The sequence below is a fragment of the Pelophylax lessonae genome, assembly GCF_965119305.1.
Source record: "Pelophylax lessonae genome assembly, chromosome: 12".
Lineage (NCBI taxonomy): Eukaryota > Metazoa > Chordata > Amphibia > Anura > Ranidae > Pelophylax > Pelophylax lessonae.
The window spans coordinates 48,836,407-48,980,585 of NC_138779.1; the positions used below are offsets into that span (position 1 = coordinate 48,836,407).

The 144,179-nt window shown below is 44.3% G+C and overlaps 1 protein-coding gene across 2 annotated transcripts; it reads left to right on the forward strand.

Annotated features, from left to right (window-relative positions):
* Positions 1–42,371: 42,371 nt before the first annotated feature.
* On the forward strand, positions 42,372–90,266 carry ETS1 (ETS proto-oncogene 1, transcription factor). Of its 2 annotated transcripts, XM_082274268.1 has the most exons (8): positions 42,372–42,483; positions 65,542–65,661; positions 66,001–66,201; positions 68,398–68,472; positions 75,448–75,696; positions 76,562–76,822; positions 86,076–86,194; positions 89,021–90,266. In XM_082274268.1, the coding sequence occupies exons 1-8, from the start codon at positions 42,402–42,404 to the stop codon at positions 89,234–89,236; spliced, it is 1,323 nt and encodes a 440-aa protein (XP_082130394.1). In that variant the 5' UTR covers positions 42,372–42,401; the 3' UTR covers positions 89,237–90,266. The 2 variants fall into 2 exon arrangements, with proteins under 2 accessions (XP_082130394.1, XP_082130395.1); XM_082274269.1 differs by lacking the exon at positions 76,562–76,822.
* The last annotated feature ends 53,913 nt before the right edge of the window (positions 90,267–144,179 follow it).

The window sequence follows — 144,179 nt, forward strand, 5'->3', positions numbered from 1 at the left end:
GGTGTGTTCACTTTTGTGAGATACTGTATGTTCTAGAAAGATCCACAGTTCTCCAGAAAGCATAGAGAACAATCAAACCTGCAGGTGAAACTTTACCTAACAACAAAACAGCAGCTCAACTGAATACAGTGAGCCAGAACTAAATTTGCCTAATACTAGCACTTATCTAGGAGGGTCCAAACCAGCTTGGTCCAAATGAACTATGTGAACTTCACTAAAAGTGCAACAACACTCACTGGAGTGCCAAGCTGGGAAGGGGCAGGTGTGGCTGGCTCAGGCTCCATCTATCAGCTGTATGCTGAGAGGCGGAGTCACCTGTCAATCAGGAAGGTGTGTGGATCCTGAGAATAGTGTTGTGATCGTTCCAGAGCTTGGCACAGCTCTGTCCCGTCAGCTGATAGTGAACAATAGTCCAATGTAGTCCAGTGATTCATAACAGAAGTACAGCTAAAAAAAATGACCCCTTACATTGGTGGTTGGAGTAGAAGTGACCCCTACATTGGTGATTGGTGTAGAAGTGTCCTCCTACATTGGTGGTTGGTGTAGAAATAACCTCCTACATTACAGGTCAGTATAAGCAGGAGATTAAACTGCCACTGCTCTCTTCTCAAGGAACCTCTAGCAGCCTTTGGGGTAACCCTGTATGAGAAAGGATGGTGTAAACTGTTGTATGGTAACAGGTGAAATCTATCTAGTCTAGTTGGGTGGATTTTCCTAACTGCAGAGAAATATGGCGTCCATCAATTCTTTAGGTGTAAGAAATACTATGTGGGCCAAAGTTTGTGGACACTGGCTCTTAGCACCTATATAACCTTTTTGGGCATCCCATTCTAAAACCATGGCCATTGACGTGGAGATATCCCCACTTTGTAGCTCTAACATCCTCCACTTTTCTAGGAAGGCTTTCCGTAAAATGTTCAAGTGTGTTCCCATTTGTGAGGTCAGGTACTCATGTTGGATGAGAGGATCAGGCTTACAATCGGTGTTCCAATTTATCCCAAAGGTATTCAGTAGAGTCGAGGTCAGGGCCCCGTGCAGGGCACGTGCGTTGCTGCACAAACTGTTGCTGCAAGGTCAGAAGTGTACAATTGTCTAAATGTCTTTTGCAAGTTGTACTATTAACAATACCACTCACTGGAGATGCCTGAACTCCATCATCAATATCCTCTGATCGGTTGCAGAGTGTACTTCTTATTGATTAGTGGAAGTACCTGAGGGGTGCTATAGAAGCCCTTAAATTTCATCAAGCACTCCCATCAGCAGCTGCCCTTACGAAAAAAGGTGCCAGGAAAGCTTTGTAAAATCTTACACTGCTCCAGGTTGGTCCATATCACAAAAAACAGGTGCTGATCCAACTCATAACTGCCCAGAATGAAGGTAAAGGGGAATATGATGATCGCACACCAATGGGAGTAAAATGCCAACTATTGTCACCTCAGGCCATGACCTATATGCCTTATCTATTTATAGCTGTGTACTTCCCAAAAATTATCACACCTAATTTACCTAGCAACAGATCCACACTAATAGAATAGAAACACATACTATCTAAAAAAAAAAAGGAGCCAAGGTATCCAATCCAACAAAAATTATAGAATATTACAAAATCCGCTTATCAGTGGGAATCTGGACTCAAAACAATTATTTTTTATTTAAAAGTTTACCAATACAATATAAGAGCAAAGTATTAAATAAAATCACCAAACACACCCGCTTAAAAGGGTTCAACCCCCATAACACCATAGAAATTCCTCTAGAAATCTGGCAATAGTTTACTAAAAATAATGAAGTAAAAAAGAAAGGAATCACCTTTTGTTACAAAATATTAGCTTCCCAGCCAAGTGAAGATAAAAACTCTCATAGACAGAGATCAAGAGTTTTCCTGGAACCGATGGCAAAATGCTATGAAGACATCCAGTAAAGCCACCTCATGTATTGAACACTGGAACAACTCGCAAAAAATAGATGGTATACAAACTATCAAAAATATACCTTTCCACGTCTCCTATTTGTTGGAGATATTTACCACACTCTATGGAGCTGTAAAAATCGACATTTCTGGAAGTCTGTATCCTCCTTTATAGCTACCTTTTCGGGAAACCTAACTAAGCTTACCCCTGCTACAGCCCTATTGGTAATAAATCTTTATAAATATCCCTCAATATATAGAACAATTGTAGTTCATATAATAATAGCAGCAAGGCTATAAGGCTGAATATAACCAGTTTAAGGAAATCTAATGACGCACCTAATCTATCAAATGTCATTACTAGATTTATAAGCACAATATGAAATTATGTTAGCCTATAAGAACTACTCTATCATTGCCAAAAGAAAATGGCAAGCTTGGCTATCTCTCCCTAGCCTAGAGCCTCTAAATACTTTACAGAACATATCCCCTAAGGCTGGCCATACATTATACAATTTTACTTACAATTTTCTGTACAATTTTCTTTAGATTTACCTTCAACTATGTAGTACAAAGGCCTGCCTAATAGGATACAATTGAAAGCATTGTTGAGTTTTGACCTCATATTATATGGTTTTTGGTAAATCTAACAGAAAATTGTACAAGAAAGGTGAACATGAATAACCAGCCTAACAAGTCACTCTTAAGTCTGAGTTTTCGGTTTGGTTCATTACCTATCACTACATTCTCGCTGTAAATTTAATTATTTTTATAAATAAATGGAGTAAGGAAGTCAACACAGCTAAGACAGAAAGTACCTCTTACTCACCCAGCGCTAAAAAGACAATATATAAATATTCCAATATAAATTATTAAAACATTAAGATGGTTAAAAATGATAAAAAACCGACCTAAAACAGGTCAAAAGCTGCTGCTATAAAAACCAGAATATAATATATAGATGCAATAGATTTACTGGAAAATCAATAAAATCTAAAACACTAGCAGCGCTATACTGTGCATATCACAACAGAGGTAGATGGAATGAAGGCATTGCAAATGCATGAGACATGCTCAGTCCACACCGCTGCTAACCGTGCTGCTAGGTACCGTAGCTGTCCGGAGCTCGTGGCGTGGTTTGGCGTGGCGTCTTATCTATTGCACCTATATATTATTTTAATTTGTTTTATGATCAACCTCTGCTTACAGCTTGAACCCAATTGGGGTAGGCAGGATTTGGTTGTCAAGAATTATATTAACATTTGTTTACCCTTCCTTCGCAAACAGTTCATATATGTGTTATTTCTACCACTAAGACCAATCTTTAACAGTTATAATCTATGTTACTGAATGTTTGTCCCTGCTGAACCTATCAAATTTTGTTCCATGCAAGGCTGCCTTAAGTCATTAATGGAGAAAAGATCAGTTCACACAGACCACATGCAATACTGCTGACTAATCAGGGCTTGAGTCCTGCGGGAACGCATGGGAACGGCGTTCCTGTACTTTTTCTACAGCAGGAACGCCGTTCCCGTTAGCAGCCACGCCCGTCACGAACCAAGCGCCACCTCCTGCTCTGGGATGGCGGGTCGGTAAGCCCAGTTTGCGGGTTTCCTGACCCGCCATCCCCGAGCACAGTGTGAGGAAAGCCGCGATAAACCAGCTCACAGCTGAGCTGTCAGAATGGAGCCAATACCTCCAGTATAGTTCCGGCTCCGTCCTGACAGTCTGAGTCACAGGTGGAGTAATATCTAATGCACAGGCGGAGTGCATTTGATATCACTCCGCCTGTGACGCAGCCTGTCAGGACTGACCAAAAAAGGAAGCTTCGGCTCTGCACCATTCTTCGTGAGTACTACCAATACCAGCCAGCAATACCCACACCAATACCAGCCAGAAAAACCCACACCAATACCAGCCAGCAATACCCACAGCAGTACCAGCCAGCAATACCCACACCAATACCAGCAAGCAATAACCACACCAATATCAACTACTAATACCCACAGCAGTACCAGCCAGCAATACCCACAGCAGTACCAGCCAGCAATACCCACAGCAGTATTAGCCAGCAGTACCAGCCAGCAATACCCATAGCAGTACCAGCCAGCAGTACCCACCAGTAGTAAAAGTCAGCAGTAGTGACCACCAGTACCAGCCAGCAGTACCCACTATCAGTACCAGCCAGCATTCCCCACCAGCATTTCCCACCAGCAGTATCCACCAGCAGTACCAGCCCTGGAGGACAGCCAGTTAGCAGCCACCAGCCATACCCGCCTGGGGGACAGCAGCAGCCAGCGATGCCTGCAGGAACCAAATTCAATCCACTTAAAAAAACAGAAGGGGATCGGACCCAGATTGGAGGGCCCATAGAGTAGAGCGGACTGTGTCCGTGTCTGCTCTGCATATGCTGACACGGACCTGTTATCTGATCTGCCGCTCTGCTCATTGTGGCCCGTGACCAGTTGCCAAGTCGCTAAAGTGGTCCTCGCTCTTCAAAAGGTATATATAAACAATCGCACACTTTTTTTATTTTTGAGGGCGGAGGGGGGGGGGGTGGTAATCTTGGGTGAGTTTCCACACTTTTTTCCCAGGACTTGACCCCTGTGACTAGTCTTTTGCCTTTTTAAACACATGAGGGCCCTTTCACCCCATTTCATTACATTACCATGCATCCTTCATGCTACCTCAACATACAGTAAGGAACATAGTCTGAATAATTTGAACCCAGCAAAGAATAAGTCATTGCATTTTAGGGATCACGTTTCACCTCCCTTATGGAACTTTTAGTCACCCCTCAAACCCTACATTTCTCCCAACACACTCAAGTAGGCCATCCCAAATCTAAAAACAGCCCAACCAGAATCATTTTATTCCTCCAAGTAAAAACCTTTTCCCATGAAAACAATTTAAACAACTCCTGACCCAGCACCTCTCATTTCATTTTTTCCAATTTTTTCTAATTGAAAAAATTCTAAAGGTCCAGCTGTCTCTCAATTTAAACCCCCCTCCACCTCAGTCAGTCATTTCCCCATTACAATTCTCTAGATCAGTAAGACTGACCTAGGAGGATTGTACTGGGGGACAGACTGACCCCCAGTACATTTCCTGCAAAAGTAGATTTTTTGAGGCTGGACAATATTTGCACAAATGTTTATCAAATCACTGTTTTCACTGAAAATACACTAAAATCGCTTGTAGCACATATAAACACAACACAACATAACATACAAAATTCCTGTTAAAGCATTGTTCACATGGAAAGGGGAAAAGTCTTGGAAGTCGTACATCTCTGCAAAACCCCATAAGAAGGTGTATGAGAGCCTCAGCCTGGGCTCCAACCAGGCCACACTCCCAACACAATTCACCTTAGGCTGTCATATAACTTCTTACAGGCTTTTGCACGGATGTGCAACTTCCAGACGTTTCCCTTTTCCATGAGATGCTCTAAGCGGTTGCTACATAAGAGGAACCAGTGGAGCCTTGAACGGCACCTGTAAATGTAGTTTTGCATCGCTCACATGGGTTGTACTAAGGTTTGTTCCTGTGTGAGGGCCGTGTTTACATGCACAGGTGTTCTGTGCAGGCAGTCCCATGCATGTCAATTGGGATGCAACCAGGGAGCACTCAGGACCTAATGAGAGGATCGAGTCTACCCATTTACCTGAGGATACTATAAAGCTGTTTTTGACCTAGTGGTAAAACGCTGGTCAAATTATAAGGTGAGAGGCCATCCTTCACTGGTGGTGGGATCGTGAGCACCTGAATAATCCATTACGGCAGCTGCACTTACCTTGGCACTTTAGATACTGTTTATACACTGAAAAACACTTCAATGGACTAGCACTCTGCACCTTTTATTTATTTTATCACCTCTATTTTAATTGATACTATTCAGATGATTTTGACATGTTATTTAAGTGTTTTATGTGAAGGAGTCATATGGACACATATATATTTTGTTGATTTATTTGTTGATATATTCAGTAATTTCTTCAACCCTTTAAATTATTGCACCTTTGCACAGCACAGTAATTTTTTGCCATTTGCACCGCACAGCCATTATGTTGTTCGAATAGAACAGCAATCTTTTCTATTAGCACCTTATTGTAGTGCGATATCACCTTATATATTAATTGGGATGCAGTGGCTGCACAGACACATGACCGGTGGAGCGGTAGCAGCTTCTCCATGTGTGCGTTAGAGCACAGTAGGCCCCACCCCCTTCAGGGCCTGTGTGCACTGCATACATGGATAATATGCTGCTGCATCCAGTCCCACCACCAACAGGCTATGGCCCTAAACATTAGTAGCATCCAGCCACCACGTTTTTTAGTCTCTCAAAGACTTTTGCAGGCTGTTGGCTGCGGGGCTGGACAATGAACCTGTGCTTTCCAGCCACATAAAAACAGCAAAATCTGAGGTAAAGGACTAAACACCAAATGTGTATAAGGTCAAAAACTTGTTTAGTAAGACGATAGCTTCTTTCGACATAAAGCCTCTGATGCTGTTGAATGGTTGTACCTATGGGAGGTCCTGAGGAGGATGGGCTTTCCACTCCATTTTATAGACTGGCTTAAAACTTTACACCATTAGTCTGTAGTTAGTAGACGTTTAGGTGGTCTTCTGTCGCCCCCCCTTTTGCACTCTATAGGGGTACAAGGCAGATCTGCCCCCTCTCTCCGACCCAATTTGCCCTAGCAATGGAACCTATAACCGAGGCACTCTGAGTCTCTCCTAGCACCAAAGGCTTGAAGGTGGGCTGGTTGGAGGAGAGGGTGGCCCTATATGCTGATGATTTCCTACTGTTTTTAAATGATGCCAGCCCCTCATTACAAGCTCTTACTGTAATGAATACCTTCACTACCTTTACTGGCCTGAAAGTTAATTTATATAAATTTTTACTATTTCAAGTTGATGCTGGGATGAGGCAGTCGTTCTCTGAGGGCCTTCTGTTAAAATGAGTTGATACCTTTACTTACCTTGGGCTAGTAGTTTCTTGCAATGTCTCTGACTTTAAGTTTCTTAGTTTATTGCCAGTTGTAGAGGAGACTAAGAGTAAATTGAAGGCATGGCGCAATCTCCTTCTCTCCCTTATTGGTCAAATTAATCTCATCAAAATGAAAATTCTCCTGTAACTTATTTCCATGGGAATTCTCAATGGCTCCCAAAAAAAAATTATTTGCACAGCTTAATCAGTTCTTGACGTCATTCTTGTGGGTTTCAAAGCCACCTAAATATCAGCTGAAACTAAATATCAGCTGACTCTCACCATAGGTATTGCCATAGGTATTTGGCCACCAACTGGTCACTGCTTTTTGGTGGCTACAGCCTGATTGCACTAACTCAGCCACGTTGCTGGAGGTGGCCGTTCTCAACTCGTCAACTTTTCGGAAGCTCTCCAATGTTTGTTATTCAGATGTCTGAAAGCCCCCATAATTTAACCCCGTCTGTACCACATTGAAGGCCTGACGGTTGGGACTTCAGAGGAATCCATTCCCCCAAATTCAGCTTCCCCTTATACTCCCTTATGGCTTAATCCCCCTCTCCCCCATCTATTTACTCTTCCAGACCCATATGCCTTGGCTAAATACAAAATGAAATCACTAGAACACATTGTCGAGAATCACAAACTTCCCTTACAGCTAAATGTAATCTCTCTTCTCATTATATCTTCCGATACTACCAAATTGCCCATTCTTTTAATGCTCAATTCCCAGGTCACCGGTACATCATCGGGAACTTTAATACTCTGAACTAGAGTTTATGTTATGTGCACCTGGGCTGGAGAAGCCCACCTCAGAGCTCTATTGATATCTTGCAAAAGCAGCTTTGCGCAAACTGTCTTCACTTAAACAGAAGTGGAGAACAGATATCCCTGAGCTGGACGAGGACGATTGGACTGAGTTGTGGGATTTCCACTTCACACATCTAGTGTCTGCCAGGGACAAACTGATCCAATTTGAAATTGCTCATAGAGCATATTTTATTCACATCGGCTCCATTGGATGGATTCTACTCTTGCTCCACTGTGTTGGCGATGCCAGCACTCAGTGGGGGATTTTATACATGTTTTTGGTCTTGCCTTGCAATTGCTTTATACTGGTGGGGGGTTCTACGTTTCATTGCTTCCATGGCACATATTCCTATCCCCATGTCACCAAGGACCTCCCTGCTTGGTATGGTTGAAGAACTAGTTCCTAAGCTGGCAATGAGAATCCTTCTAAGCCTTATACTTTTTTTTATGCCTGGAAAGCTGTCACACTTCATTGTAAAAAGCCCTCTCCCCCATCAGGTAAATTCTGGATGAAGCTGAATAAATCCATTCTACCACTATACCATTACACATATCGAAACAGAGGGTGTCCGACTAAGTTTAACCAAGTTTGGTCCTGCTGGGTGGATAGCCCCTCGAATGCTACCTCTATGGACTCCTAAACTTTATATGTCCGTACTTTGGGTAGTGTGGTTTCTGTGGGAGGATAGTTCTTTTATGCATCAGCCATTAGTGCTTGAGCCTTGCACCTTCTTTAATATTGTTGATTTTGTTTATTCCTGTTTAGCTGTAGTAATAGCTACCTGTACTGCAAGTTGTAGTATTGTTTATGTCTAGGGAAGAGGCCCCTGTGTGGCCTCCAGTCCCTAAATATATATTTATATATATATATATATATATATATATATATATATTTCTGGAAAACCAATAACACAGATTTAAAAAAAAAAATTGTTCATACTTACCAATTGATTTCTCCTGCATTTAGAAAATCTAAAAGGCTAAAAGCAAGAAAACAAATGCGAATGAGGACTTGAGAAATGTTATGCCTTTAACAGTAGATGATAACCCCCAACACTAAACTGCTCCTATTTGCTCTCCTCAAAGTTTTTTTTTTTATCAATACAATGTACAGACATACAGACACAGACAATAATTCTCAGACAAAGAGCCTCAGTAACAATAAAATGTGTCTGTGCTGAATTCTGACCCCCCCAAGTACACCGGTATTAACATCCTACACAGAACAGATTGTTCTTCTACTTGAGATGTCCATTAAAGTATAAAGGCAGCTGTCTATGGGCACAACATTTTCTCAGGCAATGACCTTCAATATCAACCAGAGAAAGGAATGAGAGTGAGAATGAACAAGAGTGTGTTCATAAGAAATAAAAACGAATTATTATTATCCAAGAAGATTGGGTTAACAGTCAGGACTGGATTACAATAGTGGACTGAGCTTTTTGTTAGCATTAAGGACATATGTTGGGGGTCTTTATTAGCTTGTTCTTAATTTGTAAGTTATGTATGGCATTGCATATTGTCTATGAGATTGTTTATTTTATGCTGTTTCTTTTCTCAAATAAAGCACTCCTGATTTGCAAAGAACATATGTTGGGCTGGTGACCCCAAGTAGAGATATTCTCCCATTTGGAGACTAGCCCCAGAGCAGGACCTGCAGTCCCTGGCACATGCTGGTCATTATATAGCTCTGCTCCCTAATCAAGCATACAAACCTAGAGTATGGCAGAGGTAAGTATTTTAGCGCCAACTGCCTTTGCAGCACCACAGCACTGTATGACCAAATGTCAAGAGCTACAAAGGAATCTGATAGTGGAAGATATGAGTAGATAGGTCCCAATAAGCCATGCCTTGAACCCACACCTGGCCACCTTTCACCATGCCCAGCAGTCAATGCAGCACCATGGCACCCTTTCTGCATCCTATAGTAGTCTGATCCTACAATGAAAGAAATAGTTGGTTGTATAAACCCCCACCTACCCATGAATAAGTAACCCCCCATGACCACTATTGCATATTATCCAGCCTGGTACAAAGTAGAATTCTGATACTTGCCACAGTGGCAAAGTTTGCACCTAATTCTTACATGATTGGAGGTGGGAAATTAGCACCAGGCTTTCTTTCGGGTGCTGCCAGTGATTGAGGACAACCTGGGTGGTGTGCTTTGCTCTCTATTCCCCCACCCCCCAACAAGAACATTCCTAAAAGGAGTATGTTTCCCAAACTATATCCCCCCCATAAACACAGAAAGTGCAATAGACGGGTTGTATTGTAGAGATGGTTCACTGTGCATACTTCCCTCATTACACAGAATTCTGTGAATGGGAAACAAGATTTAATGTTCCCGAACATTCACAAAAAAAGCCTTATTCACTGAGAACTAAAGCCACATTTTACGGGAGACGCTGCATGCATTTATTAGAATTCCACAAGGTCCTGCGGGTTTATTGCAGCACAATCCTCAGGGGGGGGACTGATGTGGGTTAATGGAGTGCAGTGTGACGCAGCGTCCCAGAATGGACCGTGGTCAGGGAAGGCGCTCAATGCCCAGCTACCTGCTCTGTCCTGCAACTCAAAGGGGAACTGAAGTTACATCAAGAGCACATTTGGAGTTGGAAATAACATGGTTACCATGACAGTGTGGACATGACTTGAATGTTTGCCATTTTAGTATTATGTAGACTGTAAATCTTCCAGTGCAGATTCCTCCTCCATTGGTGGACTATAGTCACACAAGTGCTATTGTCACCCTTACCAAATAACTGCTGAGATAAAACCAATTATATGCACTATTAAAATTTATCAGACATAGATGACCCACGTTTTTGAGCAATTAATTTTTATATTTATGAAGCAGACCTCGGAGTATGCTAACTTGAGTCAGTAAGGCTATGCCCACACTTCTGACTTCCATCTTGACTTGATCTGTCATCTTTCTGCATTGCATAGAAGAGCACAGAGACCCAGTGATTTCACCAATATCTAAGGTATGTCATGAAAAAGGAAACGTTTTATTTAAAAATGTCATTCGCATGTGACTGAGGAGGGAGTAAAGAAAATCTAAGAAAATTAAACTTCAGCTTTAAGTGTAATTCCAGCCAAAACCTTTTTTTTTTTTTTTTTAATACTTTTGACTGAGTGGAGAAAACTTGGTCACCAGGACAGGATATTCAGGAAAAATTCCTCCAGGGACAAAGACTACCAAGGAAAAAAACTTTACAGATTGTTTGCGTTAAAGTATATGTAAAACTCAATAACTAAAATGTCATATATAGTCACAGTTTTCATTAAAATCATTCTTGTTGATCCTGCCATGAAAATCCTTTTCAAGTATTTCCTGTTATAGGGGGACAACATACTGTTCCTGTCTCCCAAATATGATGTTGTGTTGTCACCCTGTCACACAAGTTCCCAATGGTGACTACAAGTGGCCATCAACACAATACATTGGTATGGTCCGCTGGTATCATTATCTGGAAATTGTGGGTATAATCTCAGGCTCCTGCAGACTGTCTGTGTAGCTTTCTGACTATACCTCGTACAGGCAGGCAGTTACTAAATGACAGGAAGCATCAATGAACTTTCTAGAGAGCTCAGCAGCGCAAAGGCTGTAGATACTTTTAGTTCATTCACTCAAAGAACTCTGTGAATGAATAATGCGGCCGTGTGGGTGGGGCCCGTTCTTTTCAAATTGTGACAGTGGGTGCGGGGAGAAGATCCCTGGCTCACTGTCACAACTAGAAGGGGGATCATGGAGAGGCTGCAGGAGCGGGAAAATGTTACGTGTTTCACCCTAAAAATGGGTGGAACATGTAATATGTTCCCGAAGGTAAACTAATCTTCTAAAGGATAAGTCCACCCTAAAACTAAAACCCCTGCATCTATAGATCTCCATGCTCTAACACTAACCTATCTAGCCCTGTAAAGAAAAAAATCAATATACATACCTTTTTTTAAGTTGATCTGACCCAATCCCTCACTGAGCTGTCAGCTGCGGCTTTGCTGTGGAGGCGGGTGAAGAGGAGACTGCCGACAACAGAAGCCCCATGGTAAGTCTATGGGGGACATCTCATCCCATTCATTTAACAGCTGTTGTCGGCCATGTCCTCTGCGGTGCTTCCGCCGCTGGAGAACAGGTCAGGTATGTATACTGATTTCTTCTTCTAGATAGGTTAGTATTAGAACGTGGAGATCTATAGATGCAGGGATTTTAGTTTTAGGGTGGATTTATCCCTTAAGGAAGGCTCAGATAAAGTTTTAGCTTTCTGCTTATTTTCAGTTTACATAAAATCATGTGTAATGGAAGTGCTGTTGTTTATGCATGTCTGAGACTCTTGCTTTTGGCACAGCAATCAAAGTATATTTAATGGGTATGAGTTGTTTTTTTTTTTTTTTTTTACAGTCTTCTTTTGGATATCTATACTGATATGCACTGGGTAATGTGTTCGAAATGAAAGGATGCCACATTGTTTGATGGAAATTAAAGTTATCAACCTACAGAGGGCTCAATTCAAAGAATCCCCGAAAATCGAAGTGAAAAAATGATGCAGCAAGCTAGTCCATTTTGCTGAAATTTCATTGCAGCAACACAAAATGGTACCCAGTAGATTGTATGACCCCCCATGGGCTTGTATGCATGCCTGACAAGGTCAGGGCATACTCCTAATGAGACGACAGAGGGTGTCCTGGAACATTTCCTCCCAGATCTGGATCAGGGCATTACTGAGCGCCTGAACAGACTGAGGTGCAACTTGGCAGTGTTGGATTATAGCCCGAAACATAATGTCCCAGAAGTGTTCTATTGGATTTAGGTCAGGCAATCGTGGGGGACATTCAATGGTATCAATTCCTTCATCCTTCAGGAACTGGCTGCATACTCTCACCACATGAGGCCGGCATTGTCGGGCACCAAGAGGAACCCAGGACCCACTGCACCAGCGTAGGGTCTAACAGTGGTTCCAAGGATACCTAATGGCAGTCAGGGTTCCATTGTCTAGCCTGTAGAGTTCTGTGCATCCCTCCATGGATATGCCTATCCCAGACCATCACTGACCCACCACCAAACTGATCGTGCTAAACGATGTTACAGGCAGCATAACATTCTCCACGGCTTCTCCAGACCCTTTCCCATCTGTCACATGTGCTCAGGGTGAACCTGCTCTTATCTGTAAAAGCACAGGACGCAGGTGGCGGACCTGCCAATTCTGGTGTTCAATGGCAAAGGCAAGCAGTGAGCCCAGGGCCCACTAGAGGACGTCGGGCCCTCAGGCCACCCTCATGAAGTCTGTTTCTGATTGTTTGGTCAGAGACATTCGCACCAGTTGCCTGCTGGAGGTCATTTTGTAGGGCTCTGGCAGTGCTCACCCTGTTTCTCCTTGCAGAAAGAAGCAGATACCGGTCCTGCTGATGGGTTAAAGACCTACATCCCTGTTCAGCTCTCCTAGAGTAACTGCCTGTCTCCTATAATCTCCTCCATGCTCTTGAAACTGTGCTGGTAGACACATCGAAACTTCTGGCAATGGCACGTATTGATGTGCCATCCTGGAGGAGATGGACTGCCTGTGCAACCTCTATAGGGTCCAGGTATCACTTCATGCTACCAGTAGTGACACTGACCCTAGCCAAATTGAAAACTAGTCAAAAACAGTCAGATGAGTAGAGAAAAAAAAGTCAGTGGCCTCCACCTGTAAAATCATTCCTGTTTTTGAATTCGTCTCATTGTTGCCCATCTAGTGCACCTATTTTTAATTTCATTAACACCAAAGCAGCTGAGACTGATTAACAACCCTCTATGCTACGTAACTGACCAGATCAACATACCAGGAGTTTAATTGACTTGATGCTATACTCTGATTAAAAAGTGTTCCTTTATTTTTTAAACAGTATATATATATATATATATATATATATATATATATATATATTGTATATCTCATGTTGACGACTAGAGCCCCACCATAGGTCTCCAGAGCTGCATGAGGAAGGGCACCCCTCCGCGCTCTCCGGCGTACGATGTTATCAGAGCGAGCGCAGCCCTTCCAGAACGCCGTCCGCTCTCTCCTCCTCCTCACTTTGGACATCTTTGCTCTCATTAAGACTTGTTTATAAACGGAGAGATATTTTTAGTTTCCGGCTCATGGTCGTTAGGGCAGATTCCTCTTCAGAACAGGGCGTAAGGGGGGGAGGGTGGGAGCTGGGAAAAGGGGTTATATAAACTGTGGGAAATGTGTGTCTGACCCACGGGGGGTTAACCCTTTAACCTAAAGGGGGCACTGTCAGGGCCAGATTTATGACAATCATAATCTAGTATTAATAATCTAATGCTGCTCTTTATATTAACCAGCTGCTCAGCGTGTTTCTGTCATTTGGTCAGATTGTACGTTCCACACGCTTAATGGAAAAACTCTGAAAGGCCTGGAAACTGAAGCGCAGATACATGGAGTGTGGCACTTTATTCAACATACAAATTCCCTCTACTATATGGCTGTATGTCTGAGCACTGTGAGACATTCTAAATTCTCTGTGTGCACGTACAGGGATTCGGTGACTTGCTAAATATTCACATCAACATATTTGTACCCTATGCTGTAAGCTCCTGTATATATAAAATTCCTGTGTTGGTCTGTAAATATGAATCAGTCTGACAGTGGGAAAGCTGTCCTGGCTGCTGAATGTGAAAATAAAAGAGGGTGAAAAGGTAAAGCTGAACTCCAACTAAACCACTAAGTACACAGACACAATACATATAAAGGAGCTGTTTTACCTGCAATTTGTATTTCTGCTCATTCATTCTTGGGATTTACACAGCTCTGCCAAACAGCATAGGCCTGTCTGACAGGGGAGGAAACCTGATTTTTCTCTGCTGCAATTAAAAGGAATTGTAAAGGCAGAAGGTATTTTTTCTTTATCTTAATGCATTCTATGCATTAGGATAAAAAAAACCTTCTGTGTGCAGCAGCCCCCCTCAACCCCCCTAATACTTACCTGAGCCCATCTTTATCCAGCGATGTTGCAGGAGTTTCTCAACTGCCCAGGACTTCCCTCCTCATTGGCTGAGACAGGAGTGTGGTACGATTGGCTTCCACTGCTGTCAATCAATGTCAGCCAGCCAATTAGGAGACAGAGGGGGTGGGGAGGGTCGCAGCTCCCTGTCTGAATGGACACAGGGAGCTGTGACTCAGCTCAGGTGCCCCCACAGCAAGCTGCTTGCTTGGAGGGGCCAGGAGCACAGAAGAGGGACACAAGAAGGGGAGGATCTGGCCTGCCCTGTTCAAAACCTACTGCACAGAGCAGGTAAGTATACATGTTTATTTTTTTTTTTAAAACAAGACTTTACAACCACTTTAAGTATTGTGTTCTGAAACAGCCAGTGGTGGACTCCACTGGAAGCGTTTGTGACATGGTGACAATGCAGGAGCACAACTGGAAAATTACACAGGGACAGAGTGTCCTCACTCTATAAAAGGAATTGTCAGAAAAGGACCGTTATGGCAGAATCAAAAGGGATTTCTTTTTTATTGAAAACTAAAATGTAATAAAATTACATAAAAACAGAATGCAATGATTTCCAAATTTATAATCCCGTATTTTATTCACAATAGAAAATAGAAAGCATTTTAAGAAAAAAATAAGGTAATTTTGAAATAGATGGAAGAGCCAAGTGTAACACGGTGTAGCATCTCTTCTTCTTTTAACAACACTCTGTAAACGTCTGGGAACTGAGACCAGCTGCTGGAGTTTTGGGAAAGGAATGTTGCTCTATTCCTGCCTGATAAAGGATTCTAACTGCTCAACAATCTTGGCTCTTCTTTGTCATATTTTACATTTCAAGATGCGCCAAATATTTTCAGTTGAAAGGTCTGGACTGCACGGAGGCCAGTTAGGCACCCGCACTCCTCTACTACGAAGTCACGCTGTTGTCATAGAATGCAGTATGTGGTTTATCATTGTCCTTCTGAAATATGCACGGCCTTCCCTGAAAAAGACGTGGTCTGAATGAGAACATATGCTGCCCTAAAGCTTGGACATATATTTCAGCATTGATGGTGCCTTTCCAGTTGTGGAAGTTGCCCATTCCATACACACTAATAGACCCCTATACCATCTGAGCGGTGATAACAAGGAAGTTCCCTCTCCTCTTTAGTCAGGAGGACATGGTGCCATGGTTGATAAAAAACATTACATTTTTTTTTCTGACCACACAACAGTTTTCCACTTTGCAACAGATTGTTTTAAATGAAATTTTGCCCAGAGAAGATGGCGGCTTTTCTGGATCATTTTCAGATATGGCTTCTTTGCATGATAAAGCTTTACCTTTCATTTTTGGATGGCACAGCAAACTATGTTAATAGACAGTGATTATTGAAAGTATTCCTGGGCCTATGTAGTGATGTCCATCACAGAATCATGCCTGTTTTTAATGCAGTGCCATCTGAGGCCCCGAAGATCACGGCATCCAATATCGCGTTTCTCCCTTGTCCCTTGTGCACAAATATTCTTTTGATATTATGTATTATAGATGATAATATACAGTATATAAAGTATTTGCAGTTTTATATTGAGGAAAATATTCTGTTTGACAATTGTTAGATGCAGCTTTTCACAGATTGGTGAACCTCTGCACATCTTTACTTGTGAGACACTCTGACTCTCTAAGATGCCCTTTTTATACCCAATCATGTTACTGACCCGTTGACAATCATTCTATATGCAGAAAAGTGATAGTGCAGCGCTCAAAACAATACATGTATACTGCAAATGACTGATAAAGTGCTAAAAATAGTGCCAAAATAAATGTGCAATTAATATAATAGAAAATAATTCTTATACACATAAAAATCTTAGTGCATATAAATAGTCCCAAAATCAGCATCTGCAAACTCCGGTCTCCTCCATCATACTGTGCATACAAAGCTCCCAAAGTGTAAAAGGTACTCTGTCACCAGTAGTGTTCAAAACCTCCACCTCCTTTATGGACTCACCAGACAGCTGAAATGTAATGGCATGTATAGTAGCAATCCTGTTTAGTCAGGCAATCCTCTGCATTTCCAGGCATCAGTATCCATCTCCTAAGTGAGAAAGCTCACACTAAAGAGCCTAGAAATGTTGTATGTACTGTAGTGCGGCAGTTTATTAAAGTTAAAATTCACCAATACAAATAAATACCACGTGGAATGTAATAAAACAAACAATCCGGACTCACTCTGATGGCTGCCGATCCGACTCATGGAAACGGGGCAATGACTTCAGCACCTAAAGACCCCTCCCAACGCATTGGGCACACAAGAATTCGGGAGCTTTGTATGCACTATGATGGAGAAGACCAGAGTTTTCACATGATGATTTTGGGACTATTTATTTGCACTAATAGAATTTTATAAAAGACTGATTTTTATGTGTTTACAATTCTTTGGGGGAAGCATCTTAGTATATGAATTATTTTCTATAAGACCCCGTTCACATAAGACCCCGTTGGTCGCCTGACAGGTCACCGTAGGTCGCCTGCCATAGAGAAGCTGTATACCCGTTCTAATAGGAGCGACACAAGTCGCTCCGACTTAGAAAAAGGGTCCGGAGCTTCTTTGGGGCGATCTGGAGCGACTTGCATAGACTTCAATGTTATGAAGTCCGTGTCGGCCGCTCCGTGGTCGCGGTGCGAGCTGCGCGCCGCGACCTGTGAGGTCGCCCCGGCAAGTCGGATCGCCCCAGTGTGAACGGGGTCTTATAGTGGTTGCATATTTATTTTGGCACTATTTTTAGCACTTTATCAGTCATTTACAGTATACTTGTATTGTTTTGAGCGCTGTACTATCACTTTTTTGCATTTTAATGTAAGGTTGCTTGATCACCTTCTTTTGTGCTATTCCTATTTTGAGCGCTCACTCAGATATTATTTTAGCAATTATTCTATATAGTTGGAAATATTCTTCCAATTTTTCCTTGTTAGTAACACTTACTTTGTCAGATTTGTGTTGCCCTGTCCAAACTTTTTTGTGACTTGTTGCTGCTATCAATTTCAAAATTACCTTCTTTTTTTCCTAAAATGGTAAATTTTCTCAGTTTAAACATTTGATGTTTTCTGTTTTCTATTGTGAATAAAATATGGGTAAAGGAGATTTGCAAATCATTGCATTCCATTTTATGTGGATTTTATACAGCACCCTAACTCTTTTGGAATTGGGGTTGTACATTAATGGTGTAATGAGGAAATATAGCATTCTCTCCATACAGTAAGACTAGACACCAAGACAAAAGACCTGCTAACATCACACATTGTCAAAACCCTTAAACTCTCTAATAAAAATGAACAATCCTGTATAGTTCCTGTCCTGATCACATGCCTCTCACACGTCAGACGAGGATCTTTGCCCAGAAACCGCGCCGCGCCGCGTCTGATCAGATCACACAGAGACCAGTTACTAGTGGTGTACCACATAGCTCTGTACTGGGCCCTCTACTATTCAATCTGTCTGTTAATGATATAAAGGAAGGTATGGTGGGTAACGTATGTCTGATGACACATAGGAGTACAATAGGGTTGATATCCCTGGACCCGTTTGTAATATGGAATATGATTTGGGTTTGCTGGATGATTGGTCAAAGCAGTGGAGGCAGTTCAATGTTTCTAAATTAAAAACAACGCATTTAGCCCCCTTTCACACTAGTGTGATTTGTTGTGCATCTGCCCCAATGTTGCCATGAATAATAGAAATCACATTTTTCTCTTTGGTGCCGCTTCACATCAATGTAACATGGTGCAGTGCAATTTTTTTAAAAAGGTACATGTGCTTCTTTTGAGAGTTTGTGGCCGCAAAGCCTTCAATGGGAGTGCATGCATATGCGTATTTGGCGCGGTGTTGTGTTTAACATTCAGTCTCTTCTTCCTAGCAACAACAATGTCACAGCACATATTGCTAGCCACTGGCCAAAACAAAAATGCATGAAACCTGAAAATGCATGAAAAATGCACATGAACACGCTACAAAAATGAAAGATGCATGATAATGAAGCAGCACTAGTGTGAACATAGGTTTAACCACTTTAAGACCGGAAGGATTTGCCCCCTTTCTGACCAGGCCCTATTTTGCGATTCGGCACTGCGTTATTTTAGTGGACAATTGCGCGGTCGTGCAACGCTATACCAAAACAAAATTTACGTCATTTTTTTTCCCACAAATAGAGCTTTCTTTTGGTGGTATTTGATCACCTGTGCGATTTTTATTTTTTGCGTTATAAACAAAAATATCAACAATTTTTAAAAAAAAACAATATTTTCACATTCTGCTGTATGACATTCTCAAAAAAAATTTAAAAAATCAAAATTTTAACATTTTAGGCCAATTTGTTTTCTGCTACAAATTTTTGAAAACAAAATCGCAATAAGCGTATTTTGATTGGTTTGCGCAAAAGTTATCGCGTTTACTAACTACGAGAAAGATTTATGTCATTTTTATTGTTTTTTTTTACTAGTAATGGCGGCGATCTGCGATTTTTTGCGGGACAGATCGGACCCCTGACTGACATTTTTGACACTTTTGGGGGTACCAGTGACATTACTACAGTAATCAGTGCTATAAATATGCACTGTTACTGTAATAATGACACTGGCAGGGAAGGGGTTAACTTTATTGGTGATCAAGGGGTTAAATGTATGCCTCGTGCTTACTGACGTGTGTGGGGGGAGGGGGGTTCTGTGACAGGCAGAGAGATCGCAGTTTCAGCTATGCTGAATCTGCTCATCTCTTCCTGCCTGTCACTGAGAAGATCCGCCTGCTTTGTTTACATAAGCAGGCCGGTCTTCTCACAGTTTCCCTGACGATCAGGGGGAGGAAGACGTCAATCGCCGCCTCTCCTCCTCCCGCCTGACTCCCGCTGTGTCTGAACACAGAAGGAGTGCGGCTCTGGTGGCGCGTGCGTGCTGCCGAAACCACTTCCCCTGCAGTGACATAGATCTACGTGGCTGGACCCAGGGGAGCCGCACTGCCGCAGTGATATTACTGTGGGCAATCGGCAAGTGGTTAAGGAAACAAAAAACTCTGATAAGACGCTATTTTTGGGGTACAGTGTTGACCAGAACTAAAGGGGAAAAAGCTCGGAGGTACTTTTTTTTTAGAAGACTGCAAAATAAGCACAGGGCGTGGATTGGCAGCAAAAAGAAATCTGGGGTTCATAACTAGAGGGGTCACTGGGGGAAGGAGGTCCTTATTCTTCCATATAGATCTTTAGTTTTTACTAGAGGGATCACTATCAGGAGGGAGAAGAGGGTACTAATTCCTTTAGGCCCCTTTCACACAGGCGGACAGTTCAGATCCGCCTGTCCCTTTTTTTGGCGGATCTGAACAGTCCCCCCATGCATTCCTATGGGGCATCGGATGTCAGCGGAGACATGTCCGCTGACATCCGACCCGATGCGATCCGTCAAATCTGGACGGATGGAAACCCTATTTTCCATCCGTCCAGCGGATCGGATCGGATGGGATCGGGTGAGAACGGACTGACGGTCCGTTGACATCCGATTTCCCCCATAGAGATGCATGGGGAACTGTCAGCTGTGTCTCCGCACACAGCACGGAGACACAGCTGTCATCCTCCTGCTCAGCGGGGGATCGGCGGCTCGATCCCCCGCTGAGAAAAACGAACTCCGTCCAACGGACGGAGTGTGTGAAAGGAGCCTTATATGGATCTTTAGTCATCACTAGAGGGGTCACAAGCAGGTGGAAGGAGGTCCTGATTCTTACATATAAACCTTTAGTTATTACTAGAAGGATCACGAGCAGAAGAGATAAGGGGGTCCTGATTCTTCTATATAGATCTTTAAGCAGCCGCATAGAGGGATCAACAAAAGTTTTTCAACAGTCCCATTCAACAGAAGTCAATTGTTAGATTGACTTCTTTTGAGCAGGAACAGCCAGAGATGGATCAAAATTTCACTGGTTCCTGCTGAACCAGCCAAATTTTGATCCATCTATAGCTGTTCCTGCTCGAAATAAGGCAATCAAAATATCGATTTCTGTCCAACGGGACTGTTGGAAAACGTTAGTCGATCAGCTGGCTGCAGCCACTGATCAGTCTATTCTGAGAGAAGAGGATTCCTGCTGGCAGGATATGATGGCACAGTAAAGAGGATTCCCCCATCCACATATATATATTTTCAATTAGCCCTCTGGTAGAGCTGCACATTTCTGGATAAAACGAGAATCACAATTTTTTTTGCTTAGAATAACGATCACGATTCTTCCACAATTCTGAAGAACTTTTTTATTTTAAAGATTTACAGCCCCTGAGCGTAAGTCTGCAGTGTGTCATTTCAGCCCTCTGCCCCCTTTTTTCTGAACTCTCAGACCAGCTTTATAAATTGTGGACTTTGAACAGATGTAGAGAAGAAAAGGCTGCAGATAAACAGGTACAACTTATGTAGGAGGATTTGTTTCATTTCTGTGTATCATATGATGCCAGTCACTTCACTGGGTTATATGTAAGAGTGTACAACCACTTTAAATTAGAATTCCAGGTAGGGGTATTTTTACATAAGAATATTAGTCCAATGAAACTATGTTATACTATGTTATGTGATCTCTCTAGAATCTGGAAATCACTAAAGTAGGCAGAGCTACTTCAGTTATCTCCACTAACTTCCATGTCCAGTGCCAAGTGGCTGCCCTGCTGATATCTGAACACAGGAGGTTGCCCGCTGGGCATAGGTGCCTTTCAGAGATCACTTTACGCTTTCTCAATTTATGCAAAGCGTTCTTTGAATGGAGCTAGAAAGGCAGGGTGGTGACGTCCAGCTCTCTGCCTCGTCCAATCAAAGCATTCTCTGAATGGTGCCTGTGCCCAATGGCCGATCTCATGTGTTCACAATGCAGCAGAGCAACCGCTCAGCACGGGGCCTGGAAGATACTGGAAATCATTGTAGTAGCAGTGATTTCCAGAGGGATCCCACGGGTATGGTATATGAATAGCTATGTTGGTTCAACTTGGATCAATGTAACTATCTAGGACAAGCATAGATCCATATTAAAAAAAAAATGTTGAACTACAAAAAAATAAATAAAAAAAGGTTCAGGCTCAATAGACGCGTTGACTATATTTCTAAAATTTGCTGCCAACATCCACATCAAGCTGAGCAGATGATCAGCACAGTGAGCAGTCTCCATGCTGCGATGGTCTGCTACTACTCCTTCAAGCAGGAAAATTGTCACTTGGTCCTTGTTTGAGGGTCATTCTCTATTATAAATTCCTTAATAACAAATAATGTGGCAGATATGGTTGACCAGAGTGTCATCTGGTGACAGGTGAGGTTACTGTTCTCTGATTGGATAATGGGGCCGTTCAGACGAGACAGAACGGCGTCATGTGTTTGACTGATGCCGCTGGAAATTAATTTGTTGGAGAGGCTGCAGTTTTTCTCAGCGTCTGGAGAATTTGGCTTCAGACACAAATCAATACATTCCTATATCTTCTACTGGGCCTCTTCATGTTATTCCAGGGAGACAATTGACTGTCAATAAAATAAACATGTAACATAATAAACTGGATGCCAGCTTCAGACACAGAAGGTCTGCATCCTGGGGGCCTACAATCTGATGATGGTCACACACATAATGATAAGACAATCACCAATCACATTTAATCATTTAAAAACAACTTTTTAAAAAAAGACTGACACACCCACAGAAATCAATGTTAATTTATATTAATGTTTGATTGTTAATGCCTGCAGTTACGTAACAATATCCATAGCAGCCTGTGCAGCTGCACTGGGACCTGGGGTGGAAGAGGGGCCCGAATAGGAAGGCTGTACAGAAGATCTAAACTGTGACCGGGGGGATGAGGGGCATCAAAATTTTGCCAAGGGGCCCCAATTTCTTGGCCCCCTGATTGATAGGAATCATTGTTTAGTATAATCGGTCTGGAAAATATATAATTCCTTTATCGATTATGATATAAAAAATATGATATTCAATGCTGTTTACGTAGACAGATATTTTCCTCTTCTCCAAAGCACCGTATAAACTTTCCAACATTTCATCAGTGTCTGCTTCTGCTCACTGTACGCTACACCCAACATGGCCTCAGGGCTGTGCAGGTCCTGGTCACATTGGCTGTAAAATTTGACCAGTAATTTCTCAGGACCTTTCAGCCTCATCTTGTGCATTAAAGAGCCCTAAACTAACCACACATTCTTCAATCTGATTGTACAATATTTTTGTAATTTGATTTGGAACTGGGCCCTTGTACTACATAATTGTGGAAGATGTAAAGAAGAGTATACAATTGGATTTGAAAGTGTGTGGTGAGCATGAAAGGAGTCTGTACAATCAGAATAAAAAGTCTACGGTTGGCCATACACTGTAAAATTTCTCTTACTGGTCAATCTGTCTATAGTGAGTTTTACTCTTAAGCCTAGTACACACTATTCCTTTTTTTTTTTTCGTTAAACCCCGTGGGCTAAATGATAAGAAGAATGAAGAGCTTGGGAGGAGCCCCTGTACTAACTATCCAATGTTAGGACAGCTCCCCGCCAGAACACACTGGTCATTGCTCTCTGCTGATTGGTAGACCTTTTTCGGCTTCTGTCGGACTGGCTGCCGTACACACGGGCCGTCCGATATTTGACCTGTGTGAACGGCCCGTTAGGCCTTTCTGCTGCCATTGATGCAATGACCTCCCACTCCTCCTCAAAACATTCTATTCCCTTGGCCTCTTAGACTGTGATACTTGGGTAGAAGAAGAACCAGGAAAGATTAGTGTCACCTACACCTCTGTCTCCTCCTCTTCCTCAGACCCCTTATATTCTCCATCTATACCTCTTCTCTGGATCAGACCATAACCCTCCATGGCTTCCAATAATATCTCAATGCTAACAACACCCGAATCTATCTCTCACCCCTCTAATTTCCTTGTGCATCACTAATTTACTGACATATCACTTCCTAGGACTTAATTTTCCAAAACAGAGCTCATAATATTTCCTCTGTCACCCAACTTTTCTATTGTGATGAAGAACACCACTATCAGTCCCTTTCCTCATGTCAGGATGGTAGGTGTATTCCTGGACTCTGACCTCTCTTTTCAACCACATCCAATCATGGTCTAAATCCTGCCACCTTCACCTCTGTAACATTTCCAAATATGCCCTTTCTTAATCAATTACACTACCAAGATACAAATTCACTCCCTTGTTATCTCCCACCTTGATTGTTGCAACTCCCTCCTTTTTGGCCTATCTCCCTTCAGTTTATCATTAATGCCCCTGCTAGACTAATTACCAACCATTCAGTGTCTGCCACCTCTTTTTGCCAATTCCTCCAATGGCTTCCAATTGCCCAACAAATAAAATTCAGAATATCAACAACATACAAAAGCATCCACAACTCTGCATAAAGCTACATCACCAACCACACCTCAAAATATCTCAGAAACCATCCTCTTCACTGCTCCCAAGGCCTCCTGCTCTTTGGCTCACTCATCACCTACTCCCATGCTTGCCTACAGGATTTCTCCAGATCCTCCCCTGTCCTCTGGAACTCCCTACCTCAATCTGTCTACCTTTAAGCAATCACTGAAAACTCAGCACTTTAGGAAGGCCTATCCCACTTCCACCTAACAACTGGATTTTCACTTTCTATACCCCCTCACAGTTATTACCTTGCTTCTCCCTTTTATATTACCAGCTCTCACAACCAGGGTCATCCTAAAGCTGTCTTTACACTGTGCAAATTTCATCCAGCTTTATTGGTGGCCCCTCCTGCTTGACATCCATTTTTGAAAAATTGAAGAAACTATGTGGAAAATTGTTAGCCAAACAGCGGCTCCATCCAATCAGATGTAGCCACTGTTAAGCCGCCCATACATGGATCGAACTTTTAAATAGAATTATGACTGTGCTACTGTAATGGTGCAACAAAGTCCAAACAACTATACATAAAATTTAGATACTCCATTTAAATTAAATATTTGTATGTGCTTAATACATACAGTATCTCACAAAAGTGAGTACACCCCTCACATTTTTGTAAATATTTTAATATATCTTTTCATGTGACACTAAGAGTCGTTTTACACCGCGGCGACTCAAAGTCGCCCCGACAGCACGACTTCATTGCGGCTTGCAAACGACTTCTCATAATAGAAGTCAATGCAAGTCGCTCCGACTTCGCCCAAAAGTAGTGCAGGAACCTTTTTCTAAGTCGGAGCGACTTGAGTCGCTCTGATTAGAGCGGTTCCATTGCACAGCATGGAGCGCTACTTGTCAGGCGACCAAGTCGTCTGACAAGTCGGAGTAGTGTGAACCGGCTCTTAAGAAATTACACTTTGCTACAATGTAAAGTAGTGAGTGTACAGCTTGTATAACAGTGTAAATTTGCTGTCCCCCCAAAATAACTCAACACATAGCCAATAATGTCTAAACTGCTGTGAGTACACCCCTAAGTGGAAATGTCCAAATTGGGCCCAAAATGTCAACATTTGTGTGGCCACCATTATTTTCCAGCACTGCCTTAACCCTCTTGGGCAAGGAGTTCACCAGAGCTTCACAGGTTGCCACTGGAGTCCTCTTCCACTCCTCCATGACAACATCACAGAGCTGGTGGATGTTGGAGACTTTGCACTCCTCCACCTTCCATTTGAGGGTGCCCCACAGATGCTCAATAGGGTTTAGGTCTGGAGACATGCTTGGCCAGCTTCTTTAGCAAGGCAGTGGTCGTCTTGGAGGTGTGTTTGGGTTTGTTATGTTAGAATACTGCCCTGCAGCCCAGTCTCCGCAGGGAGGGGGTTAATACTCTGCTTCAGTATGTCACAGTACATGTTGGCATTCATGGTTCCCTCAATAAACTGTAGCTCCCCAGGGCTGGCAGCACTCATGCAGCCCCAGACCATGAACACTTCCACTACCATGCTTGACTGTAGGCAAGACACATGGTTCCAGTAATCCATATGCTTAGTCTGCTTGTCTTCAGCAAACTGTTTGCGGGCTTTCTTGTGCATCATCTTTAGAAGAAACTTCCTTCTAGGAGAACAGCCATGCAGACCAATTTGAAGTGGAGTGCGGCATATGGTCTGAGTACTGACAGGCTGACCTCCCACCCCTTTAACCTCTGCAGCAATGCTGGCAGCACTCATACGTCTATTTCCCAAAGACAACCTCTGGATGTGACGCTGAGCACGTGCACTCAACTTCTTTGGTCGACTATAGGGAGGCCTATTCTGAGTGGAACCTATCATGGTTAACCGCGGTATGGTCTTGGCTACCATGCTGCAGCCCAGTTTCAGGGTCTTTGCAATCTTCTTATAGCCTAGGCCATCTTTAGGTAGAGCAACAATTTTTTTTTTCAGATCCTCAGAGAGTTCTTTGCCATGAGGTGCCATGTTGAACTTACAGTGACCAGCATGAGAGAGTGAGAGCGATAACACCAAATTTAACACACCTGCTCCCCATTCACACCTGAGACCTTGTAACACTAACGAGTCACATGACACCAGGGAGGGAAAATGGCTAATTGGGCCCAATTTGGACATTTTCACTTAGGGGTGTACTCAGTTTTGTTGCCAACGCTTTAGACATTATTGGCTGTGTGTTAAGTTATTTTGAGGGGACAGCAAATCTACACTATTATACAAGCTGTACACTCACTACTTTACATTGTAGCAAAGTGTAATTTCTTCAGTGTTGTCACATGAAAAGATATAATAAAATATTTTAAAAAAATGTGAGGGGAGTACTCACTTTTGTGAGATACTGTATGTGCACCACAATAATGAAAAATTGTATTAAATTAGCTTCATGTGTCATCAAAAATTCATAAGTATTATAAAAAAAAGTCCAGTGCAACAAGTCCTTGGAAAAACTTTGTATATCGCTTTAAAGCCATGCTGGCTAAAGCTGCATAACCCAGGCTGTAAGTGAGTGAATGGCTACACGGGATGTCACCTCAAACCACAACCCTACCCTATGCATTTTCTCATTCATATCTGTCCCTGACGATGTCCTTATGACAAAATGCATAGAGCGGGGTTTGATAAAGGCAATGTCATCCAACACAGCTGTTTACTCGCTTGCATGGCTTTAAAGTGATATACCAGGTTTTCCTGCATGTCCGGACAGATAATCTTAAAATGTAAGTGCTACGGTTTAATATGATTTTAAGTAATAAAGGTTTTTCTTTTCTTGATCTTCACTGGATGATCTTTAAAGGTTGGGGAGGAATCTGGGATAAAGAGCTTTAACTCTATAGAGGTTGGAAGAAAGTGAATCCTGTGCCTTTTAAAGTAAAACAATGTAAGAATTGTTGATTACCTCTGGTGAGTTGCTAGTATGGATGGTGGAGGACACGAGGTGTGAGAACTGTGGAGGAGGATATTAGAAGAACTTTGCTGAATAGACTTTTGTTGCACTGCACACTTGTGGATGGGGGAATAGGGTCATTTTTTTCATTTAACCTGCTGGTTGAATAATAAAAAAAATAAAATAAATAAATTTAGCATGAATGGGCTGCTTTAGGGTATTTTGACACCTGTCAGAACCATACAATAGCCCAGCAGGGGGATTCATTCATCCACAATGTATAGGCTGTTATATTTTTTTTGTTCAGCCTACAGGCTGAATGAAAACAAATTGTCAGTGTAAGGCTAGACTAAAGCCAGCCCATCTGTGGCTATTGTGGGGTCGGGCTGTCAATATACCCAAACAGTGGGTGCATTGGCCAAAAAGTTCCCAGCAGGCTCCTTCAACAAAAGTCAATCTTTTGTCAAATGGGAAAGAAGGGTGGCTAGGGCCTCCCACTGAGCAAATTTCAGATGGTTCCTCTGGATCCAGGCAAAATTTTCACAATGTATGGCCAGCATAAATTAGAGCTATAGGCCAAACATTTTTTTTTTTTTTTTCATTTTGGATAGAGCAGGAGGGTAAACCTGACAGTTTTTTTTGCCATCTGTGTCCCATTCCAGAGATTTCCCTTAACTTCCTGTCCTATAGCCAAACAGGAAGTGATATAAAATCCCTGCAATTTAAGGGAATCCCTTAGGGACCCCCAGGCCACCAGAACTAGTGTGCTCATTGGAAGATTTCCCCTCTGTTTGCAACCCAAAATGTGAAATTTTATTTTATTTTTGCTTTCAATGGTAATTGTAAACGAGACAAATAGAGAGGGTGAATTTAATTAACAGACAGCAATAAAAACCTGATAAGAGGTTTTAGTCCCTCTCCATTCTATCCAAAACAAAAAAAATAAAATTTTTGTAAGAACTTAGCGTAAAATAATTTTCTCTGAGTCCTCTGACAGACGCAGCCACTTCATAGTTTCCTCACAAATGGGTAATGCGCTATCTACAGGAGTAAGACTAGGCAGTGAAACTATTAGAAAAACTTTTCACTAGACACACCCTTTGGGGCTGTCCCCTCAGACATTACCCCAGACACATCATGCTTACTAATCAGTTTCGTAGCAAGCAGTGAAGGAAAAAGACAACCAACCCCAAAATAGAGGGGCGGGCTGCGTCTGTCAGAGTTCTTACAAAAATTATATTTTCTCTTACGTCCTCTGACAGACGCAGCCACTTGATAGTTTACTCACAAATGGGACATTCCAAAGCAGTGCAGGCATGAGGGGTGGGAAGAAACGCAACCAACAAATGGCAACGATCCATCAAGGCCAGAAAAAAACATAGCCAACAGAAGCTCAACCAACAGGAGCTAACCCCAAAACAAAAAGTCACCCCAGCGAAGAGAAAACCCACATCACTTCAGCAAACAGCAGCCTGCAAAACTTTGCGGCCAAAGGATGCATCTGAGGATGCCACCAAATCAATCTTGTAGAAGTTAGTAAAAGTGTGCACAGACGACCAGGTCGCCACTTTACACACCTGAGCCACAGGAGCCTGATGGCGAAAAAATCCAAGAGGCACTCATAGCTCTAGTAGAATGTGCCCTCACAGGGAAAGGAGGCACCTGACCCTTCAGTGACTAGGCCTGAACAACAGTCTGTCTGATCCATTTGGAAATGGTCACAGCAGACGCAGCCGAACCCCTATGAGGTCCCTCAGAATGGACAAACAGGGAATCAGACATCTGAAAAGATTCCATGGCCCACAGGTAAACCCTGACCGCCCGAACCACATCCAGTGAATGCAGAGAAAATTCCTTGGGATGCTCGGGCAATGCACAAAGTGAAGGCAAAACAACCCCTTCAATGAGGTGGAAGGCAGACACCACCTCAGGGGGAGAAGATTGGTTGGGCCGCAGAACCACGTTATCCCTGTGAACGGCAAGACAGAGCCGCCAACCCAGACACCAGAAAGGCAACATTCTGGGATAGCAAAGGCAGAAAGATTTCACGGACACATTCAAAGGGAGGTTGTTGCAGAATGGACTAAACCAAAGTCAGATCCCACGGAGATAAAAGGGATCACCTCGGCAGAGCCAGATGACGCACCCCTCTAATAAAGGTGCGAATGAAGGAGTTAGTCGCTAAGGACCTTTTACTGAGCCAAAAGCCAAACATTGCTCCACTCCTTTCTCCAGAAAGCTAAAACCCTCGCCACCGAAAGGAGCGATAATGCATTTCTCAAAGAAAATAAAAAAACTGAGACCGGAGTCCCAGCAGGGAAATATAGGTCCTACTCCTAACACTAGGCAGTAAGAAACTGATTAGTAAGCACGATATGTCTGAGGGGACAGCCCCTAAAGGTGTGTCTAGTGAAAAGTTTTTCTAATAGTTTCACTGCCTAGTCTTACTCCTGTAGAGGGCGCATTACCCATTTGCGAGGAAACTATGAAGTGGCTGCGTCTGTCAGAGGACGTAAGAGAAAAAAAGTTTTGCCCTTAATTATACTTTAACTCATTCATTTACTCTTTACTTCTATTGTAAATTCTTTTAAACTATTTTGTATATATACAAATAGAACAGGATAGAGCATATCCAATCAAGAGAAATATTACTTGACCCGTGTATTGACATATTCAGGCAACCTATGTTTCCGAAACATGAAAATAGGACATTGGAAATGTACCCATTTTCCTTGACAATCTAAATAGATCTTATATAGTGTACCAAAGAATTAGAGATACAGCAATAAAGATATTGAAAGGAATGGTAACCGACCACACTGTATTAGAAGTACAGTATACGCTGTAAGGTCTAGCTCATGAAGCTCAAAGATGAAAAATCAAACATCGCTGTCATAGTCACTATATAGTAGGAGGGGATCTTCAAAGGGGTTAAGGTATAGGATTGCTTCAGAGTAGGTCTGCTTCACCTATATGGATGTAGGGCACTATCTCCCTTTATCTGGTAAAGCGCTGCACACTATTGGATTTAAAGACATTCCGTCTTAAAGAATATTATTATTAACTCTGCAGTTCTTTTTGTGATTTTGTTGGCAAAATGTAGGGATCTTTCAGATTATGCATGTAAAGTACTTACAATTATCTGACATCTTTACATGATTACTTGCAAGGGATGATTCCCCAGTTAGCTGATATACTGTAATTGTCTGTCTGTCTGTCTGTCTGTCTGTCTGTCTGTCTGTCTGTCTGTCTGTCTGTCTGTCTGTCTGTCTGTCTGTCTGTCTGTCTGTCTGTCTGTCTGTCTGTCTGTCTGTCTGTCTGTCTGTCTGTCTGTCTGTCTGTCTGTCTGTCTGTCTGTCTGTCTGTCTGTCTGTCTGTCTGTCTGTCTGTCTGTCTGTCTGTCTGTCTGTCTGTCTGTCTGTCTGTCTGTCTGTCTATCTATCTATCTATCTATCTATCTATCTATCTATCTATCTATCTATCTATCTATCTATCTATCTATCTATCTATCTATCTATCTATCTATCTATCTATCTATCTATCTATCTATCTATCTATCTATCTATCTATCTATCTATCTATCTATCTATCTATCCATCTATCTATCCATCTATCCATCTATCCATCTATCCATCCATCTATCTAATCTATCTATGTGATTGCATTCTACTTGGAAAGCTCATGTCATTGATCTCTTTATAGAATTTTCACTGAATTTTTTTGACATTATTTGAAGAATCTTGTATTTAGTATTAAATCCCTTGTGGCAGTGTGTAAATAGTTTTTTGTGGTCCTGTCATGTATTGCGCTCTTTCTCGGCAGAGAAAGACTCTCGAAGTGTGACAAAAGCTTCATTTGACATGGTGGGGGGTAATTAGGCCCTGCCTGTTAGTTCATTGACTCCACAATGGAGCTCAGGGGGACACGTGCTGTCTGTGTCAGATCTGAACAATCAGCCTTTTAGCTGCTCTAATTGTCTGGGTAGAGCGGATCCTTTATCTGGGCCGGTGGGGTGTCTGTGACCTGTGACTGCGCCGGGGCTCATTGTGTGTTTGTGTAGGAGGAGGGGGACAAGAGCCACATTCTTCACAACTACACCGCAGACCTGGTTAGACACATTGGCAAAGTGACTGCGCCTCATTCCCCCCAATTCCACCACTAAATCCCAACTGGATTTAAAAAAAAGGTACTCAAGATATTGGAGGGCACACAGTATAATCAGTATTTTCACTCTATGTACAGAAGAGGAGAACATCTTTGGATGGGGGGGGGGGGGATTTTAGCAACTGTATATCCCATGTCAACTCAACACACCCAAAAGTTCAATTTCAACCTTTGAAAGTGAGGTAACCTTACATACAAGGGGCTTATTGGCGGGATTTGCTGGGCTAAAACACACAACAATCCACAACCAGAAAACCTAAAACAACAAACTGACGGGAAAACTCACTTAGCTCTTCATTAAGAAAGATTTCAAATAAAGCTTAGCCATTTCCTTACCTCTAGATTGTTAGCTCCTATGTGCAGAACTCTGTCTCCTATTTCTTATCATCACTTCATTTTGCTCATTAGCTGTATGTAAAGGACATTGGTGCAATGTATGTATTTTATTCCCCCACCAGTTGTATATGTTTTTTGTGCAACACAATGGCAAATGATGGCACTATATAAGTAATATAAATAGTGAATGTGAGCAAGACACAGTACAGTGCTGAGTTTGGGGGTCATCATATGGGGCAGACTGTACAGTGCTGTTTTTTTCTTGAGTTACAGTAAAGTTTCTTGATGCCACTGCATGGCCATTCTTTCATCTTTACTGCCAGGTGTGACTCCTCTCCAATGCATTTCACCCTCAATCGGGGGTTATCCCTATGATTAAGCTCTGATCAAAGTGCATAAGTGAAAAAGTCACACCCAGTGGGACTAATGATGCAAGGATGGGCACGTAGTGGTGTCAATAAACTTTATTGAAACAGAAAAAATGTATGTGGCCTTGACTTTTGTTTGTTCAAGGTTGCAGGCAGGGCAGTCCTAATGCATGGGCACCCCCAGGTGCATGGGGGCCCCATGATAATTTTGCATTACATAATACTTTCCAACTGTCCCGGATCTGCCGAGACAGTCACGCTTTTTACTACATTGTCCTGGGATGGCTGCTTCCAAAGGAGCATCCAAGAACCTGTAATGTACCCTCCTGATCCTAGTACTGTGCCTTTCTGTTCCCCCTGTACTGTGCCCTTTGTGTTGATTAGTCTTTAATTTTTGGCATGTTTTCTTATTGTTTAAAATCTCTTTTATTGAAAGTACTAATAAATATATGTCTATTTCTATAACTATTCATACTTTTATTCCTGAGAGCAGGTATGTAAATTGGGGCAGGCTGGTAGGGGCACCAGTACATTACTTTGCCCCGAGGCCCATATTGTTATTAAGACGGCCTTGGTTGCAGGGAGAAGGTGGATCCCACATCGAGCCTGGCACCTACAGCCAGTGGACGCTTGGAGGTCACCTCTAGCGGTACAGTTTGGAAGACATGGAACTAATTGTCGTTTTTCTTACCACTGCCACCAGTGTGCACACCGGGACTTATTTATCAAACCATCTCTGACAACTCAGATCCACCAATCAAATTCAGACATGCATCGGATGATGGAAATGTGAATCTGAGGGTCACCTGAGACACTTTGATAAAGTCTCAGTATCACCCGTGTATGAGTTACTGGGTCCTTCCTGACACCACAAATCAATTTTCCTGGACAAAATATTCCCAGATTATCTGTTATCAATAAGGACTTTATACTGTAGACCAGTACACAGATTATCTGCTCTTACTGTAAATAACTCCTCCCTGTACAGAGGGGAAATTTTTCTTTTTTCCCACGATGACATCCTCTTATCCATGCATCTTCCTTTGGTTAAGGAAGTTAATTTTTGAATCTTTAACATTGCATCCTTCTCTTCTCCTTTCAGATTGTAATCTCTTTTGATCATGGCATATATTTGTTTATAAAGGTATGTTTTTTTTGTACGGTGTTGCAGAAAAGATTGGCACTGTAGGATCGATAGAATACTGATGGGCTCAGGAGGCAGAGTAGTACAACACTTGGCCAAGTATATGATATGGTAGCCAAGGGGCAGCCCGATGATATTAATCACCTGCTCAGCTAGGGGTCTATAACCGGAATGGACTGCTGCAGAGCATCGCTCTGCCATATGTTGGAACTGCCTGCAGCAAATAGATGAGTAGCAGAGCAGCCATTGATGACCTCTGAAGGGGGGGTGGGGGGAGAGCACAGTACAGAAGCCCAGGACACTGCAGCCTGTCTTATATCTACTCCAGAGAAAAGGCCAAAACCAAAATAATCTAAAAAACTGATAACACCCGCATGCTGGATTTCTACAGCTCTACTGACATGTTCGGCAAAATCAGTCATTGTTTCCCCATGTGTACAGCACTGCAGAATATGTCAGCGCTATATTAATACTTCATAAGAGTGTAGCACTATAATAGGATATTAGAGTGTAAGCTCCTCTGGTGTGACTGGCTCAGTGTCCTCTGTACAGCACTGCAGAATAAAGCTGGCCATATACGTAGATGTTTATGCAAACAATTGTACGAAAATTCTTAGTATATTCGATGAATTGAAGAATCTCATTTGAAAGCACTTCAAAAATTCTTTGCATTCAACATTTGAATTTTCTCATCACTGTGGAGCAAATGTAGATTTGGCCCCAGAACTGATTAGAGAATCAAAGAATGTTTCTAAACTGAAACATTTGTAATTAGATTCTCCAAATGTATGCTCAGCTCTAGTCAGAGATATATAAATGTATAATAATAACAGTGTATGACTGTTGTGGGGCATTAGAGTGTAAGCTCCTCTAGTAAAGAGACCAGTGTTCTGTGTACAGCATTACAGAATATGTCAGAGCTAGGGTTGCACTGATACTGATATCAGTGCCAATACTAAGAATTTGCACAAGTACTCATACAAATGCTCCGATACCTTTACACCATACAAAATGAATGGGCTCAAATCGCACTGCAAAGAATGGCTCTGTGTTTCATATTATGAAATGTTGGGATTGGATGCTAATTATTCCAGGAACAAGTCTGGCCTTGTGTGGGTACTTTGTCTGCTTGGTACCCACAAAACCTCAGTGGGTTCCTGCAGTGTAGTAACACAGGAGAGACTGACGGATGTCAGCCAGTGCCATCTCATGGTAGACTGTAGAAACCCAAGTCAGGTGGAGCTCATGGCGAGAATTGTGCCAACCGCCGCTCACTTTATTGCCTTTGCCCGCCACGGCAGATTGGAGGAAATACGGCAATCGTGGCATCTATTTGAGGAGAAAAGATGGCCTGAGTGTGTGTGCCATGACTTCCCTCGTACTCAGCATCTGGCGGGAGGACTTGGCAGGCCATGAAAGGCCTCTCATGTGCTCAGCCAATTGCTAAACTTCACAGAATATTTCCCCATCTGCTTATTTAGTGGATTCTTTAGAGAAGAAAAACAGTGACGCGGCTTCACATCAGCTTGGCTGCATCTCACCATCATCAGTGCAGAGGCCTGGCCTTCCAAGGGCGCATACCGCCTATTATTCATACATGGGAACTATTTATAAAGTTCAGTGAAATAGGAGATCCACCACCGCCTGATCACCACTTTGTAAAAGAGGGAAATTGAGTCACCTTGTGACAGTCTACAAAGTTACAATGTGCAGTCTGATCACTGTAGGAGAGGAGACCGAGGAAATGCTTCCTCCCGCCTGCAGCAGACTGATGACATCAGCCTAGGAAAATCACTGACTGAAGATCAAGGACTGCTTTTTAAAGGAGAAGTACAGCCAAGGCTCGTTTGGCTGTACTTATCCTGTGGATGACAGGAGTGCAGTTCGTTCTGTACTCCTGTGACCCGTTTTCAGCAGACAGCGGGTCTGCCGACGTCACAGAACTAGTCCAGGCTCAGGAAAGATCGTGACCATATGATTGGGATCTGCCCATATGCTATTATCGATATCCGACTCAGCCTCTCAGCGAGCCGTTGAAAGCCTGGGCCGGCCAATCCTGCCCCTCCACAACCCAGCGCTCCAGTGAGTGCGGAGGAGAGAGCAGAGTGCCGCTGCCTGAGAGTCACAAGTTATCTGCTCATAGAGCTCTGAGAACCGAGCGATCGGCGGTGTTTGATCGCTTGGTTCCCAGTATTAAAGCGGGCGGGGGACAGTTGCAGCATCCACCTAATAAGTATGATTTAAGAAAAAAAACTCTCTTTTAATGAGAAAAGGTTTATGATAAAGAGCTTTTCTGAAAAACGATACTGTTCTGCATATTGTGACAAGTGAGGAATGAATTCAATATTTACGGACAGGCTGTTATGTTAGAGTAGAAGTATAGTAGGTCTGAGTTATTAATTCATGTATTGGGTAATCAGTACTCAGCCAGGATTGGCAACTGCAGCTCAGAAGACGGAGGAACATTGCTGTATGGTAGGTGATTCATAACCACCAGTACAGGTACCCTGAGGACATTTCTTGGTACCCTGAGGACATTCCTGCCTCTTGTAGGAAGTTGGTCATATTTGAGTTCTATGTAACAATGAATTATACAGAAAAGGGAGGATAAAATAACATAAGATTATATATAGAGCCCATATACAGAGTTATAATGTACATGGATGCTGGAGATAGGGTGACTTGCACTGGATGGGCAAGGATGGGCGACACAAACAAAAACATTTTGGTAAAAAAAAAGTTAGTAAAGTGGGGGAAGGGTAGATTTTCTGCCAATGCTTTATTCCTGACTGTACTTTCTAGTCCTGGAGACAACCATTCCTGCATTTCTTGTATAGGTGTCACAGGGACAGGAAGTGATGAAAAATCTTCCAAATAGGGTCACATACGGAAGTTTTACTCTTCTATACTCAATCCAAAATGAACAATATGTAAGTAGATACCAATGCATCACATAGAATATCATCAAAAAGTTAATTTATTTCAGTAATTTAATTTAAAAAGATAAATGATGATATTCTAATGTATATTGTTTGGAGGGTGGAAGATGGCAGAGGGACACAGATCGCTACTCTGTGTGCGATGTCTGTAGGATATGCAAACTGCTCATCAGTGGGCATCCAGCACCCTGTGGGTATATCGCTAGAAGATGATGTGCGATGTATCTGGATCAGTGAAACCAATACAAATCTGATGTATAAAATAAAACCTGTATTAAATACAAATTTTAAATTTGGATTCTACAAAGAAATTGTGTGTCATACCAGGAATCCTCAACAGGTTTCACATAGCTGCTTCTTTAGGATGGGGTCCATACATGGCACGAGATTAACATCAGTGTCAGAGCTTCTGGGCTGAAATCAGTGCAGAGATCAACATAAGATTACCTTTACATGCCAAGAAATGGAATAGCTAATACAGTAAACATATGTATATACCAGTAATGTACCATGTATCAGTTGTGTATCATTGTATCCCTCAGTGTCTCTTAAGGGCCGGTTCACACTAGTGCGATGCTTTGTCTGTTCGATGCAAATTATGATTGAATTTGCATCCCATTCGGACCAAACTCATGTAGGACCATTTTTTTGTCCGCACCAGAATCAGATCGCATGGGTGTCCCCGTTGTGCAGATCATACTGCATTTTGCATGAACAGGTTGCAATTTTGATGCTGTGCAGATTTGCTGTGAATTTGCACCGCATCTAGTGTGAACTGGCCCTTAAATTGGCTATACACTATGCAATCTAAGAAAAAACACCTTAGATTTACCAAAACTAGGTAGGACACAGTTGAACAATTCATTTAAATTGTATTCAGGCAGGCCTTTGCACTGGTAGATCTAAAGGAGATTGTGCAATCAGATTGTAGAGTGTATTGCCACATTTACTGTGCATAGACTATACAATGCTAAGGATGGATCTCAGTGTATCAGTTATCGATCTGTGTGTCTCTCAGTGTACATGGATCGCACAGTTCTGATGAAAGATCGGTGTATCCGCTGTTATCATTGTATTTCTCTATTTATCATTCAGCAGGAACCAGACAACTTTCAGACAGTGTGTACAGCACAGTACAGTGTTCAATGGAAGCCGGACTAACTACCGGCTTTTGCTGAAGGGACATGCTGGAAAACCAGTATTTGATCAGCGCGCGCGTGCGTGTGTGTGTGTCCCCCTTTCAGAATTCAACAGCACGGCGGGGGAGATCGCCGCACCAACACATCACTTGCTTTGGTGCTGCAGCGGTAGCCAACTGTGCTGGGCTGCTGTCTCAGCCAATGGGGGGGGGGGGTCTTGGGCAGCTCAGAAACTCCTGCAACATCGCTGGATAAAGATGGGCTCAGGTAAGTATTAGGGGGGCTGAGGGGGACTGCTGCACACAGAAGGTTTTTTTTTTTATTTTAAATTAATAGAATGTATTAAGGTAAAGAAATCTTCTACCTTTTACAATTAAGTGGATTCATTTTCACTTTTATATGTTTTTTCAAACCATAACCTTTTGGTAATTTTATTTAAGCACTTGCGGACCACCCGCCACAGTTTTATCAGGCTGGCTCGGCTGCGCGAAACGACGTAGGGCTACGTCGGTCACGTGGGTGGTGCCAGGGGGTAAATGGGGTGCTCCCACTAGGCAGCGGGGATGTCAATCCACAGGACCGGCAGCCCCGACTGCCGCTGGGAACCCACGCTCCTTGCTGAGAGAAGAGCAGCTGACTGTTCTCTCTATTATTATTTCAGGTACTTGTCAATTTACGCAGCGCTTTACATATACATTGCACATTCACATCAATCCCTGCCCTCCAGGAGCTTACAATCTAAGGTCCCTAACTCACATACATACACAGTAGGGACAACTTTTTTTTTTTTTTCTATACAGGATCCAATTAACCTACCAGCATGTCTTTGGAGTGTGGGAGGAAACCGGAGTACCCGGAGGAAACACATGCAGGCACAGGGAGAACATGCAAACTCCAGGCAGGTAGTGTCGTGGTTGGGATTTGAACCAGCGACCCTCTTACTGCTAGGTGAAAGTGATAACCACTGCACCACTGTGCTGCCCGCTCTGAAATGATCACAGGGCACCTGTGTTCCTTCTTTATAGGATCACAGGTCTCTGTTGGTTTCTTGGTTTGGCATTTTTTATAACCTTTCCTTCAATCAAACTGTGACACAACTAATGTCATGCTTATTGGCACCCCCATTAATTAAGGTAAGGCCAGTCCTGATAGCTTAGGTATAGATAGCACTGTACTTGAGCTTCAGTCTAAATTGAAAAATCTAGGGGTGATATTTAATGCTAGTTTACTCTCTGGTGCACATGTATAAAATGTTGTCAGAACATCATCTTTTTTTCACTGGAGGAACATTGCTTGGCTGCGTCTTATGCTATCATACACTGTAGGTGAGAAGCTGATCTATACATTTGTGTTCTCCCAACTCGACTATTGCAATCCTCGCTGGTGTAACTAATGGGCCATACACACTACACAATTATCTTTAGATTTTTTCCTTTAGATTTACCAAAACCATATAATATGGGGTCAAATCTAAACACTTTCAATTTGTATGCAATCAGACAGTCCCTTGCACTACATAGTTGAAGGTAAATCTAAAGGAAATCTAACAACAAAAGTTGTATTATGTGTATCCAGCCTAAATCTACTACAATATGTAAATTCTCCAGCCAGAATCCTGACTAGATTTACCCTAAACGACTTAGTGCAATGTAGTCACTTGTATCAGACCTAAAGGAAATCTATCAACAAAAGTATGGGCAGCACAGTGGTGTAGTGGTTAGCACTTTCACCTAGCAGCAAGAGGGTCGCTGGTTCGAATCCCAACCACGACACTACCTGCCTGGAGTTTGCATATTCTCCCTGTGCCTGCGTGGGTTTCCTCCGGGTACTCCAGTTTCCTCCCACACTCCAAAGACATGCTGGTAGGTTAATTGGATCCTGTATAAAAATTGGCCCTACTATGTATGTATGAATGTGAGTTACGGACCTTAGATTGTAAGCTCCTTGAGGGCAGGGACTGATGTGAATGTGCAATGTATATGTAAAGTGCTGCGTAAATTGACAGCACTATATAAGTACCTGAAATAAAATAAATAATAGTGTGTATCCAGGTTTACTCCCCCCCCCCCCCCCTCGTAACTTCCGCACTTCAAATTCTGGTCTTTTGTGTGTCCCCTCTAATCACCTACACTCGGTGGGAGATGGAGCCTCCTCCCGCAATGCTCCAAAACTCTGGAATTCACTTCCAAAGAACATCAGAGGAGTCATCTGCTCTAAACTCATTGACATCAAAAAACTTTTTCTTTAGGCTCCATTCCCACCTGAGTGATCCGGATCGCGGAGCGAAATCGCAGCCATTCTGCCCACGATTCCAAAATTGTAGCAAATCGCATTATTTCTTAATGGCACCCCAAACATGGGGCTATTGTGCTGTGATTGTCAAGCACCATATTGTAAACAATTGTAGCAAAAATTGCGACCGCAAACTTTCCTGGCTGTGTGCCAAGATTTGGTACATTAGCTTCTTTTTTGAGCGTTTTTGGAGCTGAGGGAGCCCCATTCATATGAACGGTGCCTCTCCCAAAATGCTTAAAGAGGAAGTAAACCCTCCTCTGCAACTTTTACCTATAGGTAAGCCTATATTAAGGCTTACCTATAGGTACTGTAAATATCTCCTAAACATGTACCGTTTAGGAGATATTTACCTTACATGCAGCCAGTGACTTCCCTGGTGCATGCGCTCTGAAGGAACGGCCGCTGGTGCCGTTGCTTCAGAGCCCCGTTCCGTGACCGTCGGCTCCCGCACGCCTGCGCGGGAGTGACGTAATCGTGGGTCTGGCCAATCTAATGGGCGGATGCCGCGATCCCAGAAGACGGGCTACTGAACATGTCGCCCATCATACAGGTAAGCGGGTGGCACGGCGGGGGCTCGTTCGAAGGTAAGTATTTCATAATGAGCTAGTATGCGATGCCATGTCAGGGTGACCGGATTTTAGGGTGACCTGATTCTGCCATGCCAGGGTGACCGTGTATGTATATATATATATATATATATATATATGTGTGTGTGTGTGTGTATATATATATATATTTACAAAAAGGCCTCCTGAAAATGCAAGCGCTAAACGCTGTTGAACGCGTTCGGTCGCGTTTTTGCATTTGAAACGCCGGGAAACACACGTTCGAACGCAAATAATTGCTTTCCAAAAAACGTCACTGAACGCAACTGCCTGTAAATAACTGTAAACGACCCTGTGTACATGGACAGATAAGATAACATAGAGGTGGGTTCAGGGGCTTCTGAAAAAAACACCCAACTTCTCCTAAACGGCCATTTACAAGCTGCAGTGTACATGAGCCCTAAGGCTCCATGTACACGGGACGTTGTTAAAAGTCCCTTTGAATGCTGGAATTTTTAGGACGTCTGATACGTCCGTTCGGTCGCGTTTGTACCCGCGTTTAGCGGGCGTTTAGCGGGCGTTTGCGTTTAGAACTGTTCCTAGAGGTCAAAAAAATGATTCCCCTTTAAAATGGAAAAACGCGAACGCTAAACGCGGGTCATCGCATTCGGTCGCGTTTTTGCGTTTGAAACGCCGGGAAACACACGTTCGAACGCATATAATTGCGTTCTAAAAAAAGTCCCTGAACGCAACTGCCTGCAAATGACTGTAAACGACCTGGTGTACATGGACAGATAAGATAAAATGTAGATGGGTTCAGGGGCTTCTGAAAAAAACGTCCAACTGCTCCTAAACGGCCATTTCCAGCGTCCCGTGTACATGGAGCCTTAGGGTCCATGTACAGGGGACGTTGTTAAAAGTCCCTTTTGGATGCTAGAATTTTTAGGACGTTTGAAACGTCCGTTCGGTCGTGTTTGTACCCGCGTTTAGCGGGCGTTTGCGTTTAGAACCGTTCCTAGAGGTCAAAAAAATTATTCCCCTTTAAAATGGAAAAACGTGAACGCCAAACGCGGGTCATCGCGTTCGGTCGCGTTTTTGCGTTTAAAACGCCGGGAAACACACGTTCGAACGCAAATAATTGCGTTCTAAAAAAAGTCCCTGAACGCAACTGCCTGCAAATGACCTGGTGTACATGGACAGATAAGATAAAATGTAGATGGGTTCAGGGGCTTCTAAAAAAAACGCCCAACTGCTCCTAAACGGCCATTTCCAGCGTCCCGTGTACATGGAGCCTATGGGCTCTTTCACACGGTCCGCTCCGTAGGCGGATCCGTGTTGCTCAGCGGGGATTGATCCGCGATCCCCGCTGAGCCGGGCGGATGACAGCTCCGTCTCCGCTTGTAGAGCGGAGAGGGAGGTGTCTCAGCCCCCGCTGCCCTCTATGGGGGATCGGATGAGAGCGGACCGCTTGTCCGCTCTCATCAGATCCGATCCGATCATTGAATGGATGGAAAAATAGGGTTTCCATCCGTCCAGATTTCAAGCACAGGATCGGATGCGGATGGCAGCGGGTGTCAGCGGAGGTGTCTCCGCTGACACCCGCTGCCCCATAGAGCTGCATGGAGGATCCGATCAGATCCGCCTAAAAAACTGACAGGCGGATCTGATCGGATCGCCCGTGTGAAAGAGCCCTAAAAGTGAAAACTGTTGAACAAAATTATAATAGTGTAGAACCAGCTTATGTGTCCTTGTATCTCTGGGCATCAGTTATGTATCAAATTGTATCTTTCCGTGTCTCTCCTTCTGCATAGTGCTGCATAGTCATTATGTCTCTCCATGGATCATCAGTTATCATTGTATCTCTCGGTGTATCATCGGTTATCATTGTATCTCTCGGTGTATCATTGTATCTCTCGGTGTATCATCGGTTATCATTGTATCTCTCGGTGTATCATCAGTTATCTCTCGGTGTATCATCAGTTATCTCTCTGTGGATCTTTAGTTATCATTGTATCTCTTTGTGGATCATCAGTTATCTCTCTGTGGATCATTAGTTATCATCGTATCTCTCTGTGTATCATCAGTTATCTCTCCATGTATCATTGTATCTCTCTGTGTATCATCGGTTATCATTGTATCTCTGTCTATGTGGATCATCGGTTATCATCGTATCTCTCTGTGTATCATCGGTTACCATTGTATAACTCTGTGTATCATCGGTTATTGTTGTATCTCTGTCTATGTGGATCATCGGTTATCATTGTATCTCTATATGTATCATCAGTTATCATTGTTTGTATTGTATCTCTATGTGGATCATCGGTTATCATCGTATCTCTCGCTGTTCATAGATCGAACAGTGCTGCTGATGTATCTCTGCACCGCCCCTCCCCGTGTGATTGGCCTGGACCGGCTCCGCCCCCTGTCAGTGCAGGCGGCTACTCGGCAGGGGGAGATCAGTGTGTGCTCGGATCGGGGCGATGAAGGCGGCGGTGGAGATGAAGCCTGGACTGACCATCATCAAGACGGAGAAGGTGGAATATGAGCCGATCTCCTGTGCTGGTGAGTGTCCGGGACCGCCAGGACTGGGGCCCCACTTACTGATACTCGCAGGGGCCACACAGGGCTGAGAACCGGCCGCACCCTGATGATGGCCATTGTCACTGCTGCCGGCCACTGACTGCAAACCTGCAGCACAGAGACCGGCACCGAGGACAGGAGGATGGGGGTGATCGGTGCTACTCAGGAGGGGTGATTAGGTTTGGGGGTGATTAGTGCTGAGGCTGCCTAAAAATAAGTGATCAGTGAAGGGGTGTGCAGTGATCCAAGTTAGGAGTAATCACTGCTGGAGCCATGTTGGGGGTGATCAGTATTGGTGTTGGGGAGAGTCAGTGTTGGGGTGTGCAGTACCCCAGAGTAGGGGTGCCCAGTGTTGATGCCCAGGATGAGGATCAGTTTGCAGTGCCCCAGGGTAGGGATGCCCAGGATGAGGACCAGTTTGCAGTGCCCCGGGGTAGGGGTGCCCAGTGTTGATGCCCAGGATGAGGACCAGTTTGCAGTGTCCCAGGGTAGGGATGCCCAGTGTTGATGCACATGAAGAGGATGAGTTTGCAGTGCCCAGGATGAGGATCAGTTTGCAGTGCCTCAGGTTAGGGGTGCCCAGTGTTGGTACCCAGGATGAGCATCGGTTTGTAATGCCCCAGGGTAGGGGTGCCCAGTGTTGATACCCAGCGTGAGGATCAGTTTGTAGTGCCCCAGGGTAGGGGTGCCCAGTGTTGATACCCAGGATAAGGATCAGTTTGTAATGCCCCAGGGTAGGGGTGCCCAGTTTTGCAGCCCAGGATGAGGATCAGTTTGCAGTGCCCAGTATTGACGCACAGGATGAGGATCAGTTTGAAGTGCCCCAGGGTAGGGGTGCCCAGTGTTGATACCCAGCGTGAGGATCAGTTTGTAGTGCCCCAGGGTAGGGGTGCCCAGTGTTGATACCCAGGATAAGGATCAGTTTGTAATGCCCCAGGGTAGGGGTGCCCAGTTTTGCAGCCCAGGATGAGGATCAGTTTGCAGTGCCCAGTATTGACGCACAGGATGAGGATCAGTTTGAAGTGCCCCAGGGTAGGGGTGCCCAGTGTTGCTGCCCAGAATGAGGATCAGTTTGCAGTGCCCAGTATTGATGCACAGGATGAGGATCAGTTTGAAGTGCCCCAGGGTAGGGGTGCCCAGTGTTGATACCCAGGCTAAGGATCAGTTTATTGTGCCCCAGGGTAGGGGTGCCCAGTGTTGATACCCAGGATGAGGATCAGTTTGTAGTGCCCCAGGGTAGGGGTGCCCAGTGTTGTTGCCCAGGATTAAGGTGACTGGTTTTGTGGGTGAGCAATGCTTTTGCCAAGGTCGGGGGTGATCAGTTTTGGAGTGTCTTGGGGTGGGGGATGGTGCTGTCTCCTTCCTCCAGGCTGTAGATGAAGAGATGAGTGTGTGTGATATGTAGAATCCTTTGTGTAATCATTGCTGTCTCCTCCCAGCAGGGGACTGGTCCTCTTCATTGGGGATCGGTCCCGTCTGACTGTAGCTGCTGTGGAGCCACTTGGCTCACCAATAGTTTTTTAGTGCGGTCATTAAACCAATACATCTGTATAAAGGGGGTGCATGGCATTATCTGTTGCCCATAAGTTATGGCAGATAGTGGTAGCATCACCCAGTGAGCCAGAAAGGCCCCCTGACCCACCTAAGGGTGCTGTCAGTGTTCCTGGGAGCCCCCCTCCCCCGGTCAAACTTGGTCACAGGATGTTTCCACGCAAGGCGAAGGGAGACGTCATCCATCCATTGATAAAACTTGGCGCAGGTTCTTTGCCGTTATTAATAGACCTGAATAGGGTCACTCCCGGAGGGGGGATCCCCTGGTGGATTCTTGGAGTGGGATGACCCCCAATCTGACCTCATGTCTGATCAGAATGGTTAGGAGAGAGAGAGAGAAGTTCTCTTTTCGGATCCCAACACAGATCTCGGCTTCTTTGGGGCTGGATTGAACCATTCATTGCAACAGCCCCCATTGTGTACATTCCTCTGTGAGAGAATACAAAGCCAGGGGTCCTTCAGTAAAGACTGTTACAGTGTGCCGGAGATCCATTCTAAAGACTGGCATGTTCAGGGACCCTTCTACTAAAGAGTGGAACGTGCCAGGGACCCCTTCCAACGATTGGCATCTGCCAGGGACCCCTAGCTAAAGACCAGCATTTGCCTGAGATCTCATATAAAGACCAGCATGTGCCAGGACCCCTCACTAAAGACCAGTGTGTGCCAGGGACTTAAATCTAAAAACTGCTGTTGGGGACCCCTCATTAAAGTCTGGAGTGTGCCAAGGAGCTCATCTATACACTAGGTTGTACCAGGGGCCCCATCTACACATTCATGTGTGCCAGGGACCCCATCTAAACCCAAACATGTGCCAGGGATCCCCCATTAGAAATGACATGTGCCTGGGACCCCTTATTAAAAATGACATGTCAGGGACCCCATCTAAGCATTGGCATGTGCCAGGAATCCCTCATTAAAGACTAGTGTGCCAGGGACCCCATCTTAACACAGGCTAATAGCAGGGACCCCTTGAGTAGGTCTGCGTATCTTTCACCCCCAGATGTGGGAAGATTCATTGTCCTCATTCATTGTTAAAAATGTTTTCTTATGACTCTTAAAGGGAAAACAAGGTTTCCTTTTAGGTTTTATTGTTTGTGAAAAGTTAAAATGCTTTCGCATCAGTGTACTGGGCAGAGATCTTCGCCCCTTACCCCACCCCGGGTACCCCTTACTATAGTTAATGAAATATTTCTGCTGTGTAGTGATATGTGAATGAATGACATACAAAGCATTGTTCACTGATTTGGGTCTTTGTATGAATTTAGATGTTGCTGCTTGGCGAGGTGAAATCCATCCATCCATACATGTTAGTTTGCTTGTATATCTGTACGGTCTGCCTTAGATTTACCAAAACGATATAATATGAGGGCCACCTAAACTGTCCATACAAATGGTATAGAATCCAATGGGAATTTTTGTTGCCAGTAAAACAATGCAAAGTGCAGAATCCCCTGGCAACCAGAAATCAACCCTTCCCTGACCTTAGTGTAGTGTGCAGCATTGTGCAGAAGTGTGTTGATGTTGTGGGGGGAGGAGGGGCTGTGTGTAAACAGTATATCAGTCAGTTAATCTGGGCCTCGCCCGTTGCCTGCAGAGAGGACGGTGAGATCAGAGATCTGACAGAGGTGACAACAGACGAGGTGACTGTGCCAACCACAGCACTGCACAGGGATGGACACCTCTCCCTGCCCTCTGTTCAGTTATTCATGTAGCGATGACATATTACCCATCAAATGCCATAAGGGTATTAGTGATTGCTGTGCTCAGATCTGCAGACATTGTGGGATAATGCTGATTGTACAGCTGATGGATGGGCAATATTCCAGATATTGTTCTGTGTTTTATGTAGGATAGATCAGGGGGCGTTGGATAGATCTGGTTGTAGTTTGTTGGTGTTGTACATTGGCGATGTATGCTGTGGGATCCTCTCTTCTCATATTATCATTCAGATCTGTATTTGAATGATGAGCAATCTCCATCGGCAGGACTGAACCCCCTGTATGTGTAGTGGGTCCTGTCCACTGTGGACATCATCCCACCCAAACCTCTCCACCATGATGTGAAAACTCTGTAAGAGATGGAAATGTCCACTGATAGCTGCAGGAACTGTAGGGAACCAATCGGACAGCTGGAGAAATTGCTGCACTGCAAGGGTCACTACCACATCAATATCTGCTGACTTAATTCAAAATGTAAATGCAAATGGAATTGTTGCAGATTTTCCTTTGGAAATTGGTTGCTGTGTGCATCAACTCCACTTTGAAAGAGTCTGCCATAGCAGAGGGGTGAACGGAGAGGACAACAGCTGTGACCCCACCATTCTTTGGCCCAGGACTGATGACAATTGGGCAGAGCCATACTCTAGAACAGGGGTCCTCAAACTTTTTAAACAGGGGGCCAGTTCACGGTCCCTCAGACACTGTTGGGGGCCGGACTATAGTTTGAAAAAAAATATGAACAAATTCCAATGCGCATATTTTATTTGTAGTGCACAAAAAAACAATACAATATTTGTTTTCTGAAGCATATTACAGCTTCAGTGAGTGACCGACAGTCAGCCCTATGCCGATCCCGGCCGGTGGGCCGGGCTCAGGGTCCTGGAGGGCCGCATGCGGGCCGTAGTTTGAGGGCCCCTGCTCTAGAAGCTGTTGATATCATTGATCTCTTCATTATCTGAAAATGCCCCAGTGACGTTCACACTGCTGACAGCAAATTGGCACTGATTGACATCCCCAGGGTGATGGTGTTGGAGTTTTAGCATTTTTTAGCAGATTTTACTGAATTTACTGATTAAATGAAGTTTAGTGAGGAGACACTAAGGTAGGGATGCACCGATCCGACTTTTTTGGTCCCGATCCCGATCTTTTGCTTTGTGAAATCGCCGATCCCGATTCCGATCCGGAAGTACTGTTTTGTGAGCTTATAACAAAATAATACTTCCGGATCGGGATTGGTAGATACCTAGGAAATGTCCACATCACACAGCCAGTGATGTGGATACCGAAAGAAAGATGACCCCCCCCCCCCCCCCCAGAAGAAGAATGCCTGCAACTGTAGAATTAGATGAGTAAAAGCTTTCTCCTATTGAAGTGATTGAGGGAGGGTCAGAAGCCATGAGAGTAGCGACGCCCTGGATCGGCCCGTGGGTCTGCTAAATTTTACTGATCCCCGATCCAGCTGTTTTGCCAGTATCAGGGCCGATATCTGATCCGAATATCTGATCGGTGCATCCCTACACTAGGGACTGTGTACATGATGCAGAGGACACAGATTCAGAGGAGAGGTCCATTTAGGGTCAATTTACATCATAACACCTCAGAATGAATGGGCTACCAATGCTCCTGATCTTACCTAAAACCACACAAGTGTAATGCAACTTACTCCCCGGTGTTGCTGTGCGCTTGCGGTGTGCGGCAATGCAGGTGCCTTGTCTTGAAATGAAAGGCTCTGCAGCGCATGTTATGTGCATTATGGCAACACGAAAGTTTGAATACACATTTTAGGGGTGCGTTAATGTGGGCTTTGTTACGGCAGCCTATTGTACAGGGCCCTTTTTTGCAACAGACTTCTGAGAATTGCCATGCACTGTGCTACAACACAGGAATGCAACATGCATTACTACAACACAAAAGAGTATATGGGCCCTTAGTACGGTCACCAAATGAATTGCTTCTTGTTTGCTTCAGCTCCCCTCTGGTATTAGAGATGGATTTTGCCAGGTTTAGGTTGGAGGAAATCAGCACTATTCTCAGTGTAGAAGCACCAAAACCTCCTGAAATTTAATTGAATTATAAACAAAACAGAGTCAGGCCGGTGAAGTCTTTGTTGTTGGCCAACAAGGGAGAGACTTTTTTTTTTTTTTTTAAAAGCAATTTTGCATTTTCAGTCTTTAGAAATTTTCTCGGAGGATTGCACGATGTTGGAAAGATTGGTGAACCACAAAAGCATCTTTTCCGCTCCTCCATGATGTGCTGCATCGGTTCTGTACCGAGGATGCTTTGTGCTGCAGCATGGAGAGCTGGTCTACATCTATGCGGTGCAATTTTTGGTGTATTGTGGTTTAAGCATGTTACCATTAAACACTATAGAATGTGCGCTTTGATGAAAGTGCATGAAAGATGCAGCATGCACAACTTTTTATACGTGACGCACCTAGAAAGTACTGGTGTGAGCGGGGCCTAAGGAATGCCAGATTTATCATCAATCTTCAATATTGATTCTCTGGCTGGCTGACCTCTGCCGCTCTGTGTGTGGACATAGACCTGGTGCAGACTGACCTATGGTGTCAATTCTGAAGCTCCTCCCACCCGACGCACCCAGTACCCACCCTGCACACAGACGAGGATCTGACTTACTAGAATGACATTAGTAAAAGCTTGTGATGACTTGCAGAGGCCATTTGTCCCCTATGTTTGTCTGCACTAAGATCTTCAAGTTGCCTTTCCTTAACCAGTCAAACAGGCAGCATGCTGCAGCTTTAACGTCTGCACATCAATACGGTGATAATTACCAAAAGAAAATGCGGTGCTCAGCCCTTTCTATGCTATAAACCTGGCAAGGATTAGCCCTGCCATCCCCAGTGATCAGTGAGTCACCTGTGTTGTCACCCTTACCGCCCTATGGGGGGAGCAGGGTTAGGTGACACACACTAGCTGTACCCTGAATAGGATAAAGCAGCACAGACTGACTGACACCGATACCTGTGCTTTGCACCCTCTCAGCCAATAGGAAGGCTTCCAGCTGTGTGTGGGTGTCAGGTTGGGGCCCGGTCTTCCTCGGCACGCACTGTGGTCAGGCTGACGAAGAGCAGCTCAGTTTAGATCTGTAACGGTTTTCACACCTCAGTTCAGGCTGCAGCTGTATGTACAGTGGGTACGGAAAGTATTCAGACCCCCTTAAATTTTTCACTCTTTGTTATATTGCAGCCATTTGCTAAAATCATTTAAGTTCATTCTTCTTCCTCATGAATGTACACATAGCACCCCATACTGACAGAAAAACACAGAATTGTTGACATTGTTGCAGATTTATTAAAAAAGAAAAACTGAAATATCACATGGTCCTAAGTATTCAGACCCTTTGCTCAGTATTTAGTAGAAGCCCCCTTTTGATCTAATACAGCCAGAAGTCTTTTTGGGAAAGATGTAACAAGTCTTTCACACCTGGATTTGGGGATCCTCTGCCATTCCTCCTTGCAGATCCTCTCCAGTTCTGTCAGGTTGGATGGTAAACATTGGTGGACAGCCATTTTTAGGTCTCTCCAGAGATGCTCAATTGGGTTTAAGTCAGGGCTCTGGCTGGGCCATTCAAGAACAGTTACGGAGTTGTTGTGAAGCCACTCCTTCGTTATTTTAGCTGTGTGCTTAGGGTCATTGTCTTGTTGGAAGGTAAACCTTCGGCCCAGTCTGAGGTCCAGAGCACTCTGGAGAAGGTTTTTGTCCAGGATATCCCTGTACTTGGCCGCATTCATCTTTCCCTCGATTGCAACCAGTCGTCCTGTCCCTGCAGCTGAAAAACACCCCCACAGCATGTTGCTGCCACCACCATGCTTCACTGTTGGGACTGTATTGGACAGGTGATGAGCAGTGCCTGGATTTCTCCACACATACCGCTTAGAATTAAGGCCAAAAAGTTCTATTTTGGTCTCATCAGACCAGAGAATCTTATTTCTCACCATTTTGGAGTCCTTCAGGTGTTTTTTAGCAAACTCCATGCGGGCTTTCATGTGTCTTACACTGAGGAGAGGCTTCCGTCGGGCCACTCTGCCATAAAGCCCCGACTGGTGGAGGGCTGCAGTGATGGTTGACTTTCTACAACTTTCTCCCATCTCCTGACTGCATCTCTGGAGCTCAGCCACAGTGATCTTTGGGTTCTTCTTTACCTCTCTCACCAAGGCTCTTCTCCCCCGATAGCTCAGTTTGGCCGGACGGCCAGCTCTAGGAAGGGTTCTGGTCGTCCCAAACGTCTTCCATTTGAGGATTATGGAGGCCACTGTGCTCTTAGGAACCTTAAGTGCAGCAGAAATCTTTTTGTAACCTTGGCCAGATCTGTGCCTTGCCACAATTCTGTCTCTGAGCTCTTCAGGCAGTTCCTTTGACCTCATGATTCTCATTTGCTCTGACATGCATTGTGATCTGGAAGGTCTTATATAGACAGGTGTGTGGCTTTCCTAATCAAGTCCAATCAGTATAATCAAACACAGCTGGACTCAAATGAAGGTGTAGAACCATCTCAAGGATGATCAGAAGAAATGGAAAGCACCTGAGTTAAATATATGAGTGTCACAGCAAAGGGTCTGAATACTTAGGACCATGTGATATTTCAGTTTTTCTTTTTTAATAAATCTGCAACAATGTCAACAATTCTGTGTTTTTCTGTCAGTATGGGGTGCTATGTGTACATTCATGAGGAAGAAGAATGAACCTAAATGATTTTAGCAAATGGCTTCAATATAACAGAGTGAAAAATTTAAGGGGGTCTGAATACTTTCCGTACCCACTGTATATATGGTTGTGTCACTGGTTGAACCTCCATCATCCTTTTCCCCCTGAAAAGTCAGTCCCGTGCACAATTATTGAGATGCATCTGGAGTAACGCCATTGGGCCCAATACAGAAAGCTAGCACACCGGAATAAAGATACTTCATAGAAAAAGTGACCACTTTATCCAGCTGAGCGCCAATAGAATTTGAAAATGACAGTCAGATGGCTGAAAACAAAGCTACTGATCGTGTTTAAAGCTTTGTGATTTGATTCTGTAGTGCCGTATTCTGTGTGATCACACTGTCCCAGATACTTATCAGGTGTACCATTCTCCGTATCAATCAGACAGTTGGCATATCATCCAACAGTCAGCGCGTCACCCGGCATATCATCCAACACTCAGCGCGTCACCCGGCATATCATCCAACAGTCAGTGCGTCACCCGGCATATCATCCAACAGTCAGTGTGTCACCCGGCATATCATCCAACAGTCAGCGCGTCACTCGGCATATCATCCAACAGTCAGTGTGTCACCCGGCATATCATCCAACAGTCAGCGCGTCACCCGGCATATCATCCAACAGTCAGCATGTCACCCGGCATATCATCCAACAGTCAGTGTGTCACCCGGCATATCATCCAACAGTCAGTGCGTCACCCGGCATGTCATCCAACAGTCAGTGCGTCACCCGGCATGTCATCCAACAGTCAGTGCGTCACCCGGCATGTCATCCAACAGTCAGTGCGTCACCCGGCATGTCATCCAACAGTCAGCATGTCACCCGGCATGTCATCCAACAGTCAGCGCGTCACCCGGCACGTCAGCCAACAGTCAGCGCGTCACCCGGCACGTCAGCCAACAGTCAGCGCGTCACCCGGCACGCCAGCCGACAGTCAGCGCGTCACCCGGCATATCATCCAACAGTCAGTGCGTCACCCGGCATATCATCCAACAGTCAGTGTGTCACCCGGCATATCATCCAACAGTCAGCGCGTCACTCGGCATATCATCCAACAGTCAGTGTGTCACCCGGCATATCATCCAACAGTCAGCGCGTCACCCGGCATATCATCCAACAGTCAGCATGTCACCCGGCATATCATCCAACAGTCAGTGTGTCACCCGGCATATCATCCAACAGTCAGTGCGTCACCCGGCATGTCATCCAACAGTCAGTGCGTCACCCGGCATGTCATCCAACAGTCAGTGCGTCACCCGGCATGTCATCCAACAGTCAGTGCGTCACCCGGCATGTCATCCAACAGTCAGCGCGTCACCCGGCACGTCAGCCAACAGTCAGCGCGTCACCCGGCACGTCAGCCAACAGTCAGCGCGTCACCCGGCACGTCAGCCAACAGTCAGCGCGTCACCCGGCACGCCAGCCGACAGTCAGCGCGTCACCCGGCACGTCATCCAACAGTCAGTGCGTCACCCGGCAGCTTACCCAAAAGTCAGTGCGTCACCCGGCATATCATCCAACAGTCAGTGCGTTACCCGGCAGCTTACCCAAAAGTCAGTGCGTCACCTGGTACCTTGGTATACTGGGACGTGGGCTATTATTGCAACTTTTAGCTGAGAGTTATTTGCAGTCTGATTTCTATATCTTCACATACTGGCCAAGCCAAATTTTCATGATGGCATTTTATATACATACACATCCATAGATGTGCACATGCCCCCATCTAATAGCTAATTGTTTGTCAGGCAGTACAGACGGGAACCCTGCCAAATAAGTGCTGACATAAGATTAAATAAACTCCTAGGCGCTGGTCATAAAACTTCAAGCAGAGTAATTAAAGTGATATTAAACCCAAAACCAAAAATGTAATATATTGCTGCTTACCAATCATTAGATGTGATGGCTGCATTTGTTTTCTTTTTTTTAGACTTTCTTCCCTCTGTTGTTACCTGGTGATCTGGCCAGTAACACACCTCCTGTATTAAAATTCCCCCACACTGGATGGAGTACAGGGACACCTTTTAGACAGCAGCTTTGCCAATGTGGGGGAAAGGAGTGTTGGATGTACTAGCAGGTTTAGATACACTAACAAATTGAAGCCAAACTCCAAATAATACTCTTAATCAGTTACAGAAAACTGTTTTTCATTTTGAGATAAAGATTTTACATAAAAGCTGATCATTGTAAGCACCCCTGTCAGTGATAAAATGTTTTTCTCAACCCTACATCGACCGGACAGCTTGTTCTGTTGTAAAAACAACATACTTGCTGGCTGGATCACCAGGGTAGATAAAGAATGCCAATAAAAGAAAACTAATTCAACCACCACATCCAAGAATTGGTAAGCTGCAACATAATGTTTGCTTTTGGTTTAATACTGCTCTAAAGTAGCATAGTGCACTTAAGGCAAGCAAACATGGCCTCTTGTTAAGAGAAGTATGGGAATCATTTTATTTTTTTAATCATACATCTTTTATCGTGAAAAGAGAAGTATGGAATTTGAGGGTTTTTTTTATCATACTTATCTAGGTGGATGCATCATCTGTCCCCCCCCCCCCCCCCCGGCTCACACTGAGATCTGAGCGATCAAACACTGCTGATCGCTCAGTCATGCTCGGACCTTGCGGTTAGTCCCTGCTGTGTACCATTGCAGCTTTATGAATAAGGGCCGCAGAGAAACTACTTTTCTTAGACCGACAGATTTCTTTACAGAGAGGAACTGTTAAACTCCATCGCTGTGCGGCTCTGAAAACTTTATTTGCAAAAACAAGTATGGCTGCCACCATAAACACTTTTCTAGATTTGGGATTAAAACTTTTAAATCATTGCTACACATTGGTAAGAAGAATACAGTAGCAGGGCTCCTACACCACTGTGTAATGAAAATGTGCTCAGCAATGTACGTTTCATGCATTGCTGCACTGCATCAATGGCACTGGAAGGGGGAGGTTGCAGCTTGAACTTGTACAGTCAGTCAGAATCTCGTTAGACTTCATTGCTAAAAAACAGATGTCTGTCATAAATGAGCTGTGATATCAGAAGCATTGAGCATGGTGTGCAGGAATATACATTTCTCTGTAACTATGTTTCTGCTGTCCCAACAGATTGCTGCTGTCATGAGTTTCTCAGGCACACAGGCAACATGTTCCTGTCTCTATACATCATGCTAGATCTCTCTCTCTCTCTCTCTATATTATATATATATATATATATATGATATGGGCTTCTCAGGAGATGAATAACAGCATTTATATATTGCCATCATATACTGTAGTAGTGTACAGTAGCAGATGCAGTAAATTAATAGGACATCTTGACAGTCTAAGGCAGTGATGGCGAACATTGGCACCCCTGATGTTTTGAATCATCATGGGAAATGTAGTTCCAAAACATCTGGGGGTGCCAAGGTTCGCCATCACTGGTCTAAGGACTCGTGCACACTGCATCTCAAAGAAGCGGCTCCTGCAGGCTATTTTGAGCTCTCATTTTTTCTGCTTGGAAACTTCCCTCCATGTTATCCAATGTGTCCATGCACACTATGGCTTTTTCAGGCTTTTACAGGCAGAAAAAAAAACCCCCACCAAACTCGCCTTTTTAAAAGGAGGAGCTTTCGAGCAGAAAAAAACACCTAAGTGCCCAAAATTGCGTAAAAAAGCAAAAAAAAAAAAAAAACGCTTAGGAGCTTAAAAACGCACAATAAAATAGGAATAATTAGCTGAGGGGAAGGTTTGTGAAAAAAACTGCTTATGCTCAAAAAAAGCTTAATAAAAATGTGCAAAAAAAAAAGCACAAAAAGGCACACACTTCTGTCAGCTGAAATAAAAGCTCAAATGCCTGTAAAAGAAGCTTTTTCTTAGCTGCAGTATACATGAGTCCTAACAAGGAGCAGTGAGTGATAGAAAAGGCAGGATAAACCTTGAAGGGGAAGGAGCAGCCATGCAAATTCTAAAAGTGGAAATGTAATGAAAAGCAGTGAAGAGGTTGGCTGTGCAGCTTGTAGAAATGTTTATAGGGAACCCATCTTATATGAAGTATACGGCTCCTGGTGCCCTGTGTACTCTGTCAAAGCTTGCTGCCAATTCCTGCCCTTCTCAGGCAGGGAGAGGACTGTAAAGTCCTGGCTCCATCTATACATTTGAAATATCTTTCCTATGCTAATTCCAGGGCAGTGGAGGTGAATGTGAGTTTTATTGACGCCTGGGGGGCAGAATGAGGTGAACAATCCTGAAGACTTATTGGGGTACATTTGAGGCCCTTACATTGTGGGGGGCTAAAGACAAGTCAGACTTTGAGTATATGCCATGCACTGCGTGTTGTGTACAAGTGAAAATGACTGGTACTCTTTATAATGGTTGTCGGAATTTGGGGGAGCAGATATCACTAAGAGATCCTGCAGAGTATGCAGTGAAAAAAGAGGCCTGGCGCTAAGGAGAAACTGTCAGGACAAGCGCGATCACATCTTCTACATGGCGGCTAGAACAACAAAATGAAATAATGTGCATTTAGTTCAGTCTGATGTATTCCAACCTTTCTGTTTGTGTTTTGGGTCAGTAACTCAGAATTATTGAGAGGAGAGACAGCCAGGCAGCTAGCATATTCAGGTCCCCTTTCATCTTTCCCATCACAGCTTTGCAATCCCAATGTGTCCCATCATATGGAATGAAGTCCCCATAGCGTTCCTATTACTCCGCACTGACTTCTCTGAGTGTGTCATGAGTCATCTCATTCCTGTGATATCACTGAGTACCGGCCAGACACTGACACACCGACATGTGCACTGAGTGCTCAGCGCCAGCGCCGCCTTAACCCTTCACACAACTTACAGGGGTAGGACACTTACTATACATTTATATAGTTCTCATGTATTTATATAGTTATGATGTATTGCATAGCGTTGTACAGAGAGCACAGAGCCAGTCACATCAGTCTCTGTACCAGAGGAGCTCACGCTCTAATGTCCCCGCCACAGTCGCACACTATTATTATTATTATTATTATTATTATTATTATATATTTTATATAGTTCTGATGTATTGCATAGCATTGTACAGAGAGCACTGAGCCAGTCACATCATTCTCTGTACCAGAGGAGCTCACGCTCTAATGTCCCCGCCACAGTCACACACTATTATTATTATTATTATTTTTATACATTTATATAGTTCTGATGTATTGCATAGCGTTGTACAGAGAACACTGAGCCAGTCACATCAGTCTCTATTCCAGAAGGGCTTACACTCTAATGTCCCACCACAATGACACACTATTAAGCAAGTTGATATGGGGGCACCCGAGCTAAGCTGCAGCTCCATGTGTCCATTCAGAAACGGAGCTGCTGTTCGGCCCCACCCCCTCTCTCTCCTGATTGGCTCACTGACTTTGATTGACAGCCACAGGAGCCAATGGCGCCACTGCTGTGTCTCAGCCAATCAGGAGGGAGAGTCCTGGATGGCTGAAGGACTTGTGGACATTGCTGGACAGAGATGGGGCTCAGGTAAGTATTAGGAGGTGCTGGGAAGACTGCTACACACAGAAGGCTTTTTCTCTTTTTGCACAGAATTAATTAAGAAGGCTTTTTCTCTTTTTGCACAGAATTCATTAAGATCAAAAAACCTTCTGACTTTACAACTCCTTTAAGGCTGCATTCACACTATAGTAGTGCGTGAATGCACCTAAAACGTGTGTCAGGCTTGCAGTGCCATTAATTGTTTATTCATGGCTTCCCAAATACGACAAATCACACAGATCTGGAAGGTGCATGAGCTTTGTGGCCATGTTTGTCTTGTGAAGAGCAGCCTATTCATTTGCATGAAGCTCAACAAAGAGCAAAAAGCACAAATGTATGACAACTGATATCTCACGACATAATGTGATTGAGTGCAGATGATCTACTTACATTGCATATAAAGATTTGGTGATCTCACACACTACCGGTATACAGAAAGTGAGAGTTTGCATCACAGCCTCCACATTTCAGACCCCTCCATCCCAGGGACAATGATGGACAGGAGGGCTTAAAATTTTAATACAAAGGTTTTCCTGTAGTTTTCCCCAATTCATCATTTACAGAATTTGCACATCCCCCATAAATTTACCACAAGTTATAATCAATAAAGTCTGCAGATTAAAATGATATCACAGTAGTGTGACTTTATGTACCATAGAGGAACAGTAAAGCTCAAAATAAACGTATGCGTTTTACTTTAGGGGGGCCTTATTCCCCTTTCAACTCTACATTGCGACACAAATAGGGAAAAAAATGGTTAAAGTGGTTGCAAATTTAAAGAAAGATTACTGCCAGCCCCTTTGTTCAACAAGCTATACCACACTGTGTACGTTTGTATAAAATGATGCCTGTAAATACCTTATTTCAGTTAGTTTCTGGCTGGTCACGTGACAGCCAGCCGCTCTCCTCCCCTGTTCTAAGGGCTACAGCAGGAGGAGCCGAGATCTCCCTCTGACATCAGCCATGAGGTCACATGACTGCTGTGCTGTCCACTCAGCCCCTCCCGCTGTAGCATTTAAATCGGGGGTAGGACAGCAGCAGGAGGTTACGTGACCGACCAGAAACAAACTGAAATAAGGTATTTAGAGGTTTTATACAAACGTACACAGTGTAGAATAGCTGGATAGAACAAAGGGGCTGGCAGTAATCCTTTAACTTTGCTGCCAGCTACTAATAGTGGCAGGAGGGGAGGGGAAGAGATTGGCTTACACACAGGAGCTGACAGGTAGAGAGAGGGGAGAGCAGCGGGATGACAGAGGCACGTATCCTGACCACGGTATTCATGGATCAGCAGCCATGATTACCGTGGTCCGCACATTAAGGGGGACACAGGTACAGGAAGGATCAACTAGGTGTTTTACATCACAGAGAGGGGCAGATTAGACAGAACAAGCACTGTCCTGTTTAACCTGCTGTAAGGGAACACAATCCTTCTTTTTTTTTATTTTTTTTTTTTTTTTTTTTTTTACTGTAACATTAACTTTAATATATATGAGGGGGTCTTCAAAAAAATTCCACACTTTTTTTTATATTTTTTAGTTACAAGTGCGGAAACCTTTTTGAAGAAGCCTCGTATATACACCTACAACACTCACAAACTGTACTGTAGGACCAGACTACAGAACACCTCCCCCTTCCTCATCTTAGTACAGTGGAGCTGTGCTGTAGTTCACACAGGACAACTAGACATTCTGATAACATTGTTTGAGATTTCAATTCAGTGCACAGGAAGTGACATGGACGCTGCATTGCTGGCAGGATCAGCGGGAATTTTCTGTACTTAAATTATTTTTGGTCTGAAAAATAAAAACAAATGCAGCCACTAATTCTACGATCTGGTAATGGAATGAAATGTATGACAGTTTTGTTTTGGGGTTTTGGTGCACTTTAAATGTTAGGTGTAACCTCTTCTGTCAGTGACACAAATGCCACTGAAAATTCACCCCCAAATGATTTGTGTTGGTAAATGCAGAGCTGCTGTTGACGCGTTTCCACCATACTCCCTTTCTAGGCTTTGTTCTCGGGTAGTAATTCCTGTCGCTGGGGGTGTCCCGTGCTTCTTGTTTCCCACATGGTGGAGTGTTGGCGGTGTTCTCTGGCATAGGCCGGTGGAGCGCTCGCTGAGAGAAGAGGCTTCCCCGAGGGAGTGGCAGTGCGGGGCTGTGAGAAGACATTCCTGGAAAGGGGCTGAAATGGCTTCCATATGAGAGGGGCACCTCCAAACATGAGGGGGGGGGGGGAAGAAATGGTGGCAGCCACATGTGAGGAGAAAGGACCCCTTAACCCTTTCCCAGCCACTCCTTGCACTCTGCTTCCCACATTACATGTGCGTGAGTAGCAGGCCGACTTAGTGTGGGAATGTTTGGGATTTGCCGAAGACGCAGCGCTGACTGAGATCCCATGCACGCAATGACGACTAACTGGAGGGGCTCACATTACACTGGGATGACTCAGTGGTAGGGGGCGGAGGACACCCATTAACCCCACCACAGCTGGCCTGGAGCAGAGACGGCTTTTTATGTGCCGCCTGTTGGCTTTACAGGGACATGTGATCGCTCCAAGGGAAATAAACGCCTGGAAGGACTGGCAGCCCTCACACTGGGCCCGTTATGAGTGCCCGGAGTTCCTCCTCACCTTCCTTTCCATAAGAAATTCCAACTTTGTCTGAGGCTTTTACTGTAAACATTATAAGCTATTTATTTCAAAACGTTCTCCGGTAAGGAGCGTAACCGCGTGTAACGCCGACCGCTGAGGCTGCGTGGCTTTGCTCTGCCCAGGTCTAGGTTGCTGTTTGTAAGGTATTTAGAGCTCGCTGAATCCAACTCAAAATTATGGTCACAAAACTGCCATTGATACAGTGTGTATCTATCTACACAGGGGTCTCCAAACTATGGCCCTCCAGTTGTTCAGGAACTACAATTCCCATCATGCCTAGTCATGTCTGTGAATGTCAGAGTTTTACAGTGCCTCATGGGACGTGTAGTTCTCTAACAGCTGGAGGGCCATAGTTTGAAGATACCTAGTCTATAGTATTTCTCTCTCATTTTATATATATATATATATATATATATATATATATATATATATATATATATATATATATATATATATATATATATATATATATATATATATATATTATAACATAACAGCCAGATTATATAGTAGGTGAATGTTAAGAGGAAAGGCTCACCACTACTCCTAACCAGCCCAGGTGATTTAAGAATGGCCTCAGCCTACATGTCTCCACCAAACCACACTGCAGAGATAGCCCGGCCATCTCACACCTCACTTGGGCCCGAATGGTTAGAAGGTAAAAGTGGCTTCAGCTCAATGCCCTCAGCATATTTCACTCTGCCTCCAGGGATAATCATTGAGCTGGCATCAGGGTATTTGGTTTGGTGGAGACCTGTAGGCTGAGGCCACTCTTTACCATTTCTTCACCTGGACTGGTCGGGAGTAGCAGGGATCATTTCGTCTATATTTACTAACCCCCTGGATTGGTATTAGGACAAGCCTGCACCCCATGTTCTGGGACACGGGTATGCTTTCACCTCTACTTTGAGTGGCGCCAAACGCAATCAAACAGGTATACAGTAGATGAAGTTATGTGAACGCTTTGGGTTGTAGCATTGTATGTGTTGTCTCTGCGTTTTGTTTAAAGTGTATCTAGGCTACTCTCCTGATTTGGACTACAAACGCCGCCCCCTGTTTTCCAGTGCACAGAAGATTGCTGATAAGTGACTTCATTTCATTGCACAGAGAGGTACAAAGACACAGGATGTCTAACGGAATCAACAGACGTTTTACCTTCCCTGAAAAAACAAAAACAAATGCAGCCGCCACATTTAGGGGCTGGTACGCTGCAATATATAACATTTTTGTTCTTGGGTTTAGATACACTTTAAATGTTGTGTGAGTGTTGTACTTGTGCTGTGTGAATGTTATTCCAGTGCTTGCGCGTGTGTTGTCTCAATGTTTTGTTAAGTGTTGTCTCGTGTTAGGTGAGTGTTACCTTGATGTTGTGGGAATAATGTTTCCACATTGTGTAGTGCTGTCCTCTATTGTGTCTTCATGGTGTTGTCTATACACTGCATCTCCACACTGTGTAGTGTTCTCTCCACACTCTCTCTGTATTGTCCCCTTACTATTATCTATGCATTGTGTAGTGTTCTCCCTGCATTGTGTGGGGTGTTTTCTCCTCACTGTGTCGTCTCTGCGTTGTGTAGTGTTGTCTCCACATTGTGTCTCTGCATTGTGTAGTGTTGTCTCCACATTGTGTCTCTGCATTGTGTAGTGTTGTCTCCACACTGTGTCAACTATGCATTTTGTAGTGCTCTCCCTGCATTGTGTGTGATGTTGTCGTCTCTGCTTTGTGTGGTGCTGTCTCCTCACGGTGTCATCTATGCATTGTGTAGTGTTCTCCCTGCATATCGTGTGGTGTTGTCTCCGTGTTGTGTAGTGTTGTCTCCACATTGTGTCTGCATTGTGTGGTGCTATCTCCACATTGTGTCTGCATTGTGTGGTGCTATCTCCACATTGTGTCTCTGCATTGTGTGGTGCTATCTCCACATTGTGTCTCTGCATTGTGTGGTGCTTTCTCCACATTGTGTCTGCATTGTGTGGTGTTGTCCCCTCACTGTATTATCTATGCATTGTGTAGTGTTCTCCCTGCATTGTGTGTGGTGTTGTCTCCTCACTGTGTCATCTCTGCTTTGTGTAGTGTCGTCTCCACATCGTGTCTCTGCGTTGTGTGGCATTGTCTCCTTTGGGTTGTGTGGTGTTGTCTCCTTACTATGTCGTCTGGGCATTGTGTAGTGTTGTCTCCTCCTTATGTCTCTCCACACTGTGCAGTTTTATCTCTGCACTGTATAAGTGGCATCTCACTTTGTAGTCCTTTTGTGTTTGTCTTGTACCTGAAGTGCCTCCTATTATCAGGCCGCCCTGTTGGCTTTGTGTGAGGACTCTGGCGGCTGTGATAATCCGCACTAATATCTTCTAATCCCCTGTGATCTTTGTGAGATGAGGCCACCAGCTGGGCCCCCTCCTGCAATCTGATCTGACCGCTCACATCGAAGCCGGAGTCATTGTGTGCCATCAAGAGGACTCTCCAAGCAGAGCGATACTCTAGTGGCCCCTGAGAGGAGAGAGGCACATCACAACACCAGGATATACTGTATATTGTGTCCCTCTGAAGGTGGCCATAGACATGAGATTGCATACATAAAAACAGATCAAAGTTCTACACGGGAGAAGCTGTATTGGTTCATTACATCTGCTGCTTGATAGAAATCCAGTTGAAATTTGGCAATACTCTGGTAGACACTTTAGTGGGCAACTCCCTGCAAAGATGTGGCTACTTCTGTGGGCGACTGCTCAACCTTGTATCTGCTTATAGTCCAATCAGGCTTGGGTACATCATGAACAGAAGCGGAGTTCCCCTTTAGTGTGAGGACAGAGATATAGACAGCTGACAGAACATTCAAATCCTGCATTTGCCTCTGCCCCCCCCCCCAACCTTCTGAGCCTCCTTATTAGTCAGTTAGTCCTTCTGTCAAAATTAAAGCACCAATAGTGAGGCTCAAGGTGTGGGGCCAATTATGACTTTTACTGGAAAAGTCAAGATTTGCAAATAACTTCCAGCTATCTGCATTTTGGGATCTGCTGATGCTGTTTGCATTATGGCATATTCCAGCATATGCGAAGTCCCCTGGATTGGTGACAGGATGCCTCTTTGGAGAAAAGGGTGGCCGCCAGATGCCACTTTTGTTGTGGCTGCTAGTTTGTGGCACCTATGCTGTTCCCCGGGCTGATGGGTCTCCTCCAATCAGAGTTGGCCTTGTCTGTCCCATCAATCTGAATGTGTCTTCTCCTGTGTTGTCCTTGCAGGGTTTCCTCTGCCCATCCCCTCCAGCTCTGACCTGGGGCTAATTAAGGACAGCAGAACGTTCCGTGTGATGTCTACGATGGTGCTTTTATCCGTTACAATCCAGAGCCTTTAGAGTCCAGTGAGTCATGGTTGCCGCGGCCTTGTTTTCCATGGAGCGCCAGCTCGGTATTGCCTAAACTCTGGCCCCTTTCCAAGGCCTAAAATTACTTTGATTGGTGTGCAGCTGCTTCCATAGTTGTCTATGGATAAAATCCTTCTCCCCCAGGAGCCCATTCCTCACTCCACAGTTAGTGCTGCACAAGTACAGAAGACGTTATCCCATCCGCCACGGGTGCTGGGGGAGTTTACACCACCATTGGGGTTAAAGAAGGATTCTGCCCACATCAAAAAAAGTTCTGAAATGTGGAGCCAATGAAACCACCAAAGGCAACTGATCATCACGTCATGTCTGTGCAATGAGGGAATTGCTGCCTGACACCCTCATACTTTATGTGATTACTGATGCAAGAACAGAGTTTCGTTTTTGCATGTTCTGTTTTTTTTCTACCTTGTAAAGAGAAGACCTCATATTCTATAAAAGAAAACAGACTGATCTGTACTGTGGAACTACAGATGGTTTTGCTAATGTTTCTTTTTAAAAACAGGCTGGTATGCAGCCCTCTTGTCTCATCACAGGTGGGAGGGAGCATGCAGCGTATACAGAGCTGGCATTGCATGACGGTAGAAGTGTTTTTATGCCTGGTTCAGATCTGCTGGGGAGGGGGGGGGGGGGGGGAGCTGCATACAGAACAGAAACTCTAACTTCATCTTGTGTTTCCTGAGGAGGTAGTCGGATTCTGCCCACTTACATTGTGGCTTAAAGCGTAACTCCACTTTTGTTAAGGAAAAAAAAAAAAAACATTCCCCCCCCCCCCCCCCCCGGGTGATCTCTGTACATTGCAAGGATTGTAACAACCTTTGTTGCAGATTTCTACCTTTTTGTTATTCTAAAAAAAAACATTGTTTGTTCCTCTGTGCTGAGAGGGTCTAATGGGAGTGGTTTCATAATTATCAATCAGCTGTGCAGCAGCAGAGCATGAATGAGGAAATCTGCTGGGCCTGCATTCCTTTAGACGTGTTCTTATTGGGATTATCTCACCAAAAATTACATTTTTGTTGCAGGGGATGCCAGAAATCTGACTTGTATCTCAAGCAGACTTCTGGAAAAATTGGTGAGCCAATCACACAAGCAGGAAATGTTTCTGGGGTGTGGTCAGGACACATTCTGTGTACAGAACACCTCCAGGTGGCCATATTGCATTGCATTTTACAGAAAATTACAACAGCTGCAGATTAAAAAGGAAAGGTCATTTTTAATAACACTCAATTACAAATTGACTCACAATAGTATAGGCTATATTATTTTTCTTTATTTGCTATTTTTTCCCCCACAAAAGTGGAATTACCCTTTAAGGCTAGAAGAATGACCTGGACACCGCAACCGATCACATTGCGCAATGCATGTTAGAAAATGAAGGATGGTTTTTGATTGGTCAATTTGAACAACACAGGCATGTTTCTACTTCTGCAGGTCTTACAGCGCGAAGCAAACTTAATTTTTCCTCCCTGAAAAGATTTTCTGCTTTCTAGTGTTTTATTAGATACCTTTAGTTTTTAATTAAGATATAAATATATAATTCAGAAAAAATTGTATATAAAATATGTATTTATAAAAAATGTGCGCACACCATTCAGTCATGTTTCCCAATGTTATTTATGTGTGTTTGGATCTGTCTCTTTCATGCCATTTTTCCTCAGAAGAATATTTAGATGATGTAGGATGTTGTCATGTTTGTGAATGATCCTCGCAGACTTCTGTGAGTGGCAGGGCTGGCATTGAACTTGCTGTGACTCAGGATAATACGAGGGAGGTGAAATGGCGCAGCGGGCAGAATAATAAGTTTGTGAAAGCAGCACAGCTCTCCGCTAGTTCTTCCTCGTGGCCGGATGCCAGGGAAGCTCCCACGTTTTTGGCAGATCACAGCGGAGTGTTTTTTAGGACACACCGCTCCGGATTTGGCATTCTAATATTCCTAGAGGTGAAGCTGCACATGTTCTCTCTAGAAGTAAATAATTTGGCACTGTGCAAGTCAAGTCCTCTAATTACTTCATAATCATTTTTCTACCACAAAATATACCTAAACCCCCAAACAAAAATGTAATATATTGCAGATTTCCAATCCTTAGATGTGGTGGCTGCATTGATTATTTTTTAAGGATTTTATTTATTTCCACCTGGTGACCGTGCCAGTAAGGTTCTGTCCTAAGGTAAAAACGGTAACTCATGGTACTGTATCTATAGAGGAACACCCTAGGACAGGACTACAGAACACCTCTCTCCCTTCTCCTCTCTATAACATGAAGGGGCTGTTCTGTAGTCCACAGATAAAAATAGGACCAATGTAAGTGATAAGAGTGCAGCACAGTGCAGGGAGTAGAGGAGGTAATTTCTGATGACATTAACAGGTGTTTTTACATTTGTATAGATAGAACTATTTCAAAGACCAAAATGGAACAAATAGGTGATACTTTAAGCTTTGTTACAAATCAGCGGATTAGAGGCTGTGCTGCATCATGCATCTATACCCGTGGCGGCCTAATTAATGCTGAACTCAGGAACCATTTGTGCTAATGTTCATGCAAACTCAATATGATTAAGCTGGTTATGCAGTTGTTAAAAAAGTGGCACCTGTATATTTTGATTCTGCCAGTATAACATGTTTTAGGTACCTGGGGCTGGAGTAGGGCAAGGTGTTTAGTGAGCTCAGTGAAGAGCACAGAGTGGTTGTCACCAGTACGATGAGGCTCTTCCATAGTCTGGTGAACTGACAGATGGTACAGGGCTGGCGAGTTGCAATACTAGTGCCATCATCCCAGCTCTGCCATTTGGCAGAAGAGTATGAAGACTGGCTGAACAGAGTCAAAAATTTTTTTTTTTTTTTTTTTGTGGGGGAAAATATCAGTATGTATTTCAGGTGTGCATTTTTCCAGAGGAAGAGGAAAAGGGATAGCAGTGGGGTAAGGGGTGACAGACAGTTAAAGAGGGCGCAAAATATGAATGACCCTTGCAGAGCAGAGATCCTCATAAGCAGGTCCTAATCCTGGGGGGGCGGTCAAGACTTAACCAAACACCCACAACATCACCTGGTAAATTGGGAGATTGGCACATATTGTGCAGACGGGGTGGGGGGGGGGGATATATTGCAATGCTGGGGGTTAAGTGTGGGGGCTTTAGATGCATAGGAGGGGTTAATGGAATTGAGCAGATTGGTGTGGGGGAAGGGTTCTTGATATTGTGGTGTGGAGGAGGGGTTAGAGGAGTTGAGGGGAATAATGTAGAGAAGGGGTTTTGGGGGTTTGATTGAATTTGGGGAGTTTGGTGTTGAAAAAGGGTTGATGGGGGGGGGGGGGAGATAAGATGCAGATGAGGGATTATTGGAGTTGAGCAGAATGGTGTGGGGGGAAAGGGTCTTAAAATTAGGGGTAAGATGTGGAGGAGGGGTTATTAGAGTTGGGTATGGAGTTGGGTATAGTATAGTTGGTAGAGTTGGGTATACCATACTATATATTGATGTGTGGAGACTCTGTGATAATTATGCTGTTCCCCGCAGATATGGAGTGCGGTGATGTGCCTCTGCTGACCCCCAGCAGCAAGGAGATGATGTCACAGGCTCTCCGCGCAACCTTCAGTGGCTTCACCAAGGAGCAGCAACGCCTGGGTATCCCCTTCGGTGAGATTTTAGAGACTGATTCCAAATATCCTCTTGTTTTCATGAAGCACAATGCCTGTGTGAGAAGCCTCTAGTGAGCTGCTTACTAGTTCCAATACAGTGACTGCACTCACAGTAAAGCTGCATAAGCTCAGCAATATTATCCAGAGCTAGTATTCAATTCATGAGTTGATAATAAAGGATTCTATCTGAGGCTTCTCACACAGGCACCCTGCATTGTAATGTTACTGCCAGTAATCTTCTAAAAGATGCTCGGCTTTGTTGGCTACTGGCTATCCTATCCGTGCCGTGGTTTTGCATTTTGTATCCTGAGCAGCTGTTGCAATTTCTTTCTGGCAGATCCGCAGGAGTGGACGGATGCTCACGTCAGGGAATGGGTGTCTTGGGCATTGAATGAGTTCACGCTAAAGGGAGTGGAGCTGCAGAAGTTCTGCATGAGCGGAGCAGCGCTGTGTGCTCTGGGGAAGGACCGCTTCTTGGACCTGGCACCGGACTTTGTTGGAGACATCCTGTGGGAGCACTTGGACATCTTACAAAAAGGTGATGCAGAATTTTGTCTTTATTAGGGCAGCTCTGGTCACAGTCATGTCTTTAGCCATCTGGAGCCTGGTAACCAAAAGTACCAGCACACTAAAGAGCCAACTTTGTCTAATTTCTTTGTTAAAATTAAACTGTTCCAAAAGTTAATATGAAATTATGTCAAGAGGGGATAAGAATATCTGATGTTTTGTATTAGAAACCGGCTTAGAAATCTGCTACCAGCTACACTATATGACCAAAAGTCTATAGAGATCTAACCATCACACCTATATGATTCTGTTGGACATTCCGTTTCTGAACCATTGGCATTAGAATGGAATTGCTCCCCTTCACATTTGTCACTATAACCGCATCCATTCTAAAGACTTTCCACAAGGTTTTGGAGTGTGTCTGTGGAGAAGACCTGGTGGCTCACACAATAAGCAGTCCAAGGGTTCTGTGTGGACCACTTATGTTCCTTCACACTAAACTGGTCAAACCATGTCTTTATAGAGCTGGCTTTGTACATAGAGGCACAGTTATACCAGAATAGAATATGGTCTTCCCCAAACTGTTACCACAATGTTGGGAGAGCATGATTTCCTAAAATGCCATTGTATGCTTTAATATTAACAGTGTCATTCACTGGGAACTCCTGAACTCCATCAACATGAAAGGGATCAATATACTTTCACCCTTATAGTATGTATGAGGATGCATTGATCAATTTATCTTCTATCCCTTCCACTTAGTAATGAATGAGCCTATTACAACCTATAGCAGAATGGGTGTCATCTTAAAATGTATGAGGGGGTCAAATGTGGCCATGATATACCAAAGGACTGAACTTGACCAATCAATGGCAGCAGAGTTCTGTTTTATCTGCAGTAAGCAAAACACAAAGCATATAAACTGTGTGCTACCAACCCCACGGAGAATGGAGGTGCAGTGATGTGCAGAAACCCATAGCCACCAAATTAAAAATCTCTTCTTAGCTGAAAAGGATTTAGATACTCTGCAAGCCTGCCCATGTTTTAGTAATTTTGCCACATTGAGCTGCCTCTGGGTCCACAGCCAGGAAAGTGAACCTGTCTATCTGCCTTGAAACTGTTTACTTGTATGTTGCAGAAATTCTTTCTTGGCAGAAGATTCCAGTTTATCAGCCTCCCACATAGTACTCATTAAAATGCTGGAACATTCATGTGAATGACTGGGAGCCAGGCGTTGGTCCAGGGTCTTGCACTGAGAAAATTGGGTAATCAGAAAACGCTAATCTACCACAAACTAAAGCAATTGCCTGGTGGTGACACATTTGTGTTTCTGCTTGAATTTTAATGCAGTGAATTCCTTCTGAAAACAGAAAGTATTCACACTCCTAGAGATAAAATCAGCATGTTATAGCTGACTTTCCTCCTCAGTGTCAAGGTTTTCCTATTCCCCAAATCTCGCAAGTAGGTGAGATTTGGGCTGCTCAGCATTCCCCGGTATCTTGTTGGCTGGAGGGTGATGTCACCCCCACCCACTATAGAAGCCTAGGAAAGTTAAGTATATTATCTAATTTTGCCCACATAGGTACTTTTTATGCAGCGTAGGAGGGGGTGGGGGCACCTTAAATAAGCAGATCTTGCCACTGGGCTTGAAGGTCTTCTATAACATAGGTCAGTGATGGTGAACCTTGGCACCCCAGATGTTTTGGAACTACATTTCCCATGATGCTCATGAACTCTGAAGTGTAGTTGAGCATCATGGGAAATGTAGTTCCATAACATCTGGGGTGCAAAGGTTCGCCACCACTGACATAGGTAGACACAAGTTATTTGCTCCCCTCCAACCAAGAGGTACTGAGAGATTGCCCCATCATTATGTAGGCCTCACATTGAACTGCATGCATTTCCAGCAGACAAGTCTAAAACTAAAGCTACCAATCCTGATATCACAGCAAAAATCTGTGAACTCGCGGACAACCCTTCCAGTATAATTACACTGTGCAGTATTATGTCTGCCGGTCTCAGGAATGTGTGATCTCTTTGTGTTCTTGTCATATGACAGTGATGCAGGCAGTGAGTATATGCTACTGTAGAGCACTTTCTATGTTAGTTATGTCATAATTCTCACCATGCTTTAATAAAATTGACATTTATGTCTGCTAAGATAAAAAGCGATGTCTGGTTCCTCGTCTAATGCTTTTTTTTTTTCTTGTCACTTTTGTGTTGTTAGACTCCAAATTGTATCAGACAAGTGAGCTGACCCCTGCCTACCCCGAGCCCAGATACACCACAGACTACTTTATCAGTGAGTATTTCCAGAGCCCTCTGACCCGGTATAAGTAGTAGTGACTGAGCCTTCTACACATGGACTTCTCTGCACCAATAGGAGAAGTTTATACAGAAAGCCTCTGTTAACTATTTGTAAAGTTTCTGGTAAGATTTGAGCCGCTTTGTTAAAGTGATTAAACATTCTACAGCTCCAGTTTGGGGATGTTAAAATGTACAATACCTAGCCATAAAGAGCATCATTCTACTAAGCTTAAAGTATAACTAATGGCAAAATGTTTTGTGTTTTTTTTATTTTTTTTTGAGTGAAAAGGGATTAGAACCCCTGTCTGTTTTTATTGCTGTCTGTGCCCCCATTAGGAGATTCACCCTCTCTATTTTTCCTGTTTACCATTATTTATTTCAGGTACTTATATAGCGCTGTCAATTTACGCAGCGCATTACATATACTTTGTACATTCACATCCGTTCCTTCCCCCTAAAGAGGAAGTAAAGTCCAAAAAAAAATCCGAGAAAAAAAAAGCCCTGTAAAGAGAAAGGCATAATGAGCTAGTATGCATCGCATACTAGCTCATTATGTAGTACTTACCTTTAAACGAAGCCCCCGCCGTGCCGCCACCTCAGCAACAGGACGGCGACATGTCCTGCCGTCCCGCTTCCGGGTTCGCGTCCTCCGGCCATCTGATTGGCCGGAGGCGCGATTACATCACTCCCGCGCATGCGCGCGGGAGCCGCCGTTCACGGCACTGAGCTCTGAAGGAACGGCACGGGTGGCCGTTCCCTCAGAGCGCCTGCGTCGATGACGTCATCGGCAGTTTGCGCTGTAAATATCTCCTAAACGGTGCAAGTTTGGGAGATATTTATAGCACCTATAGGTAAGCCTTAATATAGGCTTACCTATAGGTAAAAGTTATACAAGAGGGTTTACAACCTCTTTAAGGAGCTTACAATCTAAGTCCCTAATTCACATTTATACATACACATAGAAGGGTCAATTTATACAGGATCCAATTAACCTCCCAGTATGTCTTTGGAGTGTGGGAGGAAACCAAAGTACCTGAAGGAAACCCCACGCAGGCACAGGGAGAACATGCAAACTCCAGGCAGGTAGTGTCGTGGTTGGGATTCAAACCAGCGACCCTTTTGCTGCTAGGTGAAAGTGCTAGCCACTGCGCCACCATTACCATTAAAAGTAAAAGAAAATTCCAAATTTTGGGTTGTCCCCAGAAAAGTAATAGATGGGAAATCCTCCAATGGGGACACTAGTTCTGGTGACCAGGGGGGTCCCCAAAGAGTTCCCCTAATTTGCAGAGATTTCCTCCCACTTACTGTTTGGCTATGGGACAGGAAGTGATGGGATATCCCAGCAATGGGACACAGATGACAAAAAAAAAAAAATCTGACAGGGGTTATAACCCTTCCTTGCTCTATCCAGAATGAAATTATTTAATTATTTTTGCCTCTTGGGGCCATGTTTCTCTGGACCTCACTGTCTGATGACAGGGAAGAGATTAGTTTCAATATGTGACAAAACTGAATCTTATATGAAAGAACACATCCCTGCCATTCGATGTGCATGTTCCTTCCTGCTGGCCTGTTGGAGCTGCAGACATTAGCTGTGCAATCTTATTTTGTTTCTTGATCTGCTTCTGAACAGATCGGACATCTAATGTCTGCAGTACCCAATGGCCAGCAGGGTGGAACATGTGTGTCTTAAAGGGAGAACAGGAATTTTTGTTTTTTTCCATTTAATGCTTGGGCTCAGAGCAGAGCTTTGCTTCCCCCAAGGGGATCACTGGATCATGCAGAATGAGGGTGTCAATTCTGAAGATGGAGGATCAGTTGGAAAAGCATTGCCACTCCAAATAAGGAAGTAGAGGGAAAAAATCAGCCAGGTATTTAGTGTCTGAGAATATACAGTGGATATCAAAGGTTTCCACACCCCTGGTAAAATGTCAGGTTTCTGTGATGTAAAGAAATGAGACAAAGATAAATCATTTCTGAACCTTTTCCACCTTTAATGTGACCTATAAACTGTACAACTCAGTTGAACAACAAACTGAAATATTTTAGGTGGAGGAAAGTAAAAATAAAATATGATTGCAGAAGTGTGCACACCCTTAAACTAATACTTTGTTGAAGCACCTTTTGATTTTATTACAGCACTGTCTTTTTGGGTATGAGTCTATCAGCATGGCACACCTTGACTTGGCATTATTTGTCCATTCTTCTTTGCAAAAACACTCCAAATCTGTCAGATTGCAAGGGCATCCCCTGTGCACAGCCCTCTTCAGATCACCCCACAGATTTTCAATTGGATTCAGGTCTGGGCTCTGGCTTTAATCTTCTACTGGTGAAGCCATTCCTTTGATTTGGATGTATGCTTTGGGTCATTGCCATGCTGAAAGATGAAGTTCCTATTCATGTTCAGCTTTCTAGCAGAAGCCTGAAGGTTTTGTGCTAATATCGACTGCTATTTGGAACTGTTCATAATCCCTCTACCTTCACTAAGGTCCCTGTTCCACCTGGGGAAAAACAGCCCCAAAGCATGATTCTGCCACCAACATGCTTCACTGGTGTTCTTTTGGTGATGTGCAGTCTTGTTTTTGCGCCAAACATATCTTTTGGAATTATGGCCAAAAAGTTCAACCTTGGTTTCATCAGACCATAACACGTCTTCCCACATGCTTTGGGGAGACTTCAGATATATTTATGCAAAATTTAGCTGGGCTTGGATGCTTTTCTTGGTAAGAAAAGGCTTCCATCTTGCCAATCTACCCCATAGCCCAGACATATGAAGAATATGGGAGATTGTTGTCTCATCTACCACACAGCAAGGACTTGCCAGATATTCCTGCAGCTCATTTAATGTTGCTGTAGGCCTCCTGGCAGCCTTTTGGAGGGACGTCCAGTTCTTGGTAATGTCACTGTTGTGCCATTTTTTTCACCACTTGATGATGACTGTCTTCACTGTGTTCCATGGTATATCTAATGCCTTGGAAGTTCTTTTGTACCCTCCTGACTGATACCTTTTAACAATGAGATCCCTCTTGGGAGCTCTCTGTGAACCATGGCTTTTTCTGTAGGATGCGACTAAGAAATAGTCAGGAAAGACCTACTAGAACAGCTGAAATTTATTTGGGGTTAATCAGAGGCACTTTAAATAATGGCAGGTGTGTACTGACTCCTATTTAACATGAGTTTGAATGTGATTGCTTAATTCTAGCTACACCCCCAGTTATAAGAGGGTGTGCACACTTATGCAACCAAATTATTCTAGCTTTTTCTTTTTCCTCCTAAAAAATGTCAGTTTATTTTTCAATTGACTTGTACAGTGTATAGGTTGAAAAATCTCTGAAATTATTTATCTTTGTCTCATTTCTTTACATCACAGAAACCTGACATTTTAACAGGGGTGTGTAGACTTTTTATATCCACTGTAGTAATGAAAGAAATGAGAACGCAGTAAGAGCAAATCATTTTAGAGCTAATGGCACTAAAAACTTTTTGGGTTTACTCACACCTTAAGTGGTCATTCACAAGTGCGACAGGCACTGTTGCCCTTCTGAAAAGCAATCCACACTGGCGCGCTTTTCAGAGGTGTTTGACAAGTGGTGAGGAGGCGATCTCCTCACAACCTGATTTAACCCTATATTTGACCTACTACCATGATGTAATTGCATGCATTGCACACGGTTTTGATGCTTTTCCTGCATGGCCCAATAGAGCTGCATTAGTCCCGTTCGGCAGCAGCATCACTCACTGAAAGTGGTATGCTGTTTAAATTTTGTTGCAGCATGTGTACAGCTTAGAGCAGTTGTACGTTAGTGTTCAGGCAGGCAGGTGGTAAAACCACGGCTCAACTGACTGGTTTTACTGACCTCACGAACCCCAAGATCCTAATCTCAGGAATGGAAGAGCTGAACTCTAACTACTTAAAGCTTGTTGAAAGCAGGCTAGCACCTTGTTTAAAGTTACAGCCAGCACTAACATTATGATTTATGTATGACATCCTCATATTGGAACTAAAGTTTTCTTTAAGGCCCCATTCACACTTATGCCACTTTGGACCCCAAAGTCGCATGACAAGTCACACCCCAGGTTTCTCTGAGTACCGTTCATATCTGTGCAACTTAAAGGAGATGCACAGCCAAAACTCGTTTGGCTGTACATCTCCTATGGATCACAGGAGTTCATTCACAGAAGTCGATCCAGGCACCGCGTCATCATGGCCACGGAGTCGGGATCTGCCAGGTGCCTGGACCGACACCTCAGCTCAGCCTCTCAGCAAGCCGCTGATGCTGCATCCACCTAGATAAATATACTTCTCTTTTAAAAGTAGCTCCTGCACTACTTTGGTCTGACTTTCATGCAACTTGAGGTTCATAGACCTCATTGTAAACCCTCAAAAGTCACATGAAATTCACCCCCCCCCCCCCTCCCATGTTGAAGCCATGTGCCCTGGTATGGTTACATAGTTACATAGTAGGTGAGGTTGAATAAAGACAATAGTCCATCTAGTTCAATCTGTGTAAGTGTGTGAGGCCGTAATCATCTCTCATACCCCTGAATGTTCTGGTTCAGAAGGGAGGGACTGTCCGCTCGCCCCCCCCCACCCTTTCCTGACCTGCATGCTCAGATAAGGGTCCGGTATAGATTTGGGGGGAGGGCTACACTGTTTTTTTTATTTTTTAATTTCTGGCATGGTATGCATGGGGGGGGAGACGCCATGCGACAACATTTTCTTTCCTTTTTTTTTTTTTCTATTGCCGGCATTCTTTTTTTTACATTTGGCTATCAGTGGGGAAACCTGCTGACAGCTGATGAGTCATTGGTTGTTAGGGACGCGGCAGCTGGCTTCCCAGTCCGCTCCCTAACAACCAGCGATTGTTCACAGGATTCAAATCATTCAGATCAATTTTTGATTGATTCGAATTCCAAATGTTCTGAAAATTTGGAATTTGTTAGAAAATAAAGAAACCTAACAAATTGTTCCTTTCTTCACAAGTCGCACTCATCCAAAATATGGTAAAGTCATAATAGAAATTTCATGATTTTTTAAGTTGCACAAGTGTGAATGGGCCTAAAGGCTTCAACAAAAGCTGCAAAAGGTTGCCGAAAGCTTTAAAATTGCTTTGCAAAAGCTTTCTGTGGACTCTGCTCCTAGGAGGTCCTAAAGGACAATACATCCACAGCATTCTAAGGTGGCCATTTCATCAAAGTATAAGGTGCTCAAGCACAGAATGATCATTTTGAAAGCAATCAGACCCCCATATCGGAACAATATATGTACACTGTGAAGGACGCCCAGGTCTGGACAGCTGCAGCCCACTGCTATCTCTATTGCGTTATCTGTATCCACACAAAGAAATATGTAGTAAAGTGTGCCAGAACATTAATTTCTCCGTTTCCTTGGTTCATATCTAAATATATTTAAAAATAGATTCAACATCTTGCATGCAAAACTGTTATCAGAATTAAACCATAAGGAATGTTGCCTCCCTTTCTCTACACCATTTTGTATATGAGTAGCTTATTTATTGCAGTTACTGTTTCCTACTGGATGCTAGTCCAAGAAGAACTATTGATATTCTGTACTGCATTTTATTTTATATTATTTTGTGCTTTTTTCTTTTTTTTTTCTTTTTTATAATGCATGGTATGTCTGATTTTCTCTGTATTGTTTATGCAAGAGACTACATTTATAGATAAAGAATGTATTTAAAAAAATGGTGCCAGGTCAGGAAGCCTGATACGTGTCATCCTTGCTGTGCAATGGATTCCCCTTTCGTCTTGAAGTAAATATAAAGGTTCTATGGATTTTATAGAACATTGCATCTTGTTGCCGGAATTACCTTTTTGAAGCTGAATTTGTGCCAGTGTTTAAGTAAAGCAGAAGTAAACTTCATTGGTGGGGGTGAGCTTTCACCATAATCTGTAAGTATCCATAGGATACTAGCAGGCTATGGAACACACCTACCTCCCTCCTTTTGTGGTGTCCCCCCCAGAGATGGTGGGTCCACACACTTGTTACCATTGGGTGCCCTGCCACTGCCATCTCTACTGGCAATTCTTGTGGGTCCTGCAGCAGTTCTCTTCAGCCATTGGCTGGGTACAGATGATGTGAGCGCATGTGCAAGAGTTACAAACATCATACCTGGCACCCGGCCCATCCCCGTGAGTAAGCGCCCGTGGGTGGAGTGAAACGCGTGACCTGGCGGGAGTTCAGGCTGAGACTGCCACTTGTCTATACACACAGCAGGTCTTCTTCTGATGTGCAGCTCCCAAGATCCTTTGCTTTTACCCAGCACATCTCACTGATGCTGGAAATGATTTGAGGGTGTACCCCACATGGCGCATACACCGCACAGTGTACACAAAAAAATAGAAAATTGCTCAGGGAAGGCGGAAATACGTTTTTTTTTTTTTTTTTTTATAGAAGTGACTTTGCATGTCTTTTTCTGCAAAAAGTCCCTACCATCTAACAATTCCACTACTGAATGACTTGTATATAGATGGTTTTTCTGTGTTTGAAGCGCATGTCCAATACAGGGCACGCTAAACTCACTCACCAAAATCTCATAGAAGCTTAATTATTGTCATTTGCAATATTTTTAAATCTGCCTCTTTCTAGTTAAAATAATCCCTGTTGGTTCTTCCATGATGATCCTTATTCAGGAGACACTTCCAGCTAACAACGCACTGCCCCAGCCCCCCACCAAATGGCTCCTTCAATGTGGGTATGGGTCACTGTTATCACAATCAGGAAAACTGGACCTGAGAAATGGCATGCAGCCATCACTGCAGTGCATCTAGACAGTCGCTGCAATAAATGCAACAAGTGAGGGGAAGAAAGATAAAACCAGAACTTTGCTTTTCAAACAGGAAGTTGCACACATTTGCACAAAATTAGGGTCAGCATTTGCTTTAATTTGTATGTAATCAGCCATAATTTGTATCACCTCAGTGACATCAGTCTTGTCCTCCCTTGCAGGTTACGGAAGCGAACATGCACAGTGCGTCCCCCCCTCTGAGTTCTCGGAGCCCAGCTTTATCACAGAATCCTACCAGACCCTCCACCCCATCAGCTCAGAGGAACTTTTGTCTTTGAAATATGAGACAGACTACCCATCCCCCATCCTGAGAGACCCCCTACAGCCGGACTCTCTCCAGGGAGACTACTTCACTATCAAGCAGGAGGTGGTGTCACCGGACAACATGTGTTTGGGCAGGATCAGCCGAGGTAAGAAGGATCCACAGACTGTATTTTGGGCCCTGACAGCCGCAGCCGCAGCCTGAGTCGGACAGACATAAAACCCACCACCCCGTTCACGTATTTTCATTCATTAGGAATATTTAGGCTTTTTTTTTTTTTTTTGCACACGTTTTGGTGCAATTTTTTTAAATTCAATGTATTGTGATGCTAATGTAGGTCTGTTTTGGGTGGACCTGGCAGGCAGTTCAGAACCTTCTGAAGAGTCCATGTAAATTTACAATATTTAAAATTCACTATGTTTCTGTTAGCAATATAGAAAAAACTATTCACTGATGGCAACCAATTTAGATGTGACCGGCTCTGGTACAATAACGAATAGGGAGACTGTGACTGGCTGATTAAAGACAACGTGGACGGTGCCAATACCCACTGTGATTGTCAGAACGTATGCCCAGTTCAGCTAAATCTCAGATATGATGGATGACGTGCAATGGGTCAGGCCGGTCACATGGGAAACGGCAAAACTAAAACATTAATTCTGCATCTCACCAAATTTAGTCATCCATGTTAAACTGGGTAATATCTGACATACAAATCCTCTGATAATTAATCCCTACGGAGCATGTCCAATATGACAGACTGTGTCTCATAAATTCGAAGTGTCTGTGTCACCCACAGCACCCACTTGCTTTCCAGCCGCCATGCTTCTAGCATAGACTGCAATGAAGGCAAGTAGCTGTTTGGTTGCTGTGGGTGATTGACCTGGTTGCCACAGGTCTAGGCCACTAGAGATGTGGGTACCACAGATAGGACTTTGACCCCACAATAGCAAGACATTGTTTTGTCAGGGTTTCAGCTGTCACTTCAGTAACGGGCTGGTGTTTGTGGACAGGCAAGCTTGGCGGACAGGAGTCATTTGAGAGTATCGAGAGTCACGACAGCTGTGACCGCCTCACTCAGTCATGGAGCAGCCAGTCTTCGTACAATAGCCTGCAGCGTGTCCCATCGTATGACAGCTTTGACTCGGAGGATTACCAGCCTGCACTGCCCAACCACAAACCAAAAGGAACCTTCAAGGACTATGTGAGGGACCGGGCCGAGCTGAATAAAGACAAGCCAGTCATCCCTGCTGCTGCCCTTGCAGGATACACAGGTAGGCTAACAATGTGTGACAGAAGTAGTGGGCCTGATGTAGCGTGTATGAGGGGAGGAAATATCAAGATGTCAGGACATATACAGGCAGTGGGGGGGCATTTTAAGGTATAGGGGCCCATAGTGGGGGGTACATTTGGAAATATACATGCCTAAAATGGGTGTACTAGAGAAGGCTTGAGAAAAAGGGTCTGTAGTGGTGCTTACTGGAGGACGGAGAACAATTTGGGGATGTAATAGGGAAGACATTTGGAGGAATACAGGCCTGTAGTGGGATACAGTGTGTGTGTGTGTGTGTGGGGGGGGGGGGGGGGGGGTCAGGCATTTCTAAGTATACAGACAAATTGTTTGGTGTAGTATGGAAATTATTTTCTGCTATATTGGTCTGTGGGGGTAATATAGTAGGACGTTTGAGAGCTTACGGGTCTGTAGTGGGTATACTAGAGGAACAGTTGAATGTAGAGAAGACCATAGTGAGATTTACCAGGTGTACATCCTAATGAATATGGGCCCATAGTGCCTTACCATAGGTGAACATTTGGATGTATACAAGCCCTTACTAGGCTATGCTAGAAGAGGACATTTAGAGGTATATGGACCCATAGCGGGGTAAAGTATGGAGATTTTTGGAGGTATGTGGACCATAGTGGTGTTTAGTAGGTGGGGATACTTGGAGGTATATAGGCAAATATGGGGAGAACATTTAGAGTTATATGTGCCCAGAAGTGAGGGAGGACATTTTGAGGGATAGGGGACCATAGTGGGAAGGACATTTAGAGGTACGGTGACAAAATTTTCCACATCTTGTAATGTTACAACCAAAAATGTAAATGTTTTTTATTGGGATTTTATGTGATAGACCAACACAAAGTGGCACATAATTGTGAAGTGGAAGGAAAATGATAAATGGTTTTCAAAAAATAATACAAATAAATATGTGGCGTTCATTTGTATTCAGCCTCCTGAGACAATACTTTGTAGAACCATCTTTCACTGCAATTACAGCTGCAAGTCTTTTTGGGATGCCTCTACCAGCTTTGCACATCTAGAGAGTGACATTTTTGCCATTCTTCTTTGCAAAATAGCTCAAGCTCTGTCAGATTGGATGGAGAGCGTCTGTGAACAGCAATTTTTAAGTCTTGCCAGAGATTCTCAATTGGATTTAGGTCTGGACTTTGACTGGGCCATTCTAACACATCAATATGCTTTGATCTAAACCATTCCATTGTAGCTCTGGCTATATGTTTGTTTAGGGTCATTGTTCTGCTGGAAGGTGAACCGTGGCCCCAGTCTCAAGTCTTTTGCAGTCTCGAACAAGGTTTTCTCTGTATCTACTCTGTATTTGGTTCCATCCATATTCCCATCAACTCCTACCAGCTTCCCTTTCCCTGCTGAAGAAAAGCATCCCCACAACATGATGCTGCCACCACAATGTTTCACAGTGCGGGTGGTGTCTTCAGGGTGATGTTGCAGTGTTATTTTTATGCCACACATAGCATTTTGGTTTTACGCTAAAAAGTTAAATTTTCGCCTCATCTGACCAGAGCACCTTCTTCCACATGTTTGTTGTGTCCCCCACATGGCTTCTCACACACTGCAAATGGGACTTTTTATGGCTTTCTTTCAACAATGGCTTTCTTCTTGCCACTCTTCCTTAAAAGGGCAGATTTGTGCAGTGCACGACTGATTGTTGTTCAGTGGACAGATTCTCCCACCTGAGCTGTGGATCTCTGCAGCTATTCCAGAGTTACCATGGGCCTCTTGGCTGCTTCTCTGATGAAAGCTCTCCTTGCCCGGCCTGTCAGTTTAGGTGGACGGCCATGTCTTGGTAGGTTTGCAGTTGTGCCATTCTCTTTCCATTTTCAAATAATGGATTGAACAGCACTCCATGAGATGTTGAAAGCTTGGGATATTTTTTTTATAACCTAACCCTGCTTTAAACTTCTCCACAACTTTATCCCTGACCTGTCTGGTGTGTTCCTTGGCCTTCATTAAGCTGTTTATTCACTAAAGTTCTCTAACAAACCTCTGAGGGCTTCACAGAGCACCTATATTTATATTGAGATTAAATTACACACAGGTGGACTCTATTTACTAATTAGGTGACTTCTGAAGGCAGTTGGTTGCACTAGATTTTAGTTAGGGGTATCAGCGTAAAGGGGGCTGAATACAAATGCATGCCACACTTTTCAGATATTTATTTGTAAAACGTTTTGAAAACCATTTATCATTTTTCTTCCACTCCACAATTATGTGCCACTTTGTGTTTGTCTATCACATACAATCTCAATAAAATACATTTACATTTTGGGTTGTAACATGACAAAATGTGGAAAATTTAAAGGGGAATACTTTTTCAAGGCACTGTATACAGTTTAATAGTGGGGGAGGACAACTGTAAGTTTATCAGTACATACTGAGGTACAGAAGAACAGGACATGAAAGTCTATAGTTAGGGGGCATTTATAGGGCCATCATTGGGGAACAATTGAAGTATATGGGCCTCTGTTGGACACAGCTGTGATCCTGTGGCCTCATGGTGACATTTATACTTTGTCTAATACCTAAAGTTTCTCAGATTCTTCATTCAGCTAGTATGAATAATGAGACCAAGACAGTGGAGACACGTCTCAGTCCACCCACTCAGCACCTTACAGAATTCGCTCTGTTTCTGCAGCTTTTTAAATTGGGTCGTGATTTTTCACTTTGATAAGTTGCTCTGAGCAGTGTGAGAAATGGCGAGATGTTTCCGTCACAATTCACTTTCACACCTTCTGTGTGACTGAGCTGATATTATCTGAGGCGCTCGCTCGCTCGTTACACACCACTCTATGCTGCACTTACTAACCACCTAGCACAGAGCTATATAGCAGAATTGCTGTGTACACCGTTTATAGATCCATGTGTGCATTGTCATAAGAGACGTACAGTATTCACATACATATGAAGTGTAACTGCTGGTTAGAAGGAACATACAGCTTCTTTGATAAATAAACGTGCAATTCTACCAAGATCTCGATACAACATTAAAGAGTAACTGAACTGCAGGCAGCAAGTAAAACCAATCAGAGAACTGATATTAAGATCCAGAAAACATTGCAACTGTGCCAAAGTAAAAAAAAATCCTTGCCATATACCTTAACCTGAATTTTATGGGGAATGCCTGCTCTGTCACATGATAGTGTGCAAGCCAAAATCAGTGTTTGCCCCTTCTCTGACCCCAGTGATGCTCAAACCACAGAGCGCTAACCACTGGGTACACTCCAGTCTTTAGGTTGTCAGGCTTACGGCTATTCAAAATTGGCTTCTAAAGAATTCAGGTAGCGGGGCAGTCGGGTGCAGAGCTGACTGGCAGAATTACAGCAGGCAGATTGAGTCTCCAGAGTCAGTTTGATTGCAAAATTTTTCCTTTTTTTTGGAGCGTTCCTTTTATTATATGGTCAGTGCAGGATTGCCCCCTTCCCATAGCATTGACAGCTCCCTTATATTCGGATGTTTTTGTGTGTGTGTGTGTATACACAGTGTGTGTGTATATATACACTGCTCAAAAAAAGTGTAGCATCAAGCCGTCAAACTCCTGGGATATTTTTCTGGTCAGTTAAGTAGCAGATGGGGTTGTTAATCCGTTTCAGCTGCTTTAGTGGTAATTAAATTAACAATAGGTGCACTATATTGGCAACAATGAGACAACCTCCAAAACAGGATTGGTTTTACAGGTGGAGGCCTCTGACGTTTTTTCCCTACTCGTTTTTTTCTGTTTGTTTTGCACTAGTTATGCATTTGGCTAGGGTCAGTGTCACTACTGGTAGCGTGTGGCAATACCTGGACCTGCTAGAGGTTGCACAGGCAGTCCATCTCCTCCAGAATGGCACATCAATACTTGCCATTGCTGGAAGGTTTGCTGTGTCTCCCAGCACAGTCTAAGGAGCATGGAGGATATTCCAGGAGACCGGCAGTTACTGTAGGAGAACTGGACAGAGCCGTAGAAGTTTCTTAACCCATCAGCAGGACTGGTATCTGCAATTTTTGTGAACGGAGGTGTGTATGTGTATAATATATACAAACATACACACACATAAAGTGGGGGATATAATTATTTGGTCCCCTGCAGATTTTTGAAAATGAAGAAATGAGGGGTCTATCATTTTAATCATAGATGTATTTTAAATGACAGAGACAGAATATCAGCCAAAACTCCAGAAAGAACACGAAACAAATGTTATAAATTGAGTTGCAATTCAGTGAGTAAAATAAGTATTTGATCCCCAAGCAAAACATGACTTGGTGCTTGGTGGAGAAACCCCCTTGTTGGCAAGCACAGAGGTAAGACGTTTCTTGTAGTTGGTTACCAGGTTTGCACACATCTCAGGAGGGATTTTGGTCCACTCTTCTTTACGAATCTTCTGTAAATCCTTTAGGTTTCTTGGCTGTTGCTTGGCAATTTGAAGTTTTAGCTCCCTCCATAAGTTTTCTATAGGATTTAAGGTCTTGAGTAACTTCTTCTTGAGCCACTCCTTTGTTGCCTAAGTGGTATGTTTTGGGTCATTTTCATGCTGGAAGACCCATCTTCAGTGTTCTGGCTGAGGGAAGAAGGTTCTCATCCAATAATTTACAATACATGGCTCTGTCCATTGGCCTCTCAATGCAGCAAATTCGGCCTGTACCTTTTTAGCAGAGAAACAGCCCCAAAGCATCATGTTTCCACCTCCGTGCTTGACTGTAGTAATGATGTTCTTAGGATCACAGTAAGCATTTTTCTTCCTCCAAACACAGCGAGTCGAGTTAATGCCAAAGAGCTCAATTTTGGTCTCATCTGACCACAGCACTTTCTCCAAATCCTTCTTTGAATCATTTTGATGTTTATTGGCAAACTTCAGACAGGCCTATACCTTCTTGAGGAGGGGGACTTTGCAGGAGCTGCAGGATTTCAATTGTGTATTGGGTTACCAATTGTTTGGAGACTGTGGTCCCAACTGCCTTGAGATCATTTACAAGCTCCTCCCATGTAGTTCTGGGCTGATCCCTCACTTTTCTCATGATCATCCTTACTCCATGACACAAAATATTGCATGGAGCTCCAGACTGAGGGCAATTAATGGTTATTTTGTATTTCTTCCATTTATGAATAATCACTCCAACAGTTGTCTCCTTCTCACTAAGCTTCTTGATTATATTCTTGTAGCCCATTCCAACCTTGTGCAGATCTACAATCTTGTCCCTGACGTCTTTGACAGCTCTTTGGTCTTGCCCATGATGGTGAAGTTTGAATGGAAGAAAAAGATTCTGTAGACAGGTGTCTTTTATACAAATAACAAGCTGTCGTCAGGAGAATGTTCTTAAATTGACAGGACTACTCTGTGTACCACATGAGCACATACTGTAGCCAGTCTGTGGGAGCCAGAATTATTGTTGGATGGTAGGAGATCAAATATTTATTTTACTCACCGAACTTCAACTCCATTTATAACATTTGTATCGTGATTTTTGGTTGATATTCTGTCTCTATCATTTAAAATACACCTATGATAACAATAATAGACAATTTCTCTGTGGGCAAACATACAAAATCTATAGGGGATCAAATAATTATTTTCCCCACTGTACAGTGTAGCACTTCTAAACAATCAATATTCATCCAGTGACATAAGTATTTTAATATACATATAAAAGTGACAGGAAATAAAGATACAAAGAATCAGATACTGATACTGTATCTCGATGGTTAAGTCCCGGTTCACACTAGGGCGACCTGTGAGGCGACCTGGTCGCCTCACAGGTTGCCGCAGGTCGCCTCCCATAGGGAAGCTGCGGACCCGTTCTAATAGGAGCGACACAAGTCGCTCCGACCTAGAAAAAGGGTCCGGAGCTTCTTTGGGGCGACCAGGAGGCGACCGCCATAGACTTCAATGTTATGAAGTCCGTGGCAGCCGCTCCGAGGTCGCGGCGCGCTGCCCGCACCGCGATCTCGGAGGTCGCCCCGGGAAGTAGCGTTGCGTGTATGTGAACCGGCGCTTAAAAGCACTACATTGTTTATATATGTATTGTATACATACACACACTTTACTGGTTGCTTGTATGCTTTATTGTAGCATTTTCCCTAATTTTGTAAGCAATGATATCAATCCTTGTTATAGAAATTGCAGAAAATGATTTATATACACATCAGAGGAAGAGAGATTGCAATGTCCTGCTCTCATTTTTCTCTGCATACTTCTGCAGCTGTAAACAGTAATTCATGCCGTGCACGGTCCCTGTGGAAATAGTTGCGCTCCAGCAATGGCTGGTTACATATGGACACAGCCCTCTGCAACAAATCTCATTCCTAAACACAGACGACATAAACAAACTATATATCTGCACGGTCCTGAGCCACAAATATGTACACAAATCACACATAGACATATTCTTCTCAGTGAGTGTAGAAAGAGCGCACGCATTCTCCTCGCGGTCAGTGCTGCCCCCTCAGTGACAGGAGGACACCACATTGGGAGGCTCTCCAGACACCCCAGATTGATGAACAATTTGGTTCAGGGTCTATAGCAGACAGTAAGATGTAAAACCAATCACTAAAATCTCATAGAAGTTGTAGCTGGTTAGTGTCATTTTTAACCTCTTCACGCCTCCTGGCTGTTTAAGATGCCGGGAGGCATGGTGTGGCTTAATATCATGTGACCATTGTGATTAGCTGTCACGTTATTAGAAAATTCCTGCATGCATGCAGCGATCGGGAGCTTTTGGTTAGACACCAGTCACTGTGCCGGGAGCGTGCCCTCGGCACAGCACTATTTATCGCAAGTCACCCAAATATACGGCCTGCCTACGCTAAGGCTCAGGCGCTGAGAGGCCGCATATTTGTGTGTGGCCGGTGCCAAGGGGTTCATTATGTTAAATCTGCAGCTTTTAAAAATAATTCCTGGTGATCCTGCCATGAAAGTTCTTGTGCGGCACTTTTTATATTCAGATGACAACGATCCATTTCCTAATTTAGTGTTTCTGTTGTGAATCTTGGGCTTTCGATGGAGACTACAAGTGGACATTTCAACACACATTACACAGACATGGTCCACAGTTGTCACCATTCGGAAACCCACGCTGAGAAAGGCTCAAGGACAGGAAGTGGCTGCAAATAGGCTGCAGGACTTCAGCAGCCCTGAGATCATGTAACAAAGGATGAGAAAAAGGTGAAAACCAGAGTTTTAGAAAAACAAACATGGCAGCTGTTAATGATACGGAGAGCAAAGTAAATGTAGTCTAGTTTTAGGACAATTGTGAATATGGCATCTTTGTGTAGATTGCTGCTTCGCTCAGAGACACACTTCAATGTGGCTTTTGGGGAACCAGAAGTCCCCGCAGTTGTTCTGAGCTTTTTGCTGACCACTGCAGGACATGCGGAGATTTGTGGTTCCTTAACAGTTGGAGCCCTGCAGGTCTTCCTTGTCCTATACGTGGGCTTTGTCACATTTGTAATGGAGATGCACCCTCTACCAAATGAGCTTCAGGTTGAAGCCTTTAGGATGATGAGGCTGCAGTAGGCCGTGGTGCTGGCGTACAGAAAGATTATATGGAGTGAATTGTATTTGGCAGATGTGCAGTTTGCTGTGTGTGTATATAAAAGTTACTGTATACAAAGACTAAACACAGAACAGAGGGTGAGAGGCGCCTCTGCAGGGGCCACTACCCCAGTGTCAGGCCATGCGATATCTGCAGAAATATTTCCTTATTTAAACAGAAAACGCTCTCATGATCCTGGGAACTTTCCATTCGCAGGGCCCTCTTGGGGTTTGCGGTCACTGTGCACAACAGCTGCGGCCTGAAAAACGGAGCCAAACGTGTGCATGGGTCGGGACGCGTTTCAATGAATTACAGATTACTAAAGCAGCCAGTGGCATTGCCCAGCTTGATGCTGCTCTTCGCCTGGCAAGCTTCAGGTTGCACTTTCTGAATCTAAAATGCACCCCTCCATGACACTACAACCGCCTTCTCTGTGCACATATTAAAGGCTGTTGTGTTTCAACTGTAATAGAATGTCCATTATGCAGCTGGAGACCAGACAGAACTGTGATTGGCGAGCAGAATGGGGGATCTGTCTCTGGCCAACAGTATTTTTAGAATCAGGGTTCCCCTGTAGCTGAATGGGGAGACATATTTTCCCATTGAGGACAGTGCATTCCTATCATGTGACGGACATAATCAGTCTGTTTCTGCGGCCGCCATCACTGGCTGCGGCCTAACACAGACTCCATTGTGCACAGGAATAGCATGTGAGTCCCATTGACTGGTTTCAGTCTTTGAACCCTGTTCAGGTTATGGGTCATTGGGTTGCAGCGAAGGACAGAGGCGTGCTGTTATCAGCCAATTTGCGGTTGCTCCGGGACTTTCCAGAGCAGCACCATGCTCAGGAATCCAATGGTCACATGTCTTGCTAATAAAGCGCGAAGGCCCATTGGCATTGCCCTATGTGTAGACTTATTGTTTTAGTGTACAATATGGCTGCAGGGGGGCAATTGGGAATTCACCATGGGTGTTACAACGTAGAGAATGAGACATGTCTATAGTCAAAGAACGACACAGAAGGGCAGGCACGCCACTAACACACATCTGCAGTCTGCTACCCGCTTCCATGCATTTCACAATCGGTTTTCAATCTTTTAAAGTCTGCAGCTTTTGTTAAAATAATCCCTGGTGATCCTGCCATTAAAGTCCGGCACTCCCTGTGGGTAACAATACTCTGTCCAGGTCTCTTAGTTGTGCGCCTGAATTGTCACCATGTCACATGTACCCCAGGAGGTGACTACCGACACATTTCGTAGCATTGGTCTACTGTTGTCACTATTAGCAAGCAAGTCCAGAGCAAAGATGTGCAGCCCAGAGATGGTTGTGGAAGGAGACGAGCAGCACTGAGAAGGGACAAGGGTGAAAACCAGACTTTTATGGAAAAAGAAAGGGAATGGTTTATGATGCACAGTACACTGAGCAAACTAAATGTCATCCAGTTCAATTTAAATCTACTTTAAATATTTGATGATCATATGGGGAACATATGACAGGGAGAGACGTCTAGGGATACGGCAGTGTATGGAAATAAGTAATGAAATCATGTCACCCAGTCAGAACTTATCTACTTTGTACCTTGTACTACTGACCGTTTCTGGTGGGTCAGAATGGATATAACCTCTCTATGGCTTTGTGATGAGGACATCTATGATGGTGGGATTACATAGATAATTTTGATCTCTCTCTTCTGTCTCTCCCAGGCAGTGGACCAATTCAGCTCTGGCAATTCCTCTTGGAGCTCCTTACAGACAAGTCATGCCAGTCTTTCATCAGCTGGACGGGGGATGGCTGGGAATTTAAACTGTCCGACCCAGATGAGGTAAGTACCTGCTGTCAGGGCAGTCATCCTATTGATGTCATACTGATCAAAAAGTCTCTTTGCATGTTTGTGGTTACACTTTCTTTATGATCTCCCTATACAGGCTTCCTCTATGTAAGTGAGTTCCTGCCTCTACAACTCAGTCCATAAAACAACACACAACCAGTCACTGAGCATTTTCTACTGACTGACCTTATGTGGGCAATCCCGCAAAGGCTTCTATAGGATAGAAACATCCTAGACACTTACAAAGTACTCTTTTGGGGCAGTTCAAAAGGCTATCTGTTGCAGTTATCGATCGACTTATGTTTACAAATGCACAATGTTGTTTTAGCACCAGCCGACCTCTTGTGTTCCGAGTCCTTGGCTACAAGGCACAGTTGTATTCCCTTCCACCCAATGGGGTCTGACATGCTGGCTCCTAGTAAACAATGTATAGGTTGTCCAGACCCCCCCCCCCCCCCCCCAGATTCCACTAGACAGTTTTCCCTTTCTAAATATCCAATATCCCTCCCCAATGTCTTTTTTTTTTTTTTTTTTTTTTGCTTATGGTCGCCCATTCGACTTCTCCATTTCACACTTTTGCTGTAACACGGGTTGATTTACTAAAACTGGCTACCATGCAAAGCTGAACCAGCTTTTTTGCACTCTCCAATCGGCTTCTAACTGTTCAATTAAAGCATTTGTTACCCTAAAAAAAAAAAATGGGTCCTGTTCCTTTAAAGCATGTTATACAGCAGTGTTTCTCAACTCTGGTCCTCAGGGCACACTAACAGGCCAGATTTGCAAGAAAACTGAAATGCATCACAGGTAATATAATTTGCTGCTCAGTGATTGGAGTATTCTAGTCTGCATCTCCCCAAGGTAATACCTAAAATGTGGCCTGTTAGTGTGCCCTGAGGACCAGAGTTGAGAAACACTGTTATACAGCACAGTGCTTGTGCTGTGTAATTTGGCCCCCCTGTATCACCTGAAATACCTGTCTGGTTCTGCCCTCCCCCCTGTAAACTGGCCACGGTTTATCGTGGCTGCTGAGCCCTGACACTGTGGTCAGGTTACGGGCTTCTGCCACCCACAGCTCTTCTATCTCTCCTATATCCTCCCCCCATACCCACACCCCGCCCGCCTGCCTGTCTGCTCTGTGTCAGTGCCCCTTCCCTCCTGCTGCTGAAATGACATTTATTCTTTCATATAATCCTCTGTTATATCTCTGTCTCGTTATGCTCCGTGCCCCTGTCTCTGTGTTTTATTTAAAAAATGCGGTCTATACCTGATTTCAGAGCGCCACTCAGTGCTCACGTGATCGTCCAGCTCTCTCCTCCTCTCATACCAACTGACCTCAGCAGGGGGATCTCGACCCCGCCCGCTGAAGTTGTCAGATCGAGAGGGGAAAGAAGTGGCTGGTCACGTGAGCGCCGATCGGAACTCTGAAATCAGGTATAGAAACCTTAACCAGGTAATAAAACCAAGCAGGTATTAAAACCGAGACAGGAGCACATAGCATAACAAGAAACAGAGGATTATATAAAGATGTCACAGTGGGTTAAAAACACTTTAGGTTTTGACAAAAAACCTGGAAGCTGGAAAAGGTTTGTTTGCAGAGCTGCACCAGGTTTTGCACTCTCAGGCTTTAGTAAATCAACCCCACAGTTCTGATAGGTTGTAATAAGCAATGTGGACAGCTCTTCCAGACTGACTGGGCTATTAGTAGAGTCCTGGTAAGTGGTGAGGCCGGTCTTGTTAGGGGTGGGGGGTTTAAGTGTAAATGAAAACACTTTTAGCCTGGATGGGGGGATCTGGCATTTGTAAGTCACTGCTGTACAACTAATCGTGTGTTTTCTGTATTATCCAAATATAATTAGTATTTTGTATCATATTCTTATACTGTAGCTTTTTCCTGACATTAATTATCTCTATTATTCCTTTTCTTGGATTTCTTTCAACATTTCACTATTGAAATTACTCATTTTTGGGTAACCTCCAACCTATCCCTATTGTACCTGGCAAAGATTTCCTCTGTCTGGACAGAATTATGGTATCATTACTCTGGGACCTGCTGCCAAACTAGATACTGGAAGTAGACTTTGTAATTACCAAAAGTTTCCTCCTCAGGAGTCGCATTGATTTGTTGTTCTGAACATATTTAGTTATATTCCTAAACCAAGATGGGGGGGGCGCTATTAGAACCCGCAAAATGCTTTGACTTTTATTGACGTAATTTCTGTCCAGATGAATGTTATTTTATCAATGCAAAGTCTGGCACTCTACTCCTTATATCCCCAGTTTCCTTACTCCATTGTCTTCGTCATTCACCATGTTAAGTGCCTGTAAACCCCAAAATCTATTTTTCAGTATGTTTGGCATCATGCCTCACTGCATATAGTTTTCATGAGCAAATCATTTTTGGTGACTTTGTTGCAGCTTCTTACTTAAATATCTGGGCAGTAACAGCACTTTTCAGTCTGACAACGCTATGTCCCAGGCTCACAATTAGCAACAGCGTTGTCAGCCTGCTGTGGGCACTCCTTTAGTTGGCTGTGGGCACTCCTTTAGTTGGCTGTGGGCACTCCTTTAGTTGGCTGTGGGCACTCCTTTAGTTGGCTGTCGTTCTGCCAGTCAGCTTTAGTAGATAAGCAGCTCAGCATCCAAATGTAGGAGCGCACACAGCAGGCTGACAATGTTGCTGCTAATTGTGAAGATGTGGTTTAGCATTGTCAGCCTGATAAAGACTTTCCAGAAGCAGAAGTCGACCTCTGTATTCTTCAGCGATGTTTTAAGTCAAACAACCCACGCTCGAAATATCACATTTGTCTCTGTGTCCTGTAGGTTGCCCGGCGTTGGGGGAAAAGGAAGAACAAGCCTAAGATGAACTATGAAAAGCTGAGCCGTGGCCTTCGATACTACTATGACAAGAACATCATTCACAAGACGGCCGGCAAGCGCTATGTCTACCGCTTTGTATGTGACTTGCAAAGCCTTCTGGGATACGTACCAGAGGAGCTCCATGCCATGTTGGATGTTAAACCGGACAACGACGAATAAAAACTTTGTCAGAGTCTTAACGGAAAAAAGACCAAAGCCCCTCTCTAGGAATGTGCAAGACAGACACAAAGGATTCTGGGAAGAGGGGTCTGTCCACATGCCGGTGGGATTAAGAGACATGGCTACTTAAGATGTTAGCTGGGTTCTTTCCCACCATAAACCTGAACGAGGACCAAGAGAAGAGCAAGTCAATGGCTTGTTTTGTTAATCATTCCCGATGTCGTGCCAGTATTTCTGACTTTTAAATTTTATCTTGAAAGCTGATTTCCTTTAAAAAGTTACAATGTGTGCAAAGAGAGCAGCAGCCTTAGAGGTGGGTCATATCCGTACCGGAGCGGAGAAACAGTCCCACAAGACTCGGAGCCCTACGTAAGTCTTGTGCAGGTTCTGTGCTTGATGCGACCACAGAGCTCCAATGTTAAATGAATCTTCTCAGGACCCAAGTGCAAATGCAGTAACCAAATGGCAGCCAATCCTCGCCTGTATTTCACCGCAGAAAACGCCATAAGCCCCAAATCCCTCATTTCCACTATTGTAAGCTTTCTCACTGAGCCACCAACATGACTTTCTTCTCTCCATCTTAAGTGTTCCCAGATTGTATTTTTATAGAGATGAGAAATATATGTGTAAATATTTTATAAGAAAGTTTTTTTTTTCTAATGAGATAGTTGTACAGATTTAAAGTTCTTTTTTTTTCTATTTTTTTTGTTAGTGTTTTTATTTTTTTCAAGAGTGCCAAAGATGTTTCTCTATTGGCTTTGGTCAGCTGTGACAATCTATGTGTTGTAGTAAGGACACTGCTTAAAGTGTAAGTCCCGCCAAGACTTTCATTTTTAGTTTTTGATGGAGTGAAGGTGGATTGGAATCCCTGGTGAATCTTTTTACTTCCATCCCACGTTCCAGTGGAGAGATTTCCCTTCCCTCACTTCATGTCCCAGTCACAATGGTTTCTCCAGTGAGGGAAAAATCTCCAACAGACAGGATAGAACCCTTGTCAGATATTTACATCTAGCATGTGGAAAGGCAAAAACCACGAGATATATGTATCGAATTATATATATTTTTTTCTTAAATAGTTTAAACCTTCAGTTTTGTACAGTTGTACAGACTCCCCTCCTGTACTGAAATTACTTTCTCTGATTTCACTGCACACTGTGAGCTTCTCACATTGTGCACTCGAAGCATCAGATAGAGCCGGCCTCATTTCCAGGCTGGAGGACTCCAAGCTTCATTGTCCCTTCTGTCTCTTTCATTATTTGGATTTCAGTTCTTTTAGTCATAGGACTCTGAAGCACATATAGGTGTTAACTAGGGTGGTCTGCATGCAAAACAGCCTGCCTGGGGACACCCACTCCTCCAGACTGACACCACCCTTTTAAAGAGGTTGTAAACCTTGTGGATTACTAAGAAAGGATGCTGGGATGTTTTCAGGAAGCCATGTACAGCACCATGTTGGCCCCTCCCACCAGCCATGATCTGCCTGCATTGCATAGAGAAGCCAGTGATGACATTCTGGGTCTATAGTTATGTATGGAAAGATTTTACTTTAAAATGTCATTAGCATGTTTATGAGGGGGACAGACGGCACTAGCGAGGGCACATTATATACAGATTAAACTTCAGCTTTAATTTTATATATGAAGTGAGGCCTAAAACTTTTTTTTTTTGCCTTTCCACGTGTTAGAATTATTTTTTAAAACATGTCTGTCCTTAAAAAAAAAAATTCTAGATTAACAAATATTTTATAAAGTAGTGTTTCCTTGAACATATACTATCAGGGGTATGGGACCCCCCCCCCCCAGTTGTAGATGAATTCCCTCATTTCTTGTTTGGTGAATCTGTGGTTCCTAGGACATGATGTGGAGTTGAATGTCTCTAACAGAGCCCAGGATTACAGTAAAAACCTGACAGAGGTTCTAAGCCTTTCTGCGTCTATCCAACACTTAGAAAAAAAGTTCTGGCTAGACATACACTTCTAAGACACTGACATACTCTGTGCCTCTGCCGAGCCATTGTGGTTTACTGCTTGGCCGGTTGTAAAGAACGTGTCTGAAGGAGCAATCATCCAATCAGCTGCTTTCCTACATTATCTGTTGGAAACACAGCAGGGGGACACCTTTCCTCCATATGGCCCGCATTCTCTCCCCCCCCTCCCCCCCTGATTAGTCCCACATGGAGGGCACAGGGGCATTCCTCTAGAAGGAGTATTTGCCATTCATGATAGATGTCTGGGTGCTCCTGTGAGAGCGGCTTGCTGTCACATGCCTGCAGGGGTGATTTAAGGCACTGACAAGGCTGCTTACCATATCATCTGCTCCCATCTGGGGACAGAGGATGCCAGAGTACTTCATACATTCCTCACATCCTCCGGGTTAACCCTTCCCCGGCTGGGAGACAATTCAGTGCTCTGCAGTATTACTCCATAGAGAGCCTAAGATCAGGAAAAATTATAAATATCACCAGCTGCCTTATATATATATATATATATATTGATTACTTTTATTTCAAAGGCTCCATCCACCTTATTGGCTAGGTTTCCTGTTATGCCCATATTTAAGTTACAACAAGAAGCATGGTCACATACAGCATTATCCTATGCCCACCCAAATGAGTGCATCTTATAACAACCTTCTGTTGTCTGAATTTAGTGTAGCTGTGATTGGCTCTGACCAAAGAGCCACACCATAGAGTTCCTAGAGCATTCAATAAGAGATACTACACGTGCCATCTGCTGCAGGCCAGTGACATCCCTTCATTTATAGCCGATTCAGAATTTCCTCCAGCCCAAAAACAGAAGCTCCGTACCTCTGTACAGACCGGAGGGTAAACCATGCAACAGCCTGTGTATTGCACCTGCCATGCGCTGATCGCAGTTGCAATGCTCTGCAGGTCTGATTGCAGCCTTTTATTAAATGCAATTTTATTTCCCCAGTGTATTTAATACAAGTTTTCCACAAGGTGGACTGTGCCTTTAATTTGGCCAACTCGCCAGCATTAGGGTAAGGTAAAGTGGTGCTTAAATTCAAAATCGTGCCGATTACATCGTACATCCAACAGAGCCTGCCCGGGCTTTCTCCTGTCTGCACCTTTGCCAGAGAAGGATTGGCGGGGCGGCATTGTGATCAAAGAGGAAAAGCAACAGCTTCAGGTTAGAGGGCAGAGAGCCCTTCCCATCATTGACATTAACTTGGCCTGTTTTCAGCTAGTAGAATCAGTGCTAACCAGGGCAGCAGTGCATGTAAAGTGCTCAGTGTCTGTTCTGTCAGTGCAGTGTGACAGTATCAGCTGCTTCTGAAGGAGCCCGGCCTTTGTTGTGGTGAAGGTTTAGCTTATGGGGTGCATTTTAGAATAAAATTCAGGAATGTCAGCTGATATCTAAAGACAATCAGAAACTTTTCCTGTATGTAGGATGAGTATCAATGACATTTTATAATAAAGCCAATTCTGGACCAATGTGCAATCATTAGAGATCTCTTCAACAGAAACTTGTAAGGAGGACAGGGGACCTCTCCTGAAAACCAGTTCCCCAGACAGTCATAATGATCCAATGGCTTCAAATCAGTCTGAGGCACTGACCTGGGACAGGAAAACCTTCCTGTGCTGCATACTCATCCCAAATCCAATGAATGATAAAGCCAAGCAGGTTCTATTTGCAGGCGCTCCGTCATGGCAGCTTACATTTTTTTTTTTTAGGTTGGTCCTGAACGATTGACCTCATCACTTATGACTGTAATCATTAGTGTGTGTAGCGGTATGGATGGGCTCTGTAATAACCGGGGGGGGGGTTTGTCTCTCACCTGTGTCACAGTACAACCCAATCAGCATCGAGTTTACATCAGAATCAATAAAGGCTTTACAAAAAAAAAGTGCTATTAAGGAGAAAAGTTACAAAATGTTTCTCTAATGCCCCGTACACACGTTCCGATAATCGTACGATAATCTGATCCTTAGTACACAGCTTTCGACGGCTGATCATGACAGTTGGTCCAACAAAATCCAAAGGGACAAACACGAAAACTTCTGTCGTACAATAGCCCTGCGAACGACAATCGTTTCATCAGTACAGTATGCGTCCGCTAAAAATCGATTGACAAAAGACTGCGCATGATCAGAAACACTAAAATAGTATGGAAAAAGCCTGGCTGCCATTGTTTTTGTTTTGCACCATCTGATACATAGCTAAGCAACCAGGAAGCTTTTCCCGAATCGTACGACAAAAATCATACGGTTTGTACGCATTGTTGAATTCGATGTTCGTATCGTGCAACAAAATGCGAACCGATTATCTGAACGTGTGTACGGGGCTTAAGATGCAAGTCATGTGTCTGCAAGATGCTGACCATGTGTCAGATCTGGGTTCTTTAACCACTTTACCTCTGCTCACAGTAATATTACTGCGGCAGAGTGGCTCGTTATCGTCTGACGACGTAGTACTACGTCGTCAGACACTCCCCCTTCTGGGCGGCGCTTGCGCGCCGCCGGAGGCTCGCGCCCGCTGTTTTCATTCACAGCGGGAGTCGGGCCAGGGGAGGAGCAGCGGCGATCGCCGCTGCTCTTACCCGATCGTCGGGGATCGAGTCTGGAGATCCGCCCGCTGTGTGTAAACACAGCGGGCGGATCTCCATAGTGACAGGGAGTGACAGATCGGACTGTTCAGCATAGCTGGACATCCGATCTGTCCATGACTCACTCAGTCACCTCCCCCCCTACACGTCAGTAAGCACCAGGCATACATTAACCCCTCTCTCTCCAATAAAATTAACCCCTTCCCTGCCAGTGTCATTTTTACAGTAACAGTGCATATATATAGCACTGATTACTGTAGTAATGTCACTGGTACCCCCAAAAGTGTCAAAAATGTCAGTCAAGGGTCCGATCTGTCCGCCGCAATGTCGCAGTCCCGCAAAAAAAATCGCAGATCGCCGCCATTACGCGTTAAAAAAAAAAACACCAAAAATGACAGAAATCTTTCCCTTTGTTAGTAAACGCAATAACTTTTGCGCAAACCAATCAAAATACGCTTATTGCGATTTTTTTTACCAAACATAGGTAGCAGAAAACAAATTGGCCAAAAATTTTTAAAAAAATTGGTTTTTACATCTTTTTTGGGGGGAATTTCATATAAAAAAATGTGAAAAATATTGTTTTTTTTTCAAAATAAACGCTCTTTTTTTGTTTATAGCGCAAAAAGTAAAAATCGCACAGGTGATCAAATACCACCAAAAGAAAGCTCTATTTGTGGGGAAAAAAGGACGTAAATTTTGTTTGGGTACGGCGTCGCACGACCGCGCAATTGTCAGTTGAAGTCGCACAGCGCCGAATCGCAAAAAGTGGCCTGGACGGAAGACAGCAAAATCCTCCGGTGGTAAAGTGGTTAAGATTAAAAGGATTTTTTTTTTAAATACGAGAGACTGGATGAGAGGGTCCATTAGAGAGAAATGCCTGCAAAGCATTAACTTGGAGCTGGCCAGAGTGGGAAGGCTGGCGTTGCAATGTCAGGGATGGGGTCTGTGCCTTATCTGTGGGTGATATTCTTTCCCTTTGTGCCTTAACCCAAGCAATGACAACTCAGAGTATATAGGAATTATATGGATAACAGGACACAGAGAAATAAGGGGGGTCACAGGGGATATCAAACTGTTACCTCAAACATCCATTCAGAGCATTCCTCTGAGGAAAGGACACTCTTGCAGTAGTCCTATTCCTTAGAAAATTAAGAGGCACACTGCAAGTGAATAAAAAATAATTTATGGAAAGGAAAAACACTGCAAGTAAGCATTTCAGATACTTGATTTTTCTGTGCTTTACCTGCAATTTTCCAAAGGTTTAGTGACAGGATCTCTTTTTTTTTTCCCTGTATAAGGTAAATACATGTGTCCTTTGTGTCTGGGTATTTACAGGTTCACTTATTTATACAATCCAATTGCAGATTTGAAATCAGAAAAATGTACAGGGACTGCAACATTTGATAAATAAGCATCAGGTACAGCACCAAATCAAACAGTTGGCTTTTACTCTGTATCAGGCGCTTTCATCCTCGAGGTATACTTATCTTAAAGTATACATTCCCCCCAATGGGGTGACTGCCAAAGAACAAATGGGATCCTTGAAACCTAAATTGTGCAAATCCTGGCCTATCTTCTTCATTGAAGATCATTGAAAAGCTGAGACAATCTGGACTTGTAGATCTTTATGAACTCACATCTGGTGCAGCTAATCCAGTTTCACTCCACTTACCTCTTCAACAGCCTCAAAGAGCTGAACGCATTCCTACAGAGTGTGGGCGTCTCCTGCGCAGCAGCTGAGCTGGTCTAGTATGTCGTGTTTTTTTTTTTTTTTTTTTATGACCACACTTTGTATTTGTATTTTCTGCTTAATTTATGAGAAATCAGGTGTCTCTCTATATGGAAACATGTAGCTGACTTGTGTAGCATTTCATGAAGTACTGTTCTATTTCTATGGAAAATAATGGCCCTCGTTGGGGCCGGCGCTGGAGAGGCATGGCTGGGGGGGCCCCCTATCTGGAAGATTGTTTTATTGCCCTGTAGTTTATACTGATGCAGGAACATCATTTCTGATTAAATATTTTTATACATATGTATATGTGAATATATATTCGGTTTCTTTTTCTTACTGTGTTTAAAACAAACTTTGGAAAATTAAAAATGAAGCATTTATACAAAACATCTGGTGCTCCTCCTTTCCTGTGTCTGTCGGGTTCATTTATAAAGATTCAATATTACTGGCGGCTTATAAAGTAGCGATAAACTATTCTCATTTTTGCCACACTTTCACACAGCTGAAAATAAACCAACAAAATATTCAGCGGGAACATTTGGAAGGACTGACAATTTTTAAGAAGTACAAAATCCTATGTATATATAATGGATCAGTTTCATGGATAACCGTGTGCAGATGCCAAGCTGGGGCTCATTCTCATCCTGAACTACAGAGGAAAAACAGCTGGCAGTCACCATAACATCCAAGGCTTGAAGAACTTTACTACTCCAGGACAAACTTTGCTATGCCCCACCTGGGACTTCTCTGATGCCATTAAGCCCAGTGTTGGGTGAAACATGTAAATGGAAGTGGTCCTAAGGGGCGTCTTGACGTTTGTCCTGGAATATTAACATTTTTGAGAGATATTAGCTATAAATTTGCAATGAGCAAAACAGAGTTTTCCCAAAAGCTATTGTGAGATCATCATCATGATGATAATCATACAGCTCATGGGGCAGAACGAGATATCAATGGATTCCCCCATCTAGCGCAAGCAGTATTAATGGAGGAATTTCCTCTGCAAGCTATTGTATTCTGACAGACTCTCAAAATACTTGAACAGTGACTGGAACGGATTGGCTTCAGTCAGTGTTCGGCTGAAAATTTTGCACCAGGCTCCTTCAATTTTGCAATCAAAGGTTGATGAGCCAGATGGTGCGGACAGGGCCATCCACAGATTGAATTTCAGCTGATTCAGCATCAAAACTTGATCCATGTATGACCAGTTTAACAGGGAAATGAAACTTGGGAATCACCATCTGTGTCTAGGCAGACATACCACTATGTATGTGTGTGTATAGATATATGTCTATATACACTCGCACACACAAATATATATATATATATATAGTGGTTTGTTTCCAGTAAATAAGCATTCAGCCACAGCTCCATATATGGCCACGTAATGCAGTTGGCAGCAATGATCTAGCTAAGTGTTAATTTAACAGAGCGATGTTTTCTTCTCACTATAGAAACCGATAAACATCAAAGTTATCACCGCTGAACTCAAGAATGTGTTATTACTGTGGAGCTCCAAAACATTTTCATTACTAAAAGCACTCAGTCTCCCCTCTATATATATATATATATATATATATATATACACTAACATTTAGAATATTTACTGGCTTCAAATGCAGTACTTCCGACCATCTGAAATGTAAAAACTCAGCGAAGACCGAAACGAGGCAGTTCTACAAGATCCAACATACACAAGCCACCTAAAATGGTACTTGATGACTAACAGAGTTACATTCACTCTCTAAATATTCAATATAGAACATTACATTCCCCATAGCTCCCACCTGTCCCTGATTTCGAGGGACTGTCCCTGATTTTGGAATAAAGTCCCTCTGTCCCTTTCATCCTCATCTGTCCCTCATTTTGGTCTTATCTATATAGTCGTATATAAAATGCCTTTTTTATCATTCAAAAAGTCTTTCCCCACTGCTAAACCTTTCATCCAATTTTTAAATTGCTGCATTTATAAATTTCAAAAGCCAATATAAAGGAATAGTAGTTGTGAAAAAAAAAAAGCACTTATTTACCAAATAACTTTTTAAAATAATTCTCCTATGCCTTCATACCTTTCTTAGTAGGTGTCCCTCGTTCCCATCTCAGACAGTTGGTAGGTATGCATTCCCCAAAACAACCCAACAACTGGACATGATCATAATACACTTCTATTACACTCTATACATATAATCATGTCCAGTGGTCGGCCATGTTGGGGTGTAGTGTTCTATGTATAGAGTGTAATAGAATTGTATTATGGTCATGTTGTGCTGTAGTGTTCTAATACAATTCTATTACACTGTATACATAGAACACTACACCCCAACATGACCGACCACTGGACATGATTATAATACAATTCTATTACACTCTATACATAGAACACTACACCCCAACCTGACTGACCACTCACTTGATGGAGATGAGGGGTGTCTTTGAATTCAGCCCTCTGAAGGTTGATAACTTTAATTTCCATCAAACGATAGATGTGGTATCCTTTCAGTCCCAACACATTACCCATTACCCAGTCCATATCAGTATAGATATCAAGAATTCTATTTTTCTCCATTGAGATCTGATGTGTTTTCAAAGTTTTCCTTTAATTTTTTTGAGCAGTGTATAATTATGGAGAATGAAACATGAGGAGCAATGTCACTGTTGAAGTATTCAACACATTCAAGACTCAGTCTACCTGGCTGTGCCTATGATTTAAAAAAATCACGTCTGGGAGAAATCAAACCAACTCTCTGGATCTATAGGCTTAGAGACACACAGACACTTTGTGAGCACAGACTATGTTGACATCCCATCAGTTACTGATGTCAGTGGGACCTGAGATGATCTGGCAGAAGTACTAGACATGACAGAGATTTTGATTGCTAGACAGGATTTACATAAGGAGAAGTGGTCATTCAGCAGATGAACCTAGTGGGTTCCTCCACTCAGGGCTTGAAGGAACTTGTGAAACAATAGACAATGCCATTGATAAGGAAACTGGTCAAGGGTGGGAGAGGTGACAGGATGCGGCCAACTTATAGAAAGGTGCTAAAAACAAGACATTATGTCTTAGAACAATCTTTTTACAATGTTTCTGAAGGGCTGGATGACGTAGAGTTCTCAGTTCTCCTTTAATCAGCAGATACAGATCTGTTCTCCCATTCAGACGCTTCACACAGGGGGGACATGTAGATGTGGATAGACAGGCAGTAAACTATTTTATTAACCACTTAAAGAGGAAGTAAACCCTCCTTTGCAAGTTGTACCTATATCTCCTAAACATGTACCGTTTAGGAGATATTTACCTTACATGCAGCTAGTGACATCACTGGCGCATGCGCTCTGAAGGAACGGCCGCTGGTGCCATTCCTTCAGAGCCCCGGGCCATGACCGTCGGCTCCCGCACCCGTGCCCCATGACGTCACCGCGGCTCTGGCCAATCAGATTGCCGGATGCCGCGATCCCAGAAGACGGGCGACTGAACATGACATAGAGGTAAGCGGGTGGCACAGCGGGGGCTCGTTATAAGGTAAGTATTTCATAATGAGCTAGTATGCGATGCATACTAGCTCATTATGGGTTTCTCTTTCAGGTTGAAAAGTAAAAAATTTGGGTTTACAACCTCTTTAAGCCCCGGAGGATTTGGCTGCTCAAAGACCTGGGCCTATTTCGGCACTGCGTGACTTTAACAGATAATTGCGTGGTCGTGTGACGCTGTACCCAAATGAAATTGACATCCTTTTTTTTCCCACAAACAGGGCTTTCTTTTGCTGGTATTTGATCACCTGTGCGATTTTTATTTTTGCGCTATAAACAAAAAAAAGAGCGTCAATTTTGAAAAAATAACAATATTTTTCTCATTTTTTTACTTGAAATTCCCCAAAAAAAATGTAAAAATCATAATTTTTTTTAAAGTGGAGTTCCACCCTAATTTAATACTTACCTCCATCTTCTCGCTCCGGGTCACCTGAAAAAGAAATGGATAATCGCATATTTTCTTTTTTTTTTACTTACCTCGTAGCGAAGAAAAAATACTTACCTTACTTCCTTCTTCCTCCTTCCTCGGCCGCGGCCCATCGTCACTTCCTGGCTCTGCAATGATTCCTGGGAGCTGAACGTCATAGCTCCCAGGAATCATTGCGCCTGCACCGGCCCCGACGTCAGTTCCGGGTCGAGCGCGTCATCCCCTTCTAAACAGCTTCTGGGCATGCCCAGAAGCTGTAGAGGGATGACGCGCACGACCCGGAAGTGACGTCGGGGCCGGCGCAGAGCATCGTGGGACCAAAGAAGGTGGAAGAAGACGCCGAAGGGGATCTCGCTGGCTTCAAGCTGCCCACATCTGAGATGGCAGCGCTGGACAAGACGTTTGCAAGGTAAGTATTTGTCCTAACAGGTAAGTGCAACCCGGGACAGATCAGAGGCTAGCCATTGTGGAATGCACTAGCCCTGACTGTCCCGGGGGTATTAAAAGAAAAAAAAAAAAAATCCAGGGTGGAACTCCGCTTTAACATTTTAGGCCAATTTGTTTTCTGCTACATATTTTTGGTAAAAAAAAAAATCGCAATAAGCGTATTTTGATTGGTTTGCGCAAAAGTTATTGTGTTTACTAAGGGAAAGATTTATGCAATTTTTATTGTTTTTTTTATTTTAACCAGTAATGGCGGCGATCTGCGATTTATTTTGCAGGACTGCAACATTGTGGCAGACAGATCGGACCCCTGACTATCATTTTTGACACTTTTGGGGGTACTAGTGACATTACTACAGTAATTAGTGCTATACATATGCACTGTTACTGTAAAAATGACACTGGCAGGGAAGGGGTTAACTTTATTAAAGATCCAGGGCTTAAGTGTTTCCCTAGGGGTGTGCTTCTAACTGTCAAGGGGCGTGGCTTTTGATGTAACCACAGAGACATACGATCCTACATAGCAGGATCGTATAGTCTCTGCTGTTACACCAGGGAGAATGACAGACAGCTTTTTTTACATTAGCCAATGGTTTTAGTGGTGAATTGGCGCAAGAAGAGGTCTCAAAAAAGTCTGGTCCTGGGGACCCCCAAACAGTTCAGGGGGTAGCTGTCCACTGTAGTGGCTGCCGGCGGAAGAGCAGAAGAGATCTCTGGGGGGAGACAAGAGGGAAGACAGTGCAGCAAGACATTTATTGAAGTATGTGCAGCAGTATTACACTCACATTTAGTCGGTGAATAAGATGCAGTTAGTCAAGTAATGTTGATCATCAGGAGCATCACTGGAGCGGGTCCTGGTGGTGGAGGCAGTGGATCCCGGTGAGAGCGGCAGGGGGGGTTCCTCCGTGTGTACAGGGACGGCCTCGGTGGTGTCCGCGGGCTCCCCGTCAGCTGGTGGAACGCTGGCATTCGTGGGTCCTGGGATCCTGACGTCACTCCTGTCGGTGATGCGGGATGCTACGACGACGCGTTATCGGAGCATGCGCTCCTTCTTCAGGGAGCCCGCAGACACCACTGAGGCTGTCCCTGTACACACGGAGGAACCCCCCCTGCCGCTCTCACCGGGATCCACTGCCTCCACCACCAGGACCCGCTCCAGTGATGCTCCTGATGAGCAACATTACTTGACTAACTGCATCTTATTCACCGACTAAATGTGAGTGTAATACTGCTGCACATACTTCAATAAATGTCTTGCTGCACTTAGAAGGCACTGCGCTGTCTTCTCTCTTGTTTACATTAGCTGCCTGCCTTTCTCCCTCTCCAGCGGGAGATCGCGAGTGGCCGGCGGACATCGGAGCCGCTGGTCACTCGTGCGGGGATGGCCGTAAACGAGCGGGGGCGGCGCACGCTCGCCCCCCTACAGGCTCCTGGGTGGGCGACGTAGTACTACTTCTGGGTCTCCAAATTGGACACATGGCCTGAGCTTGCCCTTCACGCCTTGGAGGTGCTGGCCTGCCCAGCAGCCAGTGTATTATGTGAACGTGTATTTAGCACGGTTGGGGGCGTTATCACAGACAAGCGCAGCCGCCTGTCCAGAGCCAATGTGGACAAGCTCACGTTCATTAAAATGAACCAGGCATGGATCCCACAGGACTTGTCCGTACCTTGTGCAGAATAGACATGTATACCGGCCTTGCCCAGCCATTGTTGTATTTGATCTTTCTTACTCTTTTGGGGTGTACCCTCATATAAAAAAAAAAATTAAATTAAAAACCAAAACCAGTGTTGGCTACCTCGTCCTCCTCCAAAACCACCGCCGCTTCCACCTACACCGCCATATCCACCGCTACCTAAACCTCCTACTCCATATGGGCCTCGTCCTCCTCCTACATCATTCAAGATTATTATTTTTATTTTTTTGAATATATTTTAAGTTATTTCCCTATCCACATTTGTTTGCAGAGCACTTGCCATGCTCTTAAGATGATTTTGCTGCCATTTGCAGCCCTCTAGCCCTTTCCATGTTTGTTTTAGAGACATTTTAGTGCTCAAAAGTTCGGGTCTCCATTGACTTCACTGGGGTTCGGGATCGGGGTAAAGTTCAGGGTTAAGTCCGGGTCACGAACCCAGACTAACATCCAGGTGTCCGCTCAACTCTACGTACAATATTTAATTCTGTGGGAATTAGTGTTCAGTGGAAACAAAATAGGATTTATATCTGACCTGTAAAATCCTTCTCTTGGAGTACATCACAGGACTCAGGATAGTAATTCTGGAACCATTGGGTTATGCAGCTGCCTTCAGGTGACTGGACATAGGCAAAGTAAAGCTGTGACGACAGCCCTGTATAACCTCTCCAACTCTCAGCATGCCCTCCGATTTGTAGAAAGCAATAACAAGAGTAGATCATAGTGCAGTGGTTCTCAACTCCGGTCCACAGGACCCACTAACAGGTCAGATTTTAAGTATCACCTTGAGGAGATGCAGACTAGAATACTGCAATCACGAAGCAGCAAATGATATCACCTGTGATGCATTTGTGTTATCTTGCAAACCTGGTCCTGAGGACAGAAGTTTAGAAACACTGTCATAGTGGACCATACATACAGAGGGGAGGGACCTGTGTGTCCTCTGATGTACTCCATGAAAAGGTAGGACATTGGCCCCCTTTTTTTTTTAAATTGTAAATCATAAGACACAGGATGGTAATTCTGGCATCAATTGGACAGCCAAAAGCAGTTGAACTGAGTGCTGGGCAACAGAACAGCAAACAGATAACAGGTCCAAGAAAGAAACCAGGAAAAAAGAAATAAGGCCACCTGAAGAACCTTCTGCCCAAAGCTGGCACCCAGTTAAGGCCTGGATGTCAAAAAAAGTGGTTGTAAACCTCAAACATGAAATCTGAACAGAGCATATCACCCTATAGAGTGTACTTCTCTGAATAGAGTGTAGTTCTCTGAATACAGAGCACTAAGTGTAATTTCTGTTGGCTGCCCCGTTCCCCTGCTATCCACATGAATCACTTATAACAAGTTGACAGGGTGAGGGAGCTCTGGCACACAGCCTGTGATTCCAAGCAGAGTGTATACACCACTCAGGTGATCATGAATAGCTATCCGATATGGGTGCCTGCCCTGGCTCCCTCTGAAAACTTAAAGGATAAATCGAAAAGATTGGCCGCTCCCAACACCACGGAGCTGAAGTACATAAAATGATTCTATTGTCACCATGCCAGACTGACAAATAGGCTGTCTGTGTGTCTATCTGGCATAGTGACAAGAAAAGGATTTGTATCTGCTTCAGCTCCGTGATGGTGTGGGCCAATCTTTTCTCTTTATCCACAGCCTGTGATTGACTGCCTGAGCTTTGTTCCTGTGTGTTGTGTGAAGGGGGGGGGGGGGGGTGTCCCTTCTCTCCAATCAGCTCTCTTCACTGAGTGTAACTTCAGCTCCTCACCTCCTGCTTTCTGAAAGTTTAGAAAAGCTGTATAGATTATGGACTTTGAACAGGTGTAGAGAAGAGAAGACGGCAGATAAACAGGTGTAACATATGTGGGAGGATTTGTTTTATCTCTGTGTATCACCCGAGGATAGTCACTTCTCTGGCTAGATGTAAGGGTTTATAACCACTTTAACAAATATATGAACTGAGGACCAGGTAGCCGCATTGCAGGTCTGACAAACCAAAGCCTGATATTGAAAAGATTAAGAAGCACTAACAGATCTAGTAGAGTGTACCTTGATTGAAAAAAAGAGGGGGGAGGGGCCCCCTCCTAAGGTCATAGACCTAAATAGTAAGTTGCTGAATCCACTTGGCAATAGTGGAACAAGAGTTGACTGATTCTTGCAGGGGCCTTCAGGATTGACAGCAAGTGTGACTGAAGAAAAGAGGCTGTAGCTGAGAGCTTGACACAAAAAGCTCGAACCACAACCAGACAATGGAGAGAAACATCCTAAGGAAGTTTTGGATGCAGGACAAAAAGTTAAGGTGGAAGGAAGAAATCACTTTGGGAAGAAAGAGCCCAATCTTTGTGTAACACAAACTCTGAATTGACAGCTTTTACCTGTAAAGAACAAACATCTCATGCAGAAGTAATGGTGATGAGAATGGTAACCTTGCAAGTCAGGGTATAGAGAGGAATTTAGATAAACAAGTCGCGCTCAATGATGAATAGACTAAATAAATGTCCATACACCTAGTGATAGGTAGACTTCAAATAATGTTCAAATATGGTATCAAAAATAATGGTGATATTAGACCAAATGAATGTCCATAATAGTCCAAATAGTAAATTAGGTGAAAAATGTGTGAAAAACAAATTGATGTCAATCCAGACTCCTCATGGTAATACGCTTACCGGAACAAAGTGAATAGGAAGCAAGGATTCAAATCGGAGATCTTGATAGCTTGTTAGGTGATATCCGTAATTTGACTCCCAGAAATAAGTAACATGGAATCATAAAAGAAAAAAGAGGAACGCCGTAGCGTAAAACCCCTCAAACATGTATGGTGATATTGTACTATGGTTCAAAAACCACCAGTGAGCTCAACACCAATGTGAAAAATCAAAAACAAAAAAGAAGAAATAGGTGATTGTAGTGAGTGTATATCCACCACCAACATTAATGCTGCTTACCAGAACTAAGGAAAAAGGAGCAAAGATGTAAATACCCAATCCAGAGAAGGCACTTGTTGTAGGTACTCCTTACCAGAAACAAAGAAATAGTAGGCTTGTGATACACCAATTAGATCCACCACCGATAGGTCAGCCTCTTACCAGACTGTAATCACATCGCTTGTATGGTATCAAGACAGAGGATAGTGGGCTTATAAAGCACTCCAACAGTCAAGTATGCACACCACCACCACCGATAAAGAGGCCTCTTACCAGACTGCAAACTTTGAGTCTCATGTAGTGTTCTGAAGTCAGATGGGTGGTGGAAAATTGCTCACAAATAACAGGCCCCAGTCATCAATGACATGAAATGGAAAAAGGCGCCATAGTGTTAAAACGTACCAATTTTAATGTAATAAAGGTTGTATAACTCACATGCAAGAGGAACTGAAAAATTGTAGTAAACCAGCCGCCGGCCGGAGGACAGCGCACATCCGCACTCGTCGGACACTCCAGGAAATGACGTCAGCACGCCGTGACCTAGTAGATAAGGTGTTCACTGGTGGTTTTTGAACCATAGTACAATATCACCATACATGTTTGTGGGGTTTTACCCTATGGCGTTCCTCTTTTTTCTTTTATGATTCCATGTTACTTATTTCTGGGAGTCCAATTAAGGATTTCTTCTAACAAGCTATCAAGAGCTCCGATTTGAATCCTTGCATCCTATTCACTTTGTTTCGGTAAGTGTATTACCATGGGGAGTCTGGATTGACATCAATTTGTTTTTCACACATTTTTCACCTAATTTACTATTTGGACTATTATGGACATTCATTTGGTCTAATATCACCATTATATTTTATACCATATTTGAACATTATTTGAAGTCTACCTATCACTAGGTGTATGGACATTTATTTAGTCTATTCATCATTGAGCGCGACTTGTTTATCTATATTTTGTAAGGGTGTGGTCACACTTGAAGTTGCAGCTAACTTTATAATACTTTTTCCATTAGCGCGGTTACCTTTCCAATTCTATAGAGAGGAATTTCCCTCATAGACTCGAAGGGCAGTCTCTGAAGGAGGAGCAGGACTAGACTGAGAGCCCACAGTCACCGGGGAATGCGCAGGTGGGATAATGTGAGCAATACCCTGTACAAAAGCCTTCAATAACAAGTAAGAAGCAAATGACCACTTTAAGAGATTCACTAAGGCCGGCGTTTGACCCTCAATGGTACTCAAGGCCAAACCCTGATCCAGATCGGACTGAAAAAAAAAAAGGATTTATTCCTCAGTATACTACCTGGGATGGAACATACACCTTACAAATGAAATGGTAGGCCTTTCAAGAAATACATTTCCTAGCTTTTGAGAATGTAGGGATGGCCGAAATGAAAGTGCAACTGAATTGCCTAAACTCCAGATTATTATTAGGGAATTTGGTTTCTGCCAATAACCATATCTCCTGGTCAGTGAGGGTAATTAAACAGGCTGACATTTATTAACAATAACCTTCTAGATCATTGGGAGAATGGATTCTCCCTATTTCAGTGCTGAACTGGAGATCCATCATGCCAGGGCAAGCCTGGTGTTGCTGGAAAGTTATATGGGTTGGTCCAGAGATGAAGCTTGCTTGTCTCACACTGGTAGACTGTTGAGCTGAAATGTTTTGGAATGAACCTGGGCATATGCTCTTGGGTGTCTCTTTGACTGTAGGGTCCATACGTGGGAATAGTTAGACTGGACTTTTCAGCTAAAGGAAGACCCTGCACAGGGCCATTTCCAAGATTAGGCCCAGATACTCCAAGCAGTAATTTGGATCCAGCGCATGTTTCTGAAAATATAGGAACTAGGGTCGGTACTGTTGGTAAACAGAGCCTGTGCTGACTGTTCCCTCAGCAGTAGTTCATCCATATAGCCTACCATGAGAGCGAAAAAGGGCTAGAACCGGGGCAAGCAGCCTGGTGAAAATCTATTGCGCAGTGGACAGGCCAAAAGGAGGAGCAAGAAATTAGAAATATTGCATGCTCACCACAAAACCCAAATTACATTGGTGTACTGGAAAGATGGGAATGTGCAGGTAAGTATCCTTGATGTCCATGGAGGCCAAAAAATCTGTTGGGTGAACAGAAGCAATTATAGATCTGGCAAATTGCATACATGACTTGATACCTAAAGGAACTGACTGAGAATCTTAAACAGTATGGAGCCAATGCCTACTTCGGAATTGGGGATGCCAATTGCCAACAGGTTGGAATTAAACCCTGGCATCTCTTACCAGCTCCTAACCAGGGGCACTGACCCCTTGAGAGGGGAATTGCTTCAGAGTGCAGAGAAGGTCTCTTTGCTTTAGAGAGAGGTCGGAAATTTTATTAGCGTGAAGTAATGGGGAGGCAGGAAGCAAAACTCTAATTTGTACTCCCTGAATACAAGGTTCTGGACCAAAACATGTGAAATGTCCTGTGACCAGATGAATACAAATGCTGAAAGATGTCCCCCTCTGACAAAAGGGGGTGTTCCTTCATTGAGAAGAGGGTTTACAGTACTTCTGGACTTAGTGGGTTAAGGGGACCAGAACTTACTACAGAACTGAGTTACAAGCTTTGACTTGGCCCTGAAGGCCTGAGAAGAAAATAAAGAACTCTTTCATTCCAAGGGCAGAGGTTTTACCTACTGGAGGTTTTGCCTTCTTTTTCTGTGACAAATAGGTACTCTTGCCCTGTGACTTCCTTGTTAGCGGTACCTAAGGATTGGCCAAACAAAGGGCACTGGAGATGTTTCTTGCACGGGAGCTCCAAAAACCAGCATGTAAACCAAAGGATCCATCTTCTATAAACATCAAGGGAATGCATCCTTTATATCTGTATCTGCCAAAGAGCATTTGTCAGACTGTCGACATACCAGTGCAGAGCCACAAGGAAGAGCTCCATCTGCTAGAATACAGAAGGACTCATCAGTAGGGATTTGAGGTCCTGATCCATGGATTTTGACCAGACGACTATAGGGAATATAATGCCCCTCACATTGACATCAGTGGAAAAAAGAATACCCATTACATTGGCATAAGTACGTACAGTAGTGTGCCCCCAGGAGTGATAGATAGTAGCATTTAAACCTGACACTAATGTCAGTGTGAGTACTGAATGCCCAAGTTACATTGTTGTGCATGGCACCCACTGACACCAATGTGAAAAAAAGTAGCCCTGCTAGGGAGATATGGCAAGCATGATGTTAGCAGACGAATGTAATAGATATCATGGTTAGGCAGCCCAAGCATTCCCAGCAGTCTGCATGACTGGGTTGAGATGTATCTGTATTTGCATTTTACAGATTGGCTCATTGCTAGGTATACATAGAGAAAAATGAATGATTCTTGTTCAGGCCCAGTGCAGTGCATGATGATAAATGGCCTGCACACCAACTTCTGTCCCACAATTCTGTGCAGGTCTGATTACCTCAGTGTTTTGCCAGTCCCAATACAAAGACAAGGCAACAATCCTTGCTTTCCATAAGATCTGTTCACACCAACATGTTGCAGTAGGACAGCCTTTAGGGTCTGTTCACAACAGCGGATGCACTTTATGTTCCCCGCACACTGGTGTGCATTGTGTAGGGGCTGTAACATGCATTTACTTATTTTGCTTTTCCTTTTTTTTAATTCATTATAAAGTCACAAAATTACACTTTAGTGAACATGGTATTGCTCTGTGCTGTGATGAGTTGACACTTGTTTTTGTGCATTGCACTGTGTAATAAATGCAGACTTGCTGTACATCATGCACCTGTATAATCTGAACAGGCCATGTAGAGAACAATTGTGTCCTTGCACTGAACCTGCATTGCTCCATGCTGTCCAACACAGCTGGTGCGAACAAGCCCTCACTGACATGACACATTTCATTTGGGGTAATAACAGAATAAGGGGTATTGGGTGGCTTGTTTTTATGGGGTACACACAATAACAGCGGATGTCGCCCATTGCTGGCTGCAGTGTGACGTCCTTTGTGGAGTCTTAGAAGGACCCACGTGCGTCTGCCTTCCTTATGCCGAGGCAGCTTCAGGCCAATCCTTGGCTACATGTGGTTCCAATTGCTCGGCTGACGTCCCTGTCACCCCACCGCTGGATTTTCCCCGTCATATACAGAACTCTTTTCTGCCTCCTGTGCTCCAGGCCCTGCAATAAGCGATCCTTTGTATTTCTCCTTCGCTCAAAGCCTCACTCAGTGGCTGGAAATTCAGCCACCGTGAGTCACCAGCCCCCAGTTCTTGGTTTAATTGGTGCAGGGAAAGTGCAGAACTCAGCATTGCCTGCGCCTGACACAGCACCTTGTCAGCAAACACGCAGTGTGTCATACCCATAAACACAGCACAGCCCCTCATATACCAACCACTATGTATACACATCTCAGAACATACACAATGTATCTGGGCTTAGAGGATCACTGCATTAAAGGGCCAGTCCACCCAAAACCCGATATTTTCTGTTATTCCTGGAACCAAGTGGGCTCAGACAGCCTTGGGCTTCTTATATAATCTGCAATCTTTGTTATGTAGGAGCGCTGAACCTTATGCACATGTTTTTTGATTGGAGAGGTGCTTTGTGGTCCTAGGGGCTGCTCACCAGCAACTGTGGGGTTCTTGCTGGACCCCCAGAGGGGTTCTGAAAGGATGGGCGCACCACACCAGCCTTTTTATAAACTTTAAAAAGATTTTTATTTTGGAACACCCAATGTATTTCGGGGGTTCAGCACTCCCCCTTCATCAGGGCTAAAAACAGGGTGATGCAGGTGCTTGGATTGGAAAGGCCTTTTCATCACCCTGTTTTTAGCCCTGATGAAGGGGGAGTGCTGAACCCCCGAAACACGTTGGATGTTCCAAAATAAAAATCTTTTAAAAGTTTATACAAGCTGGTGTGGGCCTCCCATCTTATATATCCTGGACACACCAACAGTGAGATCTCCCTGTAATAGTTCCTGACTTTAAGGATTCCTGCCCACCTTTGTATGTTTTACCTCCAACTGTAACATCCTCCATAACACAAATATTAAAGCTAAAAGTGATTCTAAAGGCAGAAGGGTTTTTACCTTAACCACTTGCCGACCGCCCGACGCAGATACAGTATACTGCAGCAGGCTGGTTCGCAGTATGGGTATGTCGGTTCGCAGGAGCACTGCCCCATATGAAGACTGAAGGCCGATCCATGGGACTGGCGGCCGCGATTGCTCCCCGTAGAGAGAGAGCGAAGGTTTGTTGCAAACACAGCAGACCGTTGTTCCCTCTGGAATGAACAAAGAACGCCTGTGATCCTCTATTTAGGAACACAGGTCCCTGTGTTAATTTCACAAGCCCATCCCCCTCACAGTTAGAAAACACCCGCTCACACTTAACCCTTTGATCCCCCCTGATTTAACCCCCTTCCTCTTCAGTGTCATTATTACAGTAAAATTGCATTTTTTTCAGCACTGATTACTGCAGTAATGTCACTGGTCCCCCCAAAAGTCTCAAAAATGTCAGTTAGGGGTCTGATCTGTCCGCCGCAATGTCGCAGTCCCACTAAAAATCGCTGATCACCGCCATTACTAGTAAAAAACTAAACAAATCAAAATGACATAAATCTTTCCCCTAGTTTGTAGACACGATAACTTTTGTGCAAACCAATCAAAATACGCTTATTGGGATTTTTTTTTACCAAAAATATGTAGCAGAATACAAGTTTGCCTAGAAGGATGAAAAAATTTGATTTTTTAAATTTTTTTTATTGGGAATGTTATATAGCAGAATGTGAAAAATATTGTTTTTTTTTTTTTTTCCAGAATTGTTGCTCTTTTTTGGTTTATAGCGCAAAAAAAAAAAAAAAAAAAAAAAATCGCACAGGTGATCAAATACCAGCAAAAGAAAGCTCTATTTGTGGGAAAAAAGGGACATCTATTTTATTTGGATACAGCGTCGCACGACCGCGCAATTGTCCTTTAAAATAACGCAGTGCCGAATCGCAAAAAATGGCCTGGTCATTAAGGGGGTAAAACCTTCCGGTCCAGAAGTGGTTAATGCATTCCCCGCATTGCCATTGTAAGTGATAGGAGCAGTGTCACATCAGACATGGCCCCAGTCACACTTCATTGCATTTCATGCCTATTTCTTTCATTGCCGTTGTTTCTTTTATAGGTTTTTACATTGCATTTATAGACGTGTTTTCTAGATTTCCTCTCCGGAGGAGGGCACTTCCTGCGTTCTGTATGCAGCTGCGGCTTTTAAAGCACCTTGGCCCCGATCTCTCAATCTAAAAGGTGCCTTAAATGCAACAGCAAGGTGGCATCTTCTCATGTATGTCATTTTAGCATGCCTTAAAGCTGAACCCCAGATATAAAAGAAACAAAGTACTGCAGCTTTGTATTCAAAACTACACCAATAACTGGATTTTTTAAATGCAAACAGTGTATACATGCCTTAATTTGACCTCGTATCAGCACCTTGGAGTCCACCGTACAGCACAGCTCAGACTGGGAAAGGAAGAAGCAGCACAAGAAGCCAATCAGTTCATGTGCTCAAAAGAAGCATGCTGATGAAAGGAGAGAGCAGAGTAAAAGAGAGATGAGCTCAAAACTGTTCTGTCTCACCTTTCATTATCCAGTCACAGGTTAGGAGTGAGTCCAGGATGACCTGGGCTCAGAGTGAGTGGGTTTATTAATGCTGGCCTCAGATTGAGGGCATCTAGTGGCAGAGAAAAGTACTGGGCTCACATTGAGTGGGTTGATTAATGCTGGCCTCAGATTGAGTGGGTTGATTAATGCTGGCCTCAGATTGAGGGCCTCTAGTGGCAGGGAAAAGTACTGCAGGGGAAATTTCTGGATCAACTGAGTTTTGCAGCAAAGGCTAGTTCTTTTTTTTTTTAATCTTTTAACAAGCTATTTGTTTTTATTTTATTTTTAGCTGGAGTTCTGCTTTAAAGGGTTAGTTCACCTTTTAAGAAAAAAAAAGTGAACCATCAAGCTAAAACCTCCCAATCACCCACCCCCTGGCTGCCTGTGTGAAAGAAGCCTAACTATGTAGCTATCCATTCACAGGAAGGGGACAGAGAGGTGAATGGACTGTGTGTATAAAGTATAACTGAGGGCAATTTTTTCTCATTTTAGTTTTAGATAGAATGGAGAGAGATTAGAATATGTGTCCGTTTTTGGTTGACACTAGAATAGTAATAGCTGGGAAATCTTCCAATCCGGGAACTAGTTCTGGTGACAGCCCAGTGATTCCATCACTTTGCAGGTATTTCCGCTCACTTCCTGTTTGGCAATGGGACAGGAAGTGAAGGGGAATCTCCCCAAGGGGACACAGATGGCAAAAAAGATTGACAGGGGTAAAACCCGTCCTTACTCTGTCCAAAATGAAAAACAAAAAATAAGTTTTACCTTTAATTGAAGTAGAGGAAAATTAGGTCATCAAGCTGGTCATAGAGCTGTTTATATCTCAGGGCTGGATAAACAGATATTGTATACTAATCCTTTGGTAGATTGGTAAACTACTCCCCCATATGTATTTTATTTGTGTATATAGCTGGAGGTCCTGCAGTTTGAAGAATTAGGACCTTCATGTGCTGGAAACCAAACACCACCAGTGCAGGCAATCCATGGAAAATTCCATGTAGCCTGGAGGAGGGTCGACTGAGCATGACATAACGTGAAGGTGTGACTGGGCCATGATATCTGTCATACAGTGTTTTGCATTGAGGACTACAAGTCCCAGCCTGTCCACCCCTCCACCCTGCCTTCTTATTATGATGTTGAGCAGTCTGTGGCATCTGGAGCCAGTTAGCCGAGGCTGGCAGACATTATCCCTAAGATAACCATGTAACAGGCCGCTTCTCATGGAAAGTACAACAAAATATCAGCTGAAAGGTCTTCAGATCCCCTCAGTGTTCTCAATCACACACACAGCAGCTGTCCCATGTTCTCTGCAGACATCCCCTCACAGCAGCCATTTCTGAATACTGTTTAGGTCAGGGAATGTGTGCATCACTAATTGTTCCCCTTCCAGCCTCCACCAACACTCCGCCAAACCCCATAATTACAGCTGCAGCCAAGATGTGTCCCTGAGGGCAGGCAGCTCCGTGCCCCGACCGGCCGCGTCTCCCTTGTGCCCACTACAAACAAAACAAATATTTGGGCTGTTTTGCTTCTCCGAAGCCTCTGCTTAGTCCGGGCTTTTTCTGACGGGAAAATGCTGACAGAGTTTTCCCTAGAATGTGAAAAAGAAACACTGAGAGATCGGCCAAGTGTAGTTCGGAGGGGAAAGGGGCTTGGGGGGTGCCAAGATCGGTCTTACCATAAAGAAACAAAAATAAAGTCTGGGCCAATGCACACCTTAGACAAATCAGAATATGAGAATATAGTGAAGCCAGCCAAGGGTGTAAGATGATGGCAGGACCATTCATAGACAACTATAAGCGGATTAGTCATGTGCGCAAAAAGCTGCCCAGATACTCATACTTGGACTACTAGGACACATATTGGAGCCCCATCCCAGCTCTCACCTCTTCACACACACACACACCCCTCCCCCCTCCACAGCGCTCACCTCTTCACACACACACACACACCCCTCCACAGCTCTCACCTCTTCACACACACACACACACACACAGCTCTCACCTCTTCACAGCCCCCCCTGCACAGCTCTCACCTCTTCACAGCCCCCCCCCTGCACAGCTCTCACCTCTTCACAGCCCTTACCTTTTCGCAGCCCCCCCCTGCACAGCTCTCCCCTCTTCACAGCCCTTACCTTTTCACAGCCCCCCCTGCACAGCTCTCACCTCTTCACAGCCCCTACCTTTTCACAGCCCCCCCTGCACAGCTCTCACCTCTTCACAGCCCCCCCCCCCCCTGCACAGCTCTCACCTCTTCACAGCCCTTACCTTTTCACAGCCCCCCTGCACAGCTCTCACCTCTTCACAGCCCTCATCTTTTCACAGCCCCCCCCCCCCTGCACAGCTCTAACCTTTTCACAGCCCTTACTTTTTCACAGCCCCCCCTGCACAGCTCTAACCTCTTCACACACACCCCCCTCCACAGCTCTCACCTTTTCACAGCCCCCTGCACAGCTCTCACCTCTTCATGGCCCTTAACTTTTGACAGCCCCCTCCCTGCACATCTCTTACCTCTTCACAGCCCTTACCTTTTCACAGCCCCCCCCCCCCTGCACAGCTCTCACCTCTTCACAGCCCTTACCTTTTCACAGCCCCCCTGCACAGCTCTCACCTCTTCACAGCCCTTACCTTTTCACAGCCCCCCCTGCACAGCTCTCTCCTCTTCACAGCCCTTACCTTTTCACAGCCCCCCCTGCACAGCTCTCACCTTTTCACAGCCCTTACTTTTTCACAGCCCCCCCTGCACAGCTCTAACCTCTTCACACACACCCCCCTCCACAGCTCTCACCTTTTCACAGCCCCCTGCACAGCTCTCACCTCTTCATGGCCCTTAACTTTTGACAGCCCCCTCCCTGCACATCTCTTACCTCTTCACAGCCCTTACCTTTTCACAGCCCCCCCCCCTGCACAGCTCTCACCTCTTCACAGCCCTTACCTTTTCACAGCCCCCCTGCACAGCTCTCACCTCTTCACAGCCCTTACCTTTTCACAGCCCCCCCTGCACAGCTCTCTCCTCTTCACAGCCCTTACCTTTTCACAGCCCCCCCTGCACAGCTCTCACCTCTTTACAGCCCTTACCTTTTTACTGCCCCCCCCCCCTGCACAGATCTCACCTCTTCGCAGCCCTTACCCTTTCACAGTCCCTCCCCCTGCACAGATCTCCCCTCTTCACAGCCCCCTCACTGCTTTCTCCTCTTCACAGCCCCCCTCCCAACAGCTCTCACCAGAGGCTGTGGGGGGCGTGTCTTGGCTGTTAGTGCAGCCCTGCCCCCCTCGGTGGAGCGGCTGTGGCTGGAGATGTAGTCAATCAGCTCTGGCTGTAGCTGTGCACGAAGACAGCCAGCAGAGGAGCCCATAGACCGGGGGATCGGTGTTGACACCTGGATCTCTGTGCAGTGTACACATTCAATTGGAAGAGAAGGATTAAATGGACCTTCAGTGGCCCGGACAGGACTCAGTGATCTCTTTTGGCTGCTAGAAGTGCTGCACCTACCCCTATGGGAAACACTGTGCACAAAACTTGCCTGGGTTTTTTCTTGTTTTTGGTTGATATTCTGTCTCTATCATTTAAAATACACCTATGACAAAAATGATAGACCCTTCATTTCTTTGTAAATGGGCAAACTTACAAAATCTGCAGGGGACCAAATTTCTATTTTCCCCACTGTACTGATCGACTGTACAAGCAGCCTGTCGCATTATCCCTGCTCGATCAGCACCACTGGCTACATCTAGCAGTGCTGATCAGTGTATTCTGATGGTGGGGAAGTCTCCTATCAACATGGAGAGTGTGGATGGGAGAATCCGGTAATTTGTTTTTTGTTCAACTCACTGGTTGTAGAAAAAAAAAAAAACTCATCTATGGGCTGCCTTTAGTGGTCATTTCTACCTTCAGCACTGGGGTCCCAGGTTCCAATCCTGGTGAGGACACCCTCTGCAAGGAGTTTGCATGTTGTCCCTGTGTTTGTGTGGTTTTCCTTCATTCAAAGACATGCTGGTAGATTAACTATCTCCTGTCTAAATGGGCCTTTATATATATATATATATATATATATATATATATATATATATATATATATATATATATATACACAGTGCTCAGCATAAATGAGTACACCCCAGCAGATTTGTCAGAAAACCTTCTTTACTTTCCTTTCAGGATCAACATTTTCTATGGGACACTATTCTATAAAATACTTCCACAAATGCGGGCCATTGATTTCCTAACAAATTCATTCAAGACCATGTTGCAAAAATTAATACACCACAATGAAAGTCTTAGGCCTCATGTACACTTCTGCTGATAAACGGACGTTTAGGAGCAGTTGGGCATTTTTTTTCAGCAGCCCCCGAACTCTCCTCTATGTTATGTTATCTGTCCATGTACACTGAGACGTTTACAGTCATTTAGAGGCAATTTCGTTTAGTGGCATTTTTTTTTAAAGCAAAAAAAAAAAATGCCTTCAGATGGAAGTTTATTGGCATTTGAAACTCAGTAACAGCGCATATTTTTAGTGCTGATTACTGTAGTAATGTCACTGGTCCCCCCAAAAGTGTCAAAAATGTCAGTTAGGTGTCCGATCCCTCTGCCGCAATGTCGCAGTCCCGCTAAAAATCGCTGATCACCGCCATTACTGGTAAAAAAGATAAATAAAAATGACATAAATGTTTCCCCTAGTTTGTAAACCTGATACATTTTGCGCAAACCAATATACACTTATTGGGATTTTTTTTTTTTACTAAAAATATATAGCAGAATATAAATTGGCCTAAAATTATGAAAAAAATTAGAATTTTATTTTTTTTTTACTGGGAATGTTTTATAGCAGAAAGTAAAAATATTTTTTTTTTTCCAGAATTGTCGCTGCTTTTTTGTTTTTAGCGCAAAAAAATAAAAAAATCACAGAGGTGATTAAATACCAACAAAAGAAAGCTCTATTTGTGGGGGAAAAAAGGACATCAATTTTATTTGGGTAAAGCGTCGCACGACTACGCAATTGTCCGTTAAGATAACGCAGTGCCGAATCGCAAAAAAATGGCTTGGTCATTAGGGGAAAATATTCAGGCCAGAAATGGTTAATGTCCAGGATCAATCAATGGCTGATACTAAAAGTCTCATCTGCCACTTAAGGGGTTAAACAAAACCCCTTCCCATTTCATGCTGACAGCAATGGCACCACATGGAAGAGAAACGTCACAAGGCCTGAGAAAGAAAATAATTTCTTTACACAAGAAAGGTGAAGGCTACAAGAAGATCAGCAAAGATATACTTATCAGTCAGAATACTGTAGCAAAAGTGATACAAAATATTTAACAAAGATGGAACTGCAACCAGTTCCACCCTGGAATACTTTTTTTTAATAAAAATACCCCCGGGACAGTCAGGGCTAGTGCATTCCACAATGGCTAGCCTCTGATCTGTCCCGGGTTGCACTTACCTTTTAGGACAAATACTTACCTTGAAAATGTATTGTCCAGCGCTGCCATCTCAGGAGTGGGCAGCTTGAAGCCAGCGCGATCCTCTTCTGTGTCCTCTTCCTTCTTCTTCTGTCCCACGATGCACTGCACCAGCCCCGCCGTCACTTCCGCTGCGTTTACCTCCTGTTTAGAAGGGAATGACGCACGCGCCCCAGAACTGACGTCGGGCCGGTGCAGGCGCAATGATTCCTTGGAGCGATGACGTTCAGCTCCCAGGAATCATTGCAAAGCCAGGAAGTGACGACGGGCCGTGGCCGCCGAGGGGAGGAAGAAGGAAGTAAGGTAAGTATATTTTCTTCTCTACGAGGTAACTAAAAAAAAAAAAAAAATGCGATTATCCATTTGTTTTTCAGGTGACCCGGAGCGAGAAGATGGAGGTAAGTATAAATTTAGGGTGGAACTCCACTTTAACACCTCGACAGGAGCGAAGGGTTGAAGAAAATCGGCATGCAAGTTCAATGCAGGGATTGTTTCCCGTGACACAATACGGCATACACTGCAGAGGAATGGCAAGTATGGGTGTCGTCCACGAAGGAAGCCTCTCCTAAAGCCCATGCACAAAAAAATCTGCCTAAAACTTGCCAGGGCCCATGTTAAAAAAGAAGAAGATTACTGGGACTCTGTACTCTAGAGTGATGAGAGCAAGATAAATGTTTTTGGAACTGATGGCTTCAAAACTGTATGGCGTCGCAAAGGTGAAGCGTACAAAGAAAAATGCATGGTCCCTACAGTGAAACATGGTGGTGGCAATGTCCTTCTGTGTCTTCTGTGGGGCTGCAAGAGTGCTGCTGGTGTCGGAAAGCTGCATTTCATTGATGGTATTCACAGATGCACTGTGGTATATTGAAAGACAAGATGCTACCATCACTGTGTGTCCTTGCTCGTCATGCACTTTTCCAACCCTGACAATGACTCAAAACACACATCTAAGGCCTCTGAAGAAGAACAGGGTGAAAGCGATTCAGTGGCTAAGTACTGTATGTCACCTGATCTGAACCCAATCGAACACCTATGGGGAATTCTGAAGAGACAAGTTGAGCATCACTCTCCATCCAGCATCCAGGTTATAAAAGGAGTTGTTCTTGAAGAATGGAAAAAGATAAATGTTGCAATATGTGCCCAACTTGTTCATTTTATGCCGAGAAGATTTGGCGCTGTTCTTATAAATCATGGAGGTCATACAAAATACTAGATGTAGTGGTTTTTGTTGTGGGGTGTATTTATTTTTGCATCAACTTATTTGAGTAAAACTGAAGATTTTGTGATCCAAGTTATATTATTACCTTACTTTCATGAATGAGCTAAACAAATGTTCTATAAAACTCAGTTTTGTCAAAGTTTTGGAAATTGTTCTTGTGTTCATTGAGATATTGATTAAAATCTTACTTTTCAAAAGGGGTGTACACATTCATGCTGAGCACTGTATATTATATATATATATATATGGGGTAGGACCTTAGATTGTAAGCTCCATGAAGGCAGGGGCTGAGATGAATGTACAATATGTAAAGCACTATATAAACTGTCTGTGCTATATAAATGCATATACAGTAATAAAATATTAATGTAGCAAGATTTCCAGGCCTGTGGCCTAATGTGGGTCTGCCATTGTTACCGGTTACCTCTCCAGCCCATGTGAGCTGCGACTAGGGCTGCACAATATTGAAAAAAAAATGTTATTGCAATATTTTTTTCCCAACGATGTATATTGCGATATTGAGAGCCATCAATCCAGGCTAAAGTCAACAATTAACATTATATGATATTAATAATTTCACTAATAAGCAAGCTTCTTTACAAGTGAAAAAAAGGTCACTTAATATTTTATTCCAAAATTAGAAGCGGCACAGCGAACCAATCACATGTGCAGGCACGCGGAACGTGCAGCCTTCTGATTGTACCATACAGGGTTAATGTTAATGTAGGGAAGTATCACAGGTTAAGAAGATAGTGTGGAAGGCAGAGAAGTCGGGACTCACAGTGAGTAGAAGAACACAGCCTGACATCCGTCCCCTGAAATGTTCAGTCTGCCCTGGAGCTAGTTCTCCTGACTGAGCAGTGAGCGACGTGAGCAGCGGCACAGCGAACCAATCACGTGTGCAGGCACGCGTGATTGGTTCGCTGTGCCACTGCTCACGGCGCTCACCGCTCAGTCAGGAGAACTAGCTCAAGGGCAGACTGAACATGTTAGGGGCAGTGGCGGCTGGTGCTCAAAATTTTTTTTTTGGGGGGGGGGGGGGGAGAGGGCGCAAACAGAAAAATGTAATAGGCATTGCTTTGTGGCAAAAAACGCTGTAAAAATTTGCGTGACTTTGAGGTCACAAAAGTGTGAAAGGGGCCTTCAGTAATCAATGTATAGTGAGCCCCCTTCAATGCAGAGTGACCAGCGTTCCCCCTTTCAAAGCAGAGTGACCAGCGTGCCGTGGTCCCTTTCAATGCAGAGTGACCATTGTGCCCCCTTTCATTGCAGAGTGACCAGCGTGCCCCCTTTCATTGCAGAGTGACCAGCGTGCCATGCTCCCTTTCAATGCAGAGTGACCAGCGTGCCCCTTTCAATGCAGAGTGACCATCGTGCCCCCTTTCAATGCAGAGTGACCAGCGTGCCCCTTTCAATGCAGAGTGACCATCGTGCCCCCTTTCAATGCAGAGTGACCAGTGTGCCCCCTTTCAATGCAGAGTGACCAGCGTGCCCCCCTTCAATGCAGAGTGACCAGCATGCCCCCCTTCAATGCAGAGTGACCAACGTGCCCCCTTTCAATGCAGAGTGACCAGTGTGCCGTGCCCCCTTTCAATGCAGAGTGACCAGCGTGCCGTGCCCCCTTTCAATGCAGAGAGATCAGTGCACTTACCTGCAGCGGCGGCTTCTCCTCAGTCGCCAGCGTCTCCTCGAGTCCTACCCCCTCCTCCACGGCCAATGGCATGGGTTCGCCTTTTGGCCAATCGCCTTTTCTGAAGCCTATTAGAGCCTCTGGCTCTAATCAGGTGATTCAGAAAAAAAAAACAATTGAAGTCCATGCGTCCGGCACCCCGCATGTAAATTAGGGGGCCGGACGCATGGATAGGGGGGGGGGCGGCCCCTGCGCCCCCAACGCACCAGCCGTCACCGGTCAGGGGACGGATGTCAGGCTGTGTTCTTCTACTCACTGTGAGTCCCCGCTTCTCTGCCTTCCACACTGTCTTCTTAACCTGTGATACTTCCCTACACCATTGCATGTTCCGGCGATGTGACTATCGATCACATCGCGATGTCGATGTGAAAACCGAATATCGTTCAGAACACACTGTAACTTGAAAGAAGTGCTGAATCCTTGACTCTAGGTCCAGAAGACTCAGGACTGTGGAGCATAGAACTGCTGACACTGCTGAACTGTGAAATGTTTCACAAATCCATACAGGGCCGGTGCTTCCACTAGGCAAACTAGGCAGCCGCCTAGGGCGCACTGCCACCTAGGGGCGCAGCCAGGAGTCGGCACTCTCTCTCCATCATGAATAATTATTGTGAGCTGAGGGGAGAGGTGGCGGTAGGGGAGGAAGAAGGGACAGAGAAAGATGCCAGGTGTCTTGGGCAGTGGAGGAACTATCAGGCCCTGGCTTTCCACCACTGTTGGAGGGGCCCCAAGAGGCAGGAATGGAGCCCACCAGAGTGCTGCCTGCATGATGATCCTCTTCAGCTGGAGCTGAACGGCCTTAACCCCAGGCAGGAAGTGACTCTCTGCACTGCCGTTCATTTGCCTGGGTTGGTATTAAGCAGGGAGCGGAGGAGAGCTGAACCTGAGCCGGAGCTCGGCACTGGAGGGCGGAACCTTTACTGGGGCAGAAGCGACGAGGCACCGGAATGGTCTGAGGAGGTTGGTGATAAAGGACATGCGGAGCTCTCTGACTGCTGCTTTTCCCTCCACCAGGAGCCGGTTGGAGCTGTGGTGAGCACTGTGGTCCAGGAGAGGAGCGTCCTGGGAGAAGGAATCAGCAGGATCACTGTGAAGGAGGGCAGAGTGGGGGCCACTCTCTTCATACCGCCCAGTTAGTGTCCCCAGAACAGGGGATCGGGGTCCCTGGGTGTTACATGGAGCATCTCTGGTATGAAAGGGAATCGGGGTCACCAGGTGTGCCATGGGGAATCAGAGTCACCAGGTGTGACATGGAGGATAGGGGTTACCGGGTGTAACAGGAACATCAGGGTCAGTGGGTATGACAGCATGACATGGAGGAATATTGGGGTCCAAGGGTGTGACATGGAAAAACATCAAAGTCCCTGGGTGTGACACGGAGGGACATTAGGGTCACCGAGTGTGACATGGAGGAATATGGGGGGGGGGGGTCACTGGGTATGAAAGCATAACATGGAGGAACCATCGGATCAGGGTCACTGGGTATGACATAGAGGAGTTTTTAACCCCTTCCCTTTTTTTGGGGGGGGGGGGGGGGGTGCAAGTAGCTGGTCTTGCCTAGGGCGTAAAATAGTCTAGCACCGGCCCTGAATCCATACCACATTCGCACACAAATGAATCCACTGCTGGTCTCTTGCCGCACTGTCCTCCATTGTACAAGGTAGACATAGTGCAGGAACACAAGGAAATACAAGGTTTCTAATGGAACCTGCTCACCAATGTGTTGGGAAAAGTCCTGCTTGTGACTTTATTGTAACATTGTTTCATTTACCAGTACTCTGGCACCAACCTTGTCTGCAGGATAAGTCGATCACACTCTGCTGGGTACAACCTTCTTCAATAAGGTGCTGCTGAAATTGACAAATGACGATGTATTACACAATCATGGAACATGTGGCCAGCACACTTTATTTCATGTGACACATGCGCTTTGATGAAGGAGCACCAAGCGGATCCTCAATGCCACAGCACATTGTGATTCACTCAATATCATAAATTAGACTCTGCTAAAGGATTAAGGTGTGCTGTTAACATAGTTCTTGATTATCTCCAGAAATTATGCAAAATACCAACTGGTGTTAATACCTCACCGGGCACCAGCAATGATTCAGGCCTGCAAGCAGTGCTCCTACTTGTGTCCTGCCATCACCAGCAGCAGCCATGGCATTACATCCTCTGATCTCACCAACACCCCTGGAGAATTACTCACTATGTCCTCAGCACCACTTAAATGTGCCTTGCTGTCACCACTTAGCTGCAAGTTCTCACATCTCAGGGATCCTTTTATGGTATGTGGACCATTGGGCACTTTCCATTGGCTTGACAATGGAACATCAGAGTAAACATTATTTATTTCATTTCCGATGGGGGTATAGAGAGGTTAGGGTTATGTAAACGGGCGTTGTTTTCCTGCATTTGAATCACACATCAAGCACAGTCCAGTAAGTTGCCATTAACTTTATTAGAGCAACATACATGACAGTTCACAGGCTGCATCTCACTGGCTTTCCATTGCTCTGTGTGTATTATGACACAGCATGAACGCCAAACCCACATTATTATTATTATATAGGATTTATATAGCACCAACAGTTTGCTCAGCGCTTTACAATATGAGGGAAGACAGTACAGTTACAATACATTTCAATACAGGAGGAATTAGAGGGCCCTGCTCTTTAGAGCTTACAATCTAGAAGGGAGGGTCAAGTGAAACAGAAGGCAATAACCGTGGTGGATGAGCTGATGGAGAATATGAAAATACAGTTGTTAGGTATGGGTAGGATAGGCTTCTCTGAAGAGGAGGGTTTTCAGGGATCCTCTAAAAGCAAACAGAGTAGGAGATAATCGGACAGATTGGGTTAAGGAGTTCCATATGATCAGAGAGGCTCTGGAAAAGTTCTGGAGGTGAGCATGGGAGGAGGTGACGAGGGAGCTAGAGAGCAGGAGGTTTTGAGAGGAACGAACATTCACACTGAATGAATTAATATTCTGGCCAATAGAATGCATCAAGCATGAAAAATGTTGCTTTAGGCGTGCTTTTAGGCTAAATTTGCACCTTTGCTCCAGGTGAGGGAAAATAAATTTCTGTGTGCATGAGGCCTTTTTAAGAAGTACATGTTTAAATTTGAAAAAGTTGTGAAGCCCTGAATATCTTCACAGTTTTGGTGTCTCTTCTTGCCCTGGCTAACCAGATTCCAAAAAAAAACCCCAGAAGCTGTGTGTGTCTTGTACTGAGGGGCTGCCAACGATGGTGTCAGAATGCACAGAAAGTATACTGGAGTACGCACAGAGCAGTGGTGCGGTACCGAGGCCAGCGACACAGATGTGGTGGGATATGAAATGTTTCCATAATCTGGGAACACCGATGACGTATACGGGAAACACAAACATTGCTGCGTCCCATGGAAAGCCTTCTGCTGCTTGTTGCCGATTATACGTGATCTGACTGTAGGAGACGCTCACTCTCAGGCTCTGTATGACTCCCCAGCACAGCGCAGCAGAGGGAAGTGATTTTGGGTAAAGTAGATCCATATGTCGATTAGTAATTCCAGAGGGGACGGGGGAGCTGCCCGGCACAGCCTGAACTGCTTAACAGACAAGTTTACATGTTTCCATGAGAATTCCTCTTTTTCCCATTTCACACCGGCCTTTCCCTGAGACTGGCCAAGAAGTTTGTGAATGGACTGACGCCGGGGGCTCCGCATCCAACAGGCTACTAGAAGGATTTGTTTACTATGCTTAGAGCAGAGAAATGTGAGGATTTTCAAGTGACCCCATCTCCCAACAATTCACATAAAAAATTAAACTTCTAGGAAAGGGAACCGCTAACATTACCAGAACACTTTAGAGTTCACTTATCCATTCTCCATTGGAATAATTATCTTTTGTGTTTTGCCATCTTAAAAGAGATGTATGTTTTTTTTTTTTTTTTTTAAGAATCATACTAGGTGGATACTGCATCTGTTCCCCGGAGCCTCTAACACTGAAAACCGCCGTTCCCCGGTTCTCACTGCTCCCTGAGCAGAAAGCTGCTACTCCCCCCCAGGTGCTCACTAAAGCGCTGGGCTGTGGAGGGGCGGGAGTGGCCACTCAGGCTCTCAGCAGGCCACTGAAAGGCTAAGCCAGGGGCTTGTCCAGGCATATGGACGGATCTCAACTCCATTGTCGTGATCTTGCTCAAGCCTGGACTGGCACTGTGACATCAGCCGACAGTGGGCTTCAGCCTGCTGTCCGCTGAAAAAGGAGCTTTGGCTGTACTTCTCCTTTAACCACTTCTGGACTGCCCGCCGCAGTTTTAAGTCGGTACTTTGACGTTACATACAAGTGTACCCTGGTATTTTCTTACACGGCCAGCGGCCCTCTTTCAAGTAAAAGTAATCCCAGCGGTGGATTTGCCACGGGATCACTTTTATGGGCAGCGGGGGAGGTGCCCCCCCACCTCCCGCCGCTTCCTGGTTGTTTACCTAGCTTGCCGGAGTCGTCAGTAGGGGGAAAAACATCCGGTTCATTGCAGTCCCAGGCAGGAAGTCGAGTGAGGTCAAGATGGCCCCCACTCGACTCCATGGCTTTGTAGGGACTGGTTACATTCCTTGTATTAGGAATAAAAGTGATCAACAACACTGAAGTCACTGAGTGTACAGCTTGTATAACAATGTAAGTTTTCTGTCCCCTCAAAATAACTCAACACACAGCCATTAATGTCTAAACCACTGGAAACAAAAGTGAGTACACCCCTAAGTCAAAATGTCCAAATTGGGCCCAAAGTGTCAATATTTTGTGTGGCCCCCATTATTTTCCAGCACTGCCTAAAAGAGGAAGTAAACCCTCCTCTGACACTTTTAACTATAGGTAAGCCTATGATAAGGCTTACCTATAGGTACTGTAAACATCTCCTAAACATGTACCTTTTAGGAGATATTTACCTTTCATGCAGCCAGTGACGTCACTGGCGCATGCGCTCCGAAGGAACGGGCGCTGGTGCCGTTCCTTCAGAGTCCCGTGCCGTGACCATCGCCTCCCGCGCGCGTGCGCGGGAGTGACGTCACCGCGACTCCGGCCAATCAGATGGCCGGATGCCGCAATCCCGGAAGACGTATATTGTGCTCATGTGAGATCAATCCCGAGTGTGCCACATCCCGTAATGGAAAGGCTAAAGAAGAAGTTCCCCTTGGGGTGGGACTTTGTAGGCACGTATGATAATAACTTCAAAAATAGTTTATTCAAAATATTAAATTTATTGAAAAATAACATATACAGAAAAGATTCAAAACATATGGCAAGCTGATTACAGATCATGTGGTCATGTGGCAAAGAAATACCGCTGTGTTTGTTCAATCCCGGAAGACGGGTGACTGGACATGTCGCCCGTCATAGAGGTAAGCGGACTGCACGGCGGGGGCTCGTTCTAAGGTAAGAATTGCATAATGAGCTAGTATGCGATGCATACTAGCTCATTATGTGTTTCTCTTTCAGGTCGAACAAAAAAAAAAAAGTGTGTATGAGTTTACAACCTCTGTAACCCTCCTGGGCATGGAGTTCACCAGAGCTTCACAGATTGCCACTGGAGTCCTCTTCCACGCCTCCATGACGACATCATGACGCTGGTGGATGTTAGAGACCTTGCCCTCCTCCACCTTCCATATGAGGATGCCCCACAGATGCTCAATAGTGTTTAGGTTTGGAGACATGCTTGGCCAGTCCATTACCTTTACCCTCAGCTTCTTTAGCAAGGCAGTCGTCTTGGAGGTGTGTTTGGGGTCGTTATGTTGGAATACTGCTCTGCGGCCCAGTCTCCGAAGGGAAGGGATCATGTTCTGCTTCAGTATGTCTCAGTACATGTTGGCATTCATGGTTCCATCAATGAACTGTAGCTCCCCAGTGCTGGCAGCACTCATGCAGCCCCAGACCATGAGATTCCTACCACCATGCTGGACTATAGGCAGGAAACACTTGTCTTTGTACTCCTCACCTGGTTGCCACCACAAATGCTTGACACATCTGAACCAAATAGGTTTATCTTGGTCTCATCAGACCACAGGACATGGTTCCAATAATCCATGTCCTTAGTCTGATTACTTTCAGCAAACTGTTTGCAAGCTTTCTTGTGCATCATCTTTAGAAGAGGCTTCCTTTTGGGATGACAGCCATGCAGACCAATTTGATGCACTGTGAGGCGTATGGTCTGAGCACTGACAGGCTGACCCCCCACCCCTTCAACCTCTGCAACAATGCTGGCAGCACTCGAACGTCTATTTTCCAAAGACAACCTCTGGATAGGACGCTGAGCACATGCACTCAACTTCTTTGGTCGATTATGGTGAGGCCTGTTCTGAGTGGAACCTGTCCTGGTAAACCGCTGTATGGTCTTGGCCACCGTGCTGCAGCTAATTTTTAGGATCTTGGCAATCTTCTTATAGCCTAGGTCATCTTTATGTAGAGCAACAATTCTTTTTTTCAGATCCTCAGATAGTTCTTTGCCATGTTGAACTTCCAGTGACCAGTATGAGAGAGTGAGAGAGATAACACTAAATTTAACACACCTGCTCCCCATTAACACCTGAAACCTTCTAACACTAACGAGTCACATGACACCGGGGAGGGAAAATGGCTAATTGGGCCCAATTTGAACATTTTCACTTAGGGGTGTACTCACTTTTGTTGCCAGCCGTTTAGACATTATTGGCTGTGTGTTGATTTTTTTTTGAGGGGGACAGCAAATTTGCACTGTTATACAAGCTGTACACTCACTACTTTACATTGTAGCAAAGTGTAATTTCTTCAGTGTTGTCACATGAAAAGATATAATAAAATATTTACAAAATGTGAGGGGTGTACTCACTTTTGTGAGATATTGTATATATTGTATCGGCATAGGAAATATACATCGTATCGAAAAAAATAAATAAAAAACAATGTACCATTTTAAGAAATATCAATTTTCCCTAATAACAAAATATGCATTGTACCGGAATATAAGATGCATATTGTACTTTAATAAGAAAAATGCATTATACTGTAAAAAAAAAAAAATTCATGTAACGCGCTCCCGGTGCGCCATGTCTGGCCGGGTTTTGTGTTTCACAGATTTGGAGGTGGGAAGGACAGACATGGGGGATCTCTGAGGCCTCTGTCCCATGTGTGTCTGTAGCGCCATCCCTGCCCACAGCACTGATAGCTGAACCGCAGGGAAACCACCGCACACTGAGCCGAGCCGTCTGCAAATGTCATTCACTTAAAGCAGAACTCCCAGCTGATGACGAGCACCTGATCTGAAGGAGGAATCTCTGATGAAGACCCTATAAGGTCTGATGGTTTCTCTTGAATAAAGTCACACACTAAGGAGTATATTTATAAAGCTGCCCATACACCAGTAGAATTTGTTTGAGCATTTGCACAGAAATTCTGAAAAATTGATCGTAAGACATTAGGGACTCAGCTCAAGTCAAATAAAGACCCTGAAAAATGTTATTCATTCGTCATATTGTCCAATTGATGTCCTTATTTTCCCACAAATAGAGCTTTCTTCTGGTGGTATTTAATCACCTGTGCGATTTTTATTTTTTGCGCTGTAAACAAAAAAAGAGCAACAATTCTGGAAAAAAAAAAAAATATATATATATATTTTTTCAGAATTGTCGCTCTTTTTTTGTTTATAGTACAAAAAAAAAAAAAATCGCAGAGATGATCAAATATCACCAAAATAAAGCTCTATTTGTGGGAAAAAAAAGGACATCAATATTCGTTTGGGTACAGTGTCGCACGACCGCGCAATTTTCAGATAAAATAACGCAGTGCCGTATCGCAAAAAATAGCCTGGTCATTAAGGGGATAAAACCTTCCAGAAGTGGTTAAAAGTGGTTTCTGAGGGAAAATCTGTGCCTTTGAGAAGAATTACCCCCCTCCCACATAATATGTGGTCTGTCACAGCTTTAGCTGTGTTTTTTTACCTGGTCAGCGATAAAAGTTGCTGTAATGGGTTATGCCCTTGATTGGAAGTTAGAATTAGTCTAATGTCTGTCCAGCACTTCTGGTAAGGACAGGCCCTTTATATTTACTGAATGTTAAAATGTGCGAGTCACAATACAATCCTTATTGACACTGGTTAAAATTGTTTACACTGGAAAATTGTCTGTTTTAATAAAGCTGTGGCCTTGCCCTTTCCAACTAAACTGTTCTATGTGTTGTTTAATTTATGTGGGCAAGGTTTACTATATTATCAGCTGGGGATTCAAGCCTATACTCCTCAGCAGTCAAGTTATATGGGACTGGCTTCCAGCTGACCCAGAGAACAGAAGCTCTGCTCCAAATAATTTATTTATATGCTGAAGGAAAGAGGAGGTGGAGGAGTGTGGCACTGGGCCTGGCGAGATAAGATTGGGAGGCAGTGGAGTGTCGGGAGGAGTGACCGGTGTGCCCAGGCTCTGATCCACAGGCCAACGACCCGACACCAAGGAAACGGGAGGACAAGATCAGAAAAACTATCAGCCAGATGGTCCTACATTTCTTTGAAGGTTTCCTCCTGGAAATATCCCCAGATTAGCCAGACACTCCACTTCTTCCTCTTGAAATTTAGTTATCTTCACACTCTCCACACCTTAGAACTCCAATACATTTATTTTTCCAACTATTAGATTCCCCCTTCTGTACTGAAAAAAAAATTGGCCAAGTTCTATCTGCCTTCTCCATACTCCAGCACCGTACCCAACATCCTCTTTGATCTAGCACCAAGGGTTCACTCTGCCCATTTCCTGTGAGCTCAACCTCTCAATTTTACCACCCTGTAGGGCAGGGGCCGGGAACCTTGTTGGCTGAGAGAGCCATGAACAACACATATTTTCAAATGTAATTCCGTGAGAGCCAAACACTATATTTCAGGGGTCGGGAACCTTTATTTAATATTCATATTCATGGGCCGCAGCTATACAGTGAGTAGATGGAGCCGTGTGAAAGTGCCTGGAGTCCGGTCATGAAGAGAGCAGAGCAGGTAGGTATGCAATGAGGCCGGAGTGGTGAAGTGCCTGCAGGCCTGCGAGTGATGGAGGCGAGTATGGGCTCTGAGAAAATGCGGCCCCCTGCGGGTCCCCGGGTGTCAGAGGGTAAGGAGATTGTGTCTGCCGGGGCACAGGGAGCGGATGGCAGGTCTCCTTACCGGCGGTGATTGCCAAGGCCCTCAGATGCACAGCACACAAGCTGGTGGCGGTACCACGAGTAGGCCCCGGGGTCTGTAGCGTGGCAATCTGGTCACCCCGAGACAAACTGAGGGTGGCCCACAAAGTGTACCGTTGATGGGTGCAGAAATCTCCTTGGCACCGGGCATAACTACGTGGATGGCACTGGATTGAGTGGTAGACGCGGTAGAGCTCTGGGACTACATGTCCAGAGCGGCTCACGTTCGGACACACCCCCCTTTATTAAGCATTTGTCTGCGAGCCAGATGCAGCCATCAAAAGAGCCACGTCTGGCTCGTGAGCCATAGGTTCCCTACCCCTGCTGTAGGGGGTGCATCAACACACAGGCTGGGCTCACAGTATCCCAGGACTGAGCAGGACTTACTTATTATTTGGCAAGTACTTGATGCATTTGCTTTAAATCCAGGAACCCACTATAAAAGTTAGGAGCCAGATTTTTTTTAAACTAACAAAGCTTTATTTTCAACGACAAAACCCCTTCTTATATGTAGCTCTGATTTACAGATGCACGACAAAAGTTAACACACAGAGATGTCGGTATGTGAAGAAAAAAAAAAAAAAAAAAATGTTAGCTTTGCCATGGGTAACCACTTGCTACTGGGCACTTTCACCCCTTCCTGCCCAGGCCAGTTTTAAGCTTTCAGCGCTGTCGCACTCTGAATGACAATTGCAACACCGTACCCATATGACATACTTATTTTTTTGAGACAGATAGAGCTTTCTTTTGGTGGTATTTAATCACGTGGTTTTTATTTTTTCTTAAACAAATGAAGAAAGACTAAACATTTTGGAAATAAGTCATTTTTCTTCTTCACTGATGTGCACTGATAGGCGGCACTGTTGGGCTGCAGTGATAATCAGTGTAAATGTGCCTGTCAGAATTAGCGGTTACCGGTTCTCCATTAGTACTGCTGATAACCGGCAAGTCTGTTTACCATGTGATCAGCTGTGATTGGACACAGCTTGATCCCATGGTAAAGGGCCGTTGTAATTGGCCCTTTACCTCAATCTGTGACAAGCTGTGTCCAAAGGACACAGCAATCACAGAGTGTACCCCAGGGTCGTGCAGGGGGAGGGGTTCTGGGAGAACGTCAATAGACGCCCTCCCGGAGCTAGCTGACTGCCCAGTCAGCAACCAGCTGCCCGGTGCCCAGAACTGCATGCCCGGTGCATTGGACAACATAAATTGGTCACTACTGGGAATGGGATGACAAAATGGAATGAGAAAAGCCCAGGCGCCAGGATGCAATTTCTAGTTGTCATGGCGACCTGGCGCCTGAGATTGGTCCAGCCCTGTGCAAGTATCACCCCCAGTCCTGGAAGGAAGAAGAGGAACTACCAGTGATGTCACTGTACTAGATACAGGTAAAGAGTTATTTTTATAGGCTGTTTACACTTTTTATACCATGGTTTATGTTACACCATTATTTAGGATGTAACATGGTGCCATTCTGCAGCCCTCCCCTTATCTGAATTGTGGGGTGCTCCTTTGTGGAAGATTCTGTATATTTTTCAGTTCTCAATTTCCGTTATCATTTTTCGTTTTGTTATCAATTTACAGTACACTCTGCACTGGAAATGCAAATAACCCGAGATACCTATACTTTATACTTGAACTGTGAGTTACCCAAGACACTTATACTTTACATTGGAACTGTCAGGAACTCAAAGCGCCTATACCTTATACTGGAACTGCGAGTAACCAAAAACCTCTGTACTCTATACTTAAACTTTGAGGAACCCAATACACCTATACTGTTCTCTAATTGGAACGGCGAAAATAATCCAAAACACCTGTAATCTGTACCAGAGCTGAGAGTAACCTAATATGCCCTTGCTCTGAACTGGTACTGTGAGTAACCCGAAATGCCTGTAATCTATACTGAAACTGTGAGCAACCAGAGATGCCTGTACTCTACACTAGAACTTTGAGTAACCCAGTACACCTTTACTGTACTCTATACTGGAACTGCAAATAACCCAAGACACCTATACTTTACACTGGAACTGTGAGTAACCCAATATGCCTGTGCACTATACTGGAGCTGTGAGTAACCCAAGTCACATATACTTTACATTGGAACTGTCAGTAACTGAAAACGCTTATACATTATACTAGAGCTGCGATTAACCAAGAAGTCTATACTACTTAAACTTTGAGGAACCCAATACACCTATACTGTTCTCTAATTGGAACGGCGAAAATAATCCAAAACACCTGTAATCTGTACCAGAGCTGAGAGTAACCTAATATGCCCTTGTTCTGAACTGGTACTGTGAGTAACCCGAAATGCCTGTAATCTATACTGAAACTGTGAGCAACCAGAGATGCCTGTACTCTACACTAGAACTTTGAGTAACCCAGTACACCTTTACTGTACTCTATACTGGAACTGCAAATAACCCAAGACACCTATACTTTACACTGGAACTGTGAGTAACCCAATATGTCTGTGCACTATACTGGAGCTGTGAGTAACCCAAGTCACACATACTTTACATTGGAACTGTCAGTAACTGAAAATGCTTATACATTATACTAGAGCTGCGAGTAACCAAGAAGTCTATACTACTGGAACTTTGAGGAACCAAATACATCTATACTACTCACTATACTGGAACCACGAAATAACCCAAGGCACCTATACTCTATACTGCAACTGTGAGTAACCAAGAGGCCTGTACTCTGTACTGCAACGAAGTAACCCAAGACATGTCTCATCTATACTAGAACTTTGAGTCCCCCAAGGTGCCTAGATTTTATACTGCAACTGTCTACTATATGGACAGAGTATACATAAAGCCACTAAGAAATGTAATCATCCAGATTGATTGATATCATTTGGAAAGGTCAGTGAAAGTTGTAAGGGCCCATTTACCTCTATGTGCAGTGCATTAACGTGTTATGTCACACATTACCATGCATTGCGTTAAGGCAAATGAGAAGACTGCCAATGCACCCAATTCTGCCTAAATTTACACCTAAAATCAAAATCAGTCAGCAGTGTGAGAGTGCTTGCATACTGGGAAGTGTGTGTACAGAAAAAAAACAATACATGGATAAAAGTCAGACACCAGGGTTGGTGGAACACCTGGGTCATCATTAAGGAGCTGAGCTGGATCTACCCCCCCCCCCCCTACATTGGAAAGAAGCTTGCTGTACAATAAATGGAAGGTGTACATGAATACCCAGAACAGAAGTTTGAATTTCCCTCTCCTAGTTCTGCTGATGAAGCTGGATCTGTTAACATTTATTGAATGGAACCCCTGGATTCACTGGCACATGTTGTAGCCAACGTGCTATTATCTTGCATGAATTGGAGAGTTATCCTTCCATCTACATCCAGTGTCGTTTTTAATTGAAATCTCCTTTTGGTGACCACTCTATAATTTGAGGGTCAACTATATCTGGTAAGCAGATTTAATTTACCACGTGGTGATTGATGAACCAATTTCCATCCAATTCACTGGTGTTGGATGACTCTTCCTGTTTTAACCTCTACTATGGACTTTAATTGATTGTGATCAACACTTCATTTTATGGACTGTGATTAATATTTCAATTATTGGCGTTGCCTCTGCTTATGTATGTAAATTTACACATGACCCAGGTGTGTTGTCTTGGTGCATTGGGTTACTATTCAAAATGAATGACCCCATAACATAAGGAATGCTTGTTATGCGCATCACTGCATGCATTACTGCAATCCAGAAATGTGAATATGCCTTGGGAGATGGGAACAGATGCATATGGCCCATTCACACATATTGCAATGTGTGGTAACCCATGTAATACGTGTTGTTGCATTGCAGTGTCATTCATTTTGAATGACAAACCAACAGGCTAAGGTAATGCATCCAAGTTGTAACACACCACAATGTACAACAATGCGCTGCCCTACTAAAAAACAAAACAAAAATAAAAAGGGTTATATGTGGCACGATATGGTGCAGTGGCAGCAGATTTATTTTGAACAGACTGTGCTAGTGCAATGCAGAAAAATAAATGGGCCCCAAGTTGTATGTGCAGGCACCACACACTGCTCAGTGTCTGGGAAGCATTAGACAGGTTCACTTTAAACCCAGAGCTGTAAAGGGAAATCCCAGAGATGACACACAGAATGACAGCCAGGCCGGTCCTATCCCTCCCAGCAATGTATAAATAGACGACACACATGTGGAGCACAGAGAGCCGATTCGGAGCATCTTCAATCAGCATCTGTGACTACCTCCAGCCAGGAACGCAGCACATCAGTCATGTGGCTCAGAACAGCTCAGGACTTTCTCAGAGAAGGACGGGGTTAAAGGGGCACTAGGGGATGTTTGATGTCCTAGATACATATGCATGTGATCAGTATAATTTAAATAATGTTATTTGTGTGTGTAATGTATACCCCCCTGGTATAATCCATAGTAATATATAATATCTCACAAAAGTGAGTACACCCCTCACATTTTTGTAAATATTTTATTATATCTTTTCATGTGACAACACTGAAGAAATGACACTTTGCTACAATGTAAAGTAGTGAGTGTACAGCTTGTATAATAGTGTAAATTTGCTGTCCCTTCAAAAAAAAAAACTCAGCCCACAGCCATTAATGTCTAAACCGCTGGCAACAAAAGTGAGTACACCCCTATTTCAAAATGTCCAAACTGGGCCAAAAGTGTCTGTAATTTTGTGTGGCCACCATTATTTTCCAGCACTGCCCTAACCCTCTTGGGCATGGAGTTCACCAGAGCTTCACAGATTGCCACTGGAGTCCTCTTCCACTCCTTCATGACGAGATCACAGAGCTGGTGGATGTTAGAGACCTTGTGCTCTTCCACCTTCCATTTGAGTATGCCCCACAGATGCTCAATAAGGTTTAGGTCTGGAGACATGCTTCGGCAGTCCATCAGTTTTACCCTCAGTTTCTTCAGCAAGGCAGTGGTCATTTTGGATGTATGTTTGGGGTCGTAAACCTGTTCAAATACTGCCCTGCGGCCCAGTCTCCGTAGGGAGAGGATCATGCTCTGCTTCAGTATGTCACAGTACATGTTGGCATTCATGGTTCCCTCAATGAACTGTAGCTTCCCAGTGCCGGCAGCACTCATGCAGCCCCCAGACCATGACACTCCCACCACCATGTTTGACTGTAGGCAAGACACACTTGTCTTTGTACTCCTCACCTGGTTGCCGCCACACACGCTTGACACATCTGAAGCAAAAGTGGATTTTTGTAAAATCTTACCGTAAAATCCTTTTCTCTTAGCTCATTGACAGACGTAGTCCTCTGTGATACAGCACCTTCGGGTTATGTTGCCTCCACAGGAGTAGGACTAGACAGGAAATAAAATGCTCTGGCCACACCCTAGGGGCAGTCCCCGAGGGTATATCCTCTCTCTCTCTGCCACAGCAAATCAGTTATGTCACAAAAGCAGTGTTTAGAGAATTTAACACAACCCAACTCAAAAACAGAGGGGCAGGTACTACGTCTGTCAATGAGCTAAGAGAAAAGGATTTTACGGTAAGATTTTACAAAAATCCATTTTTCTCTATCGCTCATTGACAGACGTAGTCCTCGGTGATACAGCACCTTCGGGAAGTCCCAGAGCAGTATCACAAATGAGGGGTGGGAAAATGGAAATCAAATCCAAATCTAGAAGGCCCAACCGGTGCCAACTAGAAGTTTACAATGCTCATCCTTAATGATGAGACTCAACAAAAAAACTTCCAAACAGAAAAAAACCCTCGAGGTAGACCACCGGTCTCCTCAAATTGCGGCCTGCAAAACCTTGCGGCCAAATGAGGCATCCGCCGATGCCATGACATCAATTTTATAAAATTTTGTAAAGGTATGTACCGACGACCAGGTGGCCGCCTTACATACCTGGACCACTGACGCCTGATGGCGAAAGGCCCAGGAAGTACTGAGCGCTCGAGTGGAGTGCGCCCTAACAGGGAGCGGAGGACTCTGACCCTTAATAGAATAAGCCTGTACCACCGTCTGTCTAATCCATTTGGCAATAGTCGCGGCAGATGCAGGCAACCCCTTTCTGGGGCCATCCGTGATCACAAAAAGTGAATCCGTCTTACGGAATGATTCCGTAGCTTTCAGGTATACCCTGATTGCCCGAACCACATCCAAGGAATGCAACGCATGTTCCCGATGATGATTGGGCTGAGGACACAAGGAAGGTAGTACAATATCTTCATTCAGATGAAAATCTGAAACCACCTTAGGAAGAAAGGATGGCTTAGGATGAAGTACTACCTTATCCCTATGAATCACTAAGTATGGGGACTGGCATGATAATGCAGCCAGTTCTGACACCCTGCGAGCAGAAGTGATAGCCACCAAGAAGGCCACCTTCTGGGATAAAGTAAGCAAGGGAATCTCCCTGATGTTTTCAAAGGGAGGTTTCTGTAGAACCGACAAAACCAAATTAAGATCCCAGGGCGGTAAGGGCGCGCGGACTGGTGGAGCCAGGTGCCGCACCCCCTGGATGAAATTCCGCACCAAGGACTTGGTAGCTAAAGGTTTCCGAAAGAAGATTGCTAATGCTGAAACTTGACCCTTGATGGTGCTCAAGGCTAGTTTCTGCTCAACCCCTTTTTGCAAAAAGGCCAATATTCGAGTCACCGAATAGGTACGTGGAGGAAATCCTAAAGATTCGCACCACGCAATATAAGTCTTCCATGTGTGATAATAGACCTTGCTGGAAGTCGCTTTCCTTGCTTTAATAAGGGTAGGAATGACTGAAGCTGACAACCCTCTGTCCTTCAGTACTTGGGTCTCAATGGCCAGGCCATTAAAACCAGCGACTGTAAAGCACGATGGTAGATTGGTCCTTGAGACCGCAGACACTCCCTGAGACGAAGTTCCCACGGAACGTCTGCGACTAGCATGTCCAAGTCGGCCAGGCCGGCTTGACGAGGCCAGCCTAGAATTTCTAGGACCACTGGCGCTGACTGGATCTGAACCAGGCGTCCCTAGAGCTATCTGGCCCCGACCATCCGAGAAAGTCTGGTCGTTTTCTGTTCCCACACATTTATCAGACACCTGATTCCTATCAGGAACGGTGATCTTTCCTGGTTGAACCTCAGGGACCGAAGTCACCCGGCTAGAGGCTTCTTGGTCTGTCTGGTCAACCAGATCCGATTCCTGTGGGGAATTGAGACTAATCTTAGGAAAAGGTAAAGGAAAAGATCTATTCAGGGAACGGTGACTACCGCTCCCTGTAGTACTTAAATGTTGGAAGGGAAGAATCGCACCGGTAGTAGTAGTCGATGCTCGATCTAATGTCCTGAATACCGGTGAAAACGTCCCCCCACCCTCAACCCGGGTGGGGGCGCACCTTCAGGCTGTGTAATCCTTTGCTTCGGGTTTGGCTGAGTCGGTCCTCTGTTTGTCCGACCAGCCTTTCTTGAACCCTCCTGGAGGAGTCTTGCCTTTCCCGCTTGTTCCAGCCGGGCGTGCGAACCCTTTATGGGCGGTAAAGAAAGGTCCTCGCTTGTTGCGAGGTCCCTTAGCTTTAGCAGCCTGTGGCAAGAAAGTGCTCTTGCCCCCAGTGGCATCCTTAATGATTTCATCTAGGGTGGCCCCAAATAGGCGATTCCCCTGAAAAGGGAGATTCGTCAAGCTCTTTTTGGAACCTAGGTCAGCTGACCAGCATTTTAACCACAGCACACGTCTGAGGATTACCACTGACATAGATGCATGCCCTAATAGGGGGGTAGCATCCAAGGCTGCGTCACAGACAAACTGTAGCCCTTGTATAATCTGTTCCATGAAATCAGATGTTCCCTGGGGGATATCTTTCCCCCTCAGGTCTTGGCGTACCAATCTCGCCCATTCCGTTAGTGTCTGGGAAACTAGACCAATAACAATTACTGGTCTAAATGCTGACCCTATCAGGGAGAAGATAGTGCGGGACTCCGCTTCCATCTTTCGATCCACCGGATCCTTAAAGGACGAAGGGTCCTCCACTGGGATAACCGTGGCTTTATTCAGCCTGGAAATGGGTAGATCCACCACTGGTGGTACCGTCCATTTCTTAAAGAGGGATTCCTCAAACGGATAGCGTCTAGCAATACGCTTGGAAATAGTAAAGGTACGCTTAGAATGCTCCCATTCTCCTTTAATTTTATTACCAAAACACTTGGGTACAGGAAAAACCTTCACCGTTTTGATGGGCTTGTTAGTACCAAAGGGAATCTCTGTTTCAGTTGCCTCTGCCGGTAAAACCTCAAGTCTTAAGGTTTCCCGCACCGCCACAACTAGTGCGTCCACCAATGCTTCTTCCCGAATTATGGCGGAAGAATGAACATCCTCCTCACTGTCTGAGGGAGCTTTACCTGAGATAACAGCCCTTGCAGAGGGACCTGCAGCTGCAGTGACCGTCTCTGAATCTGAGTCAGAGGTGTCAGATAATATAGGGGTAGGCGGGGGTCGCTTTGTTGACCCCCGTCCCTGACAGGCCGCCTCCACCCGAGCCACCATAGACTCCAAAACTGCTGTAAATGCATCCATACTCTGTGCACCGGCGGGTCCCGTGGTCCCCTCGAGGGAAACAGGTGGGGGTATTTGTGTGGCAGGGTCCATGATTATTCCAGTAACTACCCGGAAAATACAATCCAAACTTAAATAAAAAACTTTTTTTTTTTTTTCAGACCCCCAGCGCCACAAAAGCCCCTCAGTGTTACCTGCTAGGGATCCCTATCGATCAAGAGAGAGAGAGAGAGCTAGACCTCCAGGCTCACCACTTGATGCTCAGAGTTCACTGCAACAGGTTACAGCGCTGTCTTCACAAACAGGAAGTCTTTTGGCTGGCTGCCCAGGAAGAAAGGAGGCGGCTCCGCCCCTCTGCACGCCTTCCGGCGCCTCCCCTAGCTCCACGAGGTGTTTGGATCACCTCAAACATGGCCGCCCCCATGCTGGAGACACGAGGCTACGCCAAAATGGCGGCCTCGTGCGATCTAGCAAACAATGGCGGCGGTTTGTACCGAATAGCGGCGTGACTGCAGAGCATCACAACACCTTCTCTACATGGGGATTTAGCTTGGTCGGCGGTACCGGACCCTGGCGGACCGCATGGCCGTTGGAAGGCCTGCTATTGCTGGAGACTTGACTTGGAAAGCAGTCTACATGTCCGTGGCTTCTGACTGGTAGGATACTTATATTATCACAGTAAGATTCCCATACTGCCACTGATTACAATCTTTTAACATGTTACAATTAGATTGTCAGCTCCCAAACCAAGCCTCCTGGCTTTTTGCACATAAAAATCACACTCAAAATAGGGGGATCTGTGCCATGTTATAGGATAGAGGGGAACTCATCCTTACCATACAGAGAGGGGCCCGCGTTCACCACAAGACCCGTCAGAGGAAAGGGGGAACATACTACTCCCCATACCGGAACCAGACGGGCACCAACTCCTGACAGTACCCCTCTCCACCGGGGCGGGAGGGCTGTCGACCAATACGGACGCCGTGACTCATGGTCCTTGGCGTTTCAGCGAGACGTTTAACTCGCGGGGTCAGTCCCTCCAGTGGGACTATGTCGCGGCCGACCCAGCGCGGAGCTATGGCCTGCACGCGCTCGTAGGCTGAACTGGGGTGACCACCGGATCTCAACATCCAGCCCGTCGCCCAGTTCAGCTTTCTTGCTTGAAGATCTCACAGGAACACTGGAGAAAAAAGCGGTCTAAAAAATCTTTTTAAGAAAAAAATCCTGCCAGGACCGAAGATCCCAGCAAGGGATCTAGGTCCTTACTCCTGACTAGACAGAAAAAAACTGATTTGCTGTGGCAGAGAGAGAGAGGATATACCCTCGGGGACTGCCCCTAGGGTGTGGCCAGAGCATTTTATTTCCTGTCTAGTCCTACTCCTGTGGAGGCAACATAACCCGAAGGTGCTGTATCACCGAGGACTACGTCTGTCAATGAGCGATAGAGAAATTCGTTTATCTTGGTCTCATCAGACAACAGGACATGGTTCCAGTAATCCACATCTTTAGTTTGCTTGTCTTCAGCAAACTGTTTGCAAGCTTTCTTGTGCATCATCTTTAGAAGAGGCTTCCTTCTGGGATGACAGCCATGCAGACCATTTTGATGCAGTGTGCAGCGTATGGTCTGAGCACTGACAGGCTGACCCCCCACCCCTTCAACCTCTGCAGCAATGCTGGCAGCACTCATACGTCTATTTCCCAAAGTCAACTTCTGGATAGGACGCTGAGCATGTGCACTCAACTTCTTTGGTTGACCATGGCGAGGCCTGTTCTGAGTGGAACCTGTCCTGGTAAACCACTGCATGGTCTTGGCCACTGTGCTGCAGCTCAGTTTCAGGGTCTTGGCAATCTTCTTATAGCCTAGGGCATCTTTATGTAGAGCAAAATTATTTTTTTCAGATCTTCAGAGAGTTCTTTGCCATGAGGTGCCATGTTGAACTTCCAGTGACCAGTATGAGAGTGAGAGCGATAACAACAAATTTAACACACCTGCTCCCCATTCACACCTGAGACCTTGTAACACTGACGAGTCACATGACACCGGGGAGGGAAAAATGGCTAAATGGGCCCAATTTGGACATTTTCACTTAGGGGTTTACTCACTTTTATTGCCAGCAGTTTAGACATGAATGGCTGTGTGTTGAGTTCTTTTGAGGGGACAGCAAATTTACACTGTTATACAAGCTGTACACTCACTACTTTACATTGTAGCAACGTGTAATTTCTTCAGTGTTGTCACATGAAAAGATATAATAAAATATTTACAAAAATGTGAGGGGTATACTCACTTTTGTGAGATACTGTATGTACAGGGGGTATGTCATATCAGATTCCTCTTTGCACCTTTCTGATCTTCTTATATTCCTACTGCAGGCCAACAGGACAAAGTCTAATTAAACACAACATACTCTCGCTAATGGCAGGAAATACCCGCAATGCCCCTGGTCCCATTTCTTACTCCTGACGAGAGAGACAAATTTGCAATGATCTACCAATTCATGTAAAATCTGAATTTTTATGACAGCCTAACCCTAACTACTCTTAAAACTGCCAAATTTCAACTCCTAAGACCTATGCTTACAAACCTGTGCAAGAAAGATGTACTTACCTATTGTAAGGCCACTCAGGTCAGGTCATGTGATCTGATCTAGCTCCCCTGTGTCAGTCAGCAGCGGGGGCTGCAGGGGAGAGGAGGGAGCGGCTTTAACAGATGGGCCATTGAGGCCTATGGGTGACATCACCACTCTAGGCTATATAAGCTGCTGTTGGATCGCTCTCTCCTCTCCCCTGCAGCCACAGGGGAGACCACGTGACCAGTCAGGTCATGTGATCTGATCTGGCTCCCCTGTGACAGTCAGCAGTGGCGGCTGCAGGGGAGAGGAGGGAGTGGCTTTAACAGATGGGCCATTGAGGCCTATGGGTGACATCACCACTCTAGGCTATACAAGCCATTGTTGGATCGCTCTCTCCTCCCCCTGCAGCCGGAGACCACGTGACCAGATCAGAGGGGGCTGAAAATAGGTAAGTGTGTGCATCTTTCTTACACAAGTTAATCAGCATAGGTGTTAGGAGGGGGAGGGGACAGTTTTAGGAGTAGTTGGGGTTAAGCTGGAACTTCACTGCTTGAGCGATTATGTGCGAGTGATGCGATCATCTGCAAGAGCCAGGAGACTTTCATTGCTTTCAATGCCTACCTGCAGCTAATTGTGGGAGCTCCTGCTGAGGCTCTCGCAGCTGATCACAGACGGGGTGCATTCTCCCTTGGGAAGGAGAGGTAGTGAGACAGAATCTGGTTGGTGAGTTCACATCTTGGGTCACATTTTGACATGTTCGTTTTTCTCTTTTTCCCTTGTCGTGAGCTATACACAGACTGGAAGTCACTCCCTCTAGTGGTTACTTGATTATCAAGAAGCACAGTCAGCACCCCCTGCTAAATAACTGCCGAGGGAAGATCAATTAGACGCAGATAGAATCTGTTTCTTTTTTACAACAATTCCAAGTACAAACGGTAGATATAGAAGAGTAAAGCGCTATCACTGCACAGCCTGTACCCGTGCCACACTTTTATTATCATTTGTAGTGGTAATATTATGGAGAATATAGGGGGTGAGCACCATTACTTACAGAGACCCACAGGCCCAGGGCATATAAGGACAGACTTGTCCCCTGGATGCATAAGAAGCTAATGGGTTACTCAGCCCCCTGGGCTCCACCTACAAATGAAATACAACATGTGGGCAGATTGACCTTTCAAACCAAAGCAACTCCAACATCGTCAGATGCGTGCAGGACTATTCACACCCCAGCATAAGAACCTTTATTTCCATACCGTAACAGCGACTCCACTGAGACCTGAAAAGGACGCTTCAGATGCCTAGAAATAAAGATCTCCCTTCTTCTATATATATATATATATATGTGTGTGTGTATATATATATATATATATATATATAGGTTTGGGTCAGAGTACACCACGGCGGCAGATTCGGTGGGGAGACGGGTGGTTGGGATGATGTGTCACAGCTGCTTCGGTTACACTTAGCTGCAGTCGGCTATATATAGATGGAGATAAAAATCACATGTCACATCTGCAGAGCCATGCTAAGGAAACCATCCCGTCCTACTGAACTGTGCGTCTACATTGCGCTGCACATGAACTCATCTGGGCCATTAAAGTTGAACTTTAGCCTTCCCTTGCACCATTGCTCAGGCTCCTCTCCTGTACTGAAATTGTTTACTCTGATTTCACTGAGAAGCTCACAGTGTGCATTGGAAGCTGCAACAAGTCAGATAGAATCCACCTCATTGCCTGGCTGGAGAACGCCCAGCAACATCTAGCTTTTTCCTCCCCAGCCTGACTGTCCCTGGCCCACCTCTTTCATTCATTGGATCGCTGTTCTTTCAGTAACAGAGGCTTGGGCAGGCCCATCCCTCCAGACTGACATCCACTCATCATTCTTGGACATACATCTCAAGGATCAAAACATTCAGGGGTATGTGAGATGATTATGTCCACACCCACCCACACAGGTTGAACTAGAGGGACTATCGTCTTCATTCAACCTCAACTACTATGTAACTATGTAAGGTATTTTCATATTTGCATAACTCCTCCCAGGAGCCAGCCCACTGCTTGTATCAGGGCAGAGGGCTCTTGAGTAGGGGTGAACTCAAGGTTTGGTCTGAACACAAGTTGGTCCACAACTTTGCCAAACGCCTAAAGGTTTACCTGTTTGGTGGGAGTGGAACATTATGTAGAACAGAAGTATTACTACCTCTATTTTACATGGCAGCTTCCGGCTGTCAATTTTTGTTAATGGCATCAACTCCGCCCCCAACAACCAGTGACGTCACCGGCCCCATTGAGTTACATGGCAGAGAATCCCTAGCCATGTAATCAAATAGGCGGAGGATGCACGGGACATCAATGATATATATTATATATGGCCAAAGAAGTCACTAAGAGACCTTGCCCCCTTGTATATAAAATATGTCATCTGCCAGACTTTCCATTTTGCAAGTGACAGTCTATTGAACGGGTGGTGTCCTGGCAGCAACAGCGTTTCCTTTCCTTTCAGCGGGTTGTCGGGTATCGCAATTGACGTGGATCTGCATCACTGGAAAACATCATTGATGACTGATTTGCATTTTTGGGGGATTTTTATTTAAAAGAGAAGTTATGTAGGTAGATGCAGCATTTGGTCCCCTGTCGCTTCTAAGGCTGAGAACTGAGAGATCAAACACAGCTGATCACTCGGTCCTCAGTGCTCCCTGTCTGTCAGTCGCCTGCTCTTTGCTCTGCACCCTTCCCCTCACTGGAGCGCTGGGCTGTGGAGGGGGGAGGGGAGGAGGATCCCGCTGTCTGCTTAAAATGGGTCACAGGAGTGCAAAACGAACTGCACTTCTGTGATCCACAGTAGAAGTACAGCTAAACAAGCTTTGGCTGTACATCTCCTTTAAAGCCATTGCAAATATTTGGCTGTCTTTGGTTGTTATGGTTATTCATTTTTTTTTTTTATGGCTGAGTAGGGGAACTACAGTATCTCACAAAAGTGAGTACACCCCTCACATATTTGTAAATATTTTATTATATCTTTTCATGTGATAACACTGAAGAAATTACATTTTGCTACAATGTAAAGAAGTGAGCGGACAGCTTGTATAACAGTGTAAATTTACTGTAAATTTGTGTAAATACCTCAAAATAACTCAACACACAGCCATTAATGTCTAAACCGCTGGCAACAAAAGTGAGTACACCCCTAAGTGGAAATGTCCAAACTGGGCCAAAAGTGTCAATATTTTGTGTGGCCACCATTATTTTCCAGCACTGTAGTTTACCAGAGCTTCACAGGTTGCCACTGGAGTCCTCTTCCACTCCTCCATGATGACATCACGGAGCTGGTGGATGTTAGAGACCGTGTGCTCTTCCACCTTTCGTTTGAGGATGCCTCATAGATGCTGAATAGGGTTTAGGTTTGGAGACATGCTTGGCCAGTCCATCACCTTTACCCTCAGCTTCTTTAGCAAGGCAGTGGTCATCTTGGAGGTGTGTTTGGGGTCGTTATCATGTTGGAATACTGCCCTGCGGCCCAGTTTCCGAAGAGAGAGGATCATGCTCTGCTTCACTATGTCAGAGTACATGTTGGCATTCATGGTTCACTCAAACTGTAGCTCCCCAGTGTCGGCACCACTCATGTAGCCCCAGACCATGACACTCCCACCACCATGCTTGACTGTAGGAAGACACACTTATCTTTGTACTTCTCACCTGGTTGATGCCACACAAAAGTTTATTTTGGTCTCATCAGACCACAGAATATGGTTCCAGTAATCCATGTCCTTCGTCTGCTTGGCTTTCTGCAAACTGCTTGCGGGCTTTCTTCTGTATCCTCTTTAGAAGAGGCTTCCTTCTGAGATGACAGCCATGCAGACCAATTTGATGGAGTGTGTAGCGTATGGTCAGGGCACTGACAAGCTGTCCCCTTTACCCCTTCAACCTCTGCAGCAATGCTGGCAGCACTCATACATCTATTTCCCAAAGACAACCTCTGGATATGACTGAGCACATGCACTCAACTTCTATGGTAGACCATGGCGAGGCCTGTTCTGAGTGGAAGCTTTCCTGTTAAACCGCTCTATGGTCTTGGCCCCCGTGCAGCAGCTCAGTTTCAGGGTCTTCGCAATCTTCTTATAGCCTAGGCCATCTTTATGTAGAGGAACAATTCTTTTATTCAGATCCTTAGAGAGTTATTTTTTCTTTTGTTTTTTTATTTTGCGGGGAGTCCCCCTTTAAACATGTACCAGACTCAAATGGATTTCCTTGGGGACCTTCCACATTTGTTTTTATTTTTTTATTGTGTGAGCTAGTGTGTAAGCCTGTGACACACGTGACCTAAGAGGGGAGTAGTGTGTGTGTAAGCCTGTGGCAC

Excerpts from the sequence above, each read along its gene's own strand:
- ETS1 (XM_082274268.1), top strand. The coding sequence starts at position 42,402 with ATGAAGGCGGCGGTGGAGATGAAGCCTGGACTGACCATCATCAAGACG. Across the intron at positions 65,662-66,000 it reads ACGCCTGGGTATCCCCTTCG|ATCCGCAGGAGTGGACGGAT; the intron begins GTGAGATTTTAG and ends TCTTTCTGGCAG. Across the intron at positions 76,823-86,075 it reads TGCCCTTGCAGGATACACAG|GCAGTGGACCAATTCAGCTC; the intron begins GTAGGCTAACAA and ends TGTCTCTCCCAG.